At 32.4% G+C, this 125660-nt stretch overlaps 4 protein-coding genes and 1 long non-coding RNA gene across 7 annotated transcripts; 1 reads left to right on the top strand and 4 right to left on the bottom strand.

The window, feature by feature from the left end:
- Positions 1–3480: 3480 nt before the first annotated feature.
- LOC136270281 (mothers against decapentaplegic homolog 2-like) lies at positions 3481–11247 on the bottom strand. The gene is made up of 5 exons (XM_066067501.1): positions 11046–11247; positions 8380–8592; positions 7646–7783; positions 6796–6940; positions 3481–6103 (listed from the first exon to the last, which is right to left on the bottom strand). The coding sequence occupies exons 1-5, from the start codon at positions 11116–11118 to the stop codon at positions 5983–5985; spliced, it is 690 nt and encodes a 229-aa protein (XP_065923573.1). The 5' UTR covers positions 11119–11247; the 3' UTR covers positions 3481–5982.
- Positions 11248–21903: 10656 nt separating this feature from the next.
- On the bottom strand, positions 21904–26317 carry LOC105337985 (uncharacterized). The gene is made up of 4 exons (XM_066086354.1): positions 25251–26317; positions 25135–25202; positions 23886–25093; positions 21904–23663 (listed from the first exon to the last, which is right to left on the bottom strand). The coding sequence occupies exons 1-4, from the start codon at positions 25665–25667 to the stop codon at positions 23557–23559; spliced, it is 1800 nt and encodes a 599-aa protein (XP_065942426.1). The 5' UTR covers positions 25668–26317; the 3' UTR covers positions 21904–23556.
- Positions 26318–40177: 13860 nt separating this feature from the next.
- On the bottom strand, positions 40178–67018 carry LOC105337984 (mothers against decapentaplegic homolog 3). Of its 2 annotated transcripts, none has more exons than XM_011442942.4 (9): positions 66677–67018; positions 58352–58557; positions 57998–58129; positions 48060–48119; positions 46909–46944; positions 45809–46021; positions 44801–44938; positions 43808–43952; positions 40178–43244 (listed from the first exon to the last, which is right to left on the bottom strand). In XM_011442942.4, the coding sequence occupies exons 1-9, from the start codon at positions 66877–66879 to the stop codon at positions 43121–43123; spliced, it is 1257 nt and encodes a 418-aa protein (XP_011441244.1). In that variant the 5' UTR covers positions 66880–67018; the 3' UTR covers positions 40178–43120. The 2 variants fall into 2 exon arrangements, with proteins under 2 accessions (XP_011441244.1, XP_011441245.1); XM_011442943.4 differs by having other exon boundaries at positions 58352–58545.
- Positions 67019–81358: 14340 nt separating this feature from the next.
- On the bottom strand, positions 81359–83380 carry LOC105343657 (uncharacterized). 2 transcript variants are annotated; one of them, XR_010712060.1, is made up of 4 exons: positions 83147–83380; positions 82387–82525; positions 82166–82252; positions 81359–81743 (listed from the first exon to the last, which is right to left on the bottom strand). It is a non-coding gene; the product is annotated as an uncharacterized lncRNA (long non-coding RNA). The 2 variants fall into 2 exon arrangements; XR_010712059.1 differs by having other exon boundaries at positions 81735–81857.
- A 12239-nt stretch (positions 83381–95619) lies between these two features.
- Positions 95620–110866, top strand: LOC117687101 (uncharacterized). The gene is made up of 8 exons (XM_066067487.1): positions 95620–95746; positions 105185–105274; positions 106203–106252; positions 106671–106716; positions 107283–107504; positions 108131–108222; positions 108893–109254; positions 109560–110866. Exons 1-8 carry the CDS (start codon positions 95743–95745, stop codon positions 110521–110523), a joined length of 1830 nt encoding a protein of 609 aa, XP_065923559.1. The 5' UTR covers positions 95620–95742; the 3' UTR covers positions 110524–110866.
- The last annotated feature ends 14794 nt before the right edge of the window (positions 110867–125660 follow it).

Genomic DNA, 125660 nt, shown 5'->3' with positions numbered 1-125660 from the left:
TCAGTTTTAGTGTTTTGAATAGTTGTTTATGGTAGTCTAGTTTTTATTTTTATTTTTTGAAGTTGCGTCTGCCCAGGGAAGTATTTAAGTCCCTGCCTTGACATTGTTAAGTTGTGTACTCGGAAACTAGTATCTAAACAGGAGATCTTGCACAAGTAGTGTTGCTAATTAGATAGACTGCCTAAATAACGGAAAAGAACTGATTGCGTTACATAACAGTGCACAGATCAGAATTTAAAAATTCTTGTTACGGTCGAGTAGAAATACACTAAACGGTAAAGAATTTGAATAGGGATTTAAATTTAATCATCTTTATCCTGAATTCACTTTAGTTCATTTTACCTCACTGCATATACGTGTTGCAGGTGTTAATGTTACCGCAATGGGTCATAGCTTCTACTAAAATATCTTTTGACACGTCAACACATCAGCTTTTAAAGTAGATATCAGCTTTCTCTTTGTATTGAAAATGTCGGTGATTTAGTTACTTTCATCAAATATATATTGAAAGATTTTTTTTCAAAGAAGAAGAAAATCCGAAACTGAAACGAAAAGTATGATTTTCTGATTTTTTTTCTTTTGTATTTTATCTACACGTACATGCATGCAAAGGAGTGTCAACGCAACGAAAAAGTCACGTGGGAACTAGGTACTCTTAGATTTTAAAATGTCCTCTTTTAAAAACAACGTTTTATTAAATGGCTTATCTTTTTTTAGTGGACCTAAATCTTTTCTTTTTCTTTATCTTTTTTTTTTTCCCTTTTTTTTGCAACCAGACAAAAGGTACATTATAGTTAAAGGGGCCTGGTTACGATTTTTGTCAAAACACATCTTTCCGATTGTAATGTTTGCAGTGCTTCATTAAGGAATTCTTTAAAGGCAACTAAAATTTGAGTGCCTTTGTTGAGATAAAAGCGAGTTACAGATCTTTCAATTATTTGCTTTGTAAACAAAGCGTTTCTTTACATTTTAAATGTTGAGGTAAAAATCACAATTTAAGACCAGACCAACGATGAATGTGTTTACGGTAGAAACTGTTTATTTATGCTTGAAACTAATTAGAAAATAGACAAACAATCTTGAAAAAGATTGTTTACTGGTATATTGAACCATGTAAACATAAACAGGGCGGAATTTTCTCTTTAATGTCTTTAAAAAATTTAACTTTGGGGATAATTTCATAAACTGGGTTAAGATTTTGTATACAAATCCAGTCTTTAAAGTAAAAAATAATGGATGGATATCCAAGTCATGTAAAATGTCAAGAGGAATAAGACAGGGATGTCCAATTTCAGCAATGCTTTACATTTTTATAGCTTTAAAATTAAAAAACAATAATACAATAAATGGTTTTCAATTTAGCGATAGGCATAAAGAGATTAAATATTTGCAATATGCAGACGATATAACTCTTACTTTAAAAAACACCTCATCTCTAAAAAAGGCATTACAGACTGTTGAACTATTTTGCTGCCATGCAGGATCAAAAATTAATTTGAATAAATCCCAATGTATACTCATGGGCAATTTAAAAGATAAACATGAAATTATAGAAGGAGTAAAAGTAACAAACAGTGCAGTGCGATGCTTAGGAATTCACATCGGTCATGATAAAAATAAATGTAATGAGTTAAATTGGATGAAAACTTACAACGACATGGAAAAACTGTTTGAGTCATGGAAAAAGAGAAAACTAACTATATTTGGCAAATCGTGTGTTGTTAATAATTTAGCTGTGTCAAAATTCATTTACATTGCATCTATTCTCCCACTTCCCGAAAACGATTTTATTAAGAAAGTCAATAGAGCCATTTTCAATTTTATTTGGAACAAACATGACAGAATTAAACGAAATACATTAATAGGAAAAATAGAAGAAGGCGGGATCGGTGTAATAGACATAGAACTCAAGTTAAAAGCACTGAAAACATCTTGGGTTAATAGATTATCAGAGTCATGTTTAATTAATGAGGTCATAAATGCTTATTTGAAAAGGGTCAACCTTAATTTGAACTACATATTATCAACGACTGAGAGAAATATGGAAGATTTTACAGTTATTAATCATATTCCTAAATTTTATCAAGAAATATTTTGTTGTTTTAATAGTTGTAAAAAACAAAATAACATTCTTAACACGTCAAACGTAACATTTGTACAACAACCTCTATGAAACAACGAACTATTTAAATATAAAGGCAAAACGTTGTGTTTTTTACGATGGATAAAAAGTGGTATATTATATGTAAAAGATCTTTTCAAGAAAGATGGCAAAATGAAAACACTAAATGAATTATCTGATATTTTGTTGAAAAAATGTAATTGGCTATGTGAATATAATATTTTACGAAACGTAATAAGACAACAATGTGTGAATTTTGATATGACATGTAGTCAATACACAAAAAGTAATGTTGAGAAAAGTTATACATTTCATTTAGGATGGCATACAATAACAGACAAAAAAATGTAAATTCTTTTATGAAAATTTGTTGACTACTAAGTTCCAAAAACCCATTTATAAATCTTATTATAAGAACATGTTTAACGTTCAAAAAGAAAACTGGAAAAGAATATACAATTATAAAATTAAAAACATATATGATAAGAACATAAGTGAATTTAATTACAAATTATTGAATAATATATTAAGTTGCAATTTATTTTTACATCAATGTAAGTTAAGACCAAGCAGATGTTGTGATTATTGTCAAGACACAACAGAGAACGTTGAACATCTTTTTTTTGAATGTGACAATGTCAAAGAAATATGGTCAAAACTGTGTACGACTTTGCATTTAGATATTATGTGGAAACATGTAATCATAGGCTTCTATTATGAAAATAACATCAAGGTACAATCTTATGTTGCTTATAGAATTTACAAATTTAAGATGTTATGTAGATTTGAAGAAAAAAATGAAACCTCTAAAAGTCTAAACGAATATGTAAAGAATTACTTAATTAGAGATATGAATTACATTATAATGTACTTTAAATCATCGAAATATTCATCAAAACTTAAATCATTAATAAATATGTTGTGATTACTATTGTATACCCTAGACACTTAGGGTCTGCCTATGTGTATATATGCTACACCCGGGGACCATGTAATGGACTGTATGTAGATGTGTTTGTCCACCGGGTTAGCCAGGGTATTACATGTACATTAACTTAATATATTTCTACCTTTTACTATGATAGCTTACTTTGTACCAGTTTTTTCATATTTGTGTACACAATTTTTGTGTGTGTGTGCACATGTATATTAGACGCAAGTATTGTGAGTCATAGTTATGTATATCTATAGATTATCGACGTACATGTATCTCTAAATACATATTACATAAACAATCATATACCAAAATTAAAAACATTATTTCTATGTATAAATATTTATATATATAAACATGCATTAATATACATGTTTTAAGACAAATAGTTAGATACTTTTAAATGTCTTCTCAATGAAAAATTGTACATTATTTGTAGCATTAATATCAAAAATTAAGGAATTATACAAGATGTCTGTACGCTTATAATTGAAATTTTTGAAGTTTTTGTATATTTGTTTACTCTTGTGAATAATGTTGATAATAAAAAAAAACAAAAAAAAAACCATAAACAGGGCACGAGGTTTGTTTACATAACAAAGAATTGTGAGCCCTAAAGTATCTATTATAATAGAAAAAATAGTTTGTCCAAAATTGTTCTATTCCTCTTTAAAAGATATCAATCAACCTTTGAAAAGGGATATTCTACTAACTGGTACAAGATTTGGGGATTCTCTATTATTTAAAAAAAAAACCCAAACATTATTTATCAAAGTTCAATTGTTATGACAAAATGTGTCACGCATGAATCACTTACGTTAAACATGTGAGACACATATAAGACCTTATATACGTTCAACTTGACCTAAAGTAATTGATTAAAGTAACCTATATGTTTATGTACTTTAGCGATAGATAGGATAAGAAAAAACAATATTTATTTACAGTCGGGTAAAACAACAATAAACATTAGCTCTGAGTAGCTCTTTTCCGACTGCATGATACCATTAAATATAATTACAACATAAAATATACAATACTAATATCCCAATACTAAATCATAACTACAAACATACTTCAAGGATACTTTAAAACAATAATAACGACAATAAATCTGACCAACTGAATTTAAATCTGTTTAGAAAAATTAGCGATTAGTGCAACAGTTTCCATACCAACTACCTATGTTTGATTTAAATAGATTAAAAGAGGTAATATTTCAAAATGACTCTGGTAAAGAATTCCAGATTTTTGCAGATTCAGATAAACGAGATTTTAGTCCACGTTTTTGATCTTACTGTGGTGATACAGTTGTATTTGTATACATAAAAACTTATGGCATTTCTTTAACTTGAATAAAATTCTGCAGATAAGAGGACTTTCTTGGATTAAAATCTTATCATATTTTATTGCCATTGTTATGATACGCCGGAGTTAAACACATGGTAGTTTTAATTTCTGAAGAAGAAAACTATCTGAATTAATGTAATAGTCGTCGTTGACAAATTGCAATTCCAATTTCCGTATTTTTCCATTGTTCTCGTTTCTTTCTCACCACAGAAATGCCAAAGTAATGGACAGTAGTTGAAATTTGACATCATGAAAGTATAATAATTAGTAAGTTTTCCGAATCTGGTCAGATGTATCGCTATTCTTTTGTGCATATATGTTGAGTAGATTGCATTCATTTTTATCATCTGAATTGTTGAAAATAAGTTTGTCCACATTTTATTTACTGCTGTACTTTCTGGGGAAACAGAAGAACAAAAATGGTCTTGAAAAATTATGTAAATTTCAATAGGGAACCGCTAGGGTGATTTGTTATAATACATTTTTACTCATCTACGATAGCATGGTCTAGCCGCCTAACTAAAAGTCATTTTTTGAAAGTTGTCTAATCAAAGTTATTTTTTATTATAATGTAAACATTTATGTATATTTTCATCAAATATAAATGATTTGGTCAAACAAAGAGAGATAACTTAGTATTTTGGGTTAAAAAAGCCCGGAAAACGGAAATGTTTTTTTTAAAACATCTCCCCCCCCCCCTTCCGTGAAACAAAAATTCCTATTGAGGGGATTAATTATTGTTATTAGCATATTTTTACTAAAGGGTTTGTTGTTTCACGGGGGAAAATATGTCTACCGACCGAAATACATTCCAAAAAAAGAATTTTGCTTTGTGAATTTTCGAAAAATAATTAACAGATATGAATTAACATGAAATTTTACTTATTAATATAATATATATCGTAAATATGTTATTATTAAGTTTTTATGCACATATTGGTCGCTAAAAAATATTTTCCTCACTCATAGAGACCGATTTCAATGAATTTTTTAAAAACACTGCGTTAGCAAAACTTTTGCTTAAAGATAATTAATTTGATTACAAATTTTATTTTGATATAAATTGATTAGGATTTGATTACACTTTTAGTAGAAAACTTAGTTTTTGAATATCTGACAGAAATTCCGAAATATTTGGATGTAAAATGTAGGCGGGAAACGGGCGATAGCGTTCGCAGTTCTTTGGACTAGATCTCTTGTACGTTAAGAATTACCATGCTCTAATTAACTTGGAGAACATTCTGAAAGTTCCTACCTAAAAAACATGTCGTATTCGATTAATTGTTTAAAATAAATAACATGCTGTAAACATTTGTCATAAACTGCAACATATATAAGAGATAATGGACATGGGATATCAAGTCATTTGCTTAAAGTCGCGAATAACATCTTTGTGTCGATTCAAGTGTTATTTGGTATGTCGGTACGATTGTGGTTATTATAGTTCAAATAGTTGCAGTCCTTTTTGTTAAAAACATCTTGGCTCCGCTTCAAGTGGCTTCAATTTAAGTCGATATAATTGTAGCTGTTGTCCAAATGGTTGCAGTTCGTGTTCTGTCAGAGTTTCCTGTCAGAGTTACCTGCTAGAACATCTTGATGGTGGCTGTCCTTTCTCGGCCAGGAGTATGTCTAGCCACTTTAATGGTGCTTCAAGTTTAATCTCAATCCAGCAAGGTGTACTGGTAACAGAAGGTTTACTGTAAAACAGGAACAATATATATATATATATATATATATATATATATATATATATATATATATATATAGCCGAAATTATTTAATTTTGTTTTCTGTATATTTAAGAGGATCTGTAATTTTTTGCCGCATACATGTATATCACATGTTTTGTCTGTGAAATAATTGAAATAAATTTTAATAATTTTTAAACCTAAATGAAATTTCTGATGTGGAAACACTTACAAAAGTTAACGAGTTTATTTTTCATGCAGCATATTGGGGTCAGATTTACAATAAATACGTATCATTGTCTTTTCAAAGCACAATACAAAACTGCGCTTTCCAGTTAACTGAAATGTGATCGAAGGTTAGCTACATTGTGACCAAATGGCGTTCTTCGGGCAATGAGTAACCTTGCCAATTATTTCAGTTGAAATAAAAGTAATTGACTGATGGGTACAATTCAAAATTATTTTTTTATATACAACTTACGCAGAAAAGTTGGAAAAAACTCAAACATTTTTGCTGTTTATCAATATTTTTTTCTAACTATGATTATCGTTAAAACGTGAATTTTAAACCAAAAAATGATCGAAAACCACAATATGAATGATAAACAGCGAACAAACAAATGTCGCAAACTAAAAAGCTATTTTACCAATAAAATAGTTTGACAAAAATATTTTTAACTAGAATCGTGCAATGATTCTACCTGAGATCAACTCCCCAACCCTCGACAAAACTCATGTGTATGCTACACATTCTTGTCATTCGGTAAATTGATTCATAATCCTTGTCCGAGGCCTGGACAAGCATAGCACCAAACTCCCGATTCCCGAAGATCTTGAGTGTACCTTCTGAAATGAAATTTCATAGACATGATTCAATAAAAAAATATCTTGAACCAAAATTAACATTTATTCTTCAGTTTAGTGAACTTTGTATTACTGCAATTCCGCTGCTAATTGTTTTGGATAAGTGGTTCTTTATAGCTAAAAGTCACTTGTAGTCAATATGATTTTTTATACCAAGTAAATGCGAAAACCGTATTTATATCCGGTGTTTCTGAGTGTCATAAAGTTAAAATGGAGAAAATCTGTAACATGTTTAATTTGTGGCAGTCATGTATTACGATTTGATAAGTTTCTTATAGAACATGATACAAGATATGATTCTGCGCATACAATTATGTGAAATTGAAAAAAAATTCGCGAATATGATTGGTTCATCGCGAAAATTTACCGTAGATACTGTACATACATACATATGACTACTGATGGAAAACCACAAACATATATATATATATATATATATATATATATATATATATATATATATATATATATATATATATATATATATATATATATCGCGATCTCCTTTAAATCTCAAATAATTGAATACGCAGAAATATATCCAGTGTCATTTTCTTTAAGAAACTGTTTAAATCGCAAAAAGTAACTGACGCAAATTAAAAAAGATTTCCCCCCAATTTCGCAAATTTTGTGACACGCGAAAAATAAAACCCTCGGATATACGGTATTTTCTAAAAACAAACTCACGAGGTGGAATTTTGATGACCTCGCTAGGATTCCGGTTGTATTGTAGATTCATCAGAGGACTTTGCACAAATACAGGACACTCACTGAGGTTTTCTGCGTTCACTTCCTGTCCATCATACGTGAGTCTAACACCTTTTCCTGTAACGAGGCCACAAGTCTTTCCTTGTACAGTAATAATAAAAATTACCAATAAAACAGCTTTTACAATGAAATACAATCTCCGAATGTAGTAATGGTATTGGTTTGATTAATGTTCTTGAATGAATGAGGGTATTTCAGTGTATGTAATCTAAAATACCAAATCTTAAGAGGGAAACAAATTATCTAACTATTTTTCCCTCCAAAGTGCAAGCTGGAGATTATTTCAGGTGTAATATTCCTTGTAGTAATTTCCGAAATTTCTAAAACACAAATAACATAGATCCAAGATGGTCTTGGTCTTGATGGTTTCGCTCAGCTTGTAATTCAAAACTGAAAAGGAATGTATCAAAACTGTGGAATCATTAAATTTCGTGGGGGCCAATTTTCATGGATTGCTTAAATTTTACAGGTTCATGGGGACGTAATTTCGTGTATTCTCTTAAACCTACAAAGGATATATGACTTTATTACCCTAATTTGTTAATTCGTGGAGGATGTTAATTCGTTGATGCGAGGTACCCACGAATTCCACGAAAATTGAGCCACCACGAAATCTAATGATTCCACAGTAGTAAAGTGTTTGGTTTGTTTACCTATAAAACGTCTTGCATTTTCCGCTGACAGCGATCTATTAGGATTATTCAAGTGCCCAAGGCAAAACCTCTTTGAATCACTGGTGTCTGTAAATCCGTCGATTGTTATTGATGGACCTGTCGCCCTCCAGGCGTCACCAATTTTCAGACTCTGTTCAAAATAGGTTATAATGCACCAAAAGGAAGTACTTTTTTGCGAGTCGACACTATGATCTGTGAAAAGAAAAAAAAACAATTGTGATTCACTGGATTAAAACTACATGCACGGTAAATTTCCTATTTAAACGCGAAGAATTAATATCCGCGTAAAATTGCGAGAAGCCCGTCTCGCGAATTTAAAATTTCGCTTTTAATTTATAGACAGATGTTAATACATAAAACTATGATAAAAGTTCGACATTTGCAATTTTTGTTCCCGCGATTTGATGGAAAACCGTTAAATCGCAGAATTAAGGACCTGCGTTAAATAAGGAATCTACAGTAGTTGATCTCTTTTCGTTTTGTAAGAGAAAAACTCAAACATCCTCCTCTTTCTGCATAGTTTTCACAGTTTGTATTATTGTATTCATCATATGGAATGGTCAGAGTTTGAAATGTTCAGCTTGTGCACTGGTTCTATTTAAACAATAGAATGAAAATGTAAATTTTTTCTGCAATGATCGCTACCTTCATAGCCCGATTGAATCACTAAAGTGAGCATTTTATTGTTTATATCAACATCTTTATTTTAACTAAATAATAATTTGAGCGTAAAAAGTAAGTAAAATTCACTAAAGTACAGTTAATGTACAAATGTACGTACAAATGTACGTTAGTTAAAAGAAATAACCAAATCGTTTCCAGTGAGACTTTAAGTCTGACATCATCATGGTTAGATCGTGCAGTCCGTGATTTTTCTTAGGTAGTTGTAGGTCTCGACCAATCGATAAAAAGGGCGTGTCAAATTCAATCCTGTCACTTTGTTGTCAGTTTCAGCCGCCGTAGATTTCAACCAATCGATAAACGGGGCGTGTAGATTTCAGTTTGGCTGTTTCTATAGAACTATGAATTAACTATATGTTTCCGTAAGAAATAGAGGAGATAATATTTAGTAGATTTAAATATATAGTGTTTTTAAGCATATTTATACCAAAGGGTTTGTTCTTTCACGGGGGCACATACGTCTACAAACCCCAAAAAATTCCAAAAGGACATTTTCAAAAATTAAAGCAGATATGAGTTAAAATGAAAATTTACTTTGATATCCAACGTAAACATGCGGTTTATAAGTTTTAATGCACATATCGGCCGCAAAAAATATTTTCCTCTCTCATTGAGACCGATTTCAATGAAAAAAAAAATTGAAGACCTCCCCTCCCCCATCCCCGGAAGCACAACGTTTATTTAAAAAAATATTTTGACTTCACATTTTATTTTGAAATAAGTTAATTAGGATATGATTACACTTTTGATTAGATAACTTTGTTTTTAATATCTGACAGAAAATATGAATTAATTGGGTGTAAAGTATAGGCATTACAGATCGCAGTGGAATTACTTTTTTGGGAGTTGATTTTAATCAACTCTCCTATGCAGTTACTCTGGCAAACCGAAAGTGAAAAAGTGTTTGGACCTAAGCACAAATCATCACCGCAGACAAGACGTAGATCTTGAAAATAATAGGTAAATTCGGTGTACTGTATGCTGTACCATTGTTTTTCAAAAGAAAAGTATCTACAAATACCTTGAAAACAGTCAGATTTTATATGGTACGAACAATTCATTTGTTTTTGTAGATGCATGTGTTCCTACGCTAGAGTTCAATATAGTCTCGTTCAACCAGACGCTCGGCTGTCTCCGTAAATCTCCGACAAGCAGAGAGACAATTGGTTAAATTATGCGACAAAATTACTGTTATTTTGCTTGGGAATTTTTGATAACTTAAAAATCTATTCAATTTACTAAAAAATTCTCTAATATTAATTGACAATTGTCAATTTATCTCGGAATAAAAAACCCGGGACAGACTTTAGTCGGAGATTAACGGAGACAGCCGAGCGTCTGGTTGAGCGAGACTAGAGTTCAATATTGCTTGGATCCAGACGTGTACAATTTTAAGAAACATTTCGATTGCTGATACAAAGTTTGATGGAATTAATTCTATCTTTTAATATTACACAACAAGATTCATTTGAGGTTTTCTTGAAATTCTTGTCGGAAAAGTTCGAGAATTCGTATTATAAAAATTTGCATAACATATCGTTGATTTTAAAATTGATAATAATAAAAAAAAAATCAACTCCCGACAGTACTTCAGTACTTTGATTATGTTCTGTACTCTAATGTGTGAAATGTGTTTAATCTAGCCGGAGATATTGGGTAAATGCAAGTTTTGACATTTTTTAACCATTCGGAAGTCGGTTCTTATATTAATTTGTTTAATTTTTTTTTAAAAATCCGTTGATTTGGGTTCTTCATTAAGTTTTATTTAAAACATGTTGTTTTTGTTTTCGCCTGAACCCTTTAATAAAGAATTAAGCGCTTCGTCTTATTCAACCACATGTATTTTTATACTTAAGTTTTGCAAAAGAAATTGCTAAATAGTAAATAGTACTTTTTATTATTAAATTTAATAATCCTTTCTAAAATTGTTCTAGTAGTTAGATTCTTGGCGTGAATGTACTTACCAGCATGGCTGCTGATTGGCAGGCAACAAGTATTTTGTCCCGAGAAGTGGGAAAATTGATGTCCACTCGCCATAGGTGTGTATATATTTCTTTCTTTTTTTTAAATTTCTGATGAAGCAGATATGCATCAGTATTTAACTCATGCTAAATCTTCAATAAATCTGATTGGTTGGCATTGTTGAGGAATCAACACCGTTATTAGAAGTTTGAAAGCTGGTGCTAATATAACAATTATGGTTTCCAAAGGTTAGATAGAATACCAGTGATCAACACGAAATTAAAAGTGAAAAGATTGGCGATAAAAATGCAATATTCCTAAAAGCGAAACAAACTGTGTAGGAAAAAGTGTAAATTAGAATTATATCACAATACAGTTATTTAAATTCATACAGATTTTAAAACACAATTTTTAGTATTAACGTCTTTGCCAAATTCAGGTTTGGGTATTTTTAAAAGTCATATGAAACAATATTCTAAGCCCATTCAGTTATTTTCGGGGAAAAGTATAAATGTGTCTATTTGATTTTAACGGTGTCTTGAAGATTTATGGCCCCCGTAGAATAATGACCGGTTGTCATTTTTCGATATAGAATAATGAACCCCCTTGCTGTAGAATCATCGTATTTTTCTGGAAAAATAGACCCAGGGGTCAATTTTCTTCATGTTAAACGTGAAACAAAATGACCCCCGTAAAAATGACCCCCGCTGTAAATAAGAATAAAAAATAGCTACTCGGTATCTCGACAAGGTATCTGAATTTTAAATTACTGGAATTTTCACTCTGTTCAGTTGATTTTGAAGTTATAAACACCGATCTTTTTTAAAAAATCGCTGTTTATAGTTTTTCATATCCGTAGCAAACACACACACACACACACACTTACATTGCCAGTGAAGAAATCTGCTGAACTATACTATATTCTTTATAATGAATAATTTTTAACAACATATTATATAGCTTTTTTTCAAGGCGATATTTCATTTACGAAATGTATGAAGAGCTTCTTTACTTTATTCATCGCGATTTTACAATTGCATCGGCAACAAACTGCCAGGTCTGCACGTGTGTGTTTAGAAACCTGTGCAGGTGGTGCTAATGTTGCAAAGTCATTCCGTAATTTAAAAAAAAACAAATACATATACATTGAAGAAGTAGACCTTCGGATAATTAACGAACAACAATCATGAAAGAATAATTGTTGCATTAATATAAGCAATATTCATTGGTGAATGAATTGTCTAACAAAGAATGATATACATATTTTTGTGCTGGGGGAACGGGATTTTTAAGGTGGAATGTCCCTCTGATAAGAGTGATAACTTCTGTAGAAAATATTCTCACTTTGTTTCTGATAACTCATAATTATTAAGGCAACAAGGACAATAAGCAACAAGAGAGGTGGTACGTACTGGGCCCCATTTTATGCTGGAAGGCAACATTAATTTTAGTTCAAATATTAAAAGATAAAATTTGAACGGAACGAATGAACCCCAACTTTTCAGGGAGGCAAAAATGTTAGAAATGTTTTACCAAAAAGTACAAGAAATTTAAACTAATCATTGTTAATCTATATGCAAAGTTAGATAACTCTCATAACTCTTTCCATTATGTTATTGTAACTCTCCAGTTTGGGGAGTCAGTTTTGGGTTATATTAAATGGATGAAAGCACATGGTGTGATTTAGTGATTCTGAGTGATAAACAAATGGTAGCAGAGCGTAGTATTTCAAAGGAGAGAGAAGAATCCAAAGTTTATGAATGAAAACATAGACTTATATTTTCAGTGTTTCAAAGTGAATTCCTCGGATTGGAATAGATAGAATAATGGCAACAAAAATTACCCCCCCCCCCCCGCCTAAATAAAGTCAGTCCAAATCTTACGAGCTGTACAAACAAGAATTACTTGCATGGAAAGAAATTACAGAACTAGAGTAGAAAAAAGGGCGAGTAGCAATTGCTTTAACTCTACCAGAAAATGACGACTCTAAAATTCGAGAAAAGGTGTTTAATCAAATAAAATAGGAAGATCTAAAGAAGGAAACAGAACTACAAATTTTGATAGAATTTCTTGATAAACACCTTGCAGAGGATGACCTGGCAATCTGCTTAACAAAGTTTGAAAGATTTTGAGGATTATAGACGAGCAGAGAGTCCTTGTAAACTATTGTGGAATGTTTAAGTGTGTTTGATGCAAAATATAGGCAGATAGAGAAAAAGAAGGTGAAATTGCCACCTGAAATCTTGGCCTATAAACTACTACGCAGGGCTAATATTTCAAAAGAGGAGGCATGATTGTGTTGACAGGAATGAACTATGATGAGAAAACAACTTTATACGAACAAGCAAAAAGCTCTTTGATAAAGTTCAAACGTGAAGTGTGTGATTCTGGCACTTCTCATTCATCAGGACCAAGCATTAAGTAAGAGCCTGCTTTCCTTGCTGAGAATGGGGAAATTCTGCTGGCAGCTGGGTATGTACGAAACAATGCTCATCGTCATGGATTTACTGGCGGTAGACGTGGTGGTCGAGCCTATGATAGCATAAAGCAGCAGGGATATCCTTAGACAGAATACAATTCATTTAAAGCACCATCTGGTCAAAGGCAGGGAGGACTAAAGAAGGACATAAACCCTACTGGAAGTGATGGTAAACTATTGACTTGTAAATCATGTGGCTCGTACAGGCATACGATTACAGACTGTCCACATAGCTGGGAAAACATGTCTAAAGTGAACATATTGAACACAGAACATGCAGTCCTGTTAACTGGATTTCAGAGGGAAGATATATCTCGTTTATGTGTGGATGCCCAGAATTGTGCGGTGCTCGACAGTGCATGTTGCAGTACAGTCTGTGGTCAGACATGGTTCAACAACTATATTGAATCATTAAAAGGCGAAGACAGGAAGAAAATAAAGTTTTTCAACAGTAAGAAAGTGTTTAAGTTTGGAGGAGGAACTTGTCTGAAGTCCTACGGAGAGTTTAGCATTCCAGCTGTTTTGGCTGACAAATCTGTAACAATTCAAACAGATGTTGTAGAATCTGATATACCCTTACTGCTGTCGAAGGATGCCATGAAAAAAGCTGGCGTAAAAATGGATTTGGAAAATGATACAGCCACAATCTTGGGACAAGAAATTGCACTGAACTTGAAAACAGCTGGTCATTATTGTGTCCCAATCGATAAGTGGAAGACCATAGCAGTGTCAGATGTTTGCAAAGAGGAAACACAAGCCAGTGAAAAAATTTCTCAGGAGAAACTTCTGAAATTACACAGACAATTTGCTCATCCATCGATCAAGAAGCTTGTAGTCCTCCTGAAAGAAGCGAAAAACTGGAAGGAAGAATACTATGGAACATTATCAGACATTGAGCAAAAATGCGAAATTTGCAAAATATTTGCCAGAACCCCTCCAAGACCAGTGGTTGCTCTGCCCTTGGCGACAGCGTTCAATGAACAGGTTGCAATGGACCTGAAAAAGTGGAATGACATGGATTTATTGACATGTGGTCTCGATACACTGTATCCGTGTTCATCAGTAGGAAGAAACCAAATGAAGTAATAGATGCGTTAATGAGGAACTGGATAGGTGTATTTGGAGTGATGGGGGCAATATTTACAGACAATGGAGGAGAGTTCAGCTCAGACGAAATGAGAGAAGTGACGTCTAAACTCAATGTCTGCATGTGGACAGCAGGAATGATTCCTTTCCAGAATGGATTGTGTGAAAGGCTCCATACAATCATTGATAGCATGTTAATCAAGCTTGAAGAACAATATGGAAAGAAAGACTGTCAAGCTCTACTCTGTTAGGCAAATATGGCACGCAATTCTCTTCAGATGTAGAATGGATATAGTAGTCGTTAAGTCGTTTTTGGAACCAATCATCACCTACCTAATATCATGACTGAGAAATTACCACCACTTGGGGGTACCACTACCAGTGATGTATTTGCTAAACATCTGAACGCCTTACATTCTGCTAGAAAGGCTTACATTCAAACAGAAGCAGAGGAAAGAGTACAACGTGCTCTGAGGAGTAAAGTTAGAGCATCTGAGCAAGTTTTCAGTAATGATGACAGTGTTTTTTACAAACGAGAAGGGAGAGAAAGATGGCTAGGACCAGGAAAGGTCGTTTTCCAAGACGGTAAAGTGGTTTTCGTACGTCATTGTAGTGTTTTTGTGCGTGTGTCACCAAACAGGCTTTGTAAAACCGATGACAGTCCTTCCAGAACAGTAAATGTAGAGATGAAGAAAACTGCTGAAAGTGAACATTGCAGTGTCCGTAAAGAAACCCATCCAAATGATACTGAAAATGGAAACAAACTTTCAGAAATTAATGCCAATAAGAAAATTGCCAGAAATGTATACAGTACTTCAGGAAATGTTCATCTAAAAGCAAACGATAAAATAATTTATAAATTAGATTGAGATGAGCAATGGAGAAAAGCAACAGTTCTTAGCAGAGTTGGAAAAGCAACAGGCAACAATAGGAACTTGTACAACATTCAGGATGACGAATGTGGGGAAAGGAAAAGTGTTGACTTGAGTAGACTCCTTGGGAAAAAATACTGACAGTAATGTACTTGACAACCAGACACCTGTCCATGAACTAGAGGTCAATCTTAGGGACATCAGTTGTGATGAAATGAAACAAAAGAACATAAAAGCAGCTAAAGAAGAGGAGTTACAGAAACTGTTAGATTTTCATGCGTATGAAGAAATTCCTGACAGAGCCAATCAACAGTGTCAACAAGATGGGTTATAACTGAAAAAGAGGGCAAAGTGAAAGCAAGGCTTGTTGCAAGAGGTTTCGAAGAAGAAGACATGATACAATGGGATAGCCATACCGCAAGTAAAGCAGCAATACGGACCTTGCTCACCATCGAAGCACATAAACAGTTGACCATCAAGACTACAGATATCAAGTCTGCCTTCCTACAAGGCAAAAAACTGAGCCGTGATGTCTATCTCAGGCCTCCTATTGATAGTGAGGTCTCTGAGGGTATTATATGGAAACTTCGACACTGTTTGTATGGTTGCTAGACAGTTCTACTTGAGGGTGAAAGAGGAACTTGTGAAACTTTGCTTAAACAATCCAAATTAGATCCTGCAGTCTTTGTTCTACAGACTCATGAACTTAATGGCATTATTTGTTGTCATGTGGATAATTTCTTGCATGCTGGTAATGAATCGCTCGAAAAAATCATGACACATTTACAACAAAGATTCTTGGCAGGAAGAGTGGAGGAGAAAAGCTTCAATTACTTGGGATTTCAAAATAATCAAGAAAATGATAAAATTATCTTGGATCATACAGACTACGTCCTTTCCCTTAGAAACTTAACTATGGATCCAGAAAGAGCCTGACAAAAACAAGATATACTATCCATAGAAGAGCAAACCTTATTTAGAAAACTTGTTGGACAATGAAATAGGGTCGTACAAACTTCCAGACCAGAGCTCTCCTTTGAAATGGTAGATTTCAGTACCAAGTTAAAAGAAAACAATGTCAGTGATCTCCTTCATGCAATCAAGGTTGTAAACATGTTAAACGATATGAAATATATTGTGTGTTTTCCAAAGTTAGAGAAACCCCAAACAGATTGGAAAATGTAGTATTCACAGACGCTTCTCTTGGTAATCTCAACGAGGGTATAGGAAGCACTGGAGCACATGAATTTTGGAGTAAAGACAGAAAAGGGAATTGCTATCTTATAGCTTGGCAAACAAACAAAATAAAGCTGGTTGTAAAATCAACTATTGCAGCCGAAGCCTTAAGTCTACAAGAGGGATTGGAATCTGCAGCATTCTACAAAAAACTCCTAGAAGGAATCATTGGTCACCAATTAGCAGTGGAGGCTTACATTGACAATAAAAGTGTTATTGAGTCTCTTAACTTTACCAAACTTGTTGATGACAGAAGACTCCGAATAGACATTGTACATGTAGCAATACGTGAAACTGTAAACAATGAGGAAAATACCAATTTGAAATGGTGTGCCGGGAAGAACCAGTTAGCCAACTGCATGACAAAGCGGGGAGCATTCGGACTTGAACTTTTACAGATTGTGCAATGTGGAAAATTTATTCAAAACTGATAACTTTAAAGTCCAATGTTTTGACCGAATTCATTTTCATCTTACTTATTGACAATATCAACTTTTTCAAATTGAACCTTTCCCAAAAGATGAAAAGTATAATTAATGTTAATCTATATGCAAAGTTAGATAACTTTCATAACTCTTTCCATTATGTTATTTTAACTCTCCAGTCAGTTTGGGGAGTCAGTTTTGGGTTATATTAAATGGATGAAAAAACATGGTGTAAATTTGTGATTCTGAGTGTTTAACAATCATATTGATCAAATTTTATGAGGTAATATCTATAATACCCCCTTCTCCCATTCTCCAATGCATTGTTGTTGTTTTTTTTCCTTCAATTATACCTTAATTATATGTACTGGTACAGTCCATCAACAATACAAGTTTGATGGTTTAGGCCAGAGAATCTTTCGATGGAAAATTCTTATTTCTCTCTTGAACGCTCGTTCACAAAGGTAAATGAATTAGAATTGGGAAAAACATACTAAGACAATTGCTAACTCTATAGACTTATTCATCATTTAAAACTGATTCAGGTTTTTAAATTCTAAAGGATCACATATGGAAAACAAAATTAAAAAAAGAAAAGAACAATATCCTATTTTATTCAAGATAATATATATATATTCCTATATTGACATTATACCAATCACTACAAGATCATTCATTTGACCGCCATTACAATGCATGTGTTATATATAACAAAATACTCTGATTTGAACTTTTTTCATTCACAAACACATGGATCCATTTACTATTATCTTATCCAAATTTAAAAAGAGAAAACCGTTTATGAAACATTAAAAACTATTGTAATTTACCATATATTGTATGTATAAACTGTATGTAAAACATTCAGTATTTATTTCAAACCTAATCAACAAAGTGCTCTTCTGAACTAAAAAGCAGCGATTCACTCTGTTTTGTAAGATGATTGACATTTTACTAAATATTATTTTCATATGCATTTAATATTTTTAATTTTATGCTGCGATCATAAAGTTTTGGTTTTTTAATCACTTTGTCTAATTTTCTTCAATTCATGATTAAACACATTGTCAATTTTGGAGAAATCTAGCAGTCCTTAATCTCTTTATCTTTATTTTATTGGAATCTCCTGGTATTGACTTTGATGAATATCCAAACGATTTTTTAAAATATATAGTACAATTAAAAGCGGAGGAATATTACACCTTTAACAAAACATTTTACGTTCGTTTTGTTGTTTTGTTTTTTTCTACGAACAAGTACATGTAATAAATATACATTGATATTCTAAATATTTGTTGTAATTGTGTATTTATGATCATGAATATACTTTTTTTAGAGGAAATGTGTGAACAGTACCTGACTATATTAAATCTTTAATAGATAATAAACACTGATCGAATGTAACAAGTGTTTATTTATAAAAGCGTTGATAAGATGTTAAGGGCTCGTTTCGAAGGTTTATATTTCCCTTGATTTTGATTACACGAACTTAGAAACACACGCGTTTAGTAGAGGAAGTTTCTTAATATTTAAAACACGGGTCTAGTGTAAATCAAATAAATTACAGGGCAGTGCAGGGTACCTATAGGGCTATTATTTCCTGGTCCCAAATTTGGGTTGTACTGGTACAACCAGGTAATTCCTAGAGGTTTATATTGCCATTGATCTTGGTCACACGATCGTTACTGACCAGAAGTTGCCAATGCTCCTACAAACTATTGATGTATTAATAGGGCTATTATTTCCTGGTCCCAAATTTGGGTTGTATAGGTACAACCAGGTAATTCCAAGGGGTTTATATCTCCATTGATCTTGATCAAACGATCTTTACTGCCTCCGAGGTTGTCAATGCTCCCACAAACTTTTGATTTTTAACCATATTGATGTTAATTAAAGTATGCCGATGATAAAGTAAAATATATGTTCTGTTCGAGTACTCTAAGTACTTTAACGATTTTCCTTATTGAATGGCTGCTGTAAGTGGCTGCTAACTTCAGCATGGTTATAATACCTAAGAATGGAATGCACTTTTCATAATTTTGGTTTCATTATTAATTCTCGGTGATCCACTTGCATATTCAGTAGTTTGTAGTAGGGGAAACTCGACAATGTAAGTATAAATCAAAATATTGATTCTACTCTTTTATATCGTCAATAAACATAATTTTGTTTCATAGTGTTTTGTATCTCAAAATAGTTCTAATGTGTTTTTCTTTCGTTATAATGAGATATATACATGTAAATGTAAATTGTTAAGATGACAACCATACCCCTATACACTACGTCAGTATCTTGTTATATCGGAAGGATTTTTATTTTCTTCTTATTATCTTCTTTTACTTTGAGTTTTTTTTTAATATGAATTATAATTTTGTTACTTTCCATTAACTGCAGTAAAATTACAATATTGTAAAGACTATTTCACACACAATGTACAAAATTATAAACATATCTATACACTCGATCTAAGCAAAGCACACGCCACTGATAGTATTAACGTTATACAATATTCTACATGAAATATTATTCGTAAATGCAAATTCATAGGAGAGACTCTATACATGTAAATATCCATGTCATTTTGCAGCAGAATGAATCCACCTCATTTATGCTGTCTTTCAATTCAATATCAACTGTCGAGTACATGTAGTATGATAAAAGATAACTGGTAGTTTTACCCATGCTTTTGCACGTTTACTCAGTTTACAAACTGTTTTAAACAGATGAAATGCTGCACAATGCGGTTTTCTTTTCCTGGTCGACACTTTCTTAAATTAATCAGGTAAACGCGACCTATATTCAATTATTTTTGTTGGTTGTTTTTTCTATCTCCACAACGTTATGAATTCCAAATTTCAAAATTTTCTTTTTAAATTAGGTTTATTTATTTTTTTTTTTACTTCGATATCAAGTTTCAGTTAAAAATATATCAAATGGTATTTATAATAAAGAATAAGTTGAAATTCAAATAAAAAAGAAGCAAATAAAAGAGGTATGTTTCTTTGTTTTAATGTTCGTTTGTTCCTGCAATGTCCTTGCTATGGATAAAAAAGACAAAACGTATAAAGTTATTGCTGTTTTGAGGTCAATACCATGATTTATCTACCGTCTAAGTACAATATTCCCTTTGCCTTCGGCTCGGTGAATATTGTACTTAACTGGTAGTTTGATAATTGTATCGAAATTAAAACATTAATTGATTTGATAAATAATTCAACGACGAATTGTTACAGGTTAATCAAGATGAGTGTTATCAAGAGAAGACTTTCGTTTGAAGCCATTTCAGAACAAATTGGGAAACGCGATATTTCATTGGACGATCATTTTTAAGCCCAAAGTAGAGAATATCAAATTGTGTTACAGGAACGTATCATCGATGTTAATAGTGGGGGATGGGGGGGGGGGACTAATCCAAATAAAAAAAGAAAAAAAAAAAGACAAGAAAAGAAAAAAAACCGGGAAAAGTAAAAAAAATCTTTAAATCCTAAACCGGGGGTGGGGGTGGGGGGTGTTCAATTTTTTACATACTCTCAAAAAGTTGGGGGGGGGGGGCACTCCATGATAATTCATTTTTTTATATGTAAATTTAAGAAAATTAGTTGCTGCGAGAAACAGATTTTTGTTATCAAAATAGGTCAATTGTAAATACATTGCTATATTAATTTTAGAAGAAAAAACAAAGTTACCTATTTTCACAAATCAATTGATGAAAAACAAAATCACTAACTGTCAATAGAACATACAGGTAATTCTTATTGGCTATTTTATGATTCATAAAAAATCATATTTAAAGGTTCTATATAGCAGAAAATTTGATAAATGTATCAGCCTTTATAAAAGGCACATCGTATCAAAAACAAAAATATCGTTTTGTAATTAGAAAAAAAATGTATAACAAAATTTGTTTTTTGTGTAATACCGGTATCTTTTTTCTTTTCATTTTTTGCCATATAACATTTTGGAATCTTTCAGGACATCTATTAAAATAATGTTTGATATTCAAGCTGTGTGCTTGACAAGTTTCGGTTCTTCACTCCAATTCAAAAACACTGCAATAATAATTTTGGCCTGAACATTTTTCTTACCCTTTAACCAAAATGTATGATAAAAAACACATTTCAGATTATATGCTTGTTGTCCATAGGGAATCCATGAGAATATACGACTCGACCCACTTTTACATTTATCACTTATTGTGACCTGAACTTTATGCTCCGAACCATTTGCTGTCTATATAACACGAGCCAACGTAACTTATATATTACATAGTAACTGTATAAGTTCTTGGCTATTTAAGGATCTATACTACTATATTAAAATAATAGACTCGAATTGTTGGTCTTTAATACCGATAAATCAGATGAATACTGTCTTTTGTTTTATATATTTTAAACATCATTGGTACTTGAAGATTACCAATTGGTTTCTATTTTTTATCAGTTAAGCTTCGCTAATTAATAATCAACGAAAATTCCTCCAAAATTCCCGGAAATCACCTGGATTTTCTGGATATTACAATCTTGCGCTTGCGCAATACATTCACGCTAACGGGATCTTTAGTTTATGTTTCCACAATAATACATCTGCATGAATAAACTCAGAAATGATAATACAAATACGGGTAAATTTTCATTGGATTTTTGTTCATATATATTAATGATTTCTTATGAGAGAAAGTATAAAATAACAAATATAATTATTTCAACTAGGTACTTACTTTTGTCTTCGTGGTGACAAAACATATTTGATTACATGCAGAAAAGTTACATTATATTTGTTAGGAAAGTGAAGATAGAATATGTTTTATCGTAAAAATGAATAATGTCTTATGGACCCAGTTTTACAAAGAAAATACGTGTACGTTGGTGAACAGGTGTTGAATTCTTCCATTCTATGGATTAAAATTTTTAGTTGAAAGATATTTGCAGTCTCAAAAAGGTTTGTTGTGATAAATTTCAATGTTATTTTCAAGGCAACTTCATTAACTTTCTCCAATATCGTTCCGGAGCGATTCTGCAATTTTCTGCTACATTACGGGTATAAGGGAGGCATTCTAACTGTGGTGAGGGCCTTTCCCGATACAAAGTTAGATTATTCAAAGTAAGGAAAGTGTAGTGAAATTAAAAGCAGTATATTGTAGGCTTATAGCATTGTTATGTAAATGTCAATAATAAGGTGTGTCGATGTACCTATTTCGTTAATGTTCTATATGCAATGTCAATCCTTGCACGCACGGGTCAAAGTCTAGTTTATATGTAACTTAATTGAAAAAGTTCTAGTAGCGTAGTGAACAATGCACTCGCTTCTCACCGCTGTGACCCGAGTTCGATCCCCGTGATGGACAGTGGGTGTATGTGATAGGGTATGGCGGTCGCCCGCTTGGACACATGGGTTCTCTCCGGGTACTCCGACTTCTTCCCACACTAATGACCCACTCGCGCTAACATCCGTGCCAACGAGAGATATTAATATAAGTTGTAGAACTTATTTATCAAACGTTGTTATAAATAAAGTTCAGTTCAAAATACAAATGTTCTGATAGCAAAATAATTAATAACATTCATCATAAAATGTACAGTACATCAAACACAAAAAAGTATTGATTTGCAATCAAAATTACTTCTAAAAAGCTTTTTTATGTAAAACCTGTAAACACATTTATTGCGAAATTCCTTTTGGGATCTTTCAAGATAAATACTAAACTACCCTTTTTTATCATAAAGCTACATGTGTATGCTTGACAGATTTTCGTAATGAAAATGATGTCAGTTTTGAAACATTGCGATGTCAATTTTAGCCTGAACAGTTTTGTTAGAAGAAAAACAAAAGTTAGATTCGGTTTACAAAATTAAATGATAAACAAATATTTCGGATATTGTTCTATTGTTTTCCGATAGTGTTTAACACTGATATATAAAATATGTCACTGCTCTGAATCCTCTGATTTTATCTTTCCCTGTGTGTTTGAGAAAAATTGCAAGAACAATTTCAAATTCCAACTATCGGGTTATGGTTTTAATCAACCTGATATTTGTCCGTAACATACAATAGAACATAACACAGATTATCAACCAATCAGCAGTCGTTAAATATTCTATTAAGTGATGTTTTTTACGTTTTTCCACTAAGTTCAGAGCGACGTCATATTACGATTTAAAGCTGAGAGAGCCGTAAACAAAAAAGAGATGGTATCTGATTGGCGCAGAACTTTTAATCAGCCAATGAAAAAGTGGGTTATGTTCTAAGTAAAGTAAATCTTATTCAGTTAATTTACGCGATTAATAATCTTACTATTACGTCGTGCAAAACGTGTAAACTGCGCTTTGAATGTAAATGTTATTGCACAAACTGTTCCTTTTCTTCCAAAAAAATATATAGCAGATTTTTTGGGATCAACAGGTTTTGATTACTATTTTCATTTTCGGAGTTTCCGAATAGTGAATATTAGCAAAATTCTCTGTATAGTTATAACTGTACAAAAAATGATTATAATGACCAAGGCGGTCGTTTGTCCACCGTCACCTGAAAATAAAAGACATAACTTAACAATAATTAAGTTATGAGTATTATTATTAGTATTCGAGCACTTTCTTGTTGCAGAAAACAAGTGATTTTTTATTTATCTTTACAGAATATTAATCTTGTCAAACAGAAGTAGAATGCATTGACCATAAAGCAGTTTTCAGTTAAAAAAAGTAATTCAATGAAATAACCACCAGACTTTGACAAAACGAAACACCTTACCAAACAATGATGTCGTTGTGTTTGTCACTGTATTGATATCCTCTTCATGTGATATTTTGGTGGTCACATCGTAAGATGTTTCAGTTGGGTTTCTTGTTGTTCTAACATAATGTGACGACTGTCGTCGGTTGTAAAAACTACGACATGTTGGCAAGTCCCAAGGAAGAAAATTCCTTTGGTTTTCAAACGATACGTTCAACATCGCATTCATACCAGATGCAAGATGAAGGCTTCGGTGGCAATGGACAGACCAAACTCCAGGATTTGTTACCCGTATCCTGAGAATGGCGTAACCACCAGGGGAAATGACTACCGTGTCCTTATAGACTCCGTTCTGAAGGTTAATCTCATGGATATTGTCGATTTCTGCCCAAGTGTCATTGGACCATCTGGCGTTGTAGCAAAGGCTTTCTGCATTCGACGGAGAATCGCTGCATTTGATATCAGAAGTTGGGATGGCTACTCCCGCTGAATTTACTGAGGTCAAACCTATTTTAAGAACTTGGAATTTATGACCGTGAATATGCACTGAATGTACCATTAGCAACGGACCAATGTCAAAATTTAAAAATATAAAAATGACCTCTGATCCCGTGGCTAAGTTTATGGAGTGAGAACAGAAGCATGAATTCTCCGCTCCACAGTTGTAGCAAGATGTATCAATTTCAGATGCCTGCGCCAGTGGTGCAATTGTAGGCATCTTGAATATTCTTCCGTTAATACCTGACGTTTTAAATCCAACGAAACTTAAGTTGAGAAAATATTCGGATTGTTTGTTAGTTTTTTGTGTCAAATGAATTTGTTCTAAACGGTTTAGAGTCTTTAGTGCGGATAAGGGGATGCATGTCCAGTTTGGCATAGCCGGGTAAACTACGAAAGGACAATTTAGAATTGTTTTTTCTTCGCTTGAAACATTAAATGGCGTTTCCATTGAATTATTGTTGATTACATGAAGGTATGCGTGGCCTGGACTTTCGTTTTTAAAGTTGAGGTTGTTTCCACTGATCGAATGAGCAAATATATCATATACCCCTTCATTTACATTTTCAAGGTTTAATTCAATGTCATACCTCTCTCCAGTAAAAAGCAAAATCTTATCGACGATTATTGGTTGTATCTCATCATCGTCCGTCTCCTTTACAATGAATTTTATACCAGGAATTGAAAACAAGAAATGTTGATTAGAAGCAACGGAAATTAGACGTTTCCTTCATATTTCCCTTTACCGTTAATCAAAACGGAGTGATACCGGATGTTGACCATTTTGGTGGATTTTAGAATTGTTTCAGAATCAATAAGATGGTTCCAATCCTGAAGCTGAACGATATACTGATGATCTAAAGGAATTGGATCACGTTTTCATACAACAATGAATGCTCCAAACAATCCTAAATCGAACTGCATCCCTGGGTGGGAGTGATAAAAGTAGGTCCCTCCGATTCGAGGAGTAAACGTGTAGTTGAAAGACTGGCCTGGAAGTATAGGGCATTGCGTCACAAATGGAACACCGTCCATAGCGGGTGTTCCAAATTGTTCGATTCCGTGCAAGTGTATGGAAACTTCTTCACTAAGCAGGTGATTATAGACTACTATAGTGATTTTCTGATTTTGATGAACGATGATATCCGGTCCAGGCATTGTTCCGTTGGCAGTGATCAACTTCCGGGTCATGTTCCATCCGTCTGCAGATATGACATTGTTGATATCGACTTTTTCTTCGGAAAGATGACTCAGAATTGTTCTGTTTTGTGTGTATAAATGGCCCTTGTCCTTGTCAATCATAGTAAACGAGTTGTCTATGATCAATGACGTCACACAATGTTCGACGTCCTTATGGCAGGTAAAACACTGGGTGAAGGACAGATGAAATAAAAGAACACAGCACGCTAACGAACACAACTGGTTGGACAAGAACAAAATAAAATAAAATTACTTCCTGCCAGTTAACAAGCATATGAAACATTTTCACTAAATATAGGCACACATACATTGTACAACGAATGTAATGCTAATTATGCAGGGAATCATTCGCCCCGTTTTATTTTTGCCCCTTTCGCCCTCGTTGTCAGAGGGCACATTTAAGACTGGGCGAATTCTATATTGCAAATAATATCTTTGTTAACACAACTGCATCTGGGCAAATTGAAGAAGGGGCGAAACCGTTTGCAATTGTAAAAGGGCGAAAATAACACCAGGCGAAAATAACCCTGTATACAGTAATAAGAGCGAAATTTTAACTATCGTAAAAACAGTCTACATTTTGTTTTGCTTTTGAATTATAATTTGATATTTATAGGGGCCCTGGTTGCTGTTACAGTATCTATTAATATCAATACTATATTCTTTTTTGATACATTTGACATCATACACAATTATTTTTGTGATAAATAGAGCGCTATAGAAATTTGATATATATTAACTCAAACTTTTTTTGAAAATTTAACTTTTAACTTTTAACTTTATAAACAGATTTGACTTTGCTAAAATGTCAATTCTAAAATGATTAAGTATATTATAAGTATGTTGTAAGGGATAAGCTTGTTTTTCTTTTTTTTACATATATTTTTTCATGGTTACCAATAGAGTCACATTCTATATAGTCATCATTGTTCGTAGCAGATCAATATTCATAGCTTTCGTGATTAAATCTTACCAACGAATGTTTTTCCCCGCAAATTCATATACAAGCATTTGTTTATTATTTACAAAACTTATCCCGATCACACTATTAACAAAATAACGACCGAGAAAAACACGATTGAGAATAGTTTTACAGTACCCGTTTTAGGGTAATTCGTCTGTGACGCGTTTTTCAAGAATACATCTTCTTGCATTTTTGTTTTTACACAAACATTTAATATTAACAATTCCAGAAATGTTCGCCTTCGGACAAGTAAAGGCTGTTGATGATATAAAAAAAAATTTAAACCTGATAAAAGTGATTTTGATGATTTAGTCTTGATTAAACATGCCCGTCTAATTCGTATGTATATTCAGTTTTTCTTAATTATATACTGAAGTGCTGATCAATAGACTGCAATTTGTACGACCGCCGGTCGAAAAACTGCAATGTAATGGACTACCGGTCAATAGAGCCTGATTTATTGGACAGGCAACGTATCTCGAAAAACAAAAAAGATTTAGGTTTCAAATCTACCTGTAACATTGTGCATTTAGGTAGTGCATAATAGCATGCATACCTTCTATGAACATAATCTAAAAAAAAAAAAAAAGCCGCCATAGCACAATGAGCTGTCCCTGCATTTCGGGAAAATATTTTAGTGTTTTGACTGGTCAGGCATTAAATATAATGGTAAATGTATAATGTCGACTAGTTGGAGAATACAAAGTATATACCCCCTTAACACAATAGAGTGCCTTTAACAAATCAAAGGCTTACCATATTGGCGTTCTGCAACATTCCTGCACAATAGTTTCATTATAATGCAACCACTGTTTGGTTCAGTCTAGCATATGTGACACTAATGTCCTAGTTACAATACGGCATATGAAAAGTATGGAAAACTGGTTGAATATCAACGATCGCCTTTTTTGGTGAACTTTAAAATACGACGTGGTGATGCCCCCTCCCGTTTTTCTGAATAAATGATACCAAAAGAAAACATGGTTTAATGTGTTTCGACACTGATACGACTATCAATGTCCCGGATGTAATTTATAAACTTGTTATTTTGTTAGTTTGATGAGATATAATTTTGAATACACTGTAGGTTTTTAACTCCCTATGTTGCCCTTTAAAACGGAGAAAGTAAATATGTTAATTTGGAACAATAAAGATAAAAGAGTCTCAAAAAAGTTAATAAATTGAATACACTGTAGGTTTTTAACTCCCTTTTTTGCCCTTTAAAACGGAGGAAGTTAATATGTTAATTTGGGGCAAGAAAAATAAAAGAGTCTCAAATAACGTGCCAGTTGTTTGAAGCATTGGTCAATCAAATAAGCAAATGATTAAAAAATTGATAACTACTGAAATAAAATACCATACATTGTGTGATTCTTTTGTTTGTTATGGTCACCGTGTTCATTCCGATAATAGCATACCTGTGTTGTGAACGACATGGCTGTCTTAAATGTAATACTGTAGATTGGCAAATAATCACAATGGTTTTAATTTCACTTTGTTCGCGATTTATCGTTTTTCCGCTAAAATAAACCCATCGTAAATATTAACATGTTTTTTTAAACGTTTTATTGCTTTTAATTTGATCAACTGGTTTTCTTGGAGCGTGAAATTAAAACCATCGTACTTGGTACTTTTTGAGAATTCTTGAAATTTTAACACCGTGGAGTTAAAACAACTTACAGTATGCTTCAAGTTGCACGATGTGTTCAAATACCCTGAGAGCAAGATACCTTAATGAAAAGAATACAATAATGATATTATTAACAAAATCGAATAGAGTCAGAGTCGATGAATGTTCTTGTTATTTTCTTTCTTTTTTATAATTTCAACGTTACAAGTTCCAAATTTATATGAGTGTAAAATGTGTTTTTTTAAACACTTTTGAATCATATGCATAGACCTTCTTGCAACATTTACATATTGGAGGGTATCCTTTGTATAAACGAAATGAGGACAAGTACGTCCATAACATTTTTTGAAAGTGAACCTACATTTCCAATGAACTTTCTAGCACAAAGATAGACATTGTATCCCATACCATAAAAGGACCAGTGCTTTATGTGTACGTGATAATGTTTCCATTTCAGATATAGAAAATATTTGAAAACCCGTTGCTTGTTAAAAAAAGGATTAACAACGCAATCTTCTTTTTACACAGATTATATAATCAGGTCATGTGTATTGGATAACAAGAATTTCTAAATATTCTGTACCTACTTTTAGATGAACTCTCGAACAATGCCGAATTAGTTGAAAAATGACAACTCTTATCCGAAGATATCGCATTTTTACAAAATGGACGTTTTAAGATTTGAGAATCAAATCTTATTATGGTAAACCCCATGGGTTGATCTAAAAGTAATGACATAAAATGCTTCACGCGTCTAAGGGTGCTGCTATATGATAAGTGTGCACGTTATTATTCTAACATTCAATTGAAATGATAGTAAACTTCATAAGGTAATTTAATTGAAATGGATGTTTAAAAAACCTTATCGTCCGTCTGTTCTTCCGTCCGTCTGTCCGTCTGTCTGCTTATGTCTATAGGAAGCAAATTTAAATTGTAGAAAATAAAGTTTGCATTCCAAGCAGAGAAAACCTCATAACTGCTAAAAGGGGGGTGTACATTTTTAAAATCCTTTCAAAAATTAAAGTCAAATTCAACGTAATTTATAATAAATCATCCTTATGAAAAGGAAAACATACATTGCAAAAATGTAAGGCTTTTAATAATGAAGAAAAGATTGTCGTTCAATCATTGTATAACTTCGGGTTCGGTATTCCATCTTTCGAAAACGAGGCTCTTTATTTAAAACAGACATGTTGGACGTATGATAAACGGGCCGGTCTTGTAAAGATGAATTTGTTTGTTGTGCAACCGTTCGCGACGAAGGGGATCTTTGAAATATGCAAGATACATTGGTGCCGGTTTTGTGAAGTAAATTGAGGTTAAGTATATCAATGCGATGACAGTTTTCACATATGACGGTGGTGTTAGGTTGTTTTGTTTTTCGTTTCATTTTCCTTATCAATGCTTTGTAACCTGGGTAACTATCGCCTGTATTTTGTAATTTTTACATATCAAATTAAGAATAGATTTCTGTTTACCCGCTCAAAATAAGCAAATTTGATGTATTAACAATAGTACACACTTAATTACAATTCATTCCATTGGTAACTCGGTAAGATCTTTTGTGTAATGGTTGAATAATGCAATGTACGATTCATTTTGAAAACTAAATTATGCTTTTTTTTCTTTTAGTGCATGTTTCTTCTGTTTTAATTGTTTACAAATTTCTATGTATTTACCATATTTCAGTTTCAAGCTTTGAACTATAAGCAAGATACTGAGCTTTACCCACATTTCTATGTTTGTACACAGAGCTAAGGATATTCTTTTTTCGTTTTAATTTTGGGTGCAAAATTCCAGCGCCTAGTGTGCACGTATCGAATTATTTTACTTATAGAAAAAAAGACAAAAAATGGCTACCATTTTAGAAAAAAAAAATTAATTTCACAGAAAAATATAAATAGTATGGAATGTGAAATCAAAAGCATGGTGTTAGCGGCTATATCAGTAGTACACATGGATACAGTCTTTTGCGAATATACTGATCTTACAAATTAGGAAATTGGTTTACAACATGGCATATTATTAAAGAGTTAGTTTCTTGCTCATGCACATTTACATTTACAACTGGACATCCACGGGTTTTTTTTTATTAACACTATAGTTGAAATTTATTTACGCTAACTCTCTTCTTTCGTGTTGATCCTCTTTCAGAATAAATCCATTGATTTAGAGCTTCTAAGTTGGTGAATGGCATAGATTTGAAGGATGGCCAGCATACATATGACTATACTTAGGACGATGATGATGGCCAAAGCTGTTGTATCTCCTCCCTCACCTGTTTCAAGAATAAAACCCAGAATAAGCTCAGAATATAAACATAATAGAAAGTCGAAAAACATAAAGTCATGTTTATTTTAGTGTGGCCGGTTGGTCATCAAATTAATTTAGATCTTTATATGTAAATATGTCTTTAGATATAAATGATTATTAAACAAAAACAAAAAAACAAAACAGCTGTTGATTTTAACTTTGAGATTTTGAATGTTTTCTACACAGTCATATATCTTATTTTTAAAGAGATTAAAGCTGAGCACTGCTCGTGAAAAACCACCATCACTAAAGTACCTGGTACATGTATATTCATAACCCTCCGATTTGTTTCACCCGATTGCACACCTGAAACTTGTGGCCGACGTGTATTATTCCTTTCATGCTCTTTGGATTTTATGCATTTATTTCTTATTCTATCTGCATATTCTGTATGTAAATAATGCATTGACTAATTTATTTAATGTTAGTATTCTCCTGACTTGAAAAAAGTGTGTAAAATTTGATAATTTCATCGCGACCGAGTAGCACGGCGAGGCAAGATGTAAACCCGCACAGGTGTGACCTCGACAGCGAAGTACTTCGAACTGTTTAGAGATATTTGTGGTGAGGTACCAGGGGAAGAAATCCTGAATAAGGGTGAGCTAACCTGATACTACCCAAACGCAATAGAAATGTTAATTAGTATCACGATTAAAGATATCCAGAGGTGCACAGAACCCTTTTTCTCTCACTATCAACCCCAACCCACCCACCGATCGTAGAATGGCTACAGATGTACATTGTTGTTTTCTCCCCAGTAGTTTTACACACGCGTTTGTTAACCTTTAAACACAGTCATAGGTAACTCCCCTTAAGGGGATATGTCCCATACGAGTTGATTTTCCTATACACGGGTCAAATGCTTTACTGCAGTTAAATGTTGAAAACCAGCAACCAGAGCTCTTAATTTCTCAATGACTTAATAATGAATGGATTTCCGTTTATCATTATTATCAAAAAGTTAAAGAAGGAAAAAATCCTACCCGATTTTTTTTTATTTTTTTTTATTTTTGATATGTGTGTGTCCCACACTTGCTATGAACTTATTTTAGGACGAACAATTTACACATTGGCATCTGGAAAGGAACATTAAGCTAAACCTGACTCATGGATAACGTTGCTTTCCTATTTTGCATAAGGTTTATATATCACTCATGATAATTACTGCACCCGACGTAAGTAACGTACACGATCATGAAACAATAAATTGAGATATTTGTTTTCTAATTAAAACCAAAATTTCAAAATCTTAATTATTGAAATAAAAAATGACAATAACAAACTGTCTACTCTCTCAAAAATCCAGGAAATACAGATTCAAAACAGAGCAACACGAAACTTCTAAAAAGATATATAGAGATGGGATCAGGGGCCCGTTTCTCAAAAAGGCCTACGTCCAGGCGTAAGCTTAGTCCGGACTAAATCAGGGACTAAACCTCAAAACCAGACAAGTTGCGTTTCACAAAAAGGCGGAAACTTAGTCGGGACTAAATTTGGGTTTAAATCTACGCCTGCTAATGGGTAGGCGTAAGTCCTTAGTCTGTGCAAAGAAATGACGATTGTTGTGTTTCTAAGGCAAAATAAACAGAGAATTTTAATTTTTTGGTTTGTGTTACGTGTTATTAAGGAAAACATTCACATTTATTGAAATATTTGTACATGAACGTATAATTTTAAAATATGCCTATTGTTCGATAACTGTTCCTATATCTGAATATATTAAGATTAAATCAATTTTATAAATAATGTGCTCACCTTATTTAACGAATGTAATACATGTATACATTACCACTCATTAATGAAAACCTTAAGTATGAAGAATTAAAGATGCATGGGTAAACCCCGATAAATGAAATAAACATATAAACATCGATATCTTCACAAAACTGTATGAAAACTATATTTATTTTGAATGTCTATGAACTCGCATTTAGATACAATCAATTTTGTTTGTTAAAATATTACTTAAAAATGTGTTTTAGAAGCGTGCAGAGTGTGTATCAATTTTAGATCTAATGACATGCGTTTGTCAAGGTTCTTAAAGATTCTAAGAATTTCACATGCACACCTCCTTGAATTTTTGGAAATCAAATTCATTAATCTTATTAATTTTAGGATAAAGTGATCAATTGCGTTCATATTTAACATCGATTGTAAATCTTTACAATAGGCTTGGTTTACATGTACTATCAATGATCTTCGTGCATATGCATATGTGTTTGTACTCATTTAATTGAATTTATGTTTAATTACTTGAATTCATGATAGTTTTAGTTCATCATACAATGTAATTAAGATGTATGTATTACAAGGGATATATTTCGAAGTTGTCGACTTGCAATAGCAGTTTTAGCAGTTTTACAACAGTGTGCATTATTTACAAATTCAACTAGCTTGCATTTGCCATACTTATTGAATAAACAATTGTATACACCCCATCTTAAAATCCCAAAGCAGACAGGGAAAAAAGTAAAACTCAAATGTACTTGTTAAAACCGCAAAGATGCAAAATGTTTTATCCGGGAGGATATGGGATTTTTTACATGCCTTTTCCATTAAACTTTTTATTTATAAAACTTTCTTCATATAGGTAAGGTGTTCTTAGATGACTGCTTTTATATCTATATTTTAATCAAGATACTGTATACAGGGTTATTTTCGTCCCATTTAATTTCCGCCCTTCTACACTTGCAAATGTTTCGCTCTGTCGTGAATTCGCCTAGTCACAATTGTTACTTAATTTACTTAATATTAGACATAGAATATCAACAAGTCTTAAATTCGCCCGCTGACAACGAGGCTGAAATGATTGAAAATTAAACGGAGGCGAATGATTCCCTGTATACAGTATATATTACTTTCAACCTCCCCCCCTCCCCCTGAAAAAAAAACCAATCAATCGATAAAACCAAAAACAGGAAAGGGAGTTGGGGAGACCTTGGCCTTAAATGTTGATAATTCATGTCTTGTTAATTGTTGACAATATCTTTCAAAACTATTACCATTTGAATCGCAGAAAATCAAGAATCGTTTCCATGTCATTGTCTACAGGTACCTTCTTTCAACATTGGAACAGAGGATGGAACTTTTCTTTCTTCTGTAGACATGGACAAGGTTCATGTAATGTTATTTAGGCCCAGATTTACGCCTTTTTGAGAAACGGGCCCCAGGTGCCTAGGAGGAGTAAGCATCCCCTTGACGACCGGTCGCACCCGCCGCGTGCTCATTGTAGTCAGCATGTGTCTTAAAGCATTGTACTTACTGACAAAGTCATTGTATCGACCATTGAACCTACATAAAGATAATTTGAATCGAAGTTCTTGATGTCATTGTTCCACCAACTTGTTTGTTTGTCTCATTTAGTTTGCATTGCACATGTTTTTGCGCATTCTAATAAAATACAGTTGATTTATAATTCTTATGAATTTTTTTCGATATCAGTTATAAAATCGAACACAATAAACAAAATACAGATAAAAATATTAAGATTTTTGCAGGAAATTTTTATTTTTAACACGACTTTTACGTTGTGCGGTAGGGGAGCATTGCCATTGCGCTTTTATGACGTTATGATAAAATGAAGCTTTGTAGGAGTACGTTATAAGAAATTGCATAAAAGAAAAAGTAAAAATTGTACGCTGTTGAAATTTTATATACAGAATGATGCTATCCTCGAGGACATTTTCCTTATTTTTGGAATGAATCCATTATACCAATCATCATTCGTGATGATCCAAATATATAGCAAAATTTGGTGCATTTTAATATTTTGAGATGGCCCCCACTAAAAACCAGACGGTAGAATTTTGCGTTTTTTACATATAAGGTAGGAAATGATATTGCGAATCATATATAACAATTTGACAAAAAAAAGCTATTGTAGTATTTTTTTAAACTGCTTTGATGTGCGGAAAATGACAGTTTCCTATATATTCCTATAGTAAATGTACCTCTATTTTGAGATGGTCCCTAAAAAGAACCAGACGGTCGATTTTCATGAACCTTCGCAAATAAACTAGAATTGATTTAAATAACATATGGTTAAAAAATAAAGAGTTTTACTAATGTTAATTAGTATCACGATAAAACATATCTAGAGGTGCACAGAACCCTTTCTCTCTCACTTTCAACCCCAACCCACTCACCGATCGCAGAATGGGTACAGATGTACATTGTAGTTTTCTCCCCAGTTGTTTTACATAGATTTGTACGTTTCTCACGCGTTCGTTAACCTTTAAACACAGTCATGGGTAACTCTCCTGAAGGGTATATGTCCCACACGAGTTGATTTTCCTATACACGGGTCAAATGCTTTACTTCAGTTAAATGTTGAAACCAGCAACTAGAGTTCTTAATTTCTCAATGACTTAATAATGAATGGATTTCAGTTTATCATTATCATTAAAAAGTTAAAGAAGGGGGGGGGGGGGAATCCTACCCGATTTTTTGTTTAATTTTTGTTAAGTGTGTGTCCCACATTTGCTATGAAACTTATTTTAGGACGAACAATTTACACAACAGCTTCTGGAAAGGAACATAATAGCTAAACCAGACTTATGCATCACATTGCTTTCCGTTTTTGCATAATGTAAATATAACACTCATGATAATTACTGCACCCGACTTAAAAAAAGAAGCAAAATCCAGTTACCAAATAGCCCCCAGGAAATACTTGTGACGGACGATGGAAAATTATTATCATCACCTATATAATAAAGTTTTGTTGATGGATTACCGACGGAGTGAAATATAGATACTACGTCTTTGTGACCAAGTGAAGTATAGGAACCCCGTCTTTGTGACAGAGTGAAATATAAAGAACTGCGTCTTTGTGACCGAGTAAAGTGTAGGTTCTGTGACTTTGTGTCCGAGTGACATATAAGTATTAGGGAAGTATAGGAACCGCATCTTTGTTACCGAGTGAAATATAGGTACTGCGTTTTTGTTTTTTTTTTGTGACCGAGTAAAGTATAGGTACCAGATCTTTGTTACCGAGTGAAGTATAGGTACCTGGTCTTTGTGACCGAGTGAAGCATAGGTACCGCATCTTTGTGACCGAGTGAAGTATAGGTGTTACATTAAAGTTTGAAAATTCAGAGAATTTAAAACTATCTTTTGTTATAGTTTTAAATTCTCTGAATTTTAAAACTTTAATGTAACATAGGTACCGCATATTTGTGACCGAGTGAAGTAAAGGAACCGGGTCTCTGTGACAGAGTGAAGCATAGGTACCGGGTCTTTGTGACCAAGTAAAGTATAGGTACCACATCTTTGTTACCGAGTGAAGTATAGGTACCGCGTTTCTTTGTGACCGAGTGAAGTAAAGGAACCGGGTCTCTGTGACCGAGTGAAGTATATATACCGGGTCTATGTGACCGAGTGAAGTATAGGTACCGGGTCTTTGAAGCCGAGTAAAGTATAGGTACCGGGTCTATGTGACCGAGTGAGGTATAGGTACCGGGTCTATGCGCAGCATTGTTAAGGCGTCCCGATGCTAAAATACGGCTGGAAAACGATATTATTTGAATCATGGCAAAAATAATTTTACCGGGAGTATTTCTTTAAATCTATGTTACATTTATTGACATCGATATGAAACATTATATTTGATGCATTTTTGTGACGTCATATGTACTTCGTAATCACGTGAGAGGCGAATCCTAATATTGCAAATGATCTAGTTAAAACGCATCGGCGCAGGTGATTAATGACATTAAATCATACATATTTTTAAGAAAAATCCTTTGTTAAGTCATAAACTTTGAAGTTCTTGCTTGGGAAAGAAATAGATATTTCGTTTATAGAAGATATTGTTGAAACATTCCACAAAATCATCAAAATAATGCACATTTTTACTAATCAAAAGCGATTTACAAAAAAATGGGGTAAATCCGTAGGTTTCCGCAGCACGATTCACATTAGTACTTATATTCTCTACCAATTTTACGTAAAATATTCTAAAATTGTGTTGATCTTTCACCTGCGCCAAGCTGGTTTTACATGCATTAAAATTTCTTCATTCAGTTGTTTACACGTAGCAGGGAGAGTCTCCAAACCACTAGTTTATTTAAATAGTCTTTAACTTAAAACGAAGCTTTAAAACTGCCGATTATTTGATACTGGTTTTTAATATTAATGAATTCTGTACGTCTAGAATTAACTGCAACATCTATATAAAGGAAACATGCGGTATTATACTGGTTTGATATAATTCACTTTTAACGTTAAGATACATTCCCTGAGAACTATCGACAGGAATGCAGATCGTGACGTCAAAGTTAATTATGACGTCATATCGAATGAAGTACAGACAAGTGACTTTCTACATATCGCATCGGGAAGCCTTAACATGCCCGCGTGTGACCGAGTGAAGTATAGGTACCGGGTCTTTGTGACCGAGTGAAGTATAGGTACCGGGTCTATGTGACCAAGTGAAGTATAGGTACCGGGTCTTTGAAGCCGAGTGAAGTATAGGTACCGGGTCTCTGTGACCAAGTGAAGTATAGGTACCGGGTCTATGTGACCGAGTGAAGTATAGGTACCGGGTCTTTGTGACCGAGTGAAGTATAGGTACCGGTTCTTTGTGACCGAGTGAAGTATAGGTACCGGGTCTATGTGACCGAGTGAAGTATAGGTACCGGGTCTATGAAGCCGAGTAAAGTATAGGTACCGGGTCTATGTGACCGAGTGAAGTATAGGTACCGGGTCTTTGTGACCGAGTGAAGTATAGGTACCGGGTCTATGTGACCGAGTGAAGTATAGGTACCGGGTCTTTGAAGCCGAGTGAAGTATAGGTACCGGGTCTATGTGACCGAGTGAAGTATAGGTACCGGGTCTATGTGACCGAGTGAAGTATATATACCGGGTCTATGTGACCGAGTGAAGTATAGGTACCGGGTCTTTGAAGCCGAGTGAAGTATTGGTACCGGGTCTATATGATCGAGTGAAGTAACTTGCTGTCTATTTCTTATAAAACACAATTAACAACTTCTTGTCAAATGGCAATGTGTATTAAACCAAAAACAAATAAGACCTCATGCAGCAGTAATGACCCTCTGGAGCATAGTGATGTCACAGAGATGTACACCGTGTCCAGAAAAAAAAATTAACAACAATAATCTAGTGAGTTGTGATAGAGATATTGAAACCAATCAGAAAGACTTAATAGTAAATTACAATGACATCTAGTGCAGTGTGGTGTCACAGAGATATTGAGTTCAAAACTAGCGCATTTTAGTGCGCCGTAAATTGCAGTCTTTTACTTTTGGGAGGCACTGTATCCCGGCGTCTTTTCACTTTTTTTCAGACAAGGAGCTAAGGACCTGCAGTTAGCGAAAATATGTTTAGCTTCTTTTCTGGGACTTAGAAATAGCTTAAAGCGCCGTCCACTTATTTGCAGAAATGGAATTCAAAACCATGGACTTTCACAATTTTTACCTTTTTCAACTTTTCGCAACAAGAGGCCAATTGGCCTTAACGGTTACCTGAGTAGCATATAACCCATACGCAAACTTGTCGAGGAGTCTCATATATGCATTTAATTAATTAGGTTTCATTCTGGAATAGAACAATTATAAATCTGTAATGATGACCACCTCCCTGCCTGAAATCCTTCTAAAAGAACTATGAAACCTATAATTTTGGCGGAAAACTTAAAGATCTGGTCTACAAAATCATGAATTCAGTTTTCCTTTGAGGTGTGTGGGAGTAAAGAAGATGATTTTTAACATTATATACATTAACACCTATACATCCATTTTGGCCCTGCCCTAGAGTCAAAACCCATACTCCAGGGGACATGAAAATTAAAATTTCAGTAGAGGAGTTCCTGGTAAACATAATTATAAGTCAGTTTTTAATACAGATGTGTGAGAATAGAGAAGAACATTTCTAAACATTATATTCATTAATACTATATTGCCCCCCCCCCCCCCTCTCATGTCCTGAACCCCTGACCCAGGGGCCAAGAAATTCACATTTAGGTAGAGGAGTTAGTGGACATCATAACCATTTATTCAGTTTTTTGCCCACATGTGTGGGAGTAGAGAAGATTTTTTAAGATTTAAAACATTTTTACAATATGGCCATATTGGCCCCACCCTAGAGCCTGAACCCCTAACAATGGGGTCAAGAATTTTACAACTTTGGTAGAGGGCTTCATGGACATTATAACCAAGCATTTAATTTTTAACAAATATATATGGAAGTAGAGAAGAAAATTTTCTAAGATTTAATACATTTTATACTATATGGCCATATTGGCCCCACCCTAGAGCCTGAACCCCTGACCCAGGGGTCATGAATTCCACAATTTTGGTAGAAGGCCTAATGGACATCATAATCATGCATTTAGTTTTTAACAAATATATATGGGAGTAGAGAAGAAGATTTTGTAAGATATAATACATTTTTACTATATGCCCATATTGGCCCCACCCTTGAGCCTGATGCCCTTAATCAGAGGCCATGCATTTCACAATTGTGGTAGAGGGCTTCATGGACATCATAACTATGCAACCAGATTTTTCCTCACATGTGTGGGAGCAGAGAAGAAGATTTCTGAATTTTGTTTTTTTTTGCATATTTGGCCCCGCCCGTGGCACCCCGGGGTGGTAGCCTCATGAATTTTACAATTTAGATTTTTGTTACCATAGAAATGCTTTACACCAAAAATGGTAACGATTGGCCTGGTAGTTTTCAAGAAGGTAAAATGTAAAATTGCTTACGAACGACGCACGACGACTGACGAAGACCAATTGCAATAGGTCACCTGAGTGACTCAGGTGACCTAAAAAGTATATTTTGTATATTTTCGACCATTGCACGTATAATAACAATAATGCATTAGTAGCAGACCAAGTTGTAAATTTCTGCCTGTTTAGATGGTTTTGATTGGTAACATTTATAAATACCATTTTTAAACTTTATTTTTTTTTTACTTTTTTTAACATGACGTACTTTCACCAACAAAAGGTGTCCCAAACCGCATTTCAACTTTTTTCAAGTAAAAGATAAAACAAAAGGCCCAAGGGCCACATTGCTCAACTGCGCAATAATTGCCATAACAAAATATGCTTTATGGAGTCATATACGAAATATCTGGACAATGAAGTTTCACGTATTCTGTGCTTGGAAAATTCAAAATTTTCCCCTAGATATTCAAATGTTTATCGTTAGTATTGTAACTGGGTGATTTTATAGTTATTTTACATATTGAGCATTGCGGTTCTCAAGAAGATCTTTAACAACTGTTTTTTTTAAAGATATAAACCAATGAATCAAACTTTTAACCCCTTGAGAAACCATAGAATAGCGTAGGGACCAAAGTCCAAGCAATTTTAAAGAAATAAAAATTTGTCAAAATACTTGCATACATATACAGTGAAGTCTCCAATTCCGGGTCACTCGTGTGTATTTCATGTCACCTTGTTTAAATTGAAGCAATAAAAACTTCATAAATATATTGATCACGAACCATAGGCCTTTCTGTCTTTGATCATAAAACGATATTCGAAAATTAACATTTACAGACCCTCCGAGAAACGAATTTAGAAATCAAGCGCTTTCAGGATCGAGATTTTCACAAATCTTTGACATGTTATTTTCATTATTTACGCTGCAGCGTGGTTGAATGTGAAAGTTGTGGGAGGGCGTTAATGGATAAAAATTATTGCACATGCATTCATTTAAGTGTCAACAATGATATCATACCCCTTAAAGAGGATGTGGTCCTTCAATAAAACAAACTCCCAATAACGCCTTGCGCCAAATTTGGTTGAAATTGGCCCAGTGGTTCTGGAGAAGAAGTCAAAATGTAAAAATGTTAACAGATGGACAGACGCCGGACAAAAAGTGATCACAAAAGCTCACGTGAGCTAAAAACTAAAACATCTAATAAGTGGTAATCAATTCTTTCATGAATCAGCCTTTTTTATTAAGCTACATCTAAATATACATGTAGACTTTGACGCAAAATTTACACGATATATTTATTCATACCAGAATACATAGGGGAAAACATTATAAATGAACAACGGTATCACAAAAGCTTGTTCACATAAAAAACGTAAAGACTTATTACCAAGGTCAAGGTCATATTAATATTGGCTCAAGTTCAAACAATTTCTAAATCTAACAAAGATACAACTATAAAGATGATCAGTTTGTGATATTTACAATGATTTAATAAAAGGAAATAATCGAATGAAGTCAAATTCAGTTCAGTTTTGTCGATTCATTTTGTGCATGAATATTTTCTTTCTCAGCCTAAAATTAAGAAATAACTACTACGTGAAAAAAAACTAATCCATCAGGCTAGAATTAACTTTCAAAAATTTCATAATTCATTTGCTTTCTTTGCAAAAAGGAAATTAATAAAATAAAAAAGTCCATCGATATTGAAAATCTCATAACTTGATTTGTAACCTGAAATATGGCATTTTATATGAGACTGGGTGGTCAACTTGTTAACTATCAGATCTGCCATTAACATTTAAGTATAACATTTTTGCCAAAACCTAGTCCTGATACATTGTTCTTCATATAAAGAATGTCAGTTTAGCCTAAAAATGGCAGACATAATCGAACCCTCTTAAAAAAATATCAGAATGAAATGCTTCTATATGCTGTAAAATACAATAGCTTTGGCATCATTAACAACTTCTTGTCAAATGTCAGTGTTTTTTAATCCAAGAACAAATAATCCTTATGCACCAGTAATGACCTTCTGGAGCAAAGTGATGTAACAGAGTCCAGATAAACATTAGTTAAACAACAATGACATCTAGTGAATTGGGATGTGACAGAGATATTGAAACCAATCAGAAAGTACAATGACATCTAGTGCAGTGTGATGTCACAGAGATATTGAAACCAATCCAAAAAATTGTCAACTTCAATGACATCTAGTGCAACGTGATGTCACAGAGATATTGAAACCAATCCCAAAAAAAGTCAACTTCAATGACATCTTCCGCAATGTTATGTCACCAAGATAGTGTAACTAATCAGAAAAAAAAAAGGAACTAGTAAACTTCAATGATATCTTTTGCATTGTCGTGTCACAAACGGAGCTTATCCTACATATAGGTCAAAGTCCAAAATGCCACAGACAACACTATTCTACTCAGCGATATTAATCTACATAAAAAATAATACTAACAATTTGCACCAATGTATAATATGAAAAATTCGTATCACAAAGAAATCTAATTTGTAATAATAAAAAAAAAAAACCCACAAAACAAATTTAGGGAGCCACGTGCCTTCATAAGTTTGAGGTGTGTAACATTTAGCATCAATCCAAATAAATAGAGGAAAAATTTGGAAGGCAAATCAAAGCTTTTCAATTATGTTAAATATAAGATCTCGATCTCTCTTTCTCTTTCTTTCTCTCTCTCGTTTCTCTCTTTGAAAAAAAAAATGAGAAATTCTGACAAAAAATGTGTACACTGATACATTACAATACTGTCCACAAAAAAAAAAAAATCATCCAACAATGTTAACGTTTACAAAAAAGAGACTGTCTTAGTTAAAGATATTCAACAAATACAATGTTTGTTTTTTTCACATAACTAGAGGTATAAACAGTGACTGTCCCTATTCCTATAACCTTAGCCACTGGCTGAGGTACCTTAAAATCTGTAATACATCTTCCTTGAAACATTTTTATGAATACATTGGGAACATGATATAAAATTTATACATTGTTGTAAAATACTGAATGTCTATGAGAGTGATTTAACAGTATACTGCATGCAGGGAAATATTCGCCAAACTTTTTATTTTCGCCCGATTCACTCTGTCCGAGAGTAAAATACGAAGAAAATATCAAGGGGTGAAAATATCCCTGTATACAGTATATTTTATGGTATCGTATTTTATTTATTTTTTTTTCAAAAAGGGGTTGGGGGATGAGTTGTGTCCATTACATGGAAAACTTACTCCAAAAATCCAAGTGATTTTTTTTTTGTCCTACAGAAAAACTCCCGCAACACACTCTGATAAATATTGAAAATGACGATGATGATGATGGAGCTGAACATTGGAGATAAAAGAATTACCGTACCTATTTGCATGAGGCTTATATAAATACACATTGTTTAACAACATTGGATTTGTTAATACCTCTAGATTTTATTCAATAAAAAATCTGTATTTTAAAAATGAAAAAGAAATGCATGAATTTCTGCCACAACATTTTGAAATAAAGTTTTCATGAAAAACAAAAAACAAAAAAAAAACCCCAAAAACCAATGCAAGGCTAAAGTAATTGGACTGCTATTTTCAAAGGAGAAAATAATTTATTTTTTTGTTTATCAGTTGATATTCAGATCAGCAAGCAGTCAATAACAGTGTAGTATCAAAATGTTGAAATACATTTCATTAAATACATAATTAAAACAATCAAAGAAAAAAAATATAATGGAACCTCACTCCCCCCCCCCCCCTTCCAATGAAAAAATATGAAATCCAAGGGGCATAACTTCATAAAGTTCAAAATACTGAATACAATTAAATTAAATCTACCTCCCCCCCCCCACCCCAAAAAAAAAAAAATAAAAAAATTTCCAACCAAGTTTCATTTTGTATTGGCAGTTAACTCAGCCATTTTCTCAAAGGTCCCAGGGCTTCATCCTATTTTTATTTTTATGACATGCTGGAACAGGGTAGACCGGGCGACCCCATCTGGACTAGTACTCTGTCCAGCCACTGTAGGGGGCCATTCAGGTGGATCTCAATCCAGCATGGAGTACTTGTAACTGTCTGTCTCCTAGGAAGAAAAAAAACCCAAAATTATAAAATTGTAGTTTTGCCAATATTGGAGAAAAACATGAGGACCTGAAACTATAGTTCCTCAACCATTGGAAAAAAGATAGTATGCATAAAGGAAAACACATGTTCAAATTTGTGGGCCACTATGGTTTCATTAATATTCATCATTTTTTTTAGGGTTTAAGAAAACAAATGAGTTTTAAGGGAGATTAATCTGTGGTCAATGATTTCATTGATACAGAATATGTTTTGAAATTGATTTTCAATAAACATTCAATTCACAGTCAACACAAAAATCATGAAAATTGATACCCAATGAAATTTCATGGTTATCTGCCCATTTTACTCAATAGCACTTCCTGAAGATGTACATATGTAAGAAGAATGCTACACCCACATTTGATTTCATAGATTGTTAATTAAATCTTTTCTGAAATGCGATTACTGTAAACCAACTTTTATTTGTGACGACTGTCTCAGTTTGTTCGATTCATCTAATAATAATAATGTAGGCGGCAAACTACACACAATGATCCCCATATCTCTCTCTCTCTCTCTCACCTGTACTCGGCTCCCCAACCTTTGACAAAACTCATGCGAATGGTACACATTCTTGTTAGCTGGTACACAGACTCGAAACCTTGATTCACAGACTGCGCCAGCAATGCCGCAAACTCCTGGTTGTTGAAGATTTTAAGGTTGCAACCTACCATTGAAAAAAAAAACCCCACTGATTTTTCTGTTTTTCAAAAAGTATCGTGTTTTTTTTTTTTATTCCATTAGGAAAAATCACCCAAGATTTGGTCAATGGGAAATATTAGCATTATGGCATAGATTTTTTGTTAAACTTAACAGCAAATTATATTCATTTGCTCTGACTTTATCTTTGTAAACGGTACATTACTCTTTTTCAGTGTTTTTCTCTTCCTTTTTTTTTTTAATTCAAAATCATAAACAGTAATTGGGTTTCCATTTTTTTTTTAAAGCTCTTTTGAAAATTGAACAAAAAAAAAATGTTTTATCAAATCTATAGTGTTTGTCAGACAATTGAGAGATTTTATGCTAAATGTATGCATGCTTATTAAAAAACAAATACAATTATATAAAATCGAACATCTTCACAACTTCAAGATTTTTGTGATTACGGGAATTCCACATGATGAAAATCAAAAGGAAATAATTCTCAGTCTGCGTGATTGAACATGTTGAAAGGTGGGAATAACAGGAAAAGCCAAAACAATTAACACCATCCTATTTGAAAGACAATAAAAAACACTAAAAACTAGTCTACTTTTTGTAGATTAATCTACTACTCTACTTCTAGTATGTTTATTATTATCTAGCAATTGAGTTTGTAATTCGTTCTGTAAGATAAGTGAAGGTGGAACAGTTTGAAAAAAAAAAACCAGGGAAGTTCAACACTTAAACAAAAAAACACAGTACAAAAATTTATTTTTTATTCTTTGTAGATCTGATGGGCAGTTAATTGTTCACCAGCTAACCTCTATAAACACTGCTGTTATGGTTCTGTGACTAAAAATAAGCAAGTCTGACCTGGAGGTATTTTGCACACTGTTGCCGGGTGCCAGCCGTAGCGCTGGTTACAGTTAGGGCTCTGTACAAACACAGCGCTTTCGCTCAAACACTCTGCAAAGACCTCGCCTCCAATGTAGTACAAGCGCACCCCTTTGCCTGAAAAGGTGAAAGTTAAAGACAAAGTGAAAAAATGATTTTAACTTTTGCCAGAAAGTTTACGAGGTCATTACATTGGAAGTTGAAGAAAGACTTCGTCAGCAGTATGCTCTTGTAAATCATGAATTAAGGTAAACTGTTCCCTCTGACAAGAGAGGTTATTCTTATAAAATATATTTGGTTCTTGGTTGAATTCTAAAACTGAACTGAAAAAAAGTCTTGCTTGCCTATTTACCTATGCAGTTAGACTTGGTTGACTTTTAACCTCTGCAGTTTAGTCTTGCTTGACTATTTACCTTTGCAGTTACATTTAATTGACTTTTTACTTCTGTGGTTTATTCTTTGTTCACTAATATCATCTGAGATTTAGACTTGGTTGACTTCTGATATCTGCAGTTCAGTTTTAGTTGACTAATATCATCTGCATTTCAGTCTTGTTTGACTATTAACCTTTGCAGTAAGACTTGGTTGACCTCTAACCTCTGCAGTTTGGTCTTAGTTGACTACTATCCTCTGCAGTTTAGCTATAGTTGACTATTTACTCTGAGATTGTGTTTTGGTTGACTTCTTGTCTGGCTACTAACATCTGCAGTTTGTCATGATTGACTACTAAACTCTGCAGAGTTTAGTCTTAATTGACTATTGACCTCTGCAGTTTGGTCTTAGTTGACAATTAACCTCTGCGGTCCAGTCTTGGTTAACTACTTGTGGTTTAGTCTTGGATGACACCTTACCTTTGCAGTTTGTCAAGGTTACTTAACTGGTAGCTCCTAGTCATTTCTGATGATGTTTCAATTCTAACGTCTGCCATTTTATCCTACTGTATTTCTTTTGAATTAAATTCTAACATCTGCGGTTTGTCAAACTAACCTATGTGGCGTCTGGTCATCTCCACCTGTTGAGTTCTGTTGATGTTTGACAGCAGTCCCAGGCAAAAGCGCTCCGAGTTGGAGGGGTCTGTGAAGCCGTCGACGGTGAGGGAGGGCTGGGAGGCATGAAAGGTCTCCCCCACACGATTGTTCAGTTCATAATACGCAATAGAGCACCAGTAGGGTGGGTCCACATAAGACACCGGGTCGGCATCTGGAACAATACATTGCAAAACTCAGAGGATTTCTATATCACATGTAATTCAACATTCAGAGGGAACAGTACAATACAAAACTCAGAGGAATCCTATATTACATGAAATTCGACATTCGTTGGGAACAATACAATGCAAACCTCGGAGGATTTCAAAATATTAAACATTCAACCATGTGAACTCACATTCAGCCATGTGAACTGAGAGATTTTCTGTTCTACACGTAAATCAAATCTGTTGCCTGTGACATTGCCATAATACTGTGTTAAAAATGGAATATAATATAATAATAAAATTTAGCTTTATCATCATGACTTCTGGGCAAAAGTCTTGGATCTGCAATTAAATGCCAGAATTCGGAAATGCGGTAAATGTTTTTTTTTTAAATTTCTAACCAAATTAGAAAGAAAGGAAAATCAATCTCTTTTAAAACTCACTTTTAAAAACCTGACCATGCAGATTATATTTTATACTTTTTCTACTGAAAAAAACTTAAACATGGTGTTGATTTATCAACAATTGTGTTAAAAATTCTTTAGCTAAGAAAACCTATTTGTTTGTTTTAATTATAAACAAACTACCTATGCCGAAGTTCATGTGTGTCTCCAGTTTTAAAGTAAGCAAATTCTGTATTTTACTCATGAACGTAAATCAAGATCTGGTCTGATCTCCTTTTTCGCAGTACATGGATGTTGTTATGCATTAAACAAGAACAGCTTCAGTTGTCCAGAATCTACATCAATTAGATATACCCCTCAGTCCTAAACTATCCTGAGGTACACCGACCAACTGAAAACCTCAGTCTTATAGAAATAGAATTATGGTGAATTTTGAACAATATTTAAAAAAACAATAATCATGATTGCATTTATTCCATTGTACTCACCCATTGGTGGACTGGGTGATCCGACATCAACTCCATCTGAAATAATCAATTTCATTCTGTGTGATTCAGCAAAGGAGACCAACAACAATAATACAATTTTAAAAGCAAAGTACTGGGCTTTAAATATGTCTATATATATATAAATATATTAATTAACACCTTCTAGTTACAGAGATCATTTGTTCATTGGAAAAAAAGGAAGAGCCAATGAATGCAACCCACAAGAATCATTTCACATGCGCCAGGCGCATTTAAGGTGTGGCTATAAAGTTACGTGACCAAACATTATAAATTCCAATTTCTTTTCTTGAGACACCCTTTACAGCAACTTTTGAATTACAGTTTTATTTCCCATGATTCCTTCTGACCCCACCCTCTCCTTTCCCCATCTTTTTCTAATTTGATTTAATTCTTTTCTGGATTCATTTTTTTCAATTTCTATCACAGAAAAGAAGGTTGAAATACAGATGGCCATGGACAACGAGTCTCTTTTGAATTAAATGATTATAAAATTTAAAAATGACCACAACCTGGGATCAACGCATGTATACTTTTGAAGCCAAATCTCCTTTAATGTTTACATTCATATCTGACATACAGATTCCATTCCCCTTTAAAATGGGAGAGACCATGCAAAATGTCGATCAAATGAGAGCTACAGTCACATAGGGGATTTGACTGACAGGATAAAATTCAATATCACTGTAATAATAGAATATAACCACAGATTGAAATTTCATTGGTTAAAATCAACAAGAGCCTGAGATTACAGGTATCAATTAATATCAAAACAAAACATATTAACAACACCTGGTGGATAAAAGTATGCATGGTTATATTTCTTATTTAGAATCATTTTTCTATCTATACATTCTATGAGAAATTCACAAAATTTCTGAATGTTATTTTACTTAGTGGGGTGGTTTTTGACCAAAATTATTTTACCCCTTATCATATTTGTAAAAGATTTTTGGCAGTTTTGAATTTCACTTACACACAGCTGTGATTAAAGAATTTTATCTGAAAATATTTACATTTTTCAGTGTCTTTGCCTGTGATAATACTACGTATTAATTTTGTACTGTATAGTCCTCTGACCTCTGACCTCTCAAGAATTTCATTTCTATTGGTTATCGTCTTTTACCACTTACCCATGCCTTGATTGTCTGTGGTCTCCCCATCCTCACTTATGTACCCTGGGGGTGGAGTTTCTGAAATGAAAAAATTTTGAAAAATTGAATACGAGAAAAAAAAATTAGCAAAATAATATCCTTTAGAAAGGGTTCTTCCCTTTATTTGCTACAAAATCCTTTCTGTGTCAGTTTACATTGAGGACATCACATTACATTTGTTAGAAAGGGGAAATTTTAAGAGCGGTAATTGTGTTGTTTAAATTTTTTTTCTTGAGCACTGCTAAGTGGTTTTGACCAACTTTTGCCATAGCTTACCACTGCTTAAGGACGTTGGATCCTGCGATCAAAAGTCTCTAAGTTTTTTTCTAAAATATTTTTTTAACATCTACACACATATCTAAACCAAAATTCAAAACAAAATTTTCGGGTCTATATGCTCCTTTCGGTGCTACGGTGTATTTAATATGACCTTTCTGCACTGAAAGTGCAAATTGCACTTAAATCGCTTTTCACTTTATAATTTTTTATCGAAATGAACCATGATATCAAAAACAAATTTACATTATTTAGAATTAATAAAATTAAAATTATCATTATGAAAAAGTTTGCAATTTCTTCACCTTATTGATATTTTGACCATTTTGCACTGAAAAAATACTATTTTTATTCATAAACGATTGAACATGCAATTAAATAATTAAAAAGTCTCAAACTATTTCTCAAATTATGACAGACTTGTCAAAAGAAACTTAAATATTCAGAAAATAAAACCAAAAGTATGGGTCTATAATGTAAATTTTGAGATATGGCATGAAATAAGCTAATTTTAGGGGAAAATTGGAGTTGATTTGTTTTTTACTTCTATGAAATATCACTTAAACATGCCAATATATGTCGATAGGAATATTGAAATATTGTTGAAATATGTTTTTTGAAACAACACGAAGATATCCCAATGCATAAACTATCTGAAAATTTGGTCTGCATGGAAAATAAGAAAGCTAAAATTACGGTACTCTAAAACAACTGAGTTATGAAAAATGTTCATTTTCTTCTTTAAAACCTTCCGCCACAAAATATAGTCCCTTACTACACTCTCTAAATATGGAATTTTTCCTTCACTATTTTATTCAATACCTTTTATTTGGCATTGTAAAAAAGGAATTTACAAGTAGAATTCATATATGACACAGAATTTCCAGACTAGATATGACCCAAAATGGCTACCCAAAATCAGAGGATCGAACCTCTTTAAGCTACAGATATCACCAAGTGGTTGACTTACCACTGCTTGAACTACAGAGTGGTTGACTCACCACTGCTTGAGCTACAGAGTGGTTGACTCACCACTGCTTGAGCTACAGAGTGGTTGACTTATCACTGCTTGAGCTACAGAGTGGTTGACTCACCACTGCTTGAGCTACAGAGTGGTTGACTCACCACTGCTTGAGCTACAGAGTGGTTGACTTATCACTGCTTGAGCTACAGAGTGGTTGACTTACCACTGCTTGAGCTATAGAGTGGTTGACTTACCACTGCTTGAGCTACAGAGTGGTTGACTCACCACTGCTTGAGCTACAGAGTGGTTGACTTATCACTGCTTGAGCTACAGAGTGGTTGACTTACCACTGCTTGAGCTACAGAGTGGTTGACTTACCACTGCTCGAGCTACAGATATGTACACTGAGTGGTCTGCTGGCCATCGTTTTTGCTGGCAAGTTCATGCCACAGATAACGGACATGTTCACTGACCGGGAGCTCTTTGAGAACATCATTCTGTTTACTGACAGTTAAAGATTTATAGTCAAACAGCATTACCAACATGCACATAATTTCTATTACAAATTCAATGTGTTTAACATAACTCCCCTGTGCTTTTATTGGGGAAAGGCCAATGCAATCAATCAATGCTATATCAAAAGCCAATCATATTGACGATAAACCTGTGAGGATGGATGAAAAAAAAAAATTAAACAACTTTGAAAATACTCATATTTGAGGTTTTCATTCAATGATCAGTTTGTTGAATTTTTTTTTTTTCTAACTTGCTTTTGATTCTTTAATGATTTGTAAATTTTAAGAACAAAGGTGAAGAGAAACTATAACTTTGACCCTGACCTTCCATTTTAAAACTGACCTTGACCTCTAAGGTTGCAAAATAAGAAAAAATTTATCCAATTTAGTTAAATCAAGAGGAAAATTGAAATTATGATTGCATGAGTACAGATGGACTTAACAACCTTAAAGTTTGTTTCTCCAAAATAATAAAATCAAAACATACAACCCATAACCCCCCCCCCCATTAAAATAAAAGATAAAAAAATCATTTGTGCTCTAGCTTGGATGGCATCAAAAAAACCTCTTAGCAAAAAAAAAACCCATAAAGCAAATACAAAAATGGATAAAAATAACAAACTGATGAAGAAAACTCAAATTGTACATGTCACACACATAACTCCACAGCCCCAATTCTTAATGAGCCCATTATACAACAAAATCAATAGAAATCTTGGCAAATCTGTATTAAGATAGTGAACAATAAGTATGGTAGATTTTCCCTCAAATTGATTTTTTTTATGATTCTATTTTGCTGTAAAAAAAAAAAGATTTCCTATTCAAGGAGAGAGAGAGAGAGAGAGAGAGAGAGAGAGAGAGAGAGAGAGAGAGAGAGAGAGAGAAGGGGTGAGGGCAATACAACCTCTAGGAGAATAGAGTTATTTAAATATCATTTTTCTTATACCCATTTTCCTTAATTTTTGCAATAACATATAAGGACAGTTAGGTCACTGTAATAAAACATTTATCACTTTTGCTTGCACCATAATTTTTTTTTTCTATATGTCACTTCATTTTGTTTTATTAGTTACAACAGTCAGCATAATATTTTGAAATAATTATCTGGAAATCGAAAAGGCAGAAAAAAGCTTGATGCTAAACAAGAAAAACTTCCGATGCAAAACAGATATTTAAAAAAAAAAAATGGATGAACCAAACACATATATATTCAAATATGTATGCATTGTATCAATCAAAACATATATTTATCTTGTCATAAAATGGACATTTAAAGAATCCATCAATTCCAGATAAATTGGTTTTACATCTCTGTAAAGCTGTCATCATGTCTACATTACATTCTTCATCACAGCAGAGTGTATATATATATCATATGTATATATAAGGTCAGTACAACCCCCCCCCCCCCCCCCAGAAAATAAAGTCTTCGCTAATGAAATCTAGAGAAGAATAAAAAAAAAAACTCTACTGGTGTCTACGTCAGCTCTAGAATCAAATCAATTAAGGATACATAACGGGGGTACTTCAGTCTTCAGCCTGTGTCCTTACGATGTTGAATCCTGCATTATATTCCAAACAGCAGAGAGAAACTAACAGAGATAGAAAGATGGCAAAAGAAAGAGCGCTAATTTTGCTTTTCAGTCCACCACACTATGTTATTAAGTGAGAGACGTCAATGACCTTTTCCGATGTGCCCGCTTTAGCAGGAATTTCAGTTGGATTTTCTGAGAAGGTTCTCACAAGTATCTAGGGATAAATCCAGAACAAATTGTTGATAGCTGAAGAAATCACAGACTGAAAACTTTTGTGCAAGATGAAGAAGACGAAGACGAAGAAAGAAGACGTCAAAAGTACAAGATGGCTGCCTGAATGGACCGCACATAGGTTTGAACAAAAATATGTCAGTCCACAGCAAGATGTGTATTCGGCAGCAGGCTGATCGTCGAATGCAAGGATCGACGCAGAAAACACGCCAAATATCAACTAATGCGCGCCGTCGCGCACAGCGCATAGTTAGAAGAACCTGACATACACTGGCTCTATGCAGCAATGTCACTGCCACATAGTCGAGCCGTCTACATAGCTAAAGACACAAAAAAATCTATACAGCTTCATGGAGTACCTATATTTTTCCTATATATACATAAGTGGCCCGCATCCTTCAGTATTGATCGCAGAGAGAGAGAGAGAGCTATACAGTTTGCTCGGGAGACTAGGCCAGCTTTATGTGTTTATTTTGGGTTTTTTTACGCTGCATGAGAACTATAAGGAAGACGTCACTGACCTTCAACTTTTCAAGGAATTTTCCTCTTGTTGTTGCATCTTTGAAAATAAAACGGTGATGAAGGAGTTGGGGAATGGGGGCATTTTGGATCTTAGGTTCAACTTGAGAATATTTTGCTTTTAAAGGTAACCAAGAAATACACCTGTCACCAAAGTAAAATTAAATTTCAAATTTGAGTTGTGGTGGTGGGGGGGGGGGGGGGGGGGGGGTAGGAGATATGTAAGAAAAAATAAGGTCAGTCAATAAGAAACTCTTATGCCATATGAACACATGACACATATAACCTCGTTAAGTCAAGTATCATCAAGCATAAAGAGCAGTTATGTGACTAAATAACTGGGAATGGGATTTCTTAAAATTATGTCAAGTATCTGCGTCATGCAAGCAGCATTATAAGAAAATAAATAGGTCATCAACACTCTCTCTTTTAACATTTCAATTCTTATAATTTTACCTTTATTGGTCAATCTTCCTTGACAGGTGTTGAATTAATTGACAATTTACAACTCTTAGACCATTGGAAAATAAATTGAAATATTTTATCACAAGAAGAAGGTAAAATAATGATTTATTTATATATTATAAATTGAGACTGGCCCATAATGGCCAAGCCAAAGATTTACATATCCAATCGCTGATCAATCAGACCAAAATTCTTTAATATTATATATTATAAGGATGCTTTTTAGCATGTTTACTTTCTTCTTAATTTGAACGATAAGGTCAAAATAGTCCATGTTGATTTAGAGTTAATTTAAAATGAGCAAATCACATTTTTTCTTTCCCAGAATATTAACACTGCAATGACCTTTCAAACTTGACCTTTAAATATCAATTTAATTCCAATTCGAAATGTTTTCCAGAAGACCATGCCCATATAAGGATGTCCCATGTAGATTCACAGATAAAAAACATCTGAAATTTATGCAATATTTTGCTCATCTTAAATATACTACACAAAGTTTTACAAATTTAACCTCTATTGGCAACAACAAAATGATCACAATGGAAGATTAATTTATACCCAGTGTATTTAGCCTCCAATATGAATGTCACTCTGTCATTGAATTGATAATGGGTAACATGACTGCTGTAAAATTTTCTAAAGAATTCTGATAGCCACATTGTGGGATGGAGTGTTTCTTTATCATTGAATTTTTTTTTTCTTTTAATAATATCATATGTTTACATTTGCAAATATTCCTTATATGAATCTGTAGAATTGCAAGAATGTTCAATTCTGTGTGAACTTTTTCATGACATCACATTGTGATTCACAATGATGACGGTACGCGCTTATTGCTTGACTGCAGTTGCAATAAAGTAAAAGAAAAAATATATCAATGATTTCTGCATGATTTGCCATTCTCAAACATTAAAACATAAGTAATAAACAGCAATGTTAAAAAGTTCACCAGGATATGAACTTGGTTGTTACGTGATCACATATCTGAGAAGCCCGAATACAGGATATGATCACATAACAAACTACGTTCATATCCCAGTGAACTTTTCAACTTGCTGTTTATTTCTTAAATATAAACTCCTTAATTGAAAAACAATCCAGTAATCTGATTGCCGTCTGACAAATGACTGACAATCTATTGCAATTTTGTCCACAGAATTTTGAACCGAATAGGTTATATTTCTTCCTGTAAGGGTACACTTTAAATTTCAATCAAACTGTCCTTTACTGCTCAACTGTTCAAGCCCTGGCCATATTTAGGCCTTTAGTAATACATGCACAGTTAGGTACACTTATCTCCTTTGGCAGCATCATATATATATATAAATATATATATATATGTCACATAACTGTACATTTACTGAAAGGCAATTAATTCCTTTCATTTACTCATATCGTATTTTCCATGAACAAGAGAAAATCAAAAATTATTTAAGTATTTGGCATGTGAACCGCTGATCATGAGTTTGAATCTGCCTGGGTTTTTTTTATTCATATTCATAGAATTAAAAACTTTCGAAAATCGTAATTTGTTATCCAATATTGCATACTATAAACCAACTTTTATTCGCTCGCGAGAAATTTCTGCGAGGTTCGCAAGAGCCTCGCTGTCGCATATATGTTTTCTTGCCGTGAACTAGTTTTTGTCGTATGGTTGTTATAACAACACAGGGTCTGAATAACACTTGGTCCTCAACATTAGTTGTCGCAAACCAATTTATCGGCAGTAAATTTTGAAATAATTAAGTCATGAATAAAAGTTGGTCTTCTTCCGCTTCATGCTATATAGTACTGATCAGACCCAACCTAACAGAAATTAAACCCCAACTAAACCCTAGGTTTACTTTCTGGGTTTACTCTGGGTTAACTAGAGTAGACCCAGAGTAAACCCAGGGTAAAGCCCAAGTAAACCCAGAGTGGACACAGAGAGTAAACCCGGATCAGAGGTATACCCTAAAAGCAGATGCTACATATGTATTCGGAATATACAAGGGGCAGGAATCACAGGCAGTAGGATGATAAGATTAAAGATGTGTCTGCTTCACACTTCAGTGCGTACAGTTGACTCAAAAAACAATTTTCGAGTAAACCCAAAGTAACCCCGGGTGGACCCAAATTTTCAAAAAGTAAACCCAAAGTAAACCCGGGGTTTATTTGGGGTTTACTCTGGTGTTACGTTGGGTCTGATCGGTACTGTACATGTAATTTAATATCATGCTAATCAAGTAACGTTCTGTTCTTTTGAAAACCAATTCAAAGTGTAGTGAGAGAAGGGTATGAATCCCTCAACAGTTATACCCTATAGACTTGAAAATCTTTCAAAGAAATTTTTTTTTAATTTAAAAAAAAAAAATTTCAATTTTTTAAATTTTTTTTTGCTAAAAATCAGACTGACAGAAATTTTTTTTAAAAATTGCTAGAAATCCAAGTGTAATCTTCTTCAGGCATTGTATTTATTTGTAATGAACCTTTAGTAAGAATATACTGTCAGTTTAAGCTTCTAGAAAAATCTCTAGGTAATTTCATTTATATTCAAATAAATTCATATTAGAGATTTCCTGTCACAAACAGTAATAGACATTTGTCTAGTTTATCATATTTATTTCTTGATTCTTCATTTTGTTGCCAATTATTAAGGGTACCCAACAACATCCGACACAATTAACTGGATATTAATTTCTGTTAGCTTGACATTTTCGATTGCTAACTATAAACATGATAAACTAATACAATAATTATTAACATTGGGCCACCCCTTAAAAAAAATGTTTGTTTGGAATTGCCAACTGGGGGTTTCTAGACCCAGGAGGGAGAGAGGGGAATTATTTTTTTTTTCAAACTTGGAGATTAACTCCTGTGGTTTCATTAACATTCAAGGGTATCAATTTTTGTGGAAAAATTGAAAATCACAGTTTCAAGGGTACGTAAATTCGTGGCCAATGACCATATTAATACAAAATATTAATAGCAATTGCACTTCATTGATCATTAAATTTTATGCATAAACTTAATGAAATCCACGAAAATTGGTATTCAATGAATATTGATGAAACCACAGTAATTAAAAATTGGTTAAAAATTTATTTTTTTTAAATCTCCATATTGAAAAAAAAATCACATTTTTTTTTTGTTAATAAAATTTTATCAGCGAGGGTATTTTAAAGAGGCAGATCAGGCAATTCTAAACAACAGTGATTTTATTCTGGCATTGGTATAAACATGATACTGTAAATTCCTAATTCAACACGAGGAATTAATTTCCGCGTAAAATTGCGAGAAGCAGTCCTCGCTGATTTTAAAATATGCTCTTATTTTTCAGACAGTTTTAAGCTATATAATACCATCACAAATAATTGGTGCTCGCGATTTTATATTCTCGCGATTTGATGCAAAACAGCGGAATCGCGGAATTTAGTACTCGCGTAAAATAAGGAATTTACAGTAAATTAATAGAAAAGTTATAATTGTAAAGTATGTATTAACAATTCATTCAATGGACTAATATATGAAGCTTTTTACCTCCAGTATTACCCGACTGAATTGAATAATTTTGAGTTTGTAAAAGTTCCTTTTTCATTGCATAAACATGACACAACATATCAACCAGTACAGAGTAAACAATTTCCATTGACTGCTTAATAATTAAAATAATAATGGCTTAATATGAAATTCAAATGTATAAACAAAGACATTCTTTTGTAAGAAAATTATCTTCCTAAATCTTTAACATCAAGTTTATGAAACTCTGAAGGAAGGGTATATTTATAGGGTACAGAAATATTTAGAATACTTTAAAATTAATATCTAGGGTCCTCTTCCACCTGCCAATTTTTCATGTTTTATGTTCAAACTATTTCACTGGACTGACCGGAGTTACTGTTCTTTGCATCTTGGCACACTAATTTTAGAACAAGAGTTATGGCTCTTTCTAAACTTACTTGGTATGACACAGATTCTTATTTACAGTTATGAGTATGAACATTAGCATTTATTATTCATTGATGTGAAATCATTCTTTCACTTCTAAAGAGTCGTAACATTTTACAATTAACCACTGTTTCACTTGAAAACACATTTATGCCTTACAAAAAGGAGTGACAAGTGTTTTTTCCTTACATTAAATAGTAATGCCATTTAAATTAACAGTTTAATATTTTGGAATGAGGATATCAGTTATACATGAAAAACCAACTTTCCCATGAGGTACATGTAGCAGCATGGCATTTTAATGTTTATACTTATTAGTGCTGAAACGAATGTTCGAATATTCGCGAATGAATAGTAAATTTCTATTATTCGAATGTATATTTAGCATTCGAATATTCGATCACATGTTAAACACCCATATCAAGCACTGTAAACTATGCAACATCGTGTTATTTCATTTTACTCGGAACGAAAGTAAATATAAATCTATGACTGCCATGCTTGGTAGAGTCTATTACTTAACCCAGTAATAGACTCTTCCGCCATGCTTGTTTACCTTGAAAGTAAAAGCAGGGTTTACATCGAACGGAGACAAACATTCTAAATTTTTCAATTCATGTCAGACGATGAAGAAAAAAATTGCTTAACTGTTTGAACGAGTGTGAGCTACGGAGAGTTAATATCGAAAGGTACATCGAAAGTTTTTTTAAAAGATACCTCGATATAATTTGTTTTGTTTTTTTAAATAAACAGAACATTTCCGGAGTTATGAGCGTTATCAGTTTTCTGTTTAATACTATATCAAACATGGCGGAAATATTTGGACTGACTTACGAAGTTACGTATCGGTCTCATACAGGAGTCAGGACTGCAGTATATTATTAAAGAAGTAATAAATCTTTTGATTGTAGTTGATGGAAATTTTTTAAAAATCAGTATATTATTATTTGCTTAAAAATTAAATGCGCACCCAATTCAATGGATACTCATGCATTAAGTGTCAACTTCGAACTGACATGTTTAAGCAGTCTACACATACACCCACTTCGTAATACAAACTATCATATATGCTTAATACATTGTCAATGACGTCTACGAATATTCGAATACGAATCGAATAGTACTCACGAATATTCGAATACTGATTTATAGTATTCGTTTCAGCACTAATACTTATTATAATAAGAGGACTCGATGGTCGTGGCCATTTTTTAGAGTATATGAATCTTCTTGAGAAGAAGAACTCTCTACAAAGATATAGGAAAACATTCAAATTTTAAATCTGAACTATTTGGAATGTGTTTCTTTACTAAATGACAGTTAATGGCTAAAAATGTCATATTTCAAATTTGAAAATTTGATGAATTTTTAAAAATTGAATTTGAAATTTGAACTTTTATGGAAAATCAGATGGGTATTTTGTTGACCATCCAGCCTCCTTATTTTTTATGTTTCCCTCTCAAAAAATGAGAATTGTAGTACCTGGCAAATTAAAGATCTCGCTGCTTCCAGTGGGAAATTCTGTGTTTTCCGGAACTGTCATGGCATAGTTCTCAATCTGGGGCATCTTGTCTGGTACCTCAGTGTGCCTGGGAACCAGCACAGGCGGTAGGACTAAAATCAGAAGAAAAAAATGACATCTGCAATTGTCTTTATGGTTCAAATAAAAAATTATTAAGTACACAATTTTGTTGCAAGCAGATACTTTTTATGGTGGCTCAATTGTTAACGGATTTTCTGAGTTTCCCCATTACAAATTTGGGGGCTCTATCAGTGTTTATAATAGTAGAACTTCACTAAATATTATATGTTTACAGACCAACTTAATAACTATACCTGGGGGCTCTATTCGTGTGTAATGGTACGGGTTCACGCACACCTCCTCCCTCTTCATGTGGAAGGCCCATTCACATGACTCCGCGGCGCGAAGCTCCTGGTGGTTCTGTAGATCTGGCCACCGCCACAGGCGGCAGTAGATCACATGGGGGAGACCTTTTCTGTGGGAGACTTGTAGTCGGCCATCCAGTGACCTACAATCCAAACTGTTGACTTTATCATCCCACGTATTATACAGTCTTATTTACACACCGTATATTATAATTTTTGCATATCTACAGTTGAACACTTATACAGTAGAACACTAATGCAGTTGAACACTGATATCTCGAACACACTGGATATTTTGAAGTGATTTGTAAGTCAAGAGTCTCGTCTAGTTCGAGAAAACAAAGTTTGACTGTATCTATTTTATTTGTTTATGAAGCAAAAAACCTTGTACAACTCTATAAAAATCCAAACTGCTGCACTCTATCATCTGACATATAAAACAGCTTTGTCTATACACTTCATACATCATAAATATAACAACAAGTATTTACTGGATGTAAGCAAATAAAATCATTAACAGGTACACACACACACCTTCTTTGGATAATTATGTTCAATAACACATAGAATTGTCACAAAAAGAAAATATTGTTTTTCAAAAATTTAACCATTCCCCGTTACTCTTAATTGTTACCAATCTTCTTTTTCAGAAACTTAATTAAAACATCTTAACATCTTGAAATTCATATCATTAAAATATTCATTTAATTATGACAAAATTAATCTTCTTCAATATGAATGATATATAAAATCATCATATTTCTTTAAATGAATATGAGTATGGAATTTTTTCTGAAAAACTTATATCCAACTCATCATGCTCCTATAAGAGCAAGCTTTACAGAGCCTTCAACACTATAACAAATGTCTGTTAATAAAACATACATGTATGAAGTTTTTATGCATTTCGAAAAACTCAAATCTTCAAATTTATCTCATTGAATGTAAGATAATTTATCAGAACTTATATTTTTCCAGTCTGTAATATTAACTCGATGGCTACACCAAAATATCCTTTGTCTGGTGCACCAAGAATACACAAATTTAATTACATTATCTCCTTTATTATACACCTGTGAAACCTGAACACAAGTATAAGAAGTGATTACACAATAACATGAATACACAAGAGTTCATTCAATGCAGTGCAGGCGGAAACTAGGTCAACGTGTCTGGGTCAGGTCGTGATAGTGGGGCTTCTTAGGGGGGACCACACTAAGTTGGTAGGGGGTGGGGAACATGATCATTTCTATTGACCCCTTACAAAGGTTTCTTCACTGTTGCCTAATTATACAGAAATTATTGTTTACAGTCACAAAGGGCTACAACTCATTGAGAAACACTGGATGATATTGTACTGTCTGAGTTATATTGCTATTCCTTGGTTTTCTTTCATTTATTTATTAATTTTTTTTTTTTTGGAACCTTTCAGAGACAAGAGTATTTTTGTCAGAGGCATTATAATGACATGTTTTGTTTTGTTTTTGTTTGTTTTGTAAGCGGGGTATTTTAGTCGGTCAGCATTATGCATGTTATACATATATATCTACATTTCAAATATTTTTTGCATGTAAAGTGTGTGAAAACATACTGCAGTTATAAGACCGTAACACACACAGGGTATTCAGAGGTTAGAATGACTAGTTTTATTATGACGTCACAAATGTTGAACGCTGTAAAATGCAACTGCAGCGATAATCAAAGTTCACACTTGTGGCTGTTACAGTGGCTCTTCTATCATTTTGAACGTACCCTTAGGATAAAATAGAAATTTTGACGCATAAATCACATTTGCAGACAAGGCAAGAAGTTAAAAAAATGTAAATATAAGCATTAAATCATTATCTTTTGAAAGATATAGTCACATAACTGCAGCGGTGTGTGCAAACAAATTGAGTAACGCGCGCTAGTAATGATTCAATGCTTAAATATAACTATTTCCACATGTAACTTTACTTCTGAATTAATTGTACGAATTCAATGTAATATAACATGTGTAGCCAATTTATGGTTTAAAATTTGAAATAAATACCAGAATGTTTAAAGTGCTAAAAGTAAAAATAAAAATCTATGGATACACTTTTGGGATGAACTCACAGTGCAGAAAAAAATCCTTAAGACTAGTACACAGTATTAAACTATTCATTTACATCTCTGAATGATTCACTTTACACAGTTTTACATTTAAGTTTTTTGGCTACATTGTGGTTACATGTACGCATGTGAGAAATTTTAAGCCTGTCAAAGAGACTTGGACATGATTTGAGCTTTTAATTAAAATTCTTAATTTCATTTTCCATGTTTAGAATGACTAATATGGGTATTTTTGATGATTTGTCGAAGTTTGAAAGTCAAATATTGAGTCATAAGCAAGATGCATTCAGTTTGAAATTCTACATTTCATAAACAAAGCCTGAGCCTCACCCTGTTTACATGTGTTTTAATGGTTTAACTTTAAATTGCTTTCTTAATTCAGTTGGTAATATTATTTATGAAAACATTGAATCATGCAGTTTACCTTCTTTGCCACGAGTCATTTATTTCAAAGAAATGGTAATTTAATACTTTACACTATTTGTAAACAACTATAAGACTCAACATTTGTTTACATATATTCAGTAAATTCTTACCTCTGAATCTCTCACAGAACCTGACTTCTAGCATACAAATTTTGGTCAATCACTCAAAATGCGCATATTTATAAACCATTTTATACATTAAAAAATTTTTAAAAAAATAAAATAAAATTTTGATCTTAAAATCATGTCTAAGTCCCTTTAAATTATTCACTTACAATGCGATACACAGGTAAATGTCGTTAATCACTCAAAATCACAGATGGATAGTATAAATTCTTGGTGAGGCATTATTATATAGTAAATGATTGAATGTATATTTCATATGTATTTGATAAATGGCAATGTATTTTATACGAGGATGGTACATGTATTTGATACAAGGCTTAATTGGTACATATGTATTCGATATAAGGCTTGTATTTGACTATTCGATACAAGTCATGGTACATGTACTCGATACAAGGCATGTTACATGCATTCGATACAAGGCTTGGTACATACATGTATTCAATACAAGTAATGGTACATGTATTCAATACAAGGTATGGTACATGTACTAAATACAAGGCATGGAACATGTATTTGATACAAGGCATGGTAAAATTGCATTTGATACAAGGCATGGCACATATATATGATGTATTTGATACAAGGCATGATTTATTCAATTCATTCAAGGTATGGAACATTTATTCAATACAAGGCATGATTTATGGACTCGATACAAGGCATGGTACATGTATTAGATACAAGGCATGGTACATGCATTCAATACATTCAAGGTATGGAACAGGTTTTCAATACAAGGCATGATTTATGGACTTGATACAAGGCATGGTACATGTATTCAATACATGGTATGGTACATTGCATTTGATACAAGGCATGCTACATGTATTCAATACAATGCATGATTTATGGATTCAATACTTTTTTAAAGCATAATACATGTATTTGATGCATGCTGATGCACCCTGCACATCTGTTTGGTGCATGGCGCAACATGTGTACCTAATACGGTGGCATAGTACATTTGTATTTGATGCATGGTAATTAGTACATGTATTTTGAGTCATAAATTAATGGTTGTGACAAAATACATTACGGTACTTTTCCCATGACTCATGTTTGAATTAATACGTGCCATGTATGTGGAACAAAAATATTATCATTTTGTTTGGTTTGGTAGTTCAAACCACCGTCTGTCACTTGCTCCCACTTGTCTAGCAGTTCTAAGACTAGTGACTAGTGACTCAGTCACTGTGTGTTAAACCTGAGTCACTACCTTAAAACAATGACCAAGGCCAACCTAGGGGGAGACTTGGCATAATTCAAATAGTCAATTTTTGGTCAGTAACAACTGGGTCTCTAAAAATTGAAGCAGATGGAAGCAGGGCATAAAATCCCTTGCATGTGAGTCCTGTAAATTTAGGACCCCTTCCAAATCAAAAATTGACTTTTTTCCCAAAATCTAATTGAAAAATTCCCAAAATAACTGGTTCAGCATCAGCATAAAAGAAAGGATGTTGATTTTGTTGCTATACTGAGACATCCTCATATTGTGTCAAATGAATTACAATATCAGTGGTCTTTTAAGTATGGTTTATCATGATGGACACATTAATTTAATGATTAAACATGTAATATGCAAATGAAAATCAAGAAAACTGCATAGATTTTTTGCTAACTTGCATAGAGCCATGGATATTTGCTAAACTATAGTTCCAAAACAAAAATCTTACCTACCAACATGAGTTATTGTGTGGGGTGCATTATTTAGGAATATATATATAGTTATGTAAATGTAAATGAGGAGACCACATTCTACTATACTCTGTCCCAAGATATTCTGGATTCACATTTGGCTTAATTGCTTGATATTTATAAATACCTCAGGATTCAAACGATGTTCTTTCAAAAGTATGAACAATTTCCAAGATTTCTCAGTCAAAATGCCCCTGTTAGCTTATCAGGTTTCCATACAATGCTAAAAAATGTGATGTCTACGGAGATTTTGTATTGCAGCAAGCCCAGATGATAACTTTGAAAAATTGCGCGATTATTTTATTCCGAGTGTATTCCGAATGGAGAAAAGATGTATACATTCCCCATTGTAAATCTCCGTAAGGAATCTGTTTTCGTTCCTGTGAATTTTTCCGAGTGAAAGATGATAATGTGTCAATGAAATTATCTTGGAAAATATCCCTTTCAACTATTTCAATTGCACTTAATTCTTTCACAGGTATGTGTATTTTGAATAAAAATCATCCAAATGTGCTGCATAAATATCATGGGACAGACTATAACCCTTCATTACTACAAAAACTACTTTTTCTGTACCTGTACTAGATCTAAATCCAAGAAATATTAAGTTGTTTATTTGAACTGCTTACTTTCACTTTGGTTTCACAGAAGAGAAGCGGAAGTAGTTATTGTCAAGTTGTACATAAAATATGTTTAAAATTGTGTTATTTTAACGATATATCAAAAAGTACTCAACTGATTGAATTGAAAATTTACATGGTGTGTCTTTTTATCATTCCAAATAAGTGTACGAAGTTTGATAAATATCCATGCAAGGGTTTTCTTTTAAACTTGCTTCCAAGCTGAACACACACATACACACACACACGCACAGCAGCGATCCTATATCCCCTTTGCAAGTACAAGTTGCGCGAGAGGATAATAAGTAAAAAATTTGCAGTTTGGTGATAAAAAATGAATATCTAAAAAATTATAATCAGTAAGTAACCATTAAAGCCTCTGCGGGATTTTAACTCGGGATATACAAATCACATGTCCAACGCTGTGTCCAATCGGGTATGGAGTAATTAAGTTTCATGTTGCCATCAATAAAATCCTTTTAATAAAACAAAATGTTGTTTTGATCAGAGGTCAGCCATTTTATGATGATGTGTTTCAGGGCTGCATTTTACAACAGATTTTACGACTTACGACCAAATTAATGAGTGCTTATTAATCACAAACTAATCATTATTTGAATTTAATGACTGTATAAAATAATTATAGAAATTGAAATAAAGGTAAATTAATGGTATAATATAAATTTTGTTACCCAAAGGGCATTCCATGAGACTAAAAATATTTACGACTTTGTCGTAAGTTCTTTAAAAAAATTTGTAAAAAGCAGCCCAGGTTACTTGTATCAATCTGCATGTGCAGATAATTTATTCCAAGCGCTTGTATGCAATTTATCTGCGAACCTCATTCAAAACAACAACAACAGTTTCTAGATAATTAGAGAATTATTATTCTTTAAAAAAATCAATCCATCGGGATGGGGAGGGGGAGTGATAGTCATGTAGATATTCCTCATAAATACTTTATCATTATGATACATTTCTTGTACATGTAATATTTCGTAAAAATTTTCTTTATTTGTTTGCCCCCTGCTTCAAAAAAGCCCTGGGGTTCAATTCGTTCCGGTCAAATTTTTTTTCTATATCTGAAGTGTATCGCCTTCCAAAATAAATTAGGACCCAGCACCACCTCCCTTGTTGTTACATGCCTTAATAACTGTGAGTTAACAGAAACAAAGTGACATTATTTTCTACAGAAGTTATCTCTCTTATCAGAGGGACATTCCACTTTAAAATAAAAAAAAAAACAATCTTCAAGAATGATTGAATTATATCAAAGGTTTTTAAAATAGGTCAAACAGAAACGTGCAATTTGATGCGTGCTTTAATTACCAGATATTTTTAGATAAATATTGACCACGCGATAATTACTGAAGCTATAGGGTCAACATGTGGCTGATAACGTAATGGGAAATTAACACCCCATTCCACACAATATCGGAGGTAATACCCCAGGCGGAGTCGCCAAAAATACATGAAAGTCAGAGACGAATTAAATGAATCACACGTACTACGTTTTAATTTCTTTCCTGCTGTCTAATAGCAGATATTTGAAGTGGCAGAAGTGCAGAATATAAGAAACCTTTTAAGTCTAAACCCGAGGGGGGAGGGGGGATCAGTTATATCCTCAAGCACCTGTGGTACCGTACATGTACATGCAAGAGCAAAAAGAAGTCATCTCTTTACATAGTATGTTTTCTAATTATAAGTTCATGACTTCACATAAAATTATAGACGAAAAATGATGTCACAATGTACTAGCGAGAAATGGTACTCGGCGAGAACTGGTTGCACGCCAGTAAAATTCATACACCTACCGAGGAAACCTATATACCTGCCGTGTATTAAATTGATAATTTTTTTTTCTTTGATATTTTTTAAGTCTATATATTACTGAATAATAACTCCTCTCGATATGAAAAAAGGAAACAATTTTAAATTGAAAGAAAATTAAACGTGAAAGTGCCGAGTCCTAAAATTGTAATATTCCATGTATTTCTGAATAAAAAATGTGATTTTAAAAGGAGCTGAAGCATTGTTTAGAGTTTTCATGCTTATAAGTTATAAATACTTTTTCATGAATAACTGAATAACTATATCCTGATCATTTATATCCTTTTTTCAATTAACGGTATGACAATGATCAGTTCATATTATATAAGTCAGTTAGTACACATGTCCCTGATAATTCATGGAAATATTATAAATTTCCTATTATATAAACTGATTCTTTTTCTATTACTTTTATTAACTCAAACAAAACTGACTGAGTGTTAATTTGTTTGGTTACTTTATTTCAGAAATCCAAGAAAAGATTGTATACATTAAAATTTTAAATCCAATATACCGGATATCGCATCTGAAAATACTGTATCATATCGTATTGGAAAATCTATACCAATACACACTCCTACTTTGCAGGAGAGAATTTTTAATTACAAGTTACGGTGGATTTGAATTAATTTATAAACACTTAACAGTTGTATCATCAATTCACACGGATGAACCAAAGGTAATAAATAAAATAAGTATTAAGACGTAAATAAAAATATATTTGTAAAATCAGCTGTTGGCCATAAATGAGCTGCAAAATGGCTAACATTTACTCAGGTCTCGCCATCACCTGAATTTTTTGGACCAACTCAGTGTTAGAGCTCCTGACTAGAGCCACAGAGGTCTACGGTTCGAAACCCAGTTCAGCTATATATTTTTATATACGTAGCAATGTATTTGTAGACTTATTTCTCCTTACATACAGACCGATAAGAAATTAGATCAAATATTAATTATGCAAGTAAATAAGTATTAAGAAATTATGTAATTTCATGATAATCTGTTGCACATTTATGGAAACACAGTCATGTATGTATGTATCGATCATTGTGTAAATAAAATATTATAGCAATATAGTTATATAACTATAGTAGAAAACCTGTACCTTGCTTAATTTAGTTTGATAAAATTTAGTTAATGACATAACTTATAGAATAGCAACATTATTGATATATAACGTAACCTGCGGTTTAAAATGATAACAGAATAGAATGGAACAGTATGTGACTTCAGACACATCACATGCAAGTGACATCACAAAAAAAACGAAATGATTCTTTCAATAAAATGACAAATATGTAATTCCATTATTGATAGGCTTATTGTCAAAAGCCAATGTCTCGTTATAGCCTGAAGCAATGTTTTTAAACCTGCCCCATTTGGAATCATGAAATTGAACCGCCATATTGCCCAAACGCCTAGCCTATATTTCGGCATGTTGATTTCAAAACAATGCAGGTTGAGAAAAAACTCATATTTACCTCGGAATTGTAATGCACTTAGTGGATGTATCCTGTGTACTGATAGCTTTCTTCAGTTCATCTAATCCCCCAGTCTTTTTCAGTTTTTTCACTAAACTTTTGACGGCTTTTTCCGACCATTTATCAACTTCGGAGCTGTCCCCTTTCTTCCATCCCAACAAAGTTTTGACGATTGGTGGAGTGAATGGTGAGAGAGTTGTCATTTTGTCCTTCTTAATTCACAATGTAATCCAACCTTTACGCTATGCTCGGCGAAAATTCGACATTGTTTACTTTTTTTGTTCAATGCATTTTTCGGGTTGTGTACCTTTACGCCATATGTGAAGAAGTGCGCCACCTAGCGGTTGAAATCGTGATCCGTGACGTAGAATTTAAGGCGGATCCAACAACGTGGAGGTAGATCCCATGTGCTTTTTAAACAACTCTGATTTGCTACCGTATCGACCACTATCTAAGATGAACACACAATGATAATTAGAGTATTAGATTAACAGCAAAGATACTTATCATAATTCTCCCGAGGAAATGGGTTTGAACAGTTTTTGTTTTTGTTTTTGTTTTTAATTTAAAACCGCTTGGACAGCGACCTATAACGTTAGTTAGCATGATATCCGCATTTAGTGCTTTAATTCACTCTTTATACATATACTTGAGGAATGCAAGTACATGTGAAAACAATCAAAAGCTTTATTGGAAGTTAATGAAAGATGTTTTTTCACACCAAATCTACAACTGAAATACCACCTATGCATTGACGCAGACAATAATGGCACTGATAATTTTGCATTCTCAGATAACGACAAGATAGAACTTTTAAATACTCGAGCGATAGTCGAGTACTCGATGATTTAAGCGTACATGTATTTGAAACTGTGAATCGTTTTTAAATCAAATAATGATACTGCCAAAAATTGAACTTATCTTAAATTAAAGAAAATTTTAAAAACTTATGATATTCAATACTAAATGTATTTGATCTATTGGAAAGTATTTTATCTCAATATCCGTTAGAAAATGTTCAGGTTTTTCCTTTTTTACTCGTGACTCTTTCATATAATTGAGCTCCGTATCATCTAAGGCAAATCAAGTGTGACCTGTTCTACGTTACAAAGTAATTGTTCTTGCCTAATCAACAATCAAAGTTTAAATAAATGATTATAAAAACAATTGAACGCCTTAAGATAATTATAATTGATATATGAAGAAAGTTTTGATTATACTAACATTTAATCCAATAAATAACTTAGAAGAAACACAAATTGTTCTCAGGTAAAAGTATTTTTCTGTCAAAGTAAATCAAAAGAGATTGATTATTATAGCCTCTTCGAAAATACACTAGAGACATCGACGGAAAAGAGCGTAACTTACGGATTAAACATGTCGATAAAGAAAAACTGTTATCAACATTCGTAGAACAAAAGATGCCGCGTTAAAAACAAAACAAAAAAATAATATTTTAAAAATTTATTCACTTTATTACGAGTATAATCGACTAAGTACGTTTTAGTCGATGATCGGTGTGACCGAGCAATAGTCGAGTACTAGTTGACATCCCTACAATATTCAGAAGAAAAAAAATTCAGTGATTTTTGTAAATCGTCTGGTTTCTCAGAAAATATAACCGTGTCATCAACGTAAAAAAGGATAACAAGAGCCCCAGGGGCCACATCGCTCACCTGAGCAACGATTGCCTTAATTCTGATCAAATTAGCATCACAGTATCAAAATATCTTGACAACTAAGTACAGTAGATCTTGCTAAAAAAAATTGAAAATCTGCCAATTTTTATCCACCTCTTTTTTTGGTAAATACCAAGCCCCTTTTGTTGTTGTACCTGTAAGAAGATTTTTCTCTATTCCTATATACCCCCCCCCCCTATTTCGTGGCCCCACTTTTCTCTACGGAACCATGGTTTCATCAAACTTAAATCTGCATAACCTGTGCCTCACACTAAGTACTGAGTTTTGGACCAAAACTTCCCCAGATATTTATAAAGATTTTCTCTATATATTCCTATATAAAAATTCAAACCGCCATCACGGACCCGCCCTACCACTAGGGACTGTGATTTTAAAAAATTGAATTTACACTACCCAAGGATGCCTCTACACAAGTTTAAGCCTTTTTGGCCATATAGTCTTTAAAAAGAAGATTTTTAAAGATTTTCTCTATATATTCCTGTATAAAAAATTATCCGCCAATTGTAGCCCCACCTTACCCCCGGGGACCATGAACTTGAATCTACACTATCTGAGGATGCTTCCACTCAAATTTGAGCATTCCTGGCCTAATAGTTTTTAAGAAGAAGATTTTTAAAGATTTTCTCTATATTTTCCTATGTAAAACTTGATCCCCCCATTGTGGCCCCACCTTACCCACTGGGACTATGATTTGAACAAACTTAAATCTACACTACCTGAGGATGTTTCCATTTTAATTTGAGCTTTCCTGGCCTAATAGTTTTTGAGAAGAAGATTTTTAAAGATTGTCTCTATATATTCCTATTTAAAACTTGATCCCCCTATTTTGGCCCCACCCTACCCCCGGGGACCATGGTTTGAACAAACTTGAATCTACACTATCTGAGGATGCTTCCACTCAAATTTGAGCTTTACTGGCCTATTAGTTTTTGAGAAGAAGATTATCTCTATATATTCCGATGTAAAACTTTACCCCCCCCCCCTTGTGGTTCCACCCTACCCCCAGGGACTATGATTTGAACAAACCTGAATCTACACTACCTGAAGATGCTCCCATTTTAATTTGAGCTTTTCTGGCCTAATAGTTTTTGAGAAGAAGATTTTAAAAGATTTTCTCTGTATATTCCTATGTAAAACATGATCCCCCTATTGTGGCCCCGCCCTACCCCCGGGGACCATGATTTGAACAAACCTGAATCTACACTATCTGAGAATGCTTCCATTTTAATTTGAGCTTTCCTGGCCTAATAGTTTTTGAGAAGAAGATTTTTAAAGATTGTCTCTATATATTCCTATGTAAAACTTAATCCCCCAATTGTGGCCCCACCCTACCCCTGGGGACCATGATTTGAACAAACTTGAATCTACACTATCTGAGGATGCTCCCACTTAATTTGAGCTTTTCTGGCCTGATAGTTTTTGAGAAGAAGATTTTTAAAGATTTTCTCTCTATATTCCTATGTAAACCTTGATCCTCCTCTTGTGGCCCCTCCCTACCCCCGGGGACCATGATTTGAACAAACTTGAATCTACTCTACCTGAGGATGCCTCCACATAAGTTTAAGCTTTTCAGGCCGAATAGTTTGTGAGAAGAAGATTTTTGAAAAATACCAACAAATTTTCAATAATTCTCAATTATCTCCCCTTTTAAGAGGTCGTGGTCCTTCATTTGAAGAAACTTTAATCCCCTTTACCTAGTGGTGATTTGTGTCAAATTTGGTTGAAATCTGCCTCGTGGTTCTTGAGAAGACGATGAAAATGTGAAAAGTTTACAACGACGATGACGACGCCGACAACGACGACAACGACAAATTGTGATCAGAAAGGCTAACTTGAGCCTTTGGCTCAGGTGAGCTAAAAAGTGTTAACATGGTATACATCATCTTTCCAAGTCAAGGGTTTCTGATCCGCTCCGCTTTACATGTATGTAGAGCAGAGCGAATCAGAAACCCTTGACTTGGGAAGATGGGTATTTTCCAGTTTCTTTTCAAGCTTACCCATATAAAATTTTGTACATCCAGACCAAACTTCAAAAGCATACTCTTGTTGTGGTCTTATAAATGATACATGTACATTTGTGCTAAAATATCTATAGAAACAGTAAATTTAAGTTTTTTAAGTAGACCAAGTTTTTTGTAAGCTTTTTTTACAGCAATATGAGTTGTATTTTTTTAAAATTTAATTTTGCTGCAAAAACCTGCTAGTTTGATAAGTCTGCATGTATCTTAAACTTTTCTGATCAATAAATATATCATTAATCATTAATTTTTGTCAGTAGAATGATTTCTCTTCTAAGGAATATACAGCAGATGGATTTTTGTACAAGACGACAATAATTCAATTTTGCTCCAGTTAAGTCTTCTTAACGGCATTTCCACAAAAGTATGGCTAACAGAAATTTAAAAACCAAGATATTTTTGTCATTTTATTAGAAAATAACATTTTCGGGGGGAAAAATTTTCACAATGAAAATTGCAGCTCACATTGCTTTAACAACGATGTCTATGTTAGTAGACCAACTTGAATTTGAAGATAACATTACTCCTACTTCGATGCTTGTGTTGTGAAACATGTTCCAAGTTGTTCTTCGTTTGTAAAAAAATATTCATTATTAAGAAAATCGTTTATGTATAATTTTTTATCGTTGAACTTCTGAATATAATTGATGTACATTTGATACTTTGGGGTGACAAAACTTTATCTTATGACGAAAATATAAAAATATTTAAAGAAGTTCATACATTTATACAAAAGTGTTGAAAATTTATCTAAGTTTTTTTAATTATTTGCAGAACTTTCTTATCCATCCTAATTCTAATTCTAGATTTGAAACTAATGATTAATTATTTGTATTTCATGAAATGTACAATAACTGTCATAAATCTTAACTGTCATTGCATGGCATTGTAATATATTATGTACTAGGAGAGGACTCTCTGGAACTTGTGTCCAATCCTTTTGGCATTAGTCAATAAAATATGTTCGACTGAAGTGCTTATTAATCAAGTTTTATATATATGAAGTTTTATTATCTAAAAATAAACCTGACATGAACAGGTGCACACATACAAAAATCTTTAAACAGGCATAGTCACGAATTTAGTCAAATTTGTTCTTTTTTATTTGTATTGTTTACAGTGCTATAATGAAGCAAGATTTCATAGCTTTGCATGAAAACAACTTTCAAGGTTCGTTTGATTTAATTGAACGGGTTGCCAGAGTTGGCAATAAAACATATATTTTACATCACTAGTGTTGAAAACATGTTAGAAAAGTTTATTCCTGCTTTTAGTGAGAGCACAAGAGTTTCAAGATGGCAGAAAAACGATTAGCAATTGCGAATTTGACACATGCAAATTTGAATTTTAGGGATAAATAATCTAACACTTACTGAGTAGGAATTACTAAAACTTTTGTTTAATTTTCCAGATTTCAAGGAGAGCTAGAGATTAATGGAGATAAGTTAACATGTAAACGCAACATTGATTTTTTTTCCTTTTTAATAAATTCTCAATTATTCATAAAAAAAAAATTTATCATTGAGATGCATATTTCAATTTAATATATATTTCTCAGATCGGGATAGGAATATCTATGTAGTTCTGTATATAAAGGGACACTTCACATCAGACTTACAGAATTAGTGTTTTTAATAAATAAGATCAAAATACATATGTATTCTGCAAATAATACAACTTATGTAAATTTTATACCCAAACATAAGACAGTTAGCCGTGGATGAGTTGACAGGAGAAAATTTATAACATTAGAGCAACATTTGACCTTTTATTCACATCCTTTGCAAATGCACTAACAAAATCCTAGAGTTACTAGAGTTAGTTCAATCAAACGCGCCCATAATCGCAGTAGACATTGTGATGAGTCGGTTGCGCATGCACAGAGACCTCTCGGAGTCGTTTGTAATAGAAATGCATCTTTAACGCGCTCACAACTGCGCATCGACAGCGTTTAAACATGTAACTTTTCATTTTGCTCTATTCAAACGGCGACCAAAAAGAGCTGTTGATGCTATCATCTCACTCTCAAAAGGTTTTTTTTTGTGTGTGTTTATAGCGTTTATACCGCGCTTTAACTGTGTATCTAGTGCGTTGTCAGGCAGACCACAAAAACTTCGACAATAAATGGCTGTTGTAGAATAGCAAACGACATAGCATCGTCGGATATCCCACGGGTGTTCGCGTCTTTTACTTATCACGTACGTGATAAGTGATTTAAAGACGCGATCACCCATGGGATATCCGACGTCGCCGACATAGGATTCTCAAACTTGATGTGGATGAATATGTAAGAAAATAGCGTTTGTGAATATTCCAGGACCTTATAAAGGACGTAGATGGAATTTATGTCATTTAGTTCTGAAGTTGTACTTGCCCTTCTATGTTTTCATACAACAACTACTAAGATTCTTTGTATATCACACTTTTTTTTTTATAAATTAGTTATAAGTTTCACATTGCAATGTACTTTATTCATTAAAACAAAAACTAATTATGGGACGTAGACAAAAAAAAATTGTTTTATGAACTCGTTGATTAGCTCGTTCTTTTTCCCGCGCAGACTGGTTCTTGGAGCTCGCTTCGCTCGCTATTATGATAACATTGATTCCTATTTGAGGAATGCAAGTAAAAACAATCAAAAGCTTTATTGGAAGTTAATGAAATGAAAGTTAATGTTAATATTGTCATCTGTTAACTGGTTGTAAAGTTCAAAATTCTTGTTTATTTCCTGCACAATTGAACTATGTACAAATCAAAATTTACCTACGTAATAAATAAGTATAAAGAACGTCTTATACGCGCAGTAAGCGTGCAGGACTCGTTGCGCGTTATGAGCGCTTGTCGTATACTCCTGTACAAATCAAAATGTACTTACCACTAAGTAAAGAACGCCTTGTGCACGCAGTCAGCGTGCAGAACAGCGTGCGTGAATAAAGTTTGTAGGTCAAGGGTCAAACTCATACTGGACCACGCAAAAATCTTTTTTTTTTCAAAGTATATATACTTTCGACTTAGCCCTATTTAGCTCATACTTCACATAAACAGAGCTTTTGAGTCAAGAGTGTGTTGTGACCTTGAACCAATTTTCAAGGTCAAATGTGAAGGTAATAGCAGATTTATATGGAAAATTATCGTTCAGAGCATATCATCTCTTCCTTTGCTCCAACCTAGCTCATATTTCACCTACATGTTGTCTTTGATCAAAGGATATGCAGTGATCATAAATAATGCCTTTAGAACAATTGTCAAAGTCATATCATATAAATAAAATCTGATATTGAAAGAACATATATACACTCTTTACTTAGCCCTTTTTGGCAAACACTTTACTAAAACAGGGCTTTTTGGTTAATGGCGTGCAATGGCCTTGAACCAAGTCAATGTGAAGACATAGCGACTCTTTTTATCATCAGTTATAGACCATATATTATTTCTCAGTTGCTTAATCTTTCTCAGATTGATTAAAAAGCCTGCATGTAAGGGGTAATGAGATTGAATTAGAAGTTCTATGCCAGCTGGAAAATGTCTAAGTTATAGGTCAAGGTCAAAGCGAAATTCTTTGAAATTCCTTTCATACCATTGTCCATTATTAAAGCAGGGCCCTTTGAGGTGGCCACCATCTCAATGTTGTCTAGTTAAATAATTGAGATTCACATAAGTTTGTAATCTTTAGAAATGTTGAATATTAACAAAATTGATTTATCAAATCTTTAAGATAACAACATTAAGTCTAAGGGAAAAGTATATCTTTAAGTACACTTGATTTTCTCAGAAATCTGTTGGTAAAAAGTTGATAAAGCTTTCCTATTTTTGAACATTCCATAAACCCATGATTTACCCTACATATTTTTAGAAAATATTTTTTTTTAAATTTTTGTACAGGACAGACAATTCTTTAAAAAGTTTTAAGTGCAAAAGGTTCATTTAATTGACTACATACTCCCGAGTTTGATTTATGTCAGCCTCATGTTAATTCTAAAATATATGTTTAAAGCAATTTACATGTAGATCAATCAAAATTGTTAAATTTATCTCAGTTATAGATGGATTACCTTTAGACATCCCAACAGCTGTCTAATCCTCAATATCCTTAATAGACTTGTAGACTGTGAGGCATTCCTTTAGAATACTGTGGAATCATTTAAATTCATGGGGGCCAATTTTAGTGGATTGTGACTTTTTTGTTCATTCGCGGGAATGTTATTTCCTGGAATCGTCGGTTACTCTCTCTGTAGCAAAGATAACTCTTTCTGAAATTATTTTCGTTGAGGATTTAAATTCGTGGGGGAGGGCACACAGTCAAAATACTAATACATGTACTAGTATACTATTTCACAACATATTTTGTTGATATCATACTGTTTAAAAAGAAATTTGGTTAATCTAAAATATCTTAATTTAGGATACGTCTTAAGTTATATAGTTTCAGTTTACAACTTTAGATACCAGGGCTGCGTTTTACATCAGGAATTATGACTAAGACCAAATTAATAAATGCTTATTTTTCAAAATCTAATAAATGTTTTAATATATTGGCTGTAAAATATGTAAAATATGATTACAGAAATAAAAAAAAAGTAAATTAATGGTTTTATACAAATTTTGTAACTCATAGAGCATTCCATGATACCGAAAATATTTACGACTTTATCGTGGGTTCTTTTGTAAAACGCAGCCCAGGTATGTCTAAGAGTGGTAATAAGATATGTCTTAAGACATATCCTAGAGCATTGTCTTAAGACAGTTCTTAAGATACTTTCATGAACATGGTTAAAGGATTTTAGGTTTTCAATAGACAAGTTGGAACTCACAGTCTGCTTTCAGTCGTCTCAATTTTTTCCCCATTTACCTTTGAATAAACATTCATAACGAGAAAACCTCTGCAATGCCCCTTTTTTTGTTCTTTGGTGTTCAAAAGGATGATGTTTTAGAAAATCTTATTTTGGTAAAACTACATTTTTCTCTCTGTTTGTTGATCTATTACAACGTTTTTTTCTAATAATATTAAGAAAAAGTTATTAGTTATGCAATAACAGTAAGGTTAACCCTGTATTTAACAGCAAATTGTTTGAAGTACAACATAAGACATATTGCGGTGTTTAATACATTTATGCAATCCGTTGATTAACGGAATACCATCATACATGTATGTTTGCATCAATTTCAGGTGTCGGTCACGTGTTGGTATCACGTGGTGTTCTCCTGCTACACGTGAGAACGTTGTCTCATGCTATTATTTACTTACGCGAAAATGATAGCTTGAAATGTGTAGGATGATAATAAAATCATAAACATGTTAAGCGGATGTTAACTAATGAGTATATTTGCTAAAATGTAGAAGTAGAAATTAAACAAAAAATATGAGTATAATACACATTAGGGACACTAATTTGAAATATAAGCATTAGGTGCTAGCCTGACCAACTTGGAGAAAGAAATATATTTTAAAAAAACCCAAAGTTTTGTGAAAATGTAATGATATTCAAATAGTTGGATTTAATTACATAAAATTGTTTATGAATCAACACTTTGCCAGAATTCTTTATGTAGTATGTAGCCAAAGTGTGTGTGTATATATATATATATATATATATATATATATATATATATATATATATATATATATATATATATATATATATATATATATATATATATATTTGATTGCAAACATTTTTCAAACTGTGGATATCGTCGTTTTGTATAAATGCATGGTTTGAGTTCTATTTTTGCCAAAAAGGAATTGGCAAAACATTACGTAATTTTTGTAAATCGTCTGGTTTCTCAAAAAATATAACCGTGTCATCAACGTAAAAAAGGATAAAAAGTGTTAAGTAAACATGGTATACATCTCAGTTTCCAGTTTCTTTTCAAGTTTACCCATATAAAATTGTGTACATCCAGATCAAACTTCAACAACATACTCTTGTTGTGGTCTTATAAATGATATATGTACATTTGTGCTAAAATATCTATAGAAACAGTAAATTTAAGTTTTTTAAGTAGACCAAGTTTTTTTGTAAGCTTTTTTAAAGCAATATGAGCTGTATTTTTTTTTTGAGAATTTAATTTTGCTGCAAAAACATGCTAGTTTGATAAGTCTGCATGTAACTTAAACTTTTATGATAAATAAGATTTGAATAAATCATTAATTTTTGTCAGTAGAATGATTTCTCTTCTAAGGAATATACAGCAGATAATTTTTTGTACAGGACGACAATAATTCAATTTTGCTCCAATTAAGGCTTCTTAACGGCATTTCCACAAAAGTATGGCTAACAGAAATTTAAAAACCAAGATATTTTTGTCATTTTATTAGAAAATAACATTTTCGGGGGGAAAAATTTTCACCATGAAAATTGCAGCTCACATTGCTTTAACAACGATGTCTTTGTTAGTAGACCAACTTGAATTTGAAGATAACATTACTCCTACTTCGATGCTTGTGTTGTGAAACATGTTCCAAGTTGTTCTTCGTTTGTAAAAAAAATATTCATTATTAAGAAAATCGTTTATGTATAATTTTTTATCGTTGAACTTCTGAATATAATTGATGTACATTTGATACTTTGGGGTGACAAAACTTAATCTTATGACGAAAATATAAAAATATTTCAGTTCATACATTTATACAAAAGTGTTGAACATTTATTTAAGTTTTTAAATTATTTGCAGAACTTTCTTATCCATCCTAATTCTAATTCTAGATTTGAAACTAATGATTTATTTGTATTTCATTAAATGTACTATAACTGTTATAAATCTTAACTGTCATGTCATGGCATTGTAATTGTAATATATTATGTACTAGGAGAGGACTTTCTGGAACTTGTGTCCAATCCTTTTGGCATTAGTCAATAAAATATGTTCGACTCATTAAGTGCTTATTAATCAAGTTTTATATATATCAAGTTTTATTATCTAAAAAAAACAAAAAAAACTGACATGAACAGGTGTACACATACAAATATCTTCAAACAGGCATAGTCACGAATTTAGTCAAATTTGTTCTTTTTTATTTGTATTGTTTACAGTGCTATAAGGAAGCAAGATTTCATAGCTTTGCATGAAAAAACTTCCAAGGTTCGTTTGATTTGATTGAACGGGTTGCCAGAGTTGGCAATAAAACATATTTTTTACATCACTAGTGTTGAAAACATGTTAGAAAAGTTTATTCCTGCTTTTAGTGAGAGCACAAGAGTTTCAAGATGGCGGAAAAACGATTAGCAATTGTGAATTTGACATATGCAAATTTGAATTTTAAGGATAAATAATCTTACACTCACTGAGTAGGAATTACTAAAACTTTTGTTTAATTTTCCAGATTTCAAGTAGAGTTAGAGATTAACGGAGATATAAATTAACATGTAAACGCAGCATTGATTTTTTTTTTTCCTTTTTAATAAACTCTCAGTTATTCATAAAAAAAAAATTATCATTGAGATGCATATTTCAATTTAATATATATTTCTCAGATCGGGATAGGAATATCTATGTAGTTCTGTATATAACGGGACACTTCACATCAGACTTACAGAATTAGTGTTTTTAACAAATAAGATCAAAATAGATATGTATTCTGCAAATAATACAGCTTGTGTAAATTTTATACCCAAACATAAGACAGTTAGCCTTGGATCAGTTGACAGGAGAAAATTTATAACATTAGAGCAACATTTGACCTTTTATTCACATCCTTTGCAAATGCACTAACAAAATTCTAGAGTTACTAGAGTTAGTTCAATCAAACGCGCCCATAATCGCAGTAGACATTGTGATGAGTCGGTTGCGCATGCACAGATACCTCTCGGAGTCGTTTGTAATAGAAATATACATCTTTATCGCGCTCCCAACTGCGCATCGACAGCGTTTAAACATGTAACTTTTCATTTTGCTATATTCAAACAGCGACCAAAAAGAGCTGTTGATGCGATCATCGCGCTCTCAAAACTTTTTTTTTTGTGTTTTAACTAGCGTTTATACCGCGCTTTAACTGTGTATCTAGTGCGTTGTCAGGCAGACCACAAAAACTTCGACAATAAATGGCTGTTGTAGAATAGCAAACGACATAGCATCGTCGGATATCCCACGGGTGTTCGCGTCTTTTACTTATCACGTACGTGATAAGTGATTTAAAGACGCGATCACCCATGGGATATCCGACGTTGCCGACATAGTATTCTCAAACTTGATGTGGGTGAATATGTAAGAAATAGCGTTTGTGAATATTCCAGGACCTAATAAAGGACGTAGATGGAATTTATGTCATTTAGTTCTGAAATTGTACTTGCCCTTCTATGTTTTCATACAACAACTACTAAGATTCTTTGTATATCACAATTTTTTTTTTATAAATTAGTTATAAGTTTCACATTGCAATGTACTTTATTCATTAAAACAAAAACTAATTATGGGACGTAGACAAAAAAAATTGTTTGATGAACTGTAGGTTTAGCTCGTTCTTTTTCCCGCGCACACTGGTTCTTGGAGCTCGCTTCGCTCGCTATTATGATAACATTGATTCCTATTTGAGGAATGCAAGTAAAAACAATCAAAAGCTTTATTGGAAGTTAATGAAATGAAAGTTAATGTTAATATTGTCATCTGTTAACTGGTTGTAAAGTTCAAAATTCTTGTTTATTTCCTGCACAATTGTACTATGTACAAATCAAAATTTACCTACGTAATAAATAAGTATAAAGAACGTCTTATACGCGCAGTAAGCGTGCAGGACTCGTTGCGCGTTATGAGCGCTTGTCGTATACTCCTGTACAAATCAAAATTTACTTACCACTAAGTAAAGAACGCCTTGTGCACGCAGTCAGCGTGCAGAACAGCGTGCGTGAATAAAGTTTGTAGGTCAAGGGTCAAACTCATATTGGACCACGCAAAAATCTTTTTTTTTTTCAAAGTATATATACCTTTCGACTTAGCCCTATTTAGCTCATACTTCACATAAACAGAGCTTTTGAGTCAAGAGTGTGTTGTGATCTTGAACCAGTTTTCAAGGTCAAATGTGAAGGTAATAGCAGATTTATAATGAAAATTATCGTTCAGAGCATATCATCTCTTCTTTTGCTCCAACCTGGCTCATATTTCACCTACTTTGAATCAAAGGTTATGCAGTGATCATAAATAATGCTTTTAGAACAAGTGTCAAAGTCATATCATATAAAAAAAAATCTGATATTGAAAGAACATATATACACCCTTAACTTAGCCCTTTTTGGCAAACCCTTTACTAAAACAGGGCTTTTTGGTTAATGGCGTGCAATGATCTTGAACCAAGTCAATGTGAAGTCATAGCGAATCTTTTTATCATCAGTTATAGACCATATATTATTTCTCAGTTGCTTAATCTTTCTCAGATTGATTAAAAAGCCTGCATTTAAGGGGTAATGAGATTGAATTAGAAGTCCTATGCCAGCTGGACAGTTTCTAAGTTATAAGTCAAGGTCAAAGCGAAATTCTTTGAAATTCGTTTCATACCATTGTCCATTATTAAAGTAGGGCCCTTTGAGGTGGTCACCATCTCAATGTTGTTTAGTTAAATAATTGAGATTCACATAAGTTTGTAATTTTTAGAAATGTTGAATATTACCAAAATTAATTTATCACATCTTTAAGATAACAATATTAAGTCTAAGGGAAAAGTATATCTTTAAAGTACAGTTGTTTTTCTCACAAATCTCTTGGTAAAAAGTTGATAAAGCTTTCCTTTTTTTTTAACATTCCAAAAACCCATAATTTACCGTACTAGAAAATAATTTTTTTTTTAAATTTTTGTACAGGACAGACAATTCTTTAAAAAGTTTTAAGTGCAAAAGGTTCATTTAATTGACTACATACTAGTTTGATTAATTTCAGCCTCATGATAATTCTAAAATATATGTTTAAAGCAATTTACATGTAGATCAATCAAAATTGTTAAATTTACCTCAGTTATAGATGGACTACCTTTAGACATCCCAACAGCTGTCTACTCCTCAATATCCTTAATAAACTTGTAAACTCTGAGCCATTCCTTTAGAATACTGTGGAATCATTTAAATTCATGGGGGCCAATTTTCGTGGATTGTGACTTTTTTGTTTATTCGCGGTGATGTAATTTCCCGGATTCGTCGGTTACTGTTTCTGTAGCAAAGATAACTCTTTCTAAAATTGTTTTCGTTGAGGATTTAAATTCGTGGGGGAGGGCTACCCACGAATTCCACGAAATTTGAGCCACCACGAATTCTAATGATTCCACAGTAAGAAGAACTGATACATATAAAAAATCGTATTGTGTGAGAAAAAAATTCGAAATCTGAATTTGATAAAGACATGATATATATGACGACATGTATTCATATGTACATGCATATGCATATACACACCATTGTCTGCATTTACATGGGAAAGACATGCTTAAAACCAGTAGAGTTTTAATATATCAGATTCCCTTGAAGAGCCAAAAGTTTCCACTAGGCAGAGACGATTCCTATTTTTCTGCTTTGAAAATCCTTTATTCACTCCCATTCCTACGATGGAGTTACACGAGTTTGATTTTGTATCATTACTTGTGGGAGTGTTTGAAACTCCGTGTTGGAGAAGAATTTGATTCTAAGCAAGATGACCAAGGATAGCTGATATTTTAAACGGGCGATGAAATATGAAAAAATAAATTGTGGCACGCATTTTACTAACGTTTAAACATGTAATAGGGGGACATAAAATCGAGCAAAATAAATAAATTAAATAAACGCCATTGTTTGCACCAGTAACACATTAGAAATTTTTAAAAATGTAAATGCTTAATATCCTATATAAGTTTATGATAAGGCACACAGTCAAAATACTAATACATGTACAAGTAAACTATTTCACAAAATATTTTGTTATTATACTGTTTAAAAGGAAATTTGGTTAATCTAAGATATCTTAATTTAGGATACGTCTTATATAGTATCAGTTTACATCTTTACATACACAGCAAAATGTGCCACATACGTTTCACATACGTTAAACATGTGTGATACGTATGTGACCTCACGTACGTTTAACGTGATTTAAGTACCACGTGTGTTTAACGTACGTTAATGAACATATGTGAAACGTATGTTACACGTGTGTTAGACATACGTGATACATTCCATACGTTTTACGTATGTGGATCCAACGTACGTTTTTCACATGAATTACATACATATCACATGTAAATGCTTAAAATTAAATTACTTGAATATTTTTAATTTTTCAGTTCATTCATGATATACTTCATCTTGCTGCTTGAATCACTTCAATTGATTACTCAGTAACTTCAGTGGATCTTTGGAAACATTCATTTTGCATTTCCAGCTACTTGTTAATCTAAAATTAGAGTTACAGAAAAAAGACATTTTCGAGATGAAAAAATGAATTTAATTCCTTGAATGATTACATTTAGATTTATATTGTTGTCATTCTTCTGTGCTTTAATAGTTTCTGGAAAAAAACAAAGAAATTACCATTAAATTTCATTTTATGATAAAGTAAAATTTACAAATGCCTCGGTTGCTTTTTTATTCAACAATATTGTTAAAGAATAACAGGATCCATTTAGATTTTATTGCAAATACATTACAACATGAAGAAAGTTTACAATTGTTAATTATTTTTTCTTTTATTTGCAAGCTCTCAGAGAGAGAGAGAGAGAGAGAGAGAGAGAGAGAGAGAGAGAGAGAGAGAGAGAGAGAGAGAGAGAGGGGGGGGGGCAAATAGAAGGTCAATCACAAGACAAAATAATTTTTTACCTCTAGTATATTCATCCTGATTTTTGTCCACCTCCAACTTCTTCCTTTTTAATGTTTTGCCATGACAATGCTTGTTTGAACTTCTTTCTAAAATATTACTATAAACTTAAGTACATACAATCATTTAAATACATGATAAAAAATATAATTTATACATATAAAGGGGGGGGGGGGGGTGACTGGATACATGCCTGCATTAATCCTTATCTAAATTGAATTACCTTAATCTGTCACTAAATTAGCAACCACATTGCAACTGTCTGAACTTCGCGAAGAACATTTGGATCCTGGATCATTCATTACAAAATCTTCAGGCTACATCAAAACAGATCTTTGAAACTTTTGTATCATATCCATTTGCTACAAATTATAATACGTGCATTAGATAAATAGATATATCAAAATTTTACACTTACTTACTAAGAAATACAAATGTAGGTGTCATGCAACAGATTATTATTAATGATCCTGAACACCCAGTGACTTCTACTTTTTTCAAAAAACAGTCAATGACAATGTCATAGAAATCCATACCATTGAGTTATTTATTAGGTTGAATTTGTATGGAAAAATTTTTTCCCAGCGGTGTTGATGACCCTTAAAAAATGCATACCTATAAAAATGTTTCAATTACCATGCAATAAGAATACAACTTAATAGAGGCAATTCAGTAACCATTTCACTTAGTTGCAATGGAAGACCTACTCGTTACTTTGCATAGGCTTTGCTCTAGTTTTTCTCTACTTTCAATATTTCAGTTTTCAAATGCGTCTTATCCAAGATCGACATATATTTTATGGGTTTTAATAAGTATTGATTCTTCTAAATTAACTAAACCAAATAGCTGCTTAGTTGTAGCTCTCTGGGGAAACATCATTTTTATCGTCATTAATTCTACATGTTTACTCTTTTGCCATCGGTAATTGTACGATATAATTTTCAAATGCAAGTAAATAAAAACAAATGCTTGACAATCATTACCTCTGCTAAATTCATCCTGCAGTTCGATCTGCTGCCTCCGTGACGTAAAAATGTGACGTATGTTTTGTCATCGACAAAACTAAAACCGATTTCGTATTAATTCCGGATTTCTTATCGAATTCATTTTAAGAAGACACGTGGATTCTGTTAATGAAACAACTTTATTTATGCATAACTACATAAAAAATTTAAACCAATAAACATGCACAGTAGCAAGGCTTTTCTTCACACACGTTCACATGCATTCATTTTAAAGACAAGAGTGATAAAGCAACATGTACATGCAGATCATGCGCGGATCCAGAAATGTTTCCGGGGGGGGGGGGGGGGGGGTCCGAAGGATAAATTTGTTTTCCCGAGGGGAAGGATCCGAGGTATATTTGCGATAATTTTACTGTGTAAATTTTATTAACTTTCATTTTCCGGGGGGGGACCCCTCTGACCCCCGCCCCCCCCCCCCCCCTTAGATCCACGCATGCAGATAATTTGTCAAGTTATTCAAATGCATGCCTTCACACATATGTAAAACATATATTATTAACGCACGTGTAACATATGGTTTTTAGAACTCATGTTAACCATGTGTTTATTAACATATGTGTAACATGTGGTTGAGATCTACATATGTAAAACATATGGTTCACATATGTTTAACATATGTAAAATCTAACATATGTTAAACATATGTGATGTTGAACGTATGTTATCACACGTATGTTAACCATGCGTTTCTCAACATATGTGTAACATACGGTTTGACTTCACATGAGTGTCACATATGTTTAGCGTATGTTGTACATGTGTTAAGTTCAAACATATGTGAAACGTATGTGGCACAATTAGCTGTGATACCAGGGCTGCGTTCTACAACAGGAATTATGACTTACGACCAAATTAATAAATTCTTATTTTTCAAAATCTAATAAATGTTTTAATTTATTGGCTGTAAAATATGTAAAATATGATTACAGAAATAAAAAAAAAAAGTAAATTAATGGTTTTATACAAATTTTGTAACTCATAGAGCATTCCATGATACCGAAAATATTTACGACTTTATCGTAGGTTCTTTTGTAAAACGCAGCCCAGGTATGTCTAAGAGTGGTAATAAGATATGTCTTAAGACATATCCTAGAGCATTGTCTTAAGACAGTTCTTAAGATACTTTCATGAACATGGTTAAAGGATTTTAGGTTTTCAATAGACAAGTTGGAACTCACAGTCTGCTTTCAGTCGTCTCAATTTTTTCTCCATTTACCTTTGAATAAACATTCATAACGAGAAAACCTCTGCAATGCCCCTTTTTTTGTTCTTTGGTGTTCAAAAGGATGATGTTTTAGAAAATCTTATTTTGGTAAAACTACATTTTTCTCTCTGTTTGTTGATCTATTACAACTTTTTTTCTAATAATATTAAGAAAAAGTTATTAGTTATGCAATAACAGTAAGGTTAACCCTGTATTTAACAGCAAATTGTTTGAAGTACAACATAAGACATATTGCGGTGTTTCATACATTTATGCAATCCGTTGATTAACGGAATACCATCATACATGTATGTTTGCATCAATTTCAGGTGTCGGTCACGTGTTGGTATCACGTGGTGTTCTCCTGCTACACGTGAGAACGTTGTCTCATGCTATTATTTACTTACGCGAAAATGATAGCTTGAAACGTGTAGGATAATAATAAAGTCATAAACATGTTAAGTTGACGTTAACTAATGAGTAGATTTACTAAAATGTAGAAGTAGAAATTAAACAAAAAATATGAGTATAATACACATTAGGGACACTAATTTGAAATATAAGCATTAGGTGCTAGCCTGACCAACTGGGAGAGAGAAAATATTTTAAAAAAAACCAAACTTTTGTGAAAATGTAATGATATTCAAATAGTTGGATTTAATTACATAAAATTGTTTAAGAATCCATTTCCCAACACATTGCCAGAGTTCTTTATGTAGTATGTAGCCAAAGTATATATATATATATATATATATATATATATATATATATATATATATATATATATATATATATATATATATATATATATATATATATATATATAGAAGTAATGTGCGTAAATTAGACAATCTAATGAATCTAATGTTTATTATTTTTGATTGCAAAAACATTTTTTTTCAAACTGTGGATATCGTCGTTTTGTATAATTCCATGGTTTGAGTTCTATTTTTGCCAAAAAGGAATTGGCAAAACATTACCAACCTTTCGAAACTGAAATCTGCACATACTAATGGCTATCCCTATACTTTACATTGGAGCAGAGACATAACATATTATTTATGTCTGTGATTGGAGATAACCAGGGAGTTTAAAAAATAGGGGGAAAATTCTCTATTTGCTTGCTTCTCTCTCTCTCTCTCTCTCTCTCTCTCTCTCTCTCTCTCTCTCTCTCTATATATATATATATATATATATATATATATATATATATATATATAAAATCTGCGTATTCTCCAATTAGACTAATTTAAAGAGATAGTGCAGCACATTTTATAAAAAAAACGACATGAAAAACATTTCCGATTGGGTTGGTATTTTTGTTCTACTCATGAAAGTATAAACTTTCAGAAAATTACAAAGTTCTCCATGAAATAAATCTAATTATTTCATTAAAATTAATAATTACTTATAACCTATACATAATAACATCGCAACGTGTTACGGGGTTCAGCTTTCTATACTAATACGCATGCGTATTTACCGTAAACAAAGCACATGCAGGGCTTGCGAAGATGTTGGTCGATAAAAATATGTCATTTCTACTTCTCCTAGATAATAATTGTTCAATGTTGTTTTTTTTTTATTAAATAACCACAATTATTATTTTGTAAGCATGTATTTGCTTGTTTATCATAGGAGTTGCTACAACCTAAATTCATATTTGTAAATGAGGCCCCTTGAGGGGTTATTTGACATATTTGTGTGTTCCAACAGGTAAGCATAAACGCCGGACGAAACGTGATCAGAAAATATAACGTGGGCCACGAATCCAATTAGCACAATATATAAATAATTCTTTCTAAAACTGTTTATTTGATCTCACCTGCAAAGTATCAAAACATAGTCACATCCGTTGTATACCAGGAAATGACGTCATTCAGTCATTTTGCAAGATATGCAGAAATTAAGTTGTTTCTCTCAATTCTCTGAAAATTAATTACATTTCTTCCTACAACTCTGCATCTTTGATTTTTCTTTTTTGTATTTCGTTTCTAGTGTTGGAATTCTTTTCGTTTTGCTCTTGAAAGCTGAACAAAATTTAAAGATACTGTATCTCCGTACATCCTTGTGATTTTATCATTTCGATTACTTTAATGTCAGAAAAAAATACAATATGCTGAAATGATATACTGTATCGTTTGTTTATAGAAACCTCGAGATATTATTTATATACTCCGTTTATTCTCCTTTCTAATTAATGAACTCTTGTTAAACTTGGCAAATCAATTAGCCAACTTCGATTAGGAACTGCACTTATTCTGAAGATGAAACACACAACCACGCGATTTTTAAATGGAATGGAAAACATGTTCTTCAGAGGAACCTTTATCTTTATTTCTAAATGTTTTTCATGCTCAATTAAAATATCTAAATCATCAAAATATTGAGCGTCCGGGAGTACATAGGTAAAAAAAAATAATAAGCTTGATATTTCGTAACAGCAGAAAAGACTTTCTCAAAAAGGTGAAAGACTTGAATTAGAGTTGAGTTCTGCTACAAGGTTGGATAGAAATATACAATATTTGCCCATTTTAAAACAAGATCGGCACTTAATTGCAAAGACAAGTGATCAAATATGACTTGTTGTCTTGCTAACACCTGCTTTGATTTTAATTATCATTGTGAAAACAACAAAACATCTATTTTCCGTGTCATGCAGCTGCTTATTGTTTTAATCCACCTATCTTCAGACTCTTGCCAATCAAAAATAGGGGCAAATAAACATACAAATAATAGGGGCAAACAAACATACAAATAATAGGGGCAAATAAACATACAAATAATAGGGGCAAATAAACATACAAATAATAGGGACAAATATACATACAAATAATAGGGCCAAATAAACATACAAATAATAGGGCCAAATAAACATACAAATAATAGGGCCAAATAAACATACAAATAATAGGGCCAAATAAACATACAAATAGTAGGGGCAAATAAACATACAAATAATAGGACCAAATAAACATACAAATAATAGGGGCAAATAAACATACAAATAATAGGGGCAAACAAACATACAAATAATCCAGCAAATAAACCTTTTAATTAAAAAAAAATAATTCGCCATATGTAAGTTTTGCCAATCTTCACTTTTAAACAGTTTCGCCTCGTCCTGAATTCTCTCACACAAAGCTGTGTTTAAAAAGAGATAATTTGAAACATTGAAATTCTATCAGTCTTAAATTCGCCCGCTGACAACAAGGGCGGAAGGGGCGAAAACAAGAAACATGGGCGGTCACATCGCTCACCAGAGCAACAATAGACTAAATAAAATCAGCTTAAAGGAGTCATAGATACAATTTCTAAACAACATCGAATAATAGATCCTGCATAAAAAAGTCCCCTGTATATTCTTATGTTAATTATTAAGCTCATTTATTACATGGTTTACAGTAATATCACATAATTATTTGAGCAAAGTAGTTCTTGAGAAGATGATCAGACTTAAGATCTAGTAAAGGAAATGTGCCTAGAAATTATATCTTGGAGGGTTGCTCAATAAATAAAAGAATATTTTTCATATCTGAGCATGATAAGCTATTTTTTATCTTACTTCACTACTGATATGTGATCAACTTAATTTATACGGCGTTAATTAAACCTAAGCAAAAATGGAAGAGTTTTCTCTCTTTGTTGGACCAAAATAAATATAGAATAATTTTTTTTTTTAAATGTATATAGTTTCCGTTTTTGAAAATATTTCATGTTACTCTTCTTAAATAATTCAGTTACATCATCCTTCAGTGTTGATCAAGAACAGGGATTTGTTTTTCCTTTAATCCTTAACATATCTCTAGTAATCGTAATATTTCGTTAATTTGATGACGACTTGATGTATCATTTATTTTACACATATAACATTTTTACCCAAACAGTCGAGAGATGCAATTGAAAATTCTTTACTATAACCAAACATTAAGTACAATTTTTTTTTATATATAAAAATTCAATTCCCACATCATGGTTCTTTGAAATATTTCATTAAGCTGAAAACAATAAAAGAACCCTTAATTATATAGTCAGCAATCTTCTTATATTGGCTCCAATTCCTTGATTTGGCCTTCTTTTTTCTAGTCCCGCGTTTTGATTTGTATTGTCCTTTTTGAAAATTGTCGGAATCCTCCTGTGTATGATCATGTATTGTATGTTTTTTGTTACTTCCTGTTCGAGTGTTGTTACATCCTGTGGGACGATTGTTACATCCTGTTTGAGTGTTGTTACATCTTGGCTGCAAGCTCTCTGAGACGGCTTGTGTATTGTTACTTCCTGAGTGAGGAAAGTTACTTCTTGTTTGAGTTTTTTTCAATTTCAGAGCGAGAATTATTTCCTTTTGACACAACTGCGTTAAATTTAGATTTTTCTGATTGTCTGAGACAACATAATTTAATACCAAATCGAACTCTGTTCAAACCTGCTCGAAAAGTATTCAGTAAGTCACTTTGATTGCTGAAGTTTGTTCGCATGTTCAGTCTAGCTATAAACTTGTCTTTTCCAAATGCGGAGTTTCTTCCGAATCTCCTCCGAACTTTGTTTACCGGCGATGGACCAGTTTTGCGTCCTGAGTGAAAGCTGGTGTAGAATATAACGTTACTTTTATTCGTTGCAAATGGTCTTTGAATGGCAGTGCAATCGTATTTTGTTTGAATAAAACGCTCATTAGCTTTTGTCGACAACTCATGATTTTGATCAGAGGCATTTGCGAATTCGTTAATTTTTGAGCTGCTTGTTCCAGATATTCTGTTGTTTTTCCCTTTATTCTTCTCCTTAAAATATGCGTGTTGTTACCTTCTTATATCAAGCGGTGACTTACTTTGTGTTAGCTTGCTGCCGGGTCCTTACAATACCTCCTGGATGCGTTTTAGTATGTCCCAATTCTTGCAACTGATGATAAAATATAAATCATTATTTAGTTTCAAGTACGATACACTCGTCTCATAATCTTGTCACACTGCACATGTACTATTGCACACTTTAGTACAAAGAAAATGATAAAAATCTAAGCTTTGCATTTGGTCCATTTATATTCAACAGCGCATTTAAATTCCGCTAGCAATCGAGCTTGACGATATTAAAGTTAAAGGTTTTTTGCAACTTCTAATTAATAATGTTAAACACATGCACTAAACAAATGTGTAATTAGTAAAGAGGTTGTCTCCTGATACAGAATCATATTTGCAAAACTCTCCAAATTGATTTGTATTACGGTTACACAGCTAAATGAAAAAAATTACATGTACCTAAGAACTTACACATCACCAAAAAGACACCCTTTTATTCTTATGATTCAACAGTGAAGTAAAGATCTGAAGTGAATATGCCTTACATTTGAAACAAAAATTCAGCAGTATAAGTTTTCTGTCTAGATAATTTAAAAATAATTAATTACCGTTCACATTTTTATAACAAAATCTGATCAGTCATGTTTAAGTTTACATAAAACCAAACGAAAGCCGGACCTTTGTATATCAGAGAGGCAAAGTCATTACTTAAATGTAATCTTTACAGTGTTAGGCAATGGCAATACTGCACTGACATTATCTATTTAAGTTTACTACTGACAGGGTTTTTGAATCAAATCACATAGAACCGGTCTACATGTATATGCGTCCCCCCCCCCCCAATTAAAGTGTTTACCTATCCTAAGTGGATACGTTCCTGCTCTAGCTCTTCCCAAGTATTGGGAAATGTAGTCATTATCATGAACAGAGAACAAGAACATTAAGATGGTACGGGACATTTGTCGCTATTAATGTGAAATAATTTAATTCTGGTTGTAACACGTTTTCTGATTGGTTGAAAAATTTATTCTATATCGTATAAGAATGTTGCCTACGTCATAGTAAGACTAAAGTCAAAAAGTATCAATCCGCCTGACGTTACGTTTGAATTTTGTACAATTTGATGTCATTTTATAGATCAAATGACTGTTTTTATCAACAAATAGCAAAAAAATTAAATTTTAAGGAATGAATTCAATATTTATTAGTTTTATACGGTATAAAATGGTTTGGAACAGTTTACGCTTTATTATAAACCGCTTCGCGGTTTATAAAGCGTAAATATTGATTTCATTCCTTAATTAAAGTGCATTATAATTGAAATACTTTCACCGGTTTAGAACTTTTAAACTTTACGATGTTTAACTAAAAAGTAGCTTTTAAAAATATTTGGAGAAGTAACAATTGTGAAACCCCCAGCGGGATTCGAACCTTTGACTTAGATATTCTTTGTAAACCCCATAACCCACTCCGCTACGTTGTTAGGTGACACTATTGGGAAAGAAACTACCTATATGATTACACTTGGTTTTATTGTTTATTTCGATTAAAAAAATTCAATACGTCACAACATGGAGGTGTACATTACCACCTTAACAAAGGTGGGTAAATGGATTAAATGTTAGTATACAATGATCATCCTCAATTTTGAATATCATTGGTACAGCTGAGAAAGATGACGTCATCATTTTCGCAGTGACGTATAACACTTGGGATACTATAAAAAACTGAAGATATTTGAAAACATATTAAAAAGAAGAATTTAAAAGTTAAATACCCCAGTCACTTCATAACAAGAAATGACCTTATGAAGATTGTGTCAAAAATTTGTTAGCAAAAATGTGTGTATTTTGAAGGTTTTCGACTCGAAAATATCCAACGCATGCTTTCTAAGTACTATTTTTATCAATGATGTGTTTAATAGTATGAACAAAACATATGTAAAATCGTACTTGAGCTGACCCGGTCTGTAGACTTCAAAAGGCAAAATAGAAAGAGCATATGTCAATATTTTCATTCATTTGCAAAATGACGGAAATCAGTAAACTTTAGTGACGTCCTAGATGAAAAGCTATTGAAATGATGGAAATCAATATTAATGTGATAATCATCCTCTGTTAAATGGTCTATGAAGATTTTGATTTTATTAAAATACCATTAAAAAAGGATCACATGTATATAAGAAAATAACTGGCCTAAAAGGGAAATCGATTTCCCGCGAAAAGAAATCACTTTCAAAATTCAAAGTTCATTTGATATTTTCTACAGTACATATTTCCAAAATGTTCAAATTTTCTGAGGAAACTTTGCATATTGCGCTTGTTATTCTTGAATCAACCTTCACAGTTGGCTAAACCATCATTTCTAAAGCAAAATGGTCTATTTCTGCATGAATTTTGGCCTTAAAAATCAAGGCAGGCCTACCTCTAAAAATCGTTGACAGGTTTAGATCGAAGGAATAAATTATGAAAGGATTTTTAGGGGTACATATGCCCTGAGGTCCGAATTTGCAAAAATGAAACCCCTACAATTAAAAAAAAAATTGATATTATGAAAACGGTTTATATACACGTGTTTTACCTGAAAGGTTTGTATAGTGCAGTTGGTTTCACCCCTGTTACTTACCGCAAAGGGTTTTTTTTTGTGTATCCTGTTTCAATTCCACCAGTTCGCATGCTTTTTCATTTTATTTTTAATAATGGGTTTGTATAAACACCTTTTTATTTTGGTTTTATACAGGATTGTACATTTTGTAGTTTACTCCGATTGTCTTCATTTAATGCATGTTTGTTCTTCAAATTAAAGACATATATGGAAAAGTATGTACTGAAAAGAAAGAAATCTACAGTAACTTTACCTTAGTGTAAGCATGCTTTGTTTGGGGACAAGAATCTAGTGAATAATCTGTGTTAATCGAGACAGATGCCACACATAAAAATATTAGGTCGAGTGAAATCTGTATTGGTGATTCCAAAAATGCAGGAGGAATGTTAATAGATTAGGAAAAAATTTGGGAGGTTAGTTAGAATTGTCCGTTCCCTTGCCATCCCGGCATTAAGAACCTTATACACAGGACGCAGCTGTTAGTGTGGAAAAAAGTTCAGTCGAGTATTCATCCGTACCAACGAGAGACATTAATACAAGAACTTGCTTGTCAATCGTTGTGAAATATATAAGTTCAAATTAATAAAATATTTGTAAATCATTGCTTCTGATTAAAGCAAATGGATGTGTTCTTCTTGTTGATACGGATCTGTTTCATAAAGTTTGAGTTTTCATGTTCAACACTGAATGAGATATAAAAAAAAACCTGTACCCGATGTAACGTCATTGTGGACACCGCATATGTGAGATTTTAATCATCATAGTTATGTTCCTATATGGGAAGAAAGTAAAATAGCATATTACTTATTTTTAAAGGATATTGTGTTTAAATGTCCGGTTTAAATAATAGTATAAAAGAAAATTGATGCATAAAACGACCTTTCAAATTACGTCACATTAGACTTTCGATAGTTGCTAATACGTCTTTGGTTGTAAATAAACGACCTTGAATTTTTTTTTTCAATCACTATTTATTATGAGAACTTAAACCTAAGTGTTTACTTGTATGACCTACAATAAGAAGTGTAACAGAAATCGATATGCTTTTTGTGAAAAACAGAAACCAATAACGACCTTACAGGATAGAGTTTTGTTATATACAAGTGTTCCTTTGTAAACATTGGGGCAGACATTTGACCACATCAAATGTAGTCTCACCACCAAACCTTTAAATGATTCATGCATGTTAATTAATACAAATTGTTATTTGTTGTGTCTTGGGATATTTCAGCAAGAATGGTCCTTGAAAAATTTGTGTCACCTCAACCATAATGACCTAACCTATTGAATATAATACCTTTTCTGTCAACAAATTATACCTTGTTTTCTTCAATCTATAAACGTACAAATATAAAAGTCTAGGTCCTTGGCAAAACAACACATATAATTATCAAAGTTGTTATAGACTCTTTACAGAAATTTACTTTGCCTTGAACTTGAATGAAGCAACGTTATAGGAAACAAAAATGCAATTGCTGTGTATAGAAATTTCTAAGCAGCAAAGCACAAACGTCACAATGGCGATCGTGACTTTTTTGTTGTTGTATTTCTAATAACATACAAACTATTTTACTCGGTCTTTGACCGGTATGCCTAATTACTGAATGTCTAAAGTTATATGTTGGGCAGATGACGTCCATAGACGTGAGGTTTTTTTTCCGGTCTCTTACAGAGCTTGATAACCTAACATATTTCTGTGGATAGTCAGTAACATGCCTTATAAGTAATGATAAAAGCGGTGTTATTAATATAAGTCCATGGAGAGATTGGTACCCTAAATTTGAAAGGAAAGTCGTTTTATATGCTAAATAGTTTTTTAAAAAATAGAATGAAGGTGTTTTAGGACGAACCAAATGAGATAAAAGAGATTGTTTGAAATTAAAGAGGCCGAGTACAGTTCGAGTACACACGCTTTCGCGCAGTGTTTCATTTGCATTGTGACGTTATCTTTTTGCTTGGTTGACGCCATAGCGTTATGGTTTTAAACTGCAGAATTTCAGCGAAATTTGTCGAAAATAGCTCGATTGATGCGTAAAATTAATATTATATTGTAAAACAAACATAAATGTCTTGAAGTATAAGCTATAGTTGGGCTCAGGTTGAAAATGTGAAGAGGGTTCAGCAAGCCTAGGCCTCTGAAACGTTTTCTTTCCTCGCCTGAATATAGCTTAATACATGTATTTCAAGCCGTATTTTATATAAATGACCCATAATATGTGATGTTATATATCTATTTATTACTTAAATATGTCTGAATATTTTAATAATGCTATAATGCGTACCATTTCCACCATAAAAAAACCCCATTATCTGACAAATCTGGGAAATTGGGCATACAAAAAAAAAACAAAAAAAAAACTTTGATAACACCCAAGGAACAAATCAGGAGGTAAAAGGGGTTTTTTATTTGACCATTGGACGTAGAACATAAAAAGAAATGCCTAGGGGAGAAATTTTTTTAAAAAGTGAAAAATATGCAAAATTTCGACATTTCAAGCAAGATCCCATCGGGTCCTTTGTTGAAAATTAATCGACTTTAAGATGACCCCCTAAACAAATGGTTTGGTATATGTCTATTTTTTTCATCTTAAAATAATAATTATTTCAGTAGAAATTCATGTAAAAAATTTCATGAAAAAATCTAGGGCAGAACAAATTAGGCCCGGCCTTGTTAATTTTCTCATTTCATCTATGGAATAATTTTAATAAAACTCAAACTATGAAACTTCACAGCAAGTCTTAAGTTTCAAATCAATTTAAGAAATGAAGATAATAATTTGTTTATTGATCGACGTATCAAAGAAAAAATTGACCGGAAAACTTCATCAATGCGCTACGATGCTTATTCTGATGACCGATCATGTACGTGTGTAAATTTGAAAATCATCGTTACCAAATTTGAACACCAGTGTTACCGTGAAAGTGTATAGGCCTGTATGTTCGTTATAATGATTCTGGAAAAGGAACAGCCAGCCTCGCAGTAATGCTGATTGATCTGAAGCAGACGTAATCGTGAGAAGACGCTTAATTTTCTATTTCGTGAATGAAATAATGTGTTTTGTTTATTTTTGAAGGTTAAACTTTCAAGTTTTTATGTTTATAAAGTTGTATTTTGTTTGCTGACAATAAAACAGACACAGCTTTACATTTTGTTGACAGTGTTTATTTTGGAAATTCCTGTTCTATAAATAGTGTTAGATCAGAACAGTTTAGAAAAGTAGATCCGGCAAAATTTTATTGATTCAGGTATCAAAGAAAAGCGACAATATCTCATCAAACGGATAAATATTAAATGATTTTTAATCAATAACGAAAAAATCCCCGTTAACCAAGTTAGGAGAGAATGACAGACGCAAAGACAGAGATAAAAACTTTAGTCCAACCGTTTTACTGGTAGGGGAAAATTAATAATAACAGGACATTATATGTAAAAAAGAGAGAAAGAGAGAAAAAAGGGGTTTTGAGTAGATAACATCAGCATGCATATCCTCATACCGACACCCAATTTGTCGATTTTTTTTTCAGCTATATGTAAATAGGTTTCACGGGTAGGGTACTAATTATCAGCATGCATTTATGTTCTAATTGAGAGAACATAATGGGACAACCAGTGGTATTTGAAAGCATTGGATACATAATGCAGACAAACACGAACAGAACGCTAAATGGGTCTTTTCATTAGCCACAAACAATGAACATCTCTATCAAAATTTAATTTTTGAAGCTATTTGGTAGCCCCTCTATGAGTTGAAAATATCGATTACTTCCCTCCACGCAGAAACTTGGTATTGATTTCTAGTATTTGCAACATAGTTTTGACGCACCCGATATTGAATACTCAGTATGCATCCAGCAACGTTGATAACCACTGAGGTTATTCCTGGTCTGGTAATCAGAATAAATCTTGGATATGAAGTGGCAGTCGAGGGATGGCAGTATAAACTGCTTATAACAAAATGGGTAAGAAATTTTCAATGTAGAATTTTGAAAACATGTACCGTTACATGTATTATCTGAGAATATCTAATAAAATTATTGATTATGAATATCCTATATCTATTCTTAATGATAATTTATAATTTGTTTAGATAGATGTGATTTTTTTGAATATCAAAATCAATAAGATTATATGATGAAAACATATAATTATCCTTTGATCACACATCGATTATCATAACTGTGGTCTGTAAAGAATTAAAATTTTTTTTTGGTATTGTACATTCACACTAGTTCTATCAGTTTTATGTTTGCTTCTTCTTGTGTATTAAAGTGTATGTAAGTGTTTAAAAAACCTACCATCATTCAGATTAATTATGATCTATATATAATCAAACATCGGTACTGTTTAAAATGACAAACAAGAATAAGATCATATACTTTAAATTAATATTAGCTATCGGTCAAAAAATATCTGCGATCTAAACTTTTTAAATGTACTTCTTTATTGTGCTTAAAAAAGGATATAAGACAAGTGTTGAATTTCAACAGTTTTCAAAAAGTTTAATTTCTGTTAATTTATATTGATATTTTTTGGCAGAAAAGATTATAATAGATATGCTTTTATCTATTTTTTGAATCAACTGCAGTATACAATTACATAACGCAAAAAGAAACGTATTGCCATCAAAATTAATCAAAACTATGCCTTTTTCTCATCTTTATTTTTTCACATGGGAAATCAAGAGTGTATATTCAATAAGCAACTTCTTTCTGCATTAATGAATATTTTATGGGGGAAAAAAATTGTATGTTCCAGCCTTGTGTCAATGTATTCTGAAAGAATAACTATATAAAAAGAAACTGTTTATGAAAGAAATAGCGTGAACTTTAAAATATCATACTTCTAAATTGAGGACATTTTGATCAAAATGGAAATCATAAAAAAAAATTAACATGTATATTCGAACATGTATATTTGTACAGTAAGCATAAAATACATACGTTCATTTGAATGCTGGAGAAAACGTACACAGGAGAAATCGTACCTAGGAGAAAACGTACCCATGACTTAGGGTATGATTCCTCCAAGAGAAAACGTTCTCTAAAGAAATCGTAACTAGAATGTAAAATATTTAAAAATACCATTATGATTCTAATGCCAAAACATACAGGAATATATTGATTTTAACATTATTTTTTTGTACAGATGTTGAAAGGTAACTCTATGCACATATGTATCGATTGGAGATTTGAAGGGACTGAAACACAATTTGAGCTCTACAGTTTTAAACTTTATTTTCCAAATTTTTATTTCCAGAATGAGATAAAAGCAAGATACACAGTTTTTTCTTATGGAATATCCTAATACCTTTCATTTTAAGGAACATGTTATGTCCTTATGAAATATAAAAAAATTCACATTCGTAGGAACCGGATATTTGTCCTTTGAGAAAAGCTAGATAATCGCCTCAGGCTATATAAGGAGTAATGTCAAAAAAATAAATAAATGATGAAAATATTTTTGATAACATTCTCAGATTATCAGACTTTAAACGAATTCTTGTGGATAAACCGCCCACAGACTTCGGTTGAAACGTAGGATGAAACGTACTTAATGTTCACCATTTTAGCTTATTTAGAACAGCGTTTCGATTGATTTATTGGGTGAATGATGCAAAGTTCTGAGTGATCTTATGATTAAAGGCCTAAGTTCTTTTTCATCTGTGATAAAACAATCAATCCTTTTTAGGGTTACATAGTTTCGTATATCACGTATACCACACGTCTTTCAAAGATTGATTCTTATATCTTTTATCTCCGTTCAATGAATTTTCGTCGAATACAGATGTTCTAAATCATTTTTGGACATGAGTGTATACAGCTGCAATATCCCGGTTCTATGAAACATTTGCGAGTGTTAAGGATATGTTGTGTGTTTTTATTTATATGACGGAAATTTCTTTTGTTTACATGTACACGTGTAGTTCTTTAGATTCAGTTTATCATGTTTGCTCATGTCTAATGTTTCTTCATATGTCAGTAAGATGGTTTGTAAAATTGAAATTTATTCTGGTTTCATTGGTCCAGTTATGCTTTGGATTTGTTACAACAATCTCACAAAAAAAAAACCGGAACAAAATACATTTGGCTGTGTATTCTATTAAGCGCTTTTGGCGGAATGCGGCCCTCCGCTAAATCAAGTACATCGCTAAATGCCAATCATCTATATTTAAGAATAGTTACATTCAGGAAAACGCAAATTCAATTCCACGCCAACTTGTTTGAAAACTTATTTCCGCCAAATATTTTACACGCCAAATACAATACGTTTACAGTAGTTGTCATAGACATGGTCTATTTGGTCTTTTCTTTACTGGCGCATTTCTTTTTTTGGAAATTTGATTCAGAATTACATTACGGGTTGATAGGTTGGGCATAATGCATCGAAGATGAATATTTCGTTTAGTTTCCTTTAAAATAAAAATAAAAATCGACCACATCATGCACCATTTTTTTCAAAGTGCCTTAAAATCAATGATATTGACTCGTAAAAGTTGGAATTTCAAACTTCGTTAGCTAGGTTCCAAAATTATCGCACTTGAAAAAAATTGGAGTGCATAAGCTTTGAAACTGCATTGTAGCACGACATGGACTTCAGAAAACGTACTGTTTATTTGTTGTTAACTGATATGAATAATAAATATATGTACACATTCCTACTGTCATGGATTGAGTGTCTGATATTTACTATGTTTAATAAACTGCCGGAGTTTACAATTTGTTTGGTCTATGACACAGATGTTCGATGAACACAAAGTAAATGAGCGCTTTAGGTGTGCAAAATTATTAGAACAAGTTTGCAATTCAAAAAAGAAATTACCCTTTTTTATTTTTCATTATCGTTGTTTCTTTTATTTCATTTTATTTCATTTTGAAAACATATTTCTACAACGTATAATTTTTGCAATTAAAAAGTACATGCATCCTTAATGTTTCGATCGGAAACAACCAACCGTAACATTATCGACCCTAAACAAAAACTTTATCGCACATCCCACATACGTTATTCTACTCCTAATTAGAAATGAATTATTAACCATTCAAGTTTCAGGGATTTGATATACCATGACTGTATAGAATGGAATAATTTTCTTAACAATGAATGACAAAATGCGAAACACGATACCATGGGCAGAGAGTAAGCTCAATTTTCTTGTAAGGCAAGACCAGCAAATCGATTCAGAATGAATTAGATTTCATCAAGATAGCGTGAATCTTTACGATATGCTATCAATTATCATGACATTTGATCAATGAAATTAACTATTAACATCCATAGTTGTTAACGTCAAAGCTGATTGAGTTATACGTCATCGACGTGAAGAGATATTGTTTATCAAAATACCAAAGAAAGCCACCTTACAGGACTGCACATGCGAACATCTACACAGCAGTGTTTTAATAGGAAACTATTAGGGAAGAATATTGTCAGAAAAGTGAATGATTGTATTATGAAAATAGGAAAAACATTTGTAGTTTTATAAAATGGTTGAAAGTGCTTTTAATTGTTTAAAAATATTTGTATACAACAAATCTGTCTATGTCATAAGAAGACCACTGTTTTACACATATAAACCAGCATTCTAAGTTTATACATGTTTTTTTTAATGCCATTTGACATGCAAATAACTAGAATAAGGAATTGACTCAATAACAACTAAATTCATATTCATGTTGACTTAGTCTTACAATTTTTTGAAAATAGTTAATAAAGTCATCCAGGTTTTTTTTTTAATGAACATTTAACAAAAGGAAACAGAACATTTGAAAATAGCTTTAAATTGAAAAAAAATTGTGTGAAAGGCACTTTGATATTACGTGCTCTGAAAAGTATTTTTCAAGAACATTAAATTTAGAACTAAATCAACCCACTTTGAATTTTTGAAGTATGTTAAATTTTAGATCAAGTCAATTATACAGAAGAGATCATGACCTTGTTTAATGATGGTTATGAAGTGACTTTAGGTATTCTAAATATATTTCATCAGTCAAAATTTGACAAAACTCCAGGATTTGTTACTTTTTCCCTTCATAATAACATTGAAAATGGCAGCTTAACACCTGTTTACCAAAATAGTCAACCAAGCAAACCTTATCAAACGAAGCTATTGTTATGAAGCGTTATTGAAAGATTTATATTTTGAATTTCATAAACCTGTAGACATCTTTCATTTACTAGATCTTGACCCTAATTTGTTGGTAGTATGATAGTTCGTACCACTATTATTTAACGCTTTTGAGAACGTGGAGGGAACGACCAAACTTCCAGATCAGTTACCAGTAAATCACCAAACCCTCATTTTTCTTTCCCAAAAACTTTCAGCAATCTAGAATCAACGTACTGAAAGTACTGGAAAGATGTAAACATATGTGTTTTTCAAGTTGCTGGAAATACAAGCATTACTATTTCATTTTGGGGCACTATAGAGTTCCAAGACAAATTTCATTTAGTCCGGTTGGATGCACCTTGACTTTCTATTAAAATACTACGTAACATTCATGAACGTATCTTATAATTGATTTATATTTTCAATTTTAATGTAAAGGTATTTAAAATCAATATGGTAAATTCAGGGGAAAACAAAGTTCGTTTTACTTCGTTTAACACTTAACGCTGAATGAAAACTTCAAAACGAAACAAAAGTTCAAAACGTTGTTTTTTTTGTTGGTGAAAAAAAGATACATGGTATTCAAATATAAACCGAGTCTCGGAGTTCCGAGTCAACAATTTGATAACGTGCGGAAGTTCCGGCATGGACAATCCGATGTAATTTTGTTGACAAAAGCGATACCAACGTGCTGAAATTCAAGAGAGACAACCATCACACACATCACTTTTGTACGGGGTTTCAGCACAGTTATTCCAATATAACACATTTCTTACATATGGGTTGCAGCACAAGTTGCTCAACCGAACGAATGTACGGAATATGTATTATTAGGTATGCATATTTTTATCACAAAATCTCCGATTTTTTTCATAATAAACCCAATTTAAATACATTGTATTTATATTCTTTTCATCGGAATTTTTTTGTTTTCTTGTATAGTACTGCTGATTCAGTAAATGAATTAATTATTAAACATGTTGTTTCGTTACTCAACTCAATGAAATATTATTTCATCAATATTTTATAGTACAATCGCGTTATTAGTTTTAAATAGAGATAATTTGCCATTCTTGTTAAGAAAGTGGCACATATCAAACTGGCCTAGCTTTTAGTACTCTCAATACTTTGATTCATCATAAGTAGCGCTTTTTCGAAGCTTTCGGGTTGCGTAATAGGTTTGGTTACATAACATAAAGCGTTTAACGTATATGCTAACCGCTTAAAAAGGATAAGCTTTGCTGTACATAGGCCTCAGTGATATTGAAAAAAAAGTGCTGGTCAAACAATAGGTTTTAACATGGTATGTTGAAAAAAATGTAACTTATCTCTATAATACGGATTGTTTTTGTTTTTTGTAAAGCTCAACGTTTTGTACCAAATAAGAAATCATATTCAAGAATAAGATTTACAGCTTCCACACAGTTAAAAGATTAAATAATAGAAGTACATTTGCGAGGTGATACAGTTCATGTTCTATTTGGAGAATACAAATCTCGTGAGTTGTTCTTAATATATAAATTGTTGAGTTGTTTATTGAGTCAGCTAAGAACTCCTTGTGTTCTTTGTTTGTTATATTCCATGATATAAGCATCTAGAATAATTATTTACTGTGTTTAAAAATATCAGGTATTTCAACCAGACTCTGCATAGATTCTATGTCAAATTGGGTTAAAGGGGCATGGTTACGATTTTGATAAACTTTTATTTCTTGTATTTTAATTGTTTACAATACTCTAGAATGGCATTTCTGATGATCAAACAGAATTTTAGTATCAGATGTAGAGCTATAAGGAAGATTCAGTGCTCACAATTCTTTGTTATGTTAACAAGGTTCGTGCCATGTTTATATATACCAAAAAAAATATTTATCACAATTTATGAAGGTAAAATCCCTTTCCCAGCTGATTTTTCATAAGTATTTGTTTACATTTGTTTAATATACAGGAAAAAGTAGTTTTTTAAAAGCTTATACATCTCTCTCCCCATTCGTTTTAAGCATAAATAGATAGTTCAAAGTGTTTATCAAGTTCATTTTAAATCCAAAACTGGAATGTTTCAATTTAATATTCAAAACGTGACCAAAAAACATGACGTAGGCTGTGTTTACATGATAAATAACTGTATTATACTTAGACTCGACGAATGACACTGGGTGACTATTTGAAATGTCCTACCGAAGCATTGTAAACATTAACAAGAGGCTCATGGGCCTTAATGGGCACCGCAGTAACAGCAGTGTGGCTCGTGCATTATAATTACAGGGCTTATGAAATCATTTAAGGTCACCTGAGTTGAAATCTCAAAAAAGCTTTCTGATCACATTTTGTTTGTCGTCTGTCTGTCCGTCCGTCTGTCTGTAAATTGTTCACATTTTCAACATCTTCTCAAGAAATACTAATTTTGTTATTCTTGTAAATTTACTTTTAAATGTCTTTAATTGTAAATCAGGTTAAGTAAAACAGTCAACAAAAACAGTTGAATTTATTGATAACGTGATTTGTTTTAACGATTCCAGTGAGGACCAGGTGAACCGATTGGCAAATCGACACTCATTTAGTGGCAAATCTTCAAACAAATGTCTATCATCCATTAACATTTTGTTTCTTGATCTTTACAGTTTATAAATCTCGCAAGTACAAATTTTGAAGAAAAAAAAATTGAGATATTTTATTATCTCACTGGAAATAGAATTTGTCCGTTTATTTTACATGGCATAGATTACATTTGTGGTTCTTACAACTGTTAACTCATTTCCATCAAACTAACAAGAATTTAATAATAATCATTTTTTGAGTTCCTCTGGTAACGACCGGGAATTATAACTTTAACACATATACATAAAAAGGTCTATCATCCCATAAAGTTTGGTTATTCAAGTCTTTACCGCTTTTGAGATGATATCTGGACAAGGTTTTCTATGTGTCGGGATCGAAATCGGACAATAGGAAGTCAATTTGAACAGAATGGAAAATAAATTCTCGATGTATCTACATTTTCTAATACCGCTGAACATTTCATAAATGTCTTTTTATGTATTCTTATGAAGCAGAATTCAAAGACGTTAACGCTGATAAAAAAAATAAATCACTCGGTGTGGCCTTCAACTCTGCATTTAGGTATATCGACGACGTATTAACAATTAACAATTGTTATAATTTCCATACTTAAGTCGGCTCGATATGTTCCAGTGGTCTTGAAATAAAAAAAAATACCAAAGAGTCTGCGTCATCTATTTCATACTGATATATATTACTGGGAATGGGCATTAATGGTAACTTAACAACGAAACTTTATGATAAACGCGATGACTTCAATTTTTCTATATTGAACTTTCCTTAAGTATGTAGCAATATATCTTTATCACCTGCGTATGGCGTTTTTGTCTCTCAGTTAATTTGATACACAAGGGTATGTTCCTCGTATGAACAGTTTCTCAGGCGAGGCAAGCTACCGACAAACAAGTTGATAAAACAGGAATATTAACAATCTCGTTTGAAATCATCTTTTTGTTAGTTCTAGGGTCGATACAACGACTTTGTCAGCAAATACAATCTTCCACTGGGTCGCATGCTGACTGACGTTTTTCATACTAATTGTTTTACCATAATTAATCATCTAATTGTCTAAGGACTTTTCCGTTTTTTCCCGATTACGACAAAGAGCACATGGCGGATGTGACCGGTCACCAGAGGATGCTCACTCCTCCTCGGCACCCGATCCTACCTTTATCTTTTTAGAGGTCCGTGTTGTTCTGCTATGAATTTGTTTTTCGTTTTGTGGATTTTTGAGATGGTTGACAACTTGTCATTGTCATTTTTCATTCAGTCTTCTCTGAGAAATTTTGCGGACAATAAGGGGGGGGGGAAATATGATGAAAAAGAAAGAAAAAGGAACTAACCTTTTTTGCTATAGCAGCAAAAAGGTCTTCCGGTCTTGTATCATATTAATCTGTAAGAAATGTGTAAGATCTTTACAGAAACTACTTTTATGCAAAAGAACGAAAATGATAATTTAAACAATCAATTTTTCATGTGACAACCTGAAGTTAAACCGATTCAAATTAATCATATTTATCATATCTACATACACAGGTCTATCTTTTCACAAAGTTTTGTTGCTGAATTCTCTGCCACTATTGAGGTCTCGTTGAGACAATATTTTGACTCGGGACCGGACAAACGAATCGCTCCATGAAACTAAAAGCTATTTTTTCTTGTAATTTTTTTTTAAGACACATTTCATTTTATGGTTCATCAGCCTAAGTGTAATAGTCAAAGAAAAACATTTAAACTTATTAAAAACTTGATTTTTTTAAAACCCTTTAAGGGAAACATGGATGTGACGATTGATAAAATGAAACGGTTAAGCACATCTTCAATCAATTGACTATCATTCAATAAAGATTTGTGTCTTCATTAAGTACAGTTTCTGAGATTTTGGGTACAAAATATGGAAAAAGTGATAAATATAAAAGATATTTGAATTATCTCACCGGAATTCGTTTGTTTATTTAAAATTGTAAAGATAAATTTTGAAAAATTTTATAGTATTATATTCATTCCATGTAAAATAAACAAAAATTAAAAGAAATCATTGCTGAAGTACTTCATGTAACGACCTAATGTTAAGCAAAATTTAACAAAATAGTATAAACACATCTACACGCATAGCTCTATATATTATTCCAAAAAGATTGGATGTTCAAGTCTTTTCATTTTCTCGTGGAGACAAGGTTTTTGTGACTCGGGACAGGAAACGGAAAACCGGAAAGATATTTTTAAACCTGTAAAAAAATCCCGAAGGAAAAATTATTATCTTTCATCCACGAGGATTTAAAAAATAATCTATTCAGTCATCTTTGAAAAATTCTGCCGACAAAAAATGGTGGGAGATAAGACAGAAAGAAAGAAAAAAGAAAGAAAGGAAAACCACTTCAATCTCTATATGTTGATTGAAAACTAGAATATTATCAATATATAAACTATCGTTTATAATATATAAACTATCGTTTATATGATTTAAATTATTTCTAAATGCATTTCCACATCAGACTAATTGAGCCCCTTGCCTAACCATTTATCTGGCTCATATTATTGTATCATTAATTCTGTTGTATTGATAGCATCAAACGTTTTTTTAATTAATGTACAATGAGTCTTTTCTTGAACTAAGTACGTGCATATTAAATTTTATTTCAAAGTTATACCTTTTTATAACACAATTGAATACCTTATTCATGCTTGAAAAAAAAGTGTTAATATATATATATATATATTTTAATTTGCAGAGCGAGAGTCCAGCTCACTGTTAATATCAAGACGTCCATCATCTCCTCTTTTCTCTAGCACGGGTTTACAGAAAAGGCACCACTTGAAAGGTAATAATCTTTAACTTGATAACAAATTAACTGAAAATCGAAAATTTATCGGTTTGTTATAGTACTGTAGAGATCAAGTATAAATACTTGCGTTACAGTTAGATACCGGAGTGGTATAGCTTTTTCCTTTATATATAAAGGGATTTGGTTTGAAAAAAATCTTCTTCTTTTTTTCTTTCTTTTTTTTTTTTATAATTTTCAGATTTTAAGATGAGATTTGTTTTTTTCTATACACTGTAAAACTGGAAATAACACTCTATCAAGCACCTGTGTTAAATTTTTTTCATAATTTTCGTAAAACAAATAACAGAAGAAGGATATCAACTTTGTTTCATAAAATATAAGTATGTAGGGTATATAATCATGGTTATTTATCGCAAATATCAACCCCTAGGGATGTGTTACACGATTGCATACTGATAAGATTTTATTAAACTTGTTAGGGCAAAAGAAATGGCGTCAACCTGGAAGGTGAATACGCTTACCACTTTAATATCTTAATGTTTTATCGTTTATTACTGAGCAGTTTGATAACCAGTAAGTTGCGACCGACAGAAATCAGATTAGTTGTTTTTAATACCCTACTGTAATTCGTTTTAACTCCTCAAAGTCAAAATTTCACAATTTCTAATAATTACCAGTCGCGATGATTTTAAATTCATGCTGACTAGAAAATCAATTGATCAGAATATAACCATTGAAAAGTTTTTAAAAACTAAGGATAGTATCCACGAGGGGTTTATTTTTTGCGTATAAATGATAAATCGAGAACACAGTGAAATTTGAACCATCGTAATTACTTGTCAATCTACAGTATATATGCAAAAAATATATTGCATCTGTTAAATGTTTTTGTTAATTTGAGAAGAATGATTTTTCACAATAGATGTGGATGTGCATTTAATAATTATTTTGATACTTTCAACAGGTTCAAAAGACCTCGAAACAGAGGAGACAGATCAAGTCACCCTATTTAAGGTTTTTTTTTTATGAAATGATTTTTGAATATAAATATAGGTGTACATTTTCTGGAGGATTTTTTTCTTTAGTGGCCCTACTTACAAGTCTCAGTCTTTAATTCAGAACCTCAACAATGCAAGAAGACTTATCCAGGCAATGCCTGCTACCTTAAAGAATATGTTTATAGGCATAAAAAGTGAAATCAAATCTCATAAAAACCCTCAACAAATTATAATTTTAAAAAAAAATTGCTATCAGTATTACTTATGCTAATGAACAGAATAACATTTTATTAATTCAAAAAACCACAGTTGATGCATTTAATATATCTAAAGTAAAACATCCCAAATCATGCAAATAATATCATATCTATCCTTTAAAAATAAATTTCCCTCTTTTTGTTCGAAAACTTTGTATATCTTTTAATATATTTTAGAGCCTACCAGAGTTAAGATGGCGACAGCAAAGACAAGAAAACAATGGTAAAAATGTTTTATATGTATATGTCACTATAGTCTTAAAAATGATTTAGGAATTTAATGAGCCGTTATTTCTAAGATATAGTGTCTGTCATTCAGTACATGTAATGGTCAAACGTTGCAGTTTGTCAAACAAAACATTTAATGTGTGGTAAAGCATTTCGTTTGATCTATAAATGGTTAGGACGGAATAAAAAAACATCATTGATTAAAAAACCTAATTTTAGTCATCATTGACCTAAGTCCTAAAAACGAACTTTATTCTCTTTTAAAATGTACGTAAATGCATGTCTATATTCAACAATGATGATAACAATATTCAAAACCCCCACCCCCCCCCCCAAAAAAAAAAAAAAAACCAAAAAAAAAACCAAAACCATACAAAACAAAACAAACAAACAAAACAAAACAAAACAAAACAAAAACAAAACGAAAAATAACAGGAAAAGAAAACCAACAACAAATTTTCGCTTGAATAAACACAAATACGAAATCTGTAAAACAAAATTTATAAGAAAACGGAAAGGTACATAGTTTTCGATACTCAATATCTATTTTCTCAATTTCAGTGTCAGCACAAAGGTCCTCAGTTAATTATCGTTTTTTCGAAATCAAATATTTTCCACATTTTGAATATATTTACACACAAACCTGGGACTGCAAAAAACGTGTTGAAGAAGCGCAAAAGGTAGAGGCTCTGGGAAAAGGAATGCCAAGTGACGTCATTATAAAAATAGGAATTGTAGGAGACTTTACAAAAGATGACCTTCACCTATTATCAAAAAGTACAGGTAATTTGTATATATATATATATATATATATATATATATATATATATATATATATATATATATATATATATATATATATATATATATATATATATTTACATGAAAAAAATATTGAGATTTTTAACGGTTGAAAAGATGCGGTTACACAATGCAATTTTCCATCAGAATTACTCAACCAATATTCTCATCTGATTCGCTTTTGGCTTAAATCGTACCGTGTGACCACCTAAAAGTCGACAGTCTAAAGCAAATCTGAAAGTCGATTGAAAATGTGAAGTGCGTTAAATTTTTCAATTGACTCTCTGGTGAAAATGCTTTACCCTGTACAATAATAAAATTGAATTGATTGTATTAATTGAAAATCATTTGTAAAATCGTATCGTGTGACCACCTCTCCAGTAGACCTCGGCTAGCACGGAAGGTTCTGTTTGTTGACAAAAGCAAGATTTTTGATAACCACTAGATGGCCTAGTGGTTACCGCACTGTCCACTTATTGCTAGGAGAATGAGTTCCGAAGGTAAAGAGCTCAAATTCCTGCCGGATGAAGCTCCAATGTAATGAATTTCTCTGTGTTTTATATAAAATAATTCCTTCACTTTGAAATTCAAAACAGTTTCTGTGATAGGAAAGAGAACAATTTACAAAGATCAACACATCTGGGAAGCGCAACCAATCATTTGCTTTGAACATGAACTTTCATCCCAATCAAAATTAAAGGTATGTAACAGGTTTGCTTTCTAAAAACCCCTAAATTGCTTTCAACATTTGATTTTTAAAGCGCTAAGCATAGTTCAGCGCTTTATTGTCGTTAGACTTCTACTTCCGGTGCAAGGAATAACCGCCCCCTATGAGCAGAAGTTTACATCATTTAAACTGGTTAGGGAACCAGTTTCAGGAGCTGCACGGGCTAGTACGGGCTACTGTGAATTTGATGTACAGGGCTTACATACATCATTGCAGGGGCTGCCACGCAGTGATGAGGAATATATTGCGTATACAGAAACTAAAATGTTATATACATATATCTTTTACAAAGAGAAGCTGGGTTAGCGCTTTTCAGTACTATCAGTACTTTGATTTAGTTTTAGTTTCAATTCACTTTGCCTTAGAAGTTTCAAATTTGAAAATGATTAGGATCACGCGCACTATCAACCATGTTATGCATATGAAGCTGAGAGTATCTAGACAATTTATTTAGAATTTAGTTTAATCTTTCCATCTACGGAATTTTCATGAATTTAACGTACAATTATTTGCACGCTTTTAAGCGTAGAACGAGGTGAAACGTTATCGTGTCGTGAAGGAAAAAGTTTATAGAAAAAAAGTCTTTGATAAGTCATTTTTACATCAGAATTTTAGTTACTTTTGTAACAATTTTCTATTGAAGAAATATGATTTGCGTCAAGAAAAAGCATGCCACAAGGTCCTCATCAAATCTAACAACTTCTGCGATGATACAGATGAATCAGTATATTCAATAATAAGCGTTGTTCGGAACAGAGCACAGATTCAAGAGGCAATTACCATCTGTTTAGAGGAACCCATTCATCGGATGTTAGAAAAACTGTTGAAAGATCTCAAAACTGCCGGTTTTAACAAAATACAGAAATCAGGAATTACTGCTGAAATAGAGGCTATTCGCAAACAGATGATATTAGAGAACAGCAAAGACATATCTGCTGCTCCTGTTTTACAAAACGAAGGAACAGAATCCGTTATCCCAGAAAATATAAAAGCCTACCTTTTCGGGTAATTCTTTATTTGATTTATTTTTAAAAACAAATTCATAAATTTAGCTTAAATATTCATCTATATAAATCTTAAAACAAATCTTTTTTTTTTGTTATTACATCTTTGCTTGTTGTTTGTCTTGCATTGTGCATCTGCTTAAAACATTTATCATCTTTTTAAACGGAAGATATTAAGTTTTTGGTCTGATTTAAAACAGTAATTTAATCTTAAGATTTTGTATATTACAATCAAAATAAGACTTTGAATTGACAATATGCTTCCTTAAGCATTTTGCCGGTAAGATTCTCCATTTTTATTTGCAGGAGACCTGACGTTCACTCTTTTGGAATTTGGAGAAATTCTTCGTTTAAAGTTCTTGTCAAGAAGACTGATGACAATGCATTGAAGAGTGAACTGACAAAGGTGAATCCAACTTTCTTTGAAACATATAATTTAGAAGTAGAGAAAGGGAAATTGGAAAACAAACACACTAAAATGATGCAGGGCGATTCAATACAAGCAAATATACGGAATGAAGATGGAAACTATTGCAAAGGAACACTTGGCGGGTTTGTTACAAAATCTGACGAAGAAGGAAAAAAATATGCTTTGACTTGCAACCATATATTTCCCGTCGTTGGTGAACCTGCATATAACCAAGATCTTGAGAACATTGGATCTTGCATGTTTACAACAAGGGAACAATCCTGCGATTTTGCGGCGATCGAAATAGAACAGTCATTTGTGGATAAATGCGACGTATGTGTCACAAGGGAGGACAGAAAGAAAACTAATGCTCGAGTTTATGCTGAAAGCATAGGAAATATTGGACTTGTTCATAAAATAGGAGCCACAACAGATGTGACGAAAGGTAGCATTCTTAGTCCCGAATGGCATGAACGAGTACTCGGTAGTGATTGGATGTCCACTTTTCTTGTACAAGGCATCGGTGAAAACTTTTCCGAGGAAGGTGATAGCGGATCGCTAGTTTTCTCAAGACCGAGAAATGTGCAACAAAATTGCGTTGATGTCATGGGCATGGTATTGGGCAATAAATTAACGGTCTATGATACTGATGAAGAGAACAAACATGTTGAAAATAATTCAAATGAAGGTGAGATTGCAGCTTCAAATGTTCAGGATGCCGACAATATTTCTAGTTGTTTTCGTATACATACAGCTCTTGAACTTTTTAAAGAGAGTCAAGGGGAAGATTTTGACGTAAAATTTAAGGATGACCTATCGTCGTCATCTCCTTCGTCGTCTCTGTCTGATGATCTCATTTAAATCATTTCAAAACAATATTTCAAAATTGTTTTGTTCTTTCTGAAAAAAACCCCTCAAAAAATGCTTCAAAAATTGTTTTTAACATTATCTCAAGGAAAAAGCTGAAAAGTTTGTTCAGTAATTGTTACAAATATGTTCAGAAATTCATTATGCCATTCCAGAATCCAACTTCATTTTTTAGAACTTCATTCATGTTAATATTTTTGAACAGTTAATATACATTTCATATAAATGTTATTTCAACAAATTTTTAATAACTAATAAGCGTTTTTTATTCTGAAAAAAATTACAAAACAACAGCTAAGTTACAGATTAATTTTGCAAAACATATTTCAAGTTATACAAAATATATATTTACATTCCATTTTTATGAAATAAGTTTTATTTTCGTCTATAGTAGATTGTTACTCATAAATTATAAAAGTTTATAATAATATATAAACCAGTGTTGTTCAATGTTTTTGAAATATTAGATATATTATACAGATATATCTTTTTTGTTATCCATGTATTTATGTACTCATCGTGGTTTTCTTTCAAAGTGATTTTAAAATGTTTTATCAGATATGTTTTTCCTTTAATTACAATGCATAAAAAACAATTGTTTAGAATATACATAGACAAGAAAAAATATAAGAACAGATGACTATTTCAATGAACAATTACAACTTTATATACTTTTGATTGTACAAATAAGTTATGTTATGTTGCTTTGGACTCTGTGGAGAGCAAAATAGAAAGTGAAAAGTGAAAAAAAAATGCACAAAGGTAGATGTCCAAATGAAAGATTTTATACTTATTGTTGTTATGACTCTGCATTTTTGTTTGAAAATCAATCATAATTTTCTTAAGCATACCCAGTTATGCCTATTGATTGGACTCACTTTTTCTGTCGAAATGTGTTTGTGCTTTGGAATATATCTTTATAGCGTATGGTCCAGAATTGAGCTTAAATTTTAGAACTTATTTTTAAAGGATTAAATCTAAGTATATTAGGTTTTTTTTTACGATAATAACTGTTTGGGGAAGTTTATGCAAAGCGGTTTGATAAAAAAATATCTCTTCCAAACAATTTTATATCGTATAAAACAAAGAAATATTGAGTTCCTTCCTTATGATTTAATTTTTTGCTATTAATTGTAAATAAAACCGGTCATTTGACTTAACAATTGACATCAACATGTATAAAATTTAAACGCAACATTAAGCAGATTGATACGTTTTCGACGTTAGTCTTACTATGACGAAGGCAGCATTTTTTATACGATATAAAATATTTTTTAGCCAATCAGAAAGCGCGTTACAAAGAGAATTAAATTATTTTTTAAATATATGCGATGCTTAACTTGGGTTGCTCAACCAAATTTTTGAATTTACTTGTCAAGTTATAGGGAGGAACAAAGCTCACATATCTTTGTAATTATATAAAAGGCTCGTGCCATGTTTTTGTTTTTATATGTAAAATATATTGGTGAAAGCCGTATTTCAGATTCTTTCTCTTTTATAGTTCTTTATGAATACAAATCAACAGTTTCTATAATTTGTCATTTTCAATTTTCATTTAAACCAGGTTTTAAGTGTTCGGTATGTAAACAATGGTATAAGCTCTGTTTACGCATTGTTGTTAATTCTATATCATGATAACAACTTGCACTGGTGGCTCTAAAAAAGTACTGAAAGTGCCATTTTTACTGATAATTCTTTGATATTTACTGATATCAACATGTACAAACATTTACTTTTGGAAATGCATTAAAAGCATTGCAAACATCAGAATATGTAATATAAAAACAATATAATCTTAAAAGGGGGGGAGGGTATGAGTTGTCATGTTATATTTGTGTGTTTTCCATGTATTTGTAATGTATATAACTGTGTGTAACTTTGTATTGTTTTTTCTTAAGCATAGCAAAGGGTTAACTTTCCAGTTTAAATTAGGTAATAGATGATTGCGTATATCAAAGATTTTATCTCATAGTTTTAATTTATAGCCTCCTGTCATGTATTCATGTTTGTGTATATAATAAATTAAGTATTTTTTTTAAGTATTATTAAAAAACGACTCGATCTATCATTGCATAGCTAATTAACAAATGATTTAATTTATTTACTACCTCTTAAAACCCGTTTATCCATGGTATGATTACTTTGATAATACCATTATCTGAACTATTAAGTCAATTGTGTAGATTGATTATAAAACAACGATTTCACAAACTGCTGATAAATCATTATTTGAATTTAAAACTCTTTGTAGTGCCTTATATATCAATCCCAAATGTTGTTCTATGCATGTCTGTTTTCAAAATAGTTTTACCTGATTATATTTTACTGATACTATCACAGACCATATAGAGCATGAACTCTGTAATAATTTCCTGGTTACTTTTTATATTAATAAAAGTGGTTTCTACTAGGATATGGTTCATTTTTACATATTGCATATACTGAAGGACATTAATTACAAACGGTGTATTTTTTGAAACGACATTTAAGCAATTATTTTTATTTTTATTGTATCAATGAAATATTACTTTTCGAAATCTCGATTATAAAAATATAATATTTTTTAAAAATTTACTGACATGTATTTATGCATGTATATATGTATGCGTTTGTATTCAAAATTGACATTTTTTTTTTTACAAAAGGTCACAAAAAATATATGCACTTATTTTATGGTAGATATTATTTAAGATTTTTTATAATAAATTTGATGTGCAATATGTGTGTTAGTATTTTGTTATTAACTATACATTGACACTTATAACAAAGTGCGTTAATTTGGATAAGGATTTATAAGATTTGAAATTTATGAATTACATATGGTGATAACGAACAGTGTTTGAAATCAAAATCCAAAGGAAAAATACAAAGCAGGAGCAAAATTAGAGGTAAAAACAGGTGCCATGTAGGATGGATGCATCCTCTGCTGACCAGTTTTCAAAAACCTCCATTAAAGTCGTAGAGAAATATAAAAAATGATGTCCGAAAAAGTAGGCTTCTTTTATGTATTGTTTAATGTAAGGTTAAGTCTTGGAATATAATAGATTTTTACAATACAACATTTCGAAATAAAATGACACAAGAACTTTTGTTCTTGTGTAAAGGATTTGAACCATGGGTCTCTTGTTATTGAAAAGAGATCATCAGTATACATCGGTTTGATTAAAATAAGGCAATTAGCATGAACGTCTTTTTTTTGCTTTAATAAATATAACTATGAAATTACAATATCATTTTACAAAAGATTTGATGTCAAATCATTTGGATTATGGAATAATTTCTCATTAAAGTTATTTGTCAAGAAAGCGATCAATGTAAAAGCGCTAAACGATGACTTGATAGCGTTAAACAAAACAACTTCTGTCAATAATATCTACTACAAATAGAAATATTGACGCAAGCATCAAATAGACCGCAACAAATTTAATTGTTGCATTATATGAATCATCATTGTTTGTTTACATAAAAAAAACCACCCCAAAGAAGAAGATAACAAGTTAATTGTACTAATTTTCATGGTAATTTTATATATATTTTTAGCAATTGCACGTTTACTATTTTACTATTATAATAAGAATCGAGTTCTTTACTGTAAGCATTTCTATCGAAAATTGTATGGTCATTGCCATAGTATGAAGTAATGGAGAACACATAATTTGTACAATATTATAATACAAACTTCTACTCATCTTTATACTCTTGGATATTATGTATTTCAAACCATTTTAATTTTTTGTTGCATTGTATTGAATTAAAACTGCATTAGTGTATGATTTGAAGGGATCACATAATAAAATAGAAATGGGTTATTTTAGAGGCACATGTAAGATTATGCTCGTCCGGAGGAATCTGCACAATTTTAAAGGTACAAAATAAGCCGGATATTTTTTTTCCTAAATCGAATAATATCTTATCTACACTTCAGTTTATGAAGATAATCATGGTTATTTAAATGCATGAGTTTCTCAAAAGAATTTTTAAAAAATTGGATTAGCTCAAATTTTCCGGTAAATCTTTCATATTTTTGCGTAATTAATTGATATGGATGTCATTTCATGATATTTTTCTACCACAAATCACTTGGAATTATCATAAATACACACACAGAGTCATTTTATTTGATGCAGGACATAGAAATTCAAGTATATATAAATAAAATATATGTCTTTCAGGTCTTTAGTATGTCCCATATACCGTTTTGAAAAGAATGAACAACTTTGAAATTTTCCAAATCGATTATAATCTCGATAAAAACACTCCTAACACGACAGACAATGACCTACATTTACGAGTAAAAAAAAAGTTTAATATTTTTAAAAGGCATAAAACATATTTCTACATGCAAATGAACTTTAAATCAAAAAAGAATAAGCATAATAATAATTAACACAGGATGAATGACCATCTTTAAGTCCTCCTTAAAGATAGCTTAAAGGTGTTTAAAGGTAGCTTTAAGACGATCTTTAAGCCACTTTTAAGCTATATGTGTTGCTTAAAGGTGGCTTAAAGAAAGCGTAAAGATGGCTTAAAGGCAGCTTAAAGACTATCTTTAAGCCACCTTTAAGCCACCTTTAAGGACAACTTATAGGTCCTTAATGTCCAAACTTCTTTAAGCCACCTTTAAGCCACCTTTAAGCTACCTTTAAGCCACCTTTAAGCCATTAAAAAAATTTTAATTCAATAATGTGCTTAATTTCCAACAAAATGTATTAACTTTATGAAAGAAAAGGTATTAAAACGGTTTTTGTTCTAAAAGAAAAATGGAAAAAAACCACACAAAAAAAAACCCGGCCACGGCGAGAATTGAACCCGGGACCCTTAGTTTATTAGCATCACCACACTTCCTCTGCGCCACGGCAACTTACATATACTTAAACGTTTTTATATCCTATATATCAGTGGATATTGAATCACTGTATCGAATGTGTTTACTTGAAAATTATATCAATTATATCTAATTTATAAATTACATGCATGCATGTATTTAGAATGAAATACGGAACTTGGTCTTCAGTGAACAAAAATATATTATACCTAAATGGAAACCGTTAGGTTCACTATAGTAGGCTTTCTTAGTTAATAAATTTAAATCGAGTAGATATACGTTCATCTAATTTATAGCTATAAAAATGTAAGAAAGAAAATGAATTCATTTCTTTTATCAAATACATTGATACTATTAGGGTATTTGTTCAATTTCCCGCAATTTCCCGGTTTTCATGATCGCGGCGCCGTTCCAATATGTTTAAATATTTACATGTAATTGTATGTACATGATTTTTAAACTATCAATTCTATAACAAACAAAATTACCAATTACCGGTGACGTATGTACTGCATGTGGCAATTGCAAATGACTTGTACATACAAATGTATGATGTGCCAGGCCGGGTATATTTGACATATTTACCCTTATACATATATTTAAATAATCAACCCCTATTTATGATCACCGGTACATTAATTAATTAGCCTCAAGATTTTACTCTTACATACATGTATCGTTAATTTGTAGACGTAACATCTTTGAAACCCAGAGCTAGGAAATAATACTTTGAAAATGAATTGCAAATGTAAATTAACTTTTATTCACTAGACTTATCGTATACTCGTACATACTAAAATTCAACGCCTTTAGAAACCCGGACGTGCACCTGGGCACACGACACATCTGTTGTGTATATCTTGTATATTCTGTGTTAGTTCCAGGGGTTTTCTTAAGTTGGACAAACAATAGACTTTAATTAGATATACACAAACATGCACCTGGGCACACGACACAACTGTTGTGTATATCTTGTATATTCTGTGTTAGTTCCAGGGGTTTTCTTAAGTTGGACAAACAATAAACTCTAATTAGATATACACAAACGAACAAAACTATGTCTAGACAAACAAAGCAGTAATATCCTGCCCGATATAACAAAGGCAGTTGAGAGTCTTTTCATCTTTAACATGTATCTACCAGATCTAGAGTTAGAAATAATGACAATTGAAAAAAAAATACAAACCTTAAACCGATTATCAAATTAAATCATGCATTTTTGGTTCATTATCTTTATTTTGTTTAATAACCGGATGAACTGAGAGAGAGAGAGAGAGAGAGAGAGAGAGAGAGATATTTTTTTCACCGATTAATTTATAATAGGAAACAAACATACTTTAATTAGTTGTATGCACATATTAAGATACAGAGACTGCGCTCATCCCTACAATAATTTTGAAACCCCCCAAAAATTAAGAATTTTATAACGGCAATCTGTGTCCATCGGAGCGGTGCTGATGATAGCGATCTGTGTTTAATGGAGCGACGATTAAAACCGCCTGGAACACGCCCCCCCCCTTCCTTGGAAATTAGATTATCACTCGGATGATCCCCTCCCATCTCTATAAAAGAGCTTTTGCATTTAATATATGTTTTTATTGTTCAGCTTGATCAATATTGACTTAAAGGCCACTTAAAGACAGTGTAAAGGCAGTGTAAAGGGAGCGTAAATGCCACTTAAAGATGCTTAAAGGTGGCTTAAAGATGGCTTAAAGAAGTTTGGACATTGAGGACCTATAAGCACTTGCTTAAAGGTGACTTAAAGGCGGCTTAAAGGTTGTATAGCCTTTAAGCTCCTTTAAGTCACCTTTAAGCCACCTTTAAGGACTTGCTTAAAGATGGTTTTTCGCCCTGTGTAATATCTAAAAAAAATATATCGCAGAAACGCAGTTAAAATATTTCAATGTATATCAAATAACGGACCGCCTTAACAATTCTGGCGGCCCGTAATAAAAAGGTGGACGGAACTGCAAACGCTAAAGCAAGTGAGTTCTAGACTAATATTCCTAAAATGAAGCGACAGGAACACTTGGGGGTTTGTAACAAAAACCAATAATGATCAGAAAATATATGCATTGACTTGAATCATTTATTTCCGAATGAAAATGAACCGGCTTATACTAATGACTTACGAGAAATTGGCGCCTGTATGTTCACAACCAGGGACAAAGGGTGTGATTCTGCTGCTTTTGAGATAAAAAAAGTGTTTTTCAGATTCCTGCGAAATGGCCTTCAGGAGAGATGACAGACAGAAAATCAATGCAGAAGTTAATTCCAACAGTTTAGGATATGGAAACATTGTACATTGCTGACTGTCTCCATTTGAAATACCATTTGATGGACAAAAAATACATGAACTTCATGGTCAAGTTACTCTGGCACTACACAAATTAAGATCTACATGTAATTATAAAAAGAATATCAAATGTTGTTATAAACGAAATGTGTGGATTTAAAGTTTATACCTTAACCAAAAACAAATACACAAGCTATTTTGTTACACTGGTCAATGATTTAACAAAGGTGTCAAAAAGCTAAGTATGTGCAATAGCCTTTGAGGTACTTGCAGAACATTTTACAAAGCCCAAATATTAATCTTTTAAATCGACCCCGTCTACAAAAGTCTTGCATGTTTATATGAACGTAACGGCTTTAATTATTAAAAAAAAATAGTTATATCATATTAATGTTTGCTGTGGGGAAGGTAAGACTCTGATACGGACCCTTTACAGCGAATTTAATAAGATTGAGATATCCAAGTGGGGGAGGGGGGTGACCTCCCTAAATAGACATTGTTTTTTATTGTATTTAGCTATTTAATACAGGCATAAACTGAGGTAGGAGATGAACATTTTATCAAATGCGAATGAGTGTACATTAATTTAGTTGTATGGATTTTTTATATGTATATTTTTCACAAAATGACATTGTTAAACGAAAAACGAGTACGAATTCAGCCGAAGGGGGGGGGGGGGGGTAGTTCAGAGATCGTATCTATTATTTGGCTTATCCTGATTCTCTGATACATGTAATATATGTGAAATAAGTAAATTCAGATCCAAGTCGAAAATGTTGGTATATATTTACATGTACATGTACATGTACATGAAAGGCAATATGAGCTCAATTTACTTTTAGAATCAAATTTTGCTCCACAAATCTGCTTCTATGATAATCTCATATGCATTTTACTTAAACATTCATATGATATAATAAAATTAAAATATAACAGACTTTATCAAAAGAAAGATTTACAACGCAGTCTGTAACTTTAATTTTTCCATTTTGTCTGCAACTCCTTCGGCTCGGTAAATATTTACTTCTCGAGTATCTAACTCATTGTATTGACCTCAAAAATCAGCATTGACTTCATAGTAATTGCCAGACATAAAAAAACCAAAATCAAAATGGATTGTTAAATTGTCCACGTCTTATAATATAAAACGACCACTTAAAGTTGAAAAACATGTATAGTCTTACTGAAGGGTTGTGATGTTTCAAACTAATTTCCATTTATGCTTACTATTATAGATTTATTGTTTAAATATACAAGATTTGCGATATACAAAAGTAAACAAAGAGTTAACGCTTACAGAATAACCTGACACACACACCCTTCTATATTAACTCATGATTATATTAACGGCATCAACGCAATGTAAGTTCAATATTTTTTTTTTGGTTTTATTTAAATTACAGGAACTAAAAGTTTAGTTTTTTTTTTTACGAATTATATATGCTTCAGAAAAACAAAAGCACAACCCCCCCCCCTCCCCCCAACAAAAAAGAAACTTAACAATTTTAAAATGTGTTTCGTCTAATAGCATTTACGTTGTCTCACCAGAGGTCGTGCTACACAAGAATCGATCTCACCTCTGTCAACGCCCGATGTACAATATTCTTGTACAAACTTAAACGATGGTCAAAATATATTTGAAATCCATGCAAATACTTAGTTTATCTATAACTATCTTTAACTATAATTCAATTTAAATCTTAAATACTTTTATTACTTAAATACTTATATTCATATTTATTTCAAAGTGGTACAACATAAAGGTAAACATTAAAACCTGAGGGATTCTAAATTTTTGTCAAAATGATACCAAGTAATCAGTTTTTAAAACGACAAAACATCCATAAGAATGGATGAAATCTCATGAGTTTAAAGGGTCTTTGTTACTTTGTTCGCCCGGAGTATAGTTTTTCCTAATACTTTCTGCAAACATTCGGCCAGATTCTGTTCTTTGGAAAAAAAGGCTTAAAGAATGTATTTTAAACCCAATGGACAAGTAGAGGTTCTGCAACACACATGATGATTATTGATTGCATGAATATTATTATGTTAAATACTAGTATACCGATGCATAGAACCATCTTGGAATTCAGTTATTATCATGTTTTGGGGGAATTACATGTAAATCTGCCATAATTTCATATACCGATATGAAAGTAAAATGTTTACAGCAATTGTGCATGTAGTGAGCCACTTTTAATATGTCCGAATAATTTGAAATAACTTTGAGAAAAGTATTGTAATTTACGTTCTCAATTAAAAAATATTTTTAAAAGACAAAACATTGCGTTTCTTTTTAGCTCTTGATACATTTACCACCGACATTTTCGAGAATGTTAAGCAGACGGTAGTCGGTAATTTCTTAATTATTTAAGTATTCGTTAAAAAAGAATCTTAAGATATAAGGAAATTATAATATATTAGAAACTTAAAAAAGGAAAAAATTCGACATGTCATCTATCTGTTTAAACATCTAGCATGTTCAAAGTTCCGCATACAGAACGTAAGAGTAATAATTTAATGAATAACGTTTTCAGATGATGAAGTCAGCCGAGAGAAATGTATGAAGCAGAATTCATTACAATGGAATACGTAAAGTTTATATAAACAAAAAATCACAGGTGAAAATTGTTTATGTACACATATGTAACTATTTATCACATATGATTACTAATACAAACAAGTAAATAAGCCATCAATAAACATTTTTATTTTTTTTTCATTTTTTTTTTGCCATGTGTTATTTTTGCCCATGTTTACAGTTTCGCCCCGTCTTGAATTCTCTCACACATAACTGTGTTAAAAAAAGATAATTTGAGACATTGAAATTCAGTCAGTCTTAAATTCACCCGCTGATCATGACAACAAGGGCAGAAGGGGCGATAACAATAAACATGGATCACATTTCTCACCAGAGCAACAAAAGAAGAAATAAAATCAGCTTTAAGGAGTCATATATGAATTTTCTAAATAACATCGAATAATAGATCTTGCATGAAAAAAATCCCCTGTATATTCTTATGTTAATTATTAGGCCCCTTTGTAACAGAATGATTTACAATCATATCACTGTATATTCCTAAATAAAAACTCGATCCCCAGTGTGCTCCCATCCTATCCTTGAGGATCTTCATTAGAACAAAAATGAATCTTCACTACCTGAGAAAGCTTCCAATAAATTACAGCTTGCCTGCCTAATCAGTTTCAGAGAAGAATATTTTTTAAGATTTACTCTATATACTCCTAAAAAATGCAATCCCCACCATACCCATGTGGTTAGAACAAATTATCGAAATTACTCAGTTGCATATTTTAATCAATATTGTTCTGGTTGTAATCTGTTTTTAATGAAAATCATATCTTGGAGGAACGTTCAATTGATAGAATATTATTATTCATATCTGAGCATGCTAAATCATTTTTATCTTACTTTACTACTGATATGTGATCAACTTTAAAATTCAAACGTTAAACCCAAGCAAAAATGAAAGAGTTTTCTCTCTTTGATGGACCAGAGTAAATGTCAAGATTTTTTTTTTTGAAAATGTATGTAGTTTCCGGTTTTTGAAAGATTTTTTGTTCCTCTTCTTAAGTAAGTACCAGTATGACTTTGGTCGCATGTTAAGTCTGGTTATAAATTTGTCTTTTCCAAATGTGAAGATTCTTCCAAATCCTCTCCAAACTACTGGTGATTGACCAGTTTTGCGTCATAACTGAAAGCTGTTGTAGAATATCACGTTACTCTGTATTCATTGTAAAGGGTCGTTAAATGACAGTGTAATCGTATTTTGTTTGAATAAAACGCTCATTAGTTTTGATCGACCACTCATGATTTTGATTAGAGGCATTTGCAATTCTTTTAACTTTAAATCTACGTATTCCAGATCTGAGGTTGTTTTCCCCCTATATTCTTGGTCCATTTAACATATGCGTGTTCATACGATCTAATATAATGCAGTGACTTACAGCATGTTAGCGTGCTGTCGGGTCTTTATGTACGTGTACAATACCTTCTGGATGCACTTTTTAAATTTGTCCCAATGCATTTAATTTAAGTACTAGTCTGATGATATAATATGATTCATAAACTTAATTTGTTTCAAATAGAAAACACGCGTAAGATAATGTTGCGAAACTTTGCTAAATTAGACATAAATAAAAAGAAATGATACAGATCTATGATTTGCCCATGGTCCAATAATATTTAAAAGATTAGAAATGCGCAAGTATGATTGAGTGATAATTGAGTTAGAATGACTTGTATGTATGACTTGAATATAGTTGCAGCATTCTGGGCTACACGATTTTTATTGTTATTTTTTGGGAGGGGGACGATTCCACGTTGACGGAGAGGCGTATTTTGGGTGAAGAGGACTATGTAAACGTTATGCGAGTCACTAGGACATTAATGTTCGGTGACCAAAACAACTAACACAGTTTTCAAGTTAGTTTAATACCCTGGATTGTATCAATTTATGCATATGTAGATATTTACACCCTCCAAATGACACAATGAGTACACAACGAACAGCTTGTGTATTTTCTTGTATGTATTCAATTGCTATAGTCGACGCACAATAATCGAACAAACCAGATGCTGTATTTAATTGAATTAAGTTTTGGTGAATAATAAAAGATAAACTACATATTAATTGGAACTTGCATAAGCGAGTAAAAATAGAAATCAATGTCAGAAACGAACCTTTATTTTAATTTATCATTTGGTTCACTGGTCATATGAAATGTTTTAGTTGTCTCTAACACTTTGCTTAATACAATGATTAATTAAATCATCGTTTTGAATATTGCTGGTTATTATTAACCCCCAAAACTCCTCTTGTTCTCTAGATATCATTTAACATTTATCAGCTTGTAAAACTTCACATCAAGAGACACGGACAAAATTTCAAATGATCTCAAGATATTTCAAAAACAGAGTAAATTTTGTTAACTGATGGTGAACAGAACATTTACCGTCCTGGCCAGATCACGTTCGGATGATCAAATCAAACTGGGTGCTATAGTTTCACACTTGATTGACACACGGCAATATTTTAAAGGTATTACAGGTGAAAAAAGTGTTGGTTGTTCAATGTTCGGGCTTTAAAGAAGTGAAAGGCCTTTTAGAAAATGCGCTAATAAGATATAAAGAGGAGAAAGAGTTTTTTCAAGTAAAAGATGATGAGCGGTCTCTCCCGATCATTTCTTTTCATAAAATGAAAGTTCAAACAATACATTTCTAAGAGCATTTATATTTTCTTTGGTCACTTTTCTAAGTATTGATGCGAATACCTGTCTATTTTACGCACTGAATTATATTTTAAAATATCATATATGATCCTCTTTTAAGCAAAGTACGCAGGTTTAAATCTGTGTAAAATTTCCAAACATATTTGGAAAGATTGTTTATTATTGATAAAATTGACATGTTGTAGATGTAGTAGGTAATGTAAGTTAGATGGCACAGTTAAGTTATCGTACAAAACGTTGAGTACTATTTAGACCGACTTATTGACCCTAAAAAATAAATTGTTCAAATTAATAAAAATATATTAAACCTTCCAAAGAAATAAGGAAACAAAAGTTTAAAAATGCTCATTTTAAGTACGTGTAATTATACTGACAATTACTCTCAAATAGCCGTGGTAAGAAGAATTTGATTGAGACGAAAATGTTTGCATGTATGAACGCAAAATTACTGGACTTTTAATCGATCGGCATGAATATTCTATCATTCTATCAAAACATATCGTGTTTCCAACCTTTTGATAAGTGTGTATTCAACGATTAATTATTTAATTTTGCAGGGTATTTTATGCGAGGGATGAAAAAATGACAATAACAAACCGTCAACCATCTTAAAAATCCATAAAACAAAATACATATTCAAAGCAGAGCAACACGAAACTCCAAAAAGGTAGAGGTAGGAGCAGGTGCCCAGGAAGAGTAAGCATTCTCTGCTGACCGGTTACACCCGCCGTGCGCCCAATGTCATATCGGTGAAACAGATGACATTAGAATATACAGAACCTCTGACTTATGTTTCATTCCAAGCAGTAGAGGTAAAACATTTTCATTCTTCTTTAATGATTGAGAAAGGTAGATTGCCATTCATGTTTTTTTGCTCTACAGAACTTATTTTTGAAAAATAAGCTTTATGTAGTGCGTAATGGCATTTGCAATTGTGTATTGATTACTGTACACTAATATATCTAGCGTTTTTGGCCATTGTCATGTATTGTTGAACGTCTTTTTTGCGGCCTGACATTTGTTACAATTTCAACGACTGACCTCAACATTTACATATAAAGATCAGTCGAAATTTGAATTTTTCCAAAAAAAAAATCCCCATTCCTTAAACTTTTGATATTTTTTACCAGTGATTTTATTTATTTCATGGAAATTAATCGTTTATAGTGAAATATTTTAAACTTTAAAAAGAAAGCTGAAATCGAAAAGTTTGAAAATACTTATTTTCATTAAGTATACTTATACTGAAAAATACTGTCAAAAAGTCGTGGTAGGAAGAAATGTATGATTTAGACGAAAATGTATGCATGAATGAGCTAGTGCGGCACTTCAAATTATAGATACATATTACATGTATCGATCACCATGAATATTTTATAACCATTGTTTGAACCACTGAACGAACATATTGTTTCCTATTCTGATTAAAACCTACCCATTTTCCATACACACGTCAGGTATCGACGGGTATCTACAGAAGGGCATATTCGCACGACCTTTACTTCGAATCAATCACGGAAGGGCTTCCATTGCCTTAACAAATCTATTGGAACTCTTTAAAGGGGCATGGTCACGATTTTGATCAAATTTTATCTTTATGTTTATATTATTAACAATGTTTTACATGTAGAAGTGCATTTCTAATGAGCAAATTAAATTTGAGAGTCATTCGTGGAGTTATAAGCAAGATACAGGGCTCACAATTCTTTGTCATGTAAACAAGGCTCGTGCCCTCTTTTTGTTTACATAGGTTTAATATACTAGTAAAAAATCTTTTACCAGCTTATTTGTCTATCATTTTATTTATTTTAAGCATAGATAAACAGTTCTTAACGTTAAACACATTCGTTTTAGGTTTAACACTGAAATTTTTACTTTAACGTTCAAAATGTAAACAAGCGAGTTGTTTACATAGCGAAGAATTTCAAGCTCGATAATTCGCTTATAACTCAACAAATTACACTCAAATTTCGGTTGATATAAACGATGTTTTTCTGAAGCAATGTAAATATCAAACTCGGAAAAATAAGTTTTGAACAAAATCGTGACCATACCCCTTTAAAAGAAGAGAGAAAATTGAACACATGTTTGTTTTCAATCTTATTTCCAGTATTGAAAAGTTACAATTCTGAAAAAAACAAATAACAGCATGTATTTAGGTTGTATGCAAATGTAGAGATCATGTAAAGATGGCGAATGTAAGTAGAAGGGGTGTAGTTTTAATCAAACCGCGTGTTTCCAAACTCTTCATAAACAGATATTTACTGATTTTACGTCATTTTATTTTAGCTTTCAGATTTGTGGGAAAGATAAGAGACAGGTGACTATAGAATATCCAGAACCGCCGATTTACGTTCCATTCCAAGCACTACAAGGTAAGGATATTTTCAAATACATTCTTCTTCAATAATTAAAATTGGTAAAAGGTCATTTTTGTAGATTTAGTGAATACTCTTCACTCATAAATCATCCAAAAGAAATTTTGATACAATCTGTAGTTAAGAATATAATCAACGACGTTAAAGAATCCTACCTCTACAGAACTTATTGTTGAAAAGTAAGCTTTACAGAGGTGCATAAGGCATCTGTATTGGTCGATGCTATACTATGATATCTAGCGTTTTGGCTATTGTCATGTATTGTTGAACATCTGTCGGCGGCCTGACCTCAGTCACAATTTCAACGACAGACTTCAACATCTATCTTTAAAGATAAGTCGTGATTTGGATTTTCAAAAGAAAGTATAACACCCATCCCCCT

The sequence above is a fragment of the Magallana gigas genome, chromosome 1 (genome assembly GCF_963853765.1).
Source record: "Magallana gigas chromosome 1, xbMagGiga1.1, whole genome shotgun sequence".
NCBI lineage: Eukaryota > Metazoa > Mollusca > Bivalvia > Ostreida > Ostreidae > Magallana > Magallana gigas.
Note: the sequence above shows the minus strand (reverse complement) of the source record. Positions and strands in the feature narration are given on the sequence as shown.

What these genes read in the sequence shown, in the direction of transcription:
- LOC136270281 (XM_066067501.1), bottom strand. Translation starts at nt 11,118, where the DNA reads ATGGCGAGTGGACATCAATTTTCCCACTTCTCGGGACAAAATACTTGT. An exon ending in GCCAATCAGCAGCCATGCTG is followed by an intron (nt 8,593 to 11,045) that starts GTAAGTACATTC and finishes TTCTTTTCACAG; the next exon opens with ATCATAGTGTCGACTCGCAA. An exon ending in GGTCATCAAAATTCCACCTC is followed by an intron (nt 6,941 to 7,645) that starts GTGAGTTTGTTT and finishes ATTTCATTTCAG; the next exon opens with AAGGTACACTCAAGATCTTC.
- LOC105337985 (XM_066086354.1), bottom strand. Translation starts at nt 25,667, where the DNA reads ATGATTGACAAGGACAAGGGCCATTTATACACACAAAACAGAACAATT. An exon ending in ACCAAAATGGTCAACATCCG is followed by an intron (nt 25,094 to 25,134) that starts GTATCACTCCGT and finishes GGAAATATGAAG; the next exon opens with GAAACGTCTAATTTCCGTTG. An exon ending in CACAACGACATCATTGTTTG is followed by an intron (nt 23,664 to 23,885) that starts GTAAGGTGTTTC and finishes TTTTATTTTCAG; the next exon opens with GTGACGGTGGACAAACGACC.
- LOC105337984 (XM_011442942.4), bottom strand. Translation starts at nt 66,879, where the DNA reads ATGACAACTCTCTCACCATTCACTCCACCAATCGTCAAAACTTTGTTG. An exon ending in CACACGAATAGAGCCCCCAG is followed by an intron (nt 58,130 to 58,351) that starts GTATAGTTATTA and finishes TTCTGATTTTAG; the next exon opens with TCCTACCGCCTGTGCTGGTT. An exon ending in CACAGACAATCAAGGCATGG is followed by an intron (nt 46,945 to 48,059) that starts GTAAGTGGTAAA and finishes TGATTATTTCAG; the next exon opens with ATGGAGTTGATGTCGGATCA.
- LOC117687101 (XM_066067487.1), top strand. An exon ending in GAAAAGGCACCACTTGAAAG is followed by an intron (nt 105,275 to 106,202) that starts GTAATAATCTTT and finishes TACTTTCAACAG; the next exon opens with GTTCAAAAGACCTCGAAACA. An exon ending in ATAAAAGCCTACCTTTTCGG is followed by an intron (nt 109,255 to 109,559) that starts GTAATTCTTTAT and finishes TTTTATTTGCAG; the next exon opens with GAGACCTGACGTTCACTCTT.